This window comes from Cygnus olor, chromosome Z, assembly GCF_009769625.2.
Source record: "Cygnus olor isolate bCygOlo1 chromosome Z, bCygOlo1.pri.v2, whole genome shotgun sequence".
NCBI classification, from domain to species: Eukaryota; Metazoa; Chordata; class Aves; order Anseriformes; family Anatidae; genus Cygnus; species Cygnus olor.
The window spans coordinates 1,308,478-1,450,484 of NC_049198.1; the positions used below are offsets into that span (position 1 = coordinate 1,308,478).

At 42.6% G+C, this 142,007-nt stretch overlaps 5 protein-coding genes and 1 long non-coding RNA gene across 19 annotated transcripts; 2 read left to right on the forward strand and 4 right to left on the reverse strand.

The window, feature by feature from the left end:
• Window positions 1-17,463: 17,463 nt before the first annotated feature.
• On the reverse strand, window positions 17,464-29,104 carry LOC121061276 (dynactin associated protein). 2 transcript variants are annotated; one of them, XM_040539854.1, is made up of 10 exons: window positions 28,602-29,104; window positions 25,086-25,187; window positions 23,099-23,323; window positions 21,626-21,832; window positions 20,949-21,182; window positions 20,110-20,263; window positions 19,296-19,405; window positions 19,004-19,117; window positions 18,223-18,372; window positions 17,464-17,928 (listed from the first exon to the last, which is right to left on the reverse strand). In XM_040539854.1, exons 2-10 carry the CDS (start codon window positions 25,161-25,163, stop codon window positions 17,815-17,817), a joined length of 1,386 nt encoding a protein of 461 aa, XP_040395788.1. In that variant the 5' UTR covers window positions 25,164-25,187; window positions 28,602-29,104; the 3' UTR covers window positions 17,464-17,814. The 2 variants fall into 2 exon arrangements, with proteins under 2 accessions (XP_040395788.1, XP_040395789.1); XM_040539855.1 differs by having other exon boundaries at window positions 25,086-25,403.
• A 137-nt stretch (window positions 29,105-29,241) lies between these two features.
• Window positions 29,242-37,493, reverse strand: CZH18orf54 (chromosome Z C18orf54 homolog). 4 transcript variants are annotated; one of them, XM_040539852.1, is made up of 8 exons: window positions 37,290-37,493; window positions 36,094-36,415; window positions 34,865-35,638; window positions 33,580-33,730; window positions 32,701-32,809; window positions 31,231-31,362; window positions 30,314-30,387; window positions 29,242-29,651 (listed from the first exon to the last, which is right to left on the reverse strand). In XM_040539852.1, exons 2-8 carry the CDS (start codon window positions 36,401-36,403, stop codon window positions 29,549-29,551), a joined length of 1,653 nt encoding a protein of 550 aa, XP_040395786.1. In that variant the 5' UTR covers window positions 36,404-36,415; window positions 37,290-37,493; the 3' UTR covers window positions 29,242-29,548. The 4 variants fall into 4 exon arrangements, with proteins under 4 accessions (XP_040395786.1, XP_040395785.1, XP_040395787.1 ...); XM_040539851.1 differs by having other exon boundaries at window positions 36,079-36,415; window positions 37,290-37,492; XM_040539853.1 differs by having other exon boundaries at window positions 35,462-35,638; window positions 36,079-36,415; window positions 37,290-37,491.
• Window positions 37,494-37,578: 85 nt separating this feature from the next.
• Window positions 37,579-45,254, forward strand: STARD6 (StAR related lipid transfer domain containing 6). Of its 5 annotated transcripts, none has more exons than XM_040539859.1 (7): window positions 37,579-37,607; window positions 38,047-38,140; window positions 38,289-38,338; window positions 41,094-41,220; window positions 42,575-42,692; window positions 44,111-44,204; window positions 44,567-45,254. In XM_040539859.1, the coding sequence occupies exons 2-7, from the start codon at window positions 38,051-38,053 to the stop codon at window positions 44,718-44,720; spliced, it is 633 nt and encodes a 210-aa protein (XP_040395793.1). In that variant the 5' UTR covers window positions 37,579-37,607; window positions 38,047-38,050; the 3' UTR covers window positions 44,721-45,254. The 5 variants fall into 5 exon arrangements, with proteins under 5 accessions (XP_040395793.1, XP_040395792.1, XP_040395795.1 ...); XM_040539858.1 differs by having other exon boundaries at window positions 37,595-37,720; XM_040539861.1 differs by lacking the exon at window positions 37,579-37,607 and adding an exon at window positions 37,620-37,781 and having other exon boundaries at window positions 44,337-44,728.
• On the reverse strand, window positions 39,484-57,170 carry POLI (DNA polymerase iota). Of its 6 annotated transcripts, none has more exons than XR_005815020.1 (12): window positions 57,155-57,170; window positions 54,777-54,902; window positions 53,926-54,090; window positions 53,020-53,172; window positions 52,163-52,399; window positions 51,060-51,238; window positions 50,666-50,757; window positions 49,090-49,223; window positions 47,800-48,002; window positions 45,858-46,660; window positions 45,259-45,429; window positions 39,484-40,701 (listed from the first exon to the last, which is right to left on the reverse strand). XR_005815020.1 is itself a non-coding variant. In XM_040539847.1 (11 exons), exons 1-11 carry the CDS (start codon window positions 55,793-55,795, stop codon window positions 45,396-45,398), a joined length of 2,238 nt encoding a protein of 745 aa, XP_040395781.1. In that variant the 5' UTR covers window positions 55,796-55,813; the 3' UTR covers window positions 45,121-45,395. The 6 variants fall into 6 exon arrangements, 2 of the variants coding, with proteins under 2 accessions (XP_040395781.1, XP_040395782.1); XR_005815017.1 differs by lacking the exon at window positions 57,155-57,170 and adding an exon at window positions 55,684-55,813; XR_005815019.1 differs by lacking the exon at window positions 57,155-57,170 and adding an exon at window positions 55,684-55,833 and having other exon boundaries at window positions 39,485-40,701; window positions 54,777-54,899.
• On the forward strand, window positions 56,117-88,954 carry MBD2 (methyl-CpG binding domain protein 2). The gene is made up of 7 exons (XM_040539856.1): window positions 56,117-56,391; window positions 66,435-66,594; window positions 72,793-72,930; window positions 81,363-81,453; window positions 82,190-82,367; window positions 86,864-87,004; window positions 88,475-88,954. Exons 1-6 carry the CDS (start codon window positions 56,279-56,281, stop codon window positions 86,991-86,993), a joined length of 810 nt encoding a protein of 269 aa, XP_040395790.1. The 5' UTR covers window positions 56,117-56,278; the 3' UTR covers window positions 86,994-87,004; window positions 88,475-88,954.
• LOC121061280 lies at window positions 88,732-95,255 on the reverse strand. Its single transcript, XR_005815021.1, has 3 exons — window positions 95,155-95,255; window positions 92,409-93,276; window positions 88,732-89,632 (listed from the first exon to the last, which is right to left on the reverse strand). It is a non-coding gene; the product is annotated as an uncharacterized LOC121061280 (long non-coding RNA).
• Window positions 95,256-142,007: the final 46,752 nt, after the last annotated feature.

The following is a 142,007-nucleotide window of genomic DNA, read 5'->3' on the forward strand; positions in this document are numbered from 1 at the left end:
CAAGCCTCCTCTCTGCAAAAACTCATAGCTGCAGACACACAATTTTCTTCTCATCCCTGATGTCCTCACAGCTTGGCCCATGCTGTTTTGTTTTTTTTTTTTTTAACCAGTAGACATTTCTTTTTGTTGCTCCTCTGCTTAGGGGAATCTAATTCTCAACGTTACGCTGTACGCATGCTTCAAATCCCTGAGATCAAGGATATATTTAATAGATGCCATCTGCTTGCTGTATCAGTCCACTGTGGAGGACCTCAGCTCCACGTGCATTTAGTACATAAATCACCATTTATTATTTCTATGTATTTTTTCCACATTCTCACCACAGTCAGCAGAGCACCAAGGAACTGCATGTTAGGGCCATTTTGACTCTTTGCATTCTTATCTCACCACTCTTTTCTTCGAGATGGCTTCTGTTTAATTTAAAGACACTTTCTGAGTTAATCTCAGAGCTTCGCATCTCGTTTGACTCTTTTTTTATTGTGATTAACAGCCCCGAACCTACTGCTCCCAGCAGCTCAGTCACGCTGGTCTGCTGGATGGTTGGGCTTGCTCGCTTCTTTTAAAGACCACCAGTGAGGAACTCCTGGGTATTCTTTGGGATTTGGGAAAAGTTTATGACTTGTGAGCAGAGGGAAACCCTCAGCCTCCAGGTATCAGACTTTTCTGCATCCTCAGTGCAGCTCTGCGCTGGTTTTCTGTCTGTAACCGCTGACCTCCTGGGGGGAGGCCAAGGACTATTTCTAGGGGACCACAAAGGGTAACTCAAAACCCAGTCTAGTGGAAGGAAGCGGGCGGTAATGAAGCGATCTGTTCCCCAAGGAAACCCTGGGCTGAACAGACTGGATTCACCCAGTAAGGGGAGCCACGTATCTCCTCCCGTCCTTGTCACCTGAGCCTCAAAGCAGACTGAAAAACACAGCAAGCTGAAAGCGGGTCATTAAAAATGACCAATTATTCTTAAGAGTTACCCATATAGCTAACAAAGACGTTCAATATTACCTTATTGTACGATATAATTCTTACAGTAAATATGATAAAATAGGAAAAAAATGATTTCATAACTGAAAAGAGGAAGATATTTCACTGATGACATTAAAATGATGGAGGAGTTCTGGAAAGAGAACAGTTTGCAAATTCAGTGAATGTTTCAGGGAGCTAACGCGCGGTGCCGGGATGTGACTTGGGCTTCTTAACCACAAATCAGCCTGAATAATAGCCTACACGTTACCATCATACAGTTACACACTCCTAATATTAAAATCATCTTGTCTAAGCAGGGGGTATTTATCTTTTACACACCGTAGGGCATGCATTAAATTAAGAAGTCAATGATTGCTCTGATGGCACCGACTTCTCTTAGCCACATTGTGCAATGCTATCTGGAGTACACCGAGAAGAATAGACCAAGGATGCAAACAGGGATGGGCATTTGTATCCAAGAGAATATGGGAGCTAATTAAATTAAAGGCTGTATAATAGGGAACGTATATAATAGTACTGTCTGAAGGAGAAAGTGATCATCTCAAACCAAGTTTTCCAGTTCCACCACCTGTACCTGTTGCTATTCATCTGCTTCCAGATGCTGGAGATGAAAGCTGTGTTTGTTTCGGTGTTAAGCAGGTTGCCTAGTCTGCTGAACTGTCTGGATTATTTTTACATTTTATACTTGTGAGAATGAGCGACCGAACTGCAATGAAACAGGTTTCATGCTGTCTCTGCCTTACTGACATTTTCCCATGGACCTCCTCCTCCTCGTTCCCATGAAAAGCCAGGGATGTGCTCCAGGTATTGCATCAGTGGTTCCTCCCTGTAACCTAAACTTGGCAGTTTGTGTACAATTATTGGCCCTTTCCAGCACAATCGTCTCATTTCAGACCTATAAAGAAGCAACGAAATCCTGCAGGGGGAAGAGTGCTTAGCACCTTTAGGAGGGAGCTGCAGCGAGCGTCTTCAAGTCGAGGTGGCAATGGCAGGACCAACAGTGCTGCACACAAGGAATTGCAATTGGAGGAAGATTTCCTCAATTTTTTGACATACCTTGGACATAAAGACCCGCCGTGTCCCCCTGTTAGCAAGAGGGAGAGGGCAGGTGGCAGAAGCCCTGGGTACAGTTTGGGATTACAGGCAGTACACCCCTGCAGGATAGGAGATGTTTTTCAAGGTGTACGGAGCTCTCACTGCCTGTTTTTATGCACAAACACCCAAATAACACCACAGCCTTAGCAAGAAGAGCAGCCTGATGGCACGCTGGTGCTGACCCCAAAGCAGGTAATTTTTATAAGGCATCGATTTGCAGCCCAGTTTTAATCAGAGGAACATTTCATTGGCAAGGAAGAAATTAAGAGCAGTTCAGGAGGCAACAAAAAGCTGTATGCAGTAGTCTGAGAAGCAGAAAACTTGGTGATTTATCTCCAAACCAAATGAGCATTCGTTATCCAGAAATATAAGCATCTGTTTGCAGTGTAAGTAATTCCTCCCTCCCACTCAAGTGACAACCCTGGGTGCCCACAGGGCAGGATGGATGGCCCTGAACAGATCCCTTTATTGCTTTCCCCCACTTTCTGTCTGGGAAGCGATGGGGAGGAAGTTATTAGGCAGAAGGCGCTTAGAAACGAAGCCCAATCGGAGCAATCCCATAAGATAAATGAGCATTTATCTACCATTTAGCTTTCTGACACGCAATATATGTCTGCCTACGTTACTCCAGACAATCATTTTACCAGTCTGACCCCCTCCTATAAATTTGCCGGAATGAGAAAAGTTTATTTGCTGTCTGTCACCCCGGCAGCCCTCGCTAACGGGGACGAGAGCAGCCGCTCACTTCTCCCACAGGAACCCAAACTGGGGCCAGGGTCCCTGTGGCAGGGCTCCCCCCACACTCCTTTGGTGGGAGATGGGTGGAAAAACCCCATGTGGGTACAGGTAAGGGATGGTGGAGCCGTGCCTGAGGGTTCCCATTCATCAATAAGGCCACAGGGATGGTCCTTCCCTTACCTGGGTCAGGGCAATCCCCTATATATCGGCAATCCCCTGTATGTCAGGGCAGGCTGGGCCGGATGGGGTTTGGGCAGCCTGGTCTGGTGGGAAGCATCCCTGCCTACATCAGGGGACAGATCTGATGATCTTTAAGGCCTGTTCCAACCCTAACCATTTAGGAACCCGTGATCCTGTGGGAACGGAGCATTCTCTGTATGGGAACGGAGCCCGGGAGAGCTCTACAACCAGCACTGAGCACTTCTGAAAAGCCTCCGCTTCAGCACGAGGTGTAACGGGGAGGTGACCGACGGGCTCTTCGGCGGTGGTCTGCTCACGGGTCAGATGGAATTTGCAGAATAACCGCTATTAATGGAGCCGCGCTAAAAAGCTGCGCGTAAAACCCCAGGCTTTGGGGGAAATGTTGCCTTAGCAACAAGTTACCAGCCTGCTCGCGCCCAGGAGGAGGCCGCTGCTGTGTTTACACGCAGGTTACCTTCGCTGGGCCACAAACACCGAGCCTAATGTCCCCTGAAATGCATACCCACGTATTTTGACCACCACGCACAGCTTGGCACGACCACAGCCCCCTGCAGGAGGGCTCCTGAGAGGCTCTGGCGATGGTGACCGGACCCAGACTGGCCTGGGGAAGGGGCGCAGAGCCCCAGGAATATTTGGGAACCAGGGCTGCATTTCCCGGGCACATTTTGAAACTCGTTTAAATCTCCTTTTACATACCTTACTGTGATGGAGCTTCTTTGAACGCTTAAAGATCAGACCCTCGCTCATCTGATCTGTGATCGCACCATGGTTTTGCTAAGCTACAGCGTGAAATACACTCTGGGAACCAGCTTCACGAGCAAAATGCAACCTCGAACACCTCCAGCGAGGACTGCCGATGAAACCTGGGCTGCAGCCCTTGCAGGCACACACGCTGCAGGAGCAGGACTTCGTTTCACACTCAGCCTGCGTGGGCTGTCCACATCACAGCACCGATTTCAGGGGAGACCGAGCTCTCGGCAGTGCCGTTTCGTGCTGGCATGGAAAACAACATGAGTCACCCTCTAAATCACAACTACTTTAATATTAACTCGGCCGTGGATAACCAGGGGCCCTGGCTAAAGCACCCCTGCAGTAGCGGGGCTCAGCGGTGCCCTCGCCAGCCCCGCGGGCATTGCTGCGCCCCCTCGCCGTGCCATCCACTCGGGTGATAACTGAGGTGTATGAAGTGCTGAATCCCAATAGTTGTGATATAATAAAAGGCTCTGTAATGATAAATTTAGTGACAACAGTCTGAGAAATAAAGGTTTCAGAATGGTCTCCCCCATTTCTTAATTTTAATTAAATTCAAACAAAAAAACCCTCTTATTAACTTTCAAAATTAATTCTGCGTAGCTTTATTTCTTTCCATTGACATTAAGAAACCCAAAACATTAACAAAGCCCCAGGAAAGATGCTGAGCATCCTCGGAGCCCCCTCAGCTGGCATCCAGAGGGTGGCATCACCCGCGGAGGCAGAAGGAAGGGAAGGAGCCCCGCGGGTTATTCCAGCAGAGATGGAGCCACGCTTCCTGCTGCTCAGCACCACGCTGAGCCCACCTGGTGCTTTCTGTGGGCACTCACACTGGGGCAGCATCCAGCCCCCAATCCACCAGCACTGACTCACCCGCGGTCTGTAACAGAGCCACACTGGGAACACGGGATTCACAGCACAAAATCTCTTCCTTTTTATGTTTTTGCTGCTTGAAAAGCAGCCTACTGGAGATGCAGCTGCGGTGCTGATCTGCCACAGCCAGCTTTGAGGTCAGCAGATTCCTCTACACTGAATTTGGTGGCTCGAGTTCCAAATAAACCGAGTCGTCCTCCTCAACTGACTAATTCCTCCAAATTAACGAGCCTTACCCATTTTTATCCTTTATAGTGGAGTTTTGTCCCCAAATGAGTGGTTTCCTAAGTAACGTTTACATTCATGAAAATAACTCACAGATGGGCATGAAATGGGACGCATTAAACCCCACAAAAAACACCCGACAGTCTCATGGTGCTTGCTGATGGTGGGGATTTACCTGCTTATTAAATGATTTCTTATCGAATTATTGGTACTGCAGCAGCGTCACAGAACGGTTTGGGTCAGAAGGGACCTTAAAACCCACCCAGCTCCAACCCCATCCCACTAGAGCAGGTTCCCAAACCCCGTCCAGCCCCTGCCCCGTCACCCTGCAGGTGCCATCCCCAGCCCTGAGAGGCCACAGCAAGCCAGGGCTCCTTCTGTTGCCCCCTGCTGGGTACCTCTGTGCTCGTACAGCTGAGGCTGGTTCAGTATCTAGAAGCATTTTAATGAAAAAAAATCCCAGTTCCTCACGCTCGGGTGACTTCAGGATCTGGGGCTTCAAGTAACTTCTGAGATCCGTGCCAAAATCAGGATTCGGGATCACATTTACCGGTTCAGGTGAAAGCCTCCATCAGATAAGCTCATTTTTAGCCTGGTGCTTCTGCAGCAGCCTGATAACACGATTTATTTTCCTGTTTCTCTCCTGTTTCCTCACAAAGCCCAGAATTTGGGTTGGAAGGGATTGAAGCCCGTGCGGTCCAAATCCCTGAACCTAAAGCTCGAGAAGAGGAGCCTGCTCGTGGAGAGGTGTGCAAACAGACCCAAAGGGCACCCCTCCTCTGAAAGCCAAGTTCATGGTCCCTCTCACTGCCTACCTGCAGCCTGTCACCCTATTTACCCAAGCACCCACTCCTCTGTGCCTCATAAACATTTCTACATAAGAAAATCCCATTTAAAATTACCTTCCACACAGCAGAATAGAGGCACGGGTTAAACACCACGCGGCAGTGAATCAATTTCTTTTCCCCTCATATCTTTCTCAGATGAGAAACTTCATATTAATCTGAGCTAATAAAATAATATTAAAGCATTCCTTCAGGAAGCAAAATAAACTTAGCAGAGATGTAGCTAAAATTCAGATTTTCTGCTGCCTTCTGCTGTTTTTCCAAGCTCTAAGCAATCATTTATGATGACTATATAAAACATTAAAGCCAGCACATGTAGCATTGCCCCGTTCCTAAGGTCTCAAGTCTGCCATCCCCTAATTCCCACCCCATTGCGAGTCCCCCCAGGGCTGCTCCCCTGGCACAGGGTGGCTTTGGGTGCACCAGGGGAGGTGCACCCAAAAGGCGACGCCTTTTGTTACTTTCTGCCCATGAAAAATTAATCCCAAGGGGAATTTCTCTTCGACTTTTTTTATTATTATTATTTACTAAAACGCCTTAAAGACAATTCTGGGTGCTGTAATTTCCCACTTGGTGGCTCCTCCCCGCTTTCCCAACTCACGTTACGGGTGCCAGAAATTCCCATCCCAAACCCAGCGACGTCTTTTTGGCATTGCCAATAAACAGAGGCAGCTTCTGGAAAGCGCGCGAGCAAGCAGGCACGGTGACAGAGAAGGCATGGATAAATAAGACCTACATTTAGCTCAGTCCCCGGGCAATGCCAAGGAGCCCAGGGATTTCACCTGTGCATGTGGTGTGAGCACAGACACCCTGCAGGCATCTCCCCAGCATGACTGGGAACAAGTAGGGCCCGGCCCTGCTGTATGGGGCTGCTGCCAGAGTTCAGCAGGGACCAGATATGGGTGGGATGTGTGGCTCCCAGCTGGCCCCCTGCGCTCGGCCACCAGCCCGCTGTCACAGCTAGCCACTCACCTGCGGCTCGCCAGCAGCTTCCGAGCCCTCCTGGCATCCATCCCGAGGCACCGCCTTCCTCTTCAGCACCAAGATGCCCCGCTAGTCCTCCACATCACAACAAAAGAGTCCTGATTTATAGCTAAACACCTTTACCCAGTAAATCAGAAGGCTACATTGCAGCGTGCCCTCCCAAACAGCCCTCCTGTCTCTGCACTAAGCGTGCCGGGGCTGACAGCATCACCCAGCCAAAGGATCCCTTTAATTAGCCGATGCACAACGAAGAGGATGGCATGTGACATCTCTTAGGGACTTTCTGACATTTCTTGAGGATTAGCAGCACCTTAATTATTTAAAGCCTGCCATTTACTCCGTGCCCTACATCGCCCGAGTCAATTAAAATGCACCGAAATGCCAGCAAGGGCATTTCAAACCGCTCCTGCGCATCAGGTCCCAAAGGATGATCACAGGCAAGCGAGGGCACATACCCAGGGCTATGCCGGGCCACAGGAGGGGCCCCAGGACCCATACTTAAAGTAACAGGCCCCAATTTCCAGCCTGGGTTGCAGGATGCATCCCATATTGCAGCAGCAACCATCGCCTCTGGCTGGGCTCGGGCAGGTTTTGGTGGCCAGGAGCAGAGCAATCCACAAAACCATCGGGTTTTGGGCAGAGGAGCAGAGCTACAGCTCGCTGCCTCCCCATCGATCTGTATTTGAAACACTGAAAACTTCAGGAGCTTTTTATGAGGAAAGAGCTGCCCAAGGGCTGTGTGCAGGTATCACTCACCCCACGGACTGAATAATAAAAGCATTCAAGAGCATTGCATTGTTTCACCTTGTTTAAGCAAAAGAAAGGAAAGATCTGGGGGAAATCCAGGAGTAGGAAATCCAGGAGTAACGATCACACCGGGATGTCAGCTCCACTTCAGGAAGGGGAAAACAGATTAATTTTTTGGAAAACAAATCCAATGCTGGGAAACTCCCAAACAGGATGCCCAGAAGGGCTGGGGGACCTCAGGGTCCCAACCTAACGACATCGTGGACAAACGTGAAAGAGCCCTAAGGATATTCCAAAGTAATGTACCCCACATAAATCACTCACCCACCTTTGTGGCTTTCTAGCCATCAATATGTGGGGGAAAAAAAGATTGGGCATGATGTTATGGTGTTTGTAACCGCAAGAAGAGAGATGTTACTCTGAGAAACATTAACATTTTTTGCCTTTTTTTTCCCCCCTCTGGTGTGAGGAAACCTGCTTATATTGTTTATTTCAAAACCAGGACAGAAGGATGCTGAATGGTCCCTCAGGATATGGGGGCTGCATACTGGCTGTGGGGTCCCAGGTGGGAAGCCCGGCCCCATTTTCAGCCCTTTTCCCTGTGAGGAACCCAGCCTGAATACAACTGTGCTCATGTTCTTCTCTGCCAAGACACAAAGCGCCTTCCCCGTGCTAGGGCAAACACAGACTGCTCCTCAAAGTTGCTCTTATCTCGCTGCGATTGGCTTTTTTTCAGGGAAAAAAAAAATGCAGGACCTGATCCAAAGCTCGAAAGCAGCGTTTGCCTGCTTGATGAGAGAGGAGCCCTGGGGTCCCGCTTTCCCTCTCCTTTCTGCCGCTGTGTGTAAAGGATTTGTGGCAGAAAGGGGGCTCCAGGCAATATTTCGATCCCGGAGGGTGTGCCCTGTCGGTGCTGGAAGGGCCACAAGGGCTCAGCAGCTTCCTCCACAGCCATCGCCACCTCCCCAACACCAGCTGAACCTGGCGCAGGGCTCGATCGGCTCCAGACCTGGCACAGCCAGACCCGAGTCTCCCAAACACCTGAAGATACAAATCTTCCACAAAAATCAAAATCTGGGCCTGGAAAGCGATGAGGAAAAAAACAATAGGCGCACAGTTTTTCCACTAATTACTCGAGAGAAGCCTTTATCCTGGTGGGTTTGGCTGCTGTCGCTCGGGCACTGCAGCAAGGCCGCAGCACCAGCCTTTGAGGACCCAGAGGCTCATCGTGGGTGGCAGCTGCCATTAACATCCAGCTAATTACCAGCATGAAAGAGGAGCAAGAAAACATTGCTACATCCAGTTTCAAACCCTGCATGGACGTGATCAAAGAGAGGTTTTGGACGGATAAACGCTGTGTGCGCTATTTTGGGTCGCGCAGCTTCAAATGCTGCTCTTCTCCAGCCACATCAAGGGAGCAGTGAGCTTCTTGCAGGTGAAACCACAGCCGGTGCCTGTTACTTGTCACAAGTTCCCCCACACAACACAGACAATGGATGCTGTAAAAAGCCGGACAAAAAAAATCTGGTTTCTAATACCTCTTCCCTGTATACCTAGGGGATACGTGGCAGCACATGGCATCTGCTGCTCGTTTTCTCAATCTGCCTCTCCAGGGAGCTGTGCCAGGCCAGCTTTATGCCAGCTGAGAGCATAAAGGTGGGGAGAGGAGGGAGAAAGGGAAATTCAGCCACTTCAACAGCGATCGTCAGCTGAATTACTTTCTTTTGTACACTGTTGTGTGCTCTCAGCTGAGAAGGAGAATGGAGAGCAGTTGAGAATAACTCGCAGCACTTGTGACTGACAGACAAATTAATATAAAAATGGTTTTTGTAAAGCAGTTTCATCCTCACAGGGGACCTCATTCACCACACTGAACAGGAAACGAGCTGCCCAGTCTGCGTGCTGGATGTGACCAAAGCAGCATCCATCCAAACTCTCCCTGTGGCTGCACCAGAGCTCACAGCCCAGAATAATTCTGGAGCTCTCACAGAACACAAGATTTGCTTTTAGAAGGCTATTCCTGAGCAGCACTGTTTGGAAAACATCTACAAAATGATGGAAGTGAGCTTCATCAGGTATTTATGAAACAGAAGATTTACGTGCCCTGCCAGCCCCTCGCTCCTCAGTGCCAGTGAGAGCAACCAGAATGCCTGCTGCATGCAGGGCTCTGCACAGGGGCATGACAAAGCTGGTTTGGGCAAAAAATATGCACCTCTCACAGAGAAAGCCCAGTCCCCAGTGCCCTCCCCTGCCCTGCAATTCTCTCATCATTCATAAAACTAAGCCATTAGCCTCAAAACAAGAATCCCCTTTTTGAAATCCCCTCCGGTGCCATCTCTCCCAGAGGTTTGCACTGAGCTAGGAGTACAAAAACAATAACTTCAGTAAGTAAATATGAAAGCTAGAAGTATTAAATAAAAAAATACTCAAAATATTTAATAAAGACCAATCTCTGAATTCAATTCATCAGCAAGGAAAGGCCAAACTCGTGGGACTAAGAGGCTGAAGAGGATTTTGCATTATTACATCCCCACAGCACCAGGGAAATCATTCTGATTTCACTGTACCCTCTCTGCACAAAGTAGTGTCTCATGAATTTTTATTACCAAGTAGCACACTCTAATCTGAATTTTACCTATGCATTAAATTAAGTCACATGGAAACTTATTCACTGTGTTTAATCAGGGGTTAAAGTATATCAGAAAAGCCATAAATTCTCCAGTCTGTGTATCCCAATCCTACCGATATTCTGCTCAAAATTAGGAATTATATACTTGTGTTGTAACACATACAAACAAAAATAGGTGGAAGTACTGACTGTGTCCAGGAGAATGAGCCAATTGATTTTTCTATATGCAGAAGGTGCCATTACTTATACATTGCCCAAATGAAATAACACATGTTGCTGATTAGTGAACAAGATTACCACCAGTTTCCTGCTTTATCACGAGCTTTAGTCTTTAAAAATCGACCTGCCAGCATTTCAAACCAATCACTTAATAAAATTAGATTTCCTCCATGCTCACAACTGCAGACTTCAAGCCACTGTACTGTTTCTGGGCAGCCGCACATCCACCAGACCTGGCCTGGAGCTGAGCTGTGCCCCCAACAGCACGCTTTCCCCTGCAGAAACCCAAAACCACAGCCAAAAAGAGGGCCAAGAAGCATCTCAGCTGCTGGCATACCACACAGCCCCATGCTCTGCCTGCACCAAGCAGGCAAAGGAAAATTGCAACCATCTATAAAAAAATGCCAGCAAGGTGCAGCAGCAGATGAGCACATCTCCGTGGTTCAGCAGGGACTGCACAGGGAAGGCTTTGCTCCTGCCTCGTCCCCACAGAATGAGGAACATGGCTTTGTTTCATTGTGCTTGATATATATATATATATATTTCCCCTGGTATCATTATATTTCTCTCAAAGCTATTGCTGTATTTTTAGAAAAGGCAGCACAAATGTTCATCCTGGAGTCTTCTCTTTCTCTTTTCTTCAATATGCTTGAATTTCAAAGAATAAGCGCAGGAAGGTGATCATAGCTAACCGGTGCCCTTGAGAAAAGGCAATCCTCCCAGCAGGGCTGAAACCTGCCCCAGAGGCAGCTCCATCTCCTGGCTGCAGGACCCTCACACCATCACCACAAGCCACTGGGACTTGACACAGCCCATGCTATGAAAAACAGTTTGGTTTTATTTTTATTTTTTAAATACCTGAAATTCATTTAAAAGCAGCTGCAAATGCTTCTCTCTGCAAAAGGGAGCAAGCACCAGATCTCATTATTTTTAAGTCATCTTTTCTATAGCTTTGCAATTAAACTGTTTACCTGAAAATCTACATGAAACCCTTCCAGCTGTGCCTCCCTCAGGTGGGACGTGCTCACCCTGCCCATGGCAGCCAGCTGAGGACTATCAGAAGCTTTTTGTTTGTTTTAAACTTCATTAAGTTGCAAGTTTAATTTCAAAATATTTCAGTGCCTTTATAATCAACACAAGAAAAAAGCTGCAAAGAAAGATTTTGCCCTAGAAACTGATGTGTTAGTAAAAAGCAAAGTATTGTAAGGTCTCTCTTAGCAGGCAGAAAACTGGGTTGTACCTGCAGCAAGCTCCCTCTCCCAAAATACAGGCACACCTGCAGGCTGTCCAGGTGGTTTGTACAACAGGCTGGAGCAGAAGTGTTTTAGCTGAGGTGGCCCCGTTAGCTGGCACCTGCAGAGCCAGGCTCCAGCTCTGCTTCACAGCCTCCCCAGCTGCTTGGCTCCTGAATAACAAGAGTAAAATGGACAGGCCAGTCTCCAAAACAATGTATTTCTGCAGAGAAGTTTACTATTTCAATATTTTCTTTGATCTAGAGTGAATAAAACCCCAAACTTTTAACTTGCCTACCACAGAGATGGGCTGATTTTAACATCCATTCTTCATAGCAGCATTTCTGTGATGTATGCTCACATGGTCACCTGCAGACAGGTTTTTCCTCGTATTTGGGTGCTGTTGCCACCTGCCCTTGATTCACCCTTCCTGGAAGGGTGGAAGTGCCAGCAGGGGAAGGGGAAATGGCTCAGGGCAGCCCCAGCAGCGCACACCCTGCCAGCACCCCAGGGCCACATCCACCGCCTGCTTCTCTAGGAAAACAGGTGACACCAAGGAAGACCTCACCTAGAACAAGGTCAGTGCAGTTTTTATGATGGGACTCGGTCAGGATTTCACCCAAGAAGGAAACAGAGATGCAGGCAGCGGTGCTGCATCCCTTCTGCACATAAAGCCCTGCTAGTGAAGCATCCCACCAAACCAAGGCCAGGAATTAGAGAACACTGACTGTCCTGAAACTCGTGAAATGCCTCCTTCAGTTACCGAGTCCTTGAAATATCTACTGATTTTTTTTTTTGACAACATGTAAAACTTCTTCATAATTTTCTCTCAGCATTTTTCAGGCAAACAGCTCTGAAGCAGCCACTGATTACAGGCTTTAATGACTGAAGAGTCTCATTAAGGCAGATCCATAAGGACCAAGCTTTATCGCAAGGTTTATTTGGCAGTAGCACTTGAACACCCTCTTTTCACTCAGAAAATATAAAAACCAGCATGTTTCTGAACCAGTAAAAACAACTGGACTTTTTATACACAATCCAGACGTTTTACATACACACATCCTTAAAAACACACCACGAGGAGGAGCATGCGGGACTGAGATTTACAGAGCAGGTTAAGTTATTAAACCATCACATATCAAGGCCTCTCGAGATCCTACCAGGCTGCCGAGGCATTTTAGCTGGTGGGATCTCAACAGAAACATTGCAGGTGTTTGAAAGTGTGTTCATGTGGGCTCACAGAAACAGCACAGGTCACTCGTTATAAAGGCAATATTGGTAAGAGGAGACTATTTAGGTGCTAAACATCGGAAAACAAGCACAGGAGCAGGGCTACTGCACCGCTATGTGAATACACACTAACTCTGAAACTTGCTCAGAGGATTATTAAAAAAACATGATATATTTCACATGCTGCACAAAGCAGCGGCTGGTTTATGACCGCTGGAGGTTTATGACCACCGGCTGCAGCAGTGCTATTGCACCCTTGGCTGTAAAACCCAGCCAGCCCTGGCGGGACAGCTCAAGAGGAAGACAGAGGGAGAGGGGATTTCCCCAAAGGGGAAGCCCAGATGCCAAACCCTCCAGACCTCACATCCCCCAGATAGCCACGAGCCCCGTCCCAGCCATGCCAGGGACTGCTGTCACCTCCGGGAACACCGCACCCTCCACCGGGGAGGTCTAAAACCAGTCAGAAAACCTCAAAAAGAAAGCAGTTTGAGGAAGGGGGTTACATTTGGGGAAACTGGAAGGGAGCCCAGCTGCCCCGGGCTGTGTTTTCTGCACAGGGCAGAGCAGACAGCCCTGAAATAAGGATGTGAATCAGGCTTCTCCTGTGACCCCAGTGCCACAAGACCCTGAGTCAGGGAATTGGCATCATCGCCTCCCGGCAGATTTTAAGCTTTCGTCTCAAGGGCAGAAGTGGCTGTGCAGCACAGTCCTGCTGCCCCCACCCTGCCCTGGACTCCAGCTCTTGAGAGCATCCTCAGGTTGCCCATGCCTCCATATATCACAACAGTTGTCCCCAGTGCGAGGCTCTCCCTGTCAAGTCCAACCACACCACCTCTTCTCTGAACCCTGCCCTTAGGATTGCTTAGAGCTTACCACTGGTTACCACATGATGATTTGTCTTAAATGAGCCACAGGATGACTTACTCTGAATGAATTTCACTCATACACTGCCAACCAGTCCAGTGTCACACCCATTGTAGTAGTGCTTCTGATTATAATCACCCAAACACAAGACCTATTCTATTTCATATACCTACACAGTTTCTATATAAGAAATACTTGCCATAATTCATATTTCTCATAGGGGCAGGATAACACAGCCTTTATTCTTTAGGTATTGCTGTTCCAATCAATGCTTTACCCATTATTTTCAGAGGACACATAAGGATGGACTTATGGCACCTGAACAGCACCTCTAGTTTCAAGTGAATCACTGCAGGAACATTCTGAGGAAGCCAGAGCTGCCAAGTTCCCATTCTCCCAGCAACTAAACCAAGATATCTCCCTGGGTTTTGGTCTTGCAGGACAAGGTGCATTGCACAGCTGTACTGGAGATCCCAGAGCAGCCCACGTGCTCAGCGAGCCCGCTGTTTTCCTCTCTGCAGTGAGCACACCTACAGCACCCGTGTCCTCAGCACAGGGTGCCCTCACTGTTCCCATCCATCACTCCTTATGTGCAGGACATGTCCCAGTGGGTAAGTGGCAAAGCCATACCACAAACAAAAAGCAGGCACTGAAACTAGAGGACTGAGCAGAATGCTGTGTCTGCTTGTATATCTTTTTGTTGATTAAAGCAAAGCCCTCAGGCATACAGGAGTTAGAGCTAACAGAAACCAGAACCACCAGCAAGAAGCTCCCTGTATCACAGACAGTCTTGTGAACTTCTGCAATTCCTATTGCTTTCATCCGTTTTAGTCTTCAGAGCTGAGCTAAGAAGCTTGGTCTTAATCTCTTTTGACAAAGCTCATCACAGATGGTTAGATGCATTTCAAGCCCAACTCTACCATGTCAATTCAAGAACCTCTCACTGCCATGACTGGAAATTTCTTTTGGACAGCATCTAGGTGATTGTCCTCTGGGTAAATAGGAAAAAGATTTGGAAGAAATGAAGGAGAAATGAAGGAGGCAAGTCTTGTATTTAGGAACCAGACCTCACTGCATTTTGGTTAAATCATCTCAGGCCTGTAGTATTTGGGGAGGGAATCTAGATAATTTGCTAGTCAAAGAGAAAGCAGAAGAGGAGAGTGTATTCTGTCACCCACCGAATACATCACTCTATCCAAGCATTATCTGCAGAGCTGTGATATTAACAGCCCGGAACGATAACAAGAATTATAGAGCTGACAGCTGGCCAGCAGTCCACAATGCGCAGTAACAATTTTATATTCTGTCAGACAGAGCTACCTTATAACCTCAAACATACATCTCAGTAGCATCTCATTGTGCTCCTTTCTCTTAGCACCTAACACTCCATCTTGTGCTCGTATCTCAAATATTGTACGAGCAGCAGTTTCAGACCCTAAGGGCAGGATGAAACTAGCAGGCACCTGGATCTTTACGAGACCTGTAGAGAAGGCTCTCGGCTCAATGTTAATGAACACTCCCTGGTTTCGGCAACTTAACGCAAAATGGGGATCTGACACTTCTGCTCTGACCATTTCTTTGGATTTAAATTCCAAGAGGAAAGACAAGAAGTGTGATTTAACACTGTATTGACTCCGCCATAGTCAGCTGAAAAATGGTTGGATGTCAACCTGAAGGTTGACTGACTGATACCTAAAGAAGCTATGGAGACAGCAATTGGGTTATGAGTATTTGTAAAAATTAATAAATAATTAAAAACAGTCCATCAGGAGGACAACTAGTGAAGTTAGTCCACCTGCATACACACTTACAGCAAAAAACACTTCATTCTGCTGGAGGACTGGTCTGCAATTAGTTGACCAAAACTTAATCAAAGTTGAAAATAAGACTGAAAACACGCTAATTATTTAGTAAAACAAACAAAACTGTAGCATTCCTCAATGCTAGCCTGCCTATGAAGCACAAGGGCACTGCTACAGCAGCTGACTGGGCAGTAATCACTGCTGGAAAATGCATTTCACAGGCCGCTAACCTGATGGATTTGGACATGCAAAGCAATGATCGTTTCATTACGGCATGATAAATGACAGCCATGCATTTCCCTTCACGGTCCTTCCAAGAGATTCTCCAGAGAGCATTCACTGCACTACGGAGCGTGGTGTTTCAAGCAGACTGGCACGAAGCAAGGGAGATTGAGTAAGAGGTTCACATCCAAATAAGAAAACACTGGGAGAGAACCAAATTTCCCACAGGGCTCCAGACACATGCCTACAGAAGCACTGATACCTGAACACACTATTCGCATTTCTTAATGAAGTAGTTAGAGCTAAATAAGTTGATGAAGCACATGAAATAAGCACTTCCTTCAGTTTGGATACATGGCACACACCCTGAACTCAGTCTTCAGAGGCCTTCTAGGATTTGAGGACTCACAAAGACCAGCTTACAAGATACAAATAAAAAAAAAAAAAATCACATCTTTCAACACTTAAATATTTTTTCTGTAACTAGCATTATGACCCTCTTCTATTGAGGGGTCACAGTCTTGCTCTACATTGGGAATAACAACAAGCAAAGGGCCTGAATCTATCAGAATAGTATTTTAAGGAGCAGCTTGTAGTCAAACACATGAAGTAACACCAACAGGCAAGCCAAACCACTCCAACAGCAGGTCAAACCCAGCCCAAGGAGCCCAGGGCTGAGAAAACAGACAGAAACCAGGCACTGAAATAATTAGGGGGTGCCCGTAAGCAGCATCCGAACACCACACGCTGGGACTGCAGGGCTTGCGTGGGCAGAGGACAGCAGACACCACAGCCATTGTAATAAGAGACCTCAGCTTTCAGCCTGTTACTCTCAGAACAGCAAAAGAACACAACAACAGCAGGACAAGAGCCACATCCCTGTTCCTTAGCTGGTTACATTTCCCCATCTGCCAAGCAGAGCATCTCCCCTACCTGGTGAGGACGTCAGAACCTCCCAAAGAGCAGCTCAACTAAGAAGCAAGCATCCAGCATCTAAATCTTTTTCTTTTCAGCTGAATTGCTTTAAACCAGAGCCCTAGGTGGATTGATTGGTGGCACCTGAATGACATTTTTCGTAATGAGCAGAGCCTGTTGCTCTCCTAGCACCTGAAAGCAGTAAATTCTCTAATAATAAGCCAGGTCCTTGTCTCCTTGGGTGCAACATAACTCAGAGTGTTTGGGGCCTCATCTTGGGGAAGGTGTAGCAATGTCTGCAATAATAACTTAGTAAACCACCTTAATCCCGATTTGATTTAAGCCCCAAGAACTAGGCAAGTATTTCCTGAGACAGGGACCATTTCTCTGAAAAAAGCCCACACCCTAAACCCCAAGAAATGGAGAAAGATAGCTCTGTCTCCCTGCTGCAGCCATCTCCTTGGCTATAATTACCTAAATACTTACAGATGGAGAGCGATCCTGAGGGTTACAACACAATGGCATAGCTGCCAATCTGAAAAATCACCCTTGCTTCTTTTTGGCCTGCCTGCTTTTTGTGGGGCTCAACTACCCCCAGCCTTTGTGCAGGATGCACGGGTGTCTAGCACGGAGCTTGGCTGCTGCTGGGTCTGTGTTTCTGCTAAGAACCTGTCCTCAAATATCCCAAGAATCAATCCTCAGAAAGCAGAATGGTGGCAAAGTGGGGAAAATAAACTAGTTGTCTTAAATGCTAACACAGAGCTCAACTGAGGGGGCTGCAGTGAGCGGAGGGAGAGTGAATACGAGGTGAATGCATGATGAGCTCGTTCCTGCAGCCACTTCTAGACGCAGGGCTTACAGCAATGCCTGGTGTCAGGGCAGACAGAGTTCGGTAAATGTGCTGTATTTGTGCAGATGCTGGTAGGTAAACTGCTGTCAACGTGACAGAAAATCAATGTAAACTTCGGTAATGTGAGGAAAGAGATAAAGCGGGATAATGGGTTATATACAGAACAAGAGGCAATTGCAGAGGTAGAAGTTAATTTAATACACACTCAAAATACATTGCACTATAAATAATACATGATAAAAAAATACAAATATGAAAAAAAAATTAGTAACCATAAATTCTGTTTTCTGAACATCTCTTCTGGATATACAGTGAGAAAGGTACTATACACATCAGAAGGTACTGCCAGAAACACAGCAATTGTACAAAATATCCTTGGAGCCATTAACTACTGAGACCACTTGTTGGCAGTCTATTTTTTAGACTTTGGGAACTTCTGAAACTCATCCTGTTCCTTGAAAAAAATCTGAGCAAGGATATGGTCTGCTGTTGCATGGAAGTAGTCATTCATACGAAGAGTTTCCAGCTATAAGAAAAAAAACCACAGTGTTTTAGAGAGAATAATCATAGCTACCTGGCTATTTTTACAACATTAATGATATGAAATATTAAAGTGCATCTCAAATGGAAGATGAAAATCAATGACTATAAAAGTATACAGCTAACAATAAGCCTTACACTGAGCTGTTAATATCACTGGATGCCTAGGTTAGAAAAATACAGCCTTGCTCTGGCTCCTCAGATGCAGAGCTGCTTAAAGCCTAAGATTATGTGTAGTTGGGCTTTTCTGACTCCTCCTGCCCTTATGAAGTTTTCTCACCTCGTCGCCTGTGCTGTAGGCTAGAATCAGAAGCAAGTCTTCATCACATATGCTTTTAAGGTAATGTTGGGTTCCAACGGGGAAAAATATAACATCTCCAATGCCAATGTTGAAACTGCTGATGGCTCCGGAGGAGGTGATAACTCCAGCCTATTGCAAGGAAAGCAGCAATGTTCAACAGCTATATTCAGTGCACTGTTAGTGAATAAGCACACAGTGACGTCCTAGCACTGTGCTGAAATCAGCTAGCGTAGTATCGGTGTTTTCACTGAGACTCTAGAAAGGTAGAATAGTCCAAGGCAAATTCCCAGGTACAAACTCCTTGCATTATGGGGTCTCATCGTTCTGTCTCAGTTGCATTTGCACTTCAGATTTAAATTGAATGAAAAACAAATAATAAAATCCTATACTCTAGTAAGCTTTCTCTCTTCTCTGTTCCTCAGAGGAGCTAATTCAAAAGTATTGTTTTGTTTTGTTTTACTATTACTTTCTTCTCCCACTATTCAGTTTGAATTCTTTTCAATAGCATGTATGATTTCTCTGAAGAATTAGCAAGGACAAATTCTGCTCTTTGTTCAACTCCACTTTGACTAGACAGGCTTCCACAAATGTAACTGAGAGCAAAATTTATATTGAAAAGGAATGTGTGGACACTGAAAGTTTTGTAATAATACTGATTGGAGTATTATTAATAATCGGGGATGGGAATCCATTATAAGATCTGTAATTGTTATACAGCCAGAACTCCACTGACTTGCCCCTTACTGAGGTAAGGAATTACCTGTCCGCAGCCGCTAATGACATAACCCATCTCGTTAGCATTGAAGTGGAAATGAGGCTGTCCCAGCTGATTGCTGAATATCCTGAGAGTTGCTAAGGTAAGGGTATTTTCATGCTGAAAAGCAGAACACAAATATTCAGAGTTAGTTACATCCCTGTTACACATCACATAGCAGCGACAAACCTACACAAAATGCATTCTATGCCTTATTTTTAGGTAGCTAAGTGCCCTATTTATAAATACCTTATTCAATGCCTTATTTTTAGGTAGCTATTCAACTGAAAGCACATACCTTGTTCAGTGACTCACTGAAAATTTTTTCTGTTTCATTCAGCCCGGTGCTATTTCTGAAGTAGCGAGCCCACTGGAAGATTCCTCCCGGAAAATGATATTCTCTGGACCCTTAAAACAAAGACAGCTAAATGAGCACTTACAGCAAGGTTTTGTTAACATTGTTAGTGAACTTCAGGGAATTACTACATGCTAAACTCGAGGCCTCGAATCTTGTGAGCCTCTAGAACAAAAAAGAAAGCCCATTTGGCTTATCTACCTGTTAAGCACTAGGCAGGCACTATGCAATCTCCTTCACTGTATGTTTGAGTAGTTAGATCACCACAACGGAAACCACAGACTAGAACTTTTCCACCCCAAATTGCTACCAATAACAATACATTAACTTCCAGTATATTCACATGTTAACTTTATGACTGTGTATCACTGTATTTTGTAAGGTGCTGCTAACACAGGGGAACGTTTTGGCCCACGCGTGAAGATCTTTGTCACACATCTATTTCTCATGATCCACCCAGTTGTGTGTAGACTTATGGACCTATATTTGATTTTTAGGCCTTCTTGAACAGACTGTGCTACTTGGAACTAAATTTTGCCATCCGTGTTCGTTAGGTGCTCCCTGGTAATCACTACACCCAGGTTGCACAGAGGGATGTTTAACAAATTATTATAATTCCCTATTCTTTTAATCTCCTCAAATTATCATTTCTCTATATACTTTTAAGTCACATTTCAGTGAAATGTTTACAGATCCCCTTCTCTCCCCTGTCTATAAAGACAGAGAGCTCTTCCATACCAGGTTCTTGGATGCGTACCTTTGAGGTTATAGAAGTACTGCCACACCAGGTGGTCCGGAGACTGCACATAGTTGGCACTTTTTACGAGCTCATCCAGGTTTGGAGGGAGGTTAACTGCTTGATCTTCCACTTGTTTCTTGAATGTTCTGATGAAGTTAACTCCACCTTGTGGCTGCGGGACACGAAATGCACATAAAGTTGACATGCACAAAAGCAAACTGAGGAATTAGAATTGTATTTCTTCAGATATTTCTTCATCTCCTTAACTGCCTAGTCCTGCCAATGCTTTGTTTTGCCCCTGTGCTCTGCCCTTCCTTCTCAGGTGCCACAGAGATTTGGAGCAGAAGAGTAACTCAGTCCATCTCCCATCGAATTCTTTCAGGGTGGGGAGATTTATCACAGTTTTGTGGTTTGAACAGAGATTCCTCAGACTCAGAAGAAGTTCTGAGGCTGTATTCTTGACGAAGGAAGATTGCCAACTAGTTAGTTCAGAATAGCTCCATTTTAACAAGGAGGTGGACTTAGCTATACTTTCTTATGAGACATTATTTTACCACAAGATTCATCAAGGGGCTGTTGGGAAATGAGCTTTGGGCTTCAGTACATCATTTTCCCTTCCATCTTTGTAAATGTGGAGGCTCCCCCGTGAACTGTGAAGACGTGAAAAGTTTATTTCTCCTTGTGTATAAAGGAGCACACAGGATGGCACAATGTTGGGCAAAGGACAAGTGTACGTCCTTCCACACTGGGGGAACTGAGGAGATGAACTGAGATAAGGGGAATTCTCCCCCAAAAAAAGGACTGCCATGCTGAGCTCAAGAAGACTAGACAGAGGCTGGTTATCCCAGCGTACAGACCTTTAATGCTCTTGCTGCTATATCCTCTGGGGTAGAGAAGAATGCATCATCTACATCCAAGGTCTGAAGTTCTTCGTGTGTCGTGAAAAACAGTAAGAACACGCAGTCTTCTGTGCCTACGTTCTTTATCCAGTGCACGGTGTTTCTGGGGAAGAAGATCACCTGGCCAGCTGTGACATTGTATGTGGTAACCCTGCTGTCGTCTGCACCAATTACTCCAATCCAGGCAGTGCCCTGTAACACAGTTGGAATTTAACAATAGTAATGAAAACTTGCTCATTTTATCTATATGATCCAAAATTCAAATAGGCTCTTAGGAGAAAACCGATCCTGATGCACTCTCCTGCAAGCTTTAGTGAAATTAAATCATAGGATGACAGAATGGGTTGGGCTGGAAGAGACCTTAAAGCCCAGTTATGTGCTAACTATTAGCATTAACTAAGAATAATTGTTCTTAGAAATACAACTAATAATTGAGATATATATAAATACATATACTTCCAAGGAAAAATGATTTTGTATTCAAATAAAGTTTGTATCTTGAATTTTTCCTCACTGTGAGTTTCTATTTATCTTTTTTAATTTTTTTTTAATTTATTTTTACAGATATGAAATTTGACACTAAGGTGAAATAGAGCAAACAAAGATTTCAAAGATGCAGAAATAATCAGGAATACCTGCTGCAAGTAGCCGTGTTCATTGGCATTGAAGTGCCAGTGGGGAACCCGGAGCCCTTTGCTTTTGATCCGCAAGGTTCCAAAAGTCATTGAAGAGCGATGGTTATTGATACTTTTTCCAAATTCCATTTCTTCATCGTTTTCATATTCATTTACATCATTCCTGAATCTTGCCCACTGAATTTCACCACCGGGGAAATTATACACCTGTAAAGTGAGTCAAAGTGGATAGTTTTATCAGTTGTGGACTGTGATGACCAAACAGTCCAAATGTATTTTAGGAAATACTCGATCTGAACAATACTGATGAGACTTGTTCCTTTTCTCAGTGAGGGTCCTTGCAGTATGTATTTTAGTCACTTCTCGCAATCACTTATATGCTTTCTCATGTCATGATGGGATAGTACTGTTTGTACAAATGAGAGATACATAGAAATATCAAGGACAAAACTATCTGCTCAACTTCTTATGTCATTCTGGAGTCAGATTTAGGAAACCAGTTGCATATATGCTTAAACTTTTAGATTCAAAAGGCTTAGAAAATTTCCTGAGTAAGATATTTTTCCTGCATTTCTACATTTGCAAACTATTTACATAAGAAAATATTCCCTTCCCAACATTTGTACTGCCTCTAGGATGTGTTTTGTATTTGAAAGAATCATCTTGCACTGGGGAAAGGCATATTAAAAGGGTTGCTCCCCTCTTAAACACATTGTTTGTCCTTTTGTTTGCATTCTTAAACATATTTTTGTTTGCAAATATATTACATAGTTAAATTAATGTGTAGGAGTACCAGAATGGCTGTCATCAGTTTAAAGTGTCCAGCTACCTAATTTATCCTTTTCGCTCTTTGCTGAGCAAAATTAAATTAAATTTTTAAATTTAAATTAATTAAATTTTTAATCAGAAATTATTTTTATATAACAATACAAGATGGATCTTGTCTTTAGTGTTTGCTCAAAGGAGCCATTTCTATACATATCAAAATACACTTGCAAAAAGAACTGTATAATTCCTATAGCTTTGTGACATTGTAAAATTAATGTGTTAGCTCACTGAAACAAGACTAAGGAATTCATTTTTCTTGCAACATAAGAATTTGTTTGAGTCCAGTCATAAGAACTAAAGAGTTACTGTGATTCTCAGATTACATTAAGATTTGATCTTTCTGTTTATGGTTCACCAAATTTCATACTCTGTCGTTTGGGAATCGCACTTAAAACAGTTGCCTTCTCTTGCAAGCCTTATTTATTGGAGCAACTATTTAGCTCTCCAAGAGATGGTCCAGAGATGCAAAGCACCTCCGAAAGCTGTTGTATAAAGCAGTGAACCGCTGTTAGGAAGTCTGGGTCTCTCCTCACTGATTCTAGACTGGTCACTTTATAGTAAATTTTTTAAAGTAAATAAGTAAATAGATGACATGAATTCACTAAACTTCTACATATGATGCTAGAATATTATTGAACAGTTTACCTTTGATTTCCTCAGATGATTCAGGAACTGGAATTTGACATCCACACTCTTTTCATCTGGTTTTGTGGAGGTTGCCCCATCGTCTTTAGTGCTGACCTCTTTCATGATGCCAGTGGTGCTTGTATAGACCAAGGACAAGACCAGCACTCCTATTGCGGTGGTGATAACACAGGCCAGCAGACAAACTAGAAAGATTTTCATCAGCGACCAGTTGCCTTTTCTTTCCTGGCATTAGCAAAAGGCCCACCAAAACAAAACAAAAGCAAAACAAAACAAGAAGCTTTATTAGATCGAACACACGGGAAAAAAATTGTGATAATTTCTTCGTAATCATAACAGCATGCCTTGCAGAAACACGCTTATAGCCAAATCTCTGGGCCCAGTGTAGGGAAACCTCACAGCACATGTTATAGGGCTGCTTCGTTCTGTCCCTTCATTGTTTCACCAAGTGAAAACATGTCTTCATCAGCCTAGGGTTTTACAAGCACCTGAAGTTTTCTTCCATTGCTGTTTCTATTCTGTCCCTCAAAACACTGACACCCATAGGATCACCTCACAGCAACCCTTTGTCCATGGGATATGGGAGAAGAAATGCTCTTGGCGTTGTTTATTTGCTGTAAATTACCTCTGGACATACAGGCCTTGGGAGGAGAATGACAAGGAGAAAGAAGCAGCTGGGCACACGCAAGCACGGGAGTTTATGGAAGGCCAAAAAAACACTAAAAATGCTCTTAAAAAAGAAGCCACAACTGTGCGCTGTCCTACTATAGGAGTTCTGGCACCACAAAACATCTCCTCGATGAGGATTTTCAGTTTCCTGCCCCTTACCATTTTTTCTTACAAGCTGCAGATTCAGATGAATAAAAACCATATTCTCTGACCCAGATTTTTAACCTCCAGTGATTCTGGGTGCACAGCTTGATCTACCTTTAAAAGATTGATTTTCAGATGGTGAGTGCCTGAAAATGAGCTATGAAAGCTGATTCTTTTAGCTGGACAATCAGAAGTGAAAAATCTGAAGGTTGCCCTCTGATTTTAACAAAATGACCTCTTTCATGAATCTATTTGACAAAAGCTCTGTACTAATAAATTTCCCTTGCCAGTGGAAAAGTGCTCAAAATACCAATGTATTTTACTCAGTAATAATCCTTTCTTCAGTTTAAATTACCCCTTTTTTCAAGCTTGTATTCAATTAAATATTACAACAGTAGCATACAGACCACAGAGTTTCATCAGAGAACAAGGCTTTAGACCTAAATGCATTCAAAATCCTCATTTTCCAGGCTGGAATGACCTTTAATTTACGGCATTTTCACAGCAGTGGCACCAATTCAATAATTATTTTTAATGTAGAAAGAATGGCAAGCACAGAACATTCAGCCTCAGCACAAGTGTGTGGAATGAGTTATGTTGTGAGGAAATCACTGGTTTTGCTGTATTTATAGCCGAGAGGCAGCGCTGGGCGGGCTGCAAACAAATGCAACGCCTTAGGAGCAATATGCCAGCTCCTTCTCCACGAAGTTCATTCAAATCCCAAGAAGCAAAAACTTTAATGAGAAAATTGCGGAGAGCGAATTTTCTCAAGGGCAAGAAAAAAAAATGAGAAAATGAAATATTACTCAAATGTGTAACTCAGAAGAGATACTAAAGACCACCACAAGATGTGCTTTTAAGTGGCTGTTTTGGTTAAAATCAAGGGGGAATCCTCCAAAGATAATTACTGTGTCACAGGATAAAGAATTTAGCTATTAACTTTAGTGAGGCCAGGGAATTTTGTCTCACCGTCCAGCTCCTGGCACGTGCACATGAGATAGGACATCGTAAAACCTTGGCAGCAGAAGCCCTTGGGAGCTTTTGTTTTCCTCAGGACCTTCTTAACGGTATGGGATGGGGTCATATGGTGAACTAATACAAAGTAAGGGCTAAATCTTCAAACCGTCTCTGTTAATAACATTTTGATAAGACTGCAAAAGAAACGGACTGGTACCTCTTTCTTGGGCCATTCTTTTCCTTTTGAAGAGCTTTGTATTCTCTCTCCATGCATTTCGAATGCCTGGTTATCCATTTAGTGAAACTGAGATAGATTAATCTACAAAGGACAAGAGACACATTGACACAAAAGGCTGTTAATTCCGACGTGTGCTCGTTTATGTTGCATTAAGGCCGGGGAAGTGACTCATCGCCTTTGCACGGCAGCCGCAGCGGCACTGAGCGCAGCGCCCTTGTGCAGCGACGTGCGGCAACACAGGAACGCCTCTCCGAGCTACGCCTGAAAGCTCTGACACAACACGGCAACGAGATGAGGCTGAACCACCAAATATGTGGGGAAAAAAAAAGCAGAAAGGAATCATCAGAGGTCATCTGGTCCCCTCACTGACGGACCTAACGCGGCGAAGTTATAGCGCTGGGTGGTTAGGTAACCTACTTTTGCAACAACAAAAACGGTCAAGGTCCCCAAACTCCTTTGGCAATCCACTTTGCTGCTTACATATTCTTATAATTGAGAAGTTTTTCACAAGGCTAAGTCACTCTTGCTGCAATTGCAGCCCGTTACGGTTACCCTCCCACCATGGGCCTGACCGCGCAGGAAGCGCAGCAGTGCATCCAGCCCCGAAATCTCCCTCCGACAGGACTTTAGGAGATAAGGGAGCGTGTAGCTGGGCTACTACTTCTGGGTTACGCCTTTCCTGCTTTACTAGCACACGTAACTGTTGGGTGAGAGATGCTAGAGGGAATAGCCTCTTTCCTTTGGATTTCATTCTGTGAAAATCCATGACTTTGTTTAAGTCTTTCCTAAACCCGTTTACATTCCCTGACTTAATAGATAGGTTGCTTGCTGGGTAAGGGAAAAATAATAATAATAATAATAAAAAAAAATCACACTTCTCTGTTCTAAACAGATCACTTAATAGCTCTATTAAGTCCTTCTACATTTCTGTATTGTGGGTTTGGAGCAACATCACCATGTCACACGCATTCACCTCTCCAAGCTGGAGTCCCAGCCTTTTTAGTCTCTCCCTTTTAGGCAGTTCTTCCCTCTCCTTCATCATTTCAGCATTTCTCCTTCAGCCCTTCTCCAACTGCACCCCATTAATGCAAATCATGAATAGCAATAGACAAACCTTGTTAACCCCAAGTACTGTTCTCCAACCATCTCAATGATTCCTTAAAAATAATTTAATATAGACCATGATTCTTTGTTTTGAGACACATAAGTGCTAAATGCTGTTACCCTGTCATAAAAGGAAACTAGGTTTGTGTGATACATAGTGTTTATAAACTCTTTTTTCTCTTTTTTCCCTTTCCTCTCCTTTTTTCCTTTCCTTTCCTTTCCTTTCCTTTCCTTTCCTTTCCTTTCCTTTCCTTTCCTTTCCTTTCCTTTCCTTTCCTTTCCTTTCCTTTCCTCTCCTTTCCTTTCCTCTCCTTTCCTCTCCTTTCCTTTCCTCTCCTTTCCTTTCCTTTCCCTTCTTTTTCTTTCTTTTTCTTTTTCCTTTTCCTTTTCCTTTTCCTTTTCCTTTTCCTTTTCCTTTTCCTTTTCCTTTTCCTTTTCCTTTTCTTCTTCTTTCTTTTTCTTTTTCTTTTTCTTTTTCTTTTTCTTTTTCTTTTTCTTTTTCTTTTTCTTTTTCTTTTTCTTTTTCTTTTTCTTTTTCTTTTTCTTTTTTTCTTTTTCTTTCTCCAAGGGCTTGGCATTAATGCCAAAAGGGACAGTCCACTGACCACAGGCAACTTGCGTAAGACCTCTCAGCCATGGTTTCTCTTTTCTAATCTGGACTTTATTCACCGCCCCTCAGTGGTATTGCTAGCTGTTTGATTGCTGTTAATGATTTAAGTAAACACTGTGTCTTCACAGACATAATTTATTAATCTCTGCAGGAAACTCATGGACCAGGATTTTCCCAGGTCCTCCTTTCTGTCAGTAAGGGACAAATAAGGCAAACAATAAGGAACTTCGGTGCCATTTTATTATCTTTGACAGTTCTTCCTCCTTGTCTCTCCTCTTTATGCTCTGGAGATTCCAAAAAGCACAAAAGTCAAAGATGACTCATGGTTAGGTACAATTCCACCTGTTTCCTTGGTGCTTCCTTCTTGGAGACCATTGAAGACTACAAGCCAAATTATATTTATTTTCATTGTTCCATGTAACGATATCCTACAATTATATTTCAAATACCTGTACCTTTATGAACATCCAAATTCCTGAGCACCTTTTTCCTAGACTGTTTTCACAGGATTTTGCAAACAGACCTCTGAATTTATTGAAGTTGCTTTTTCCTATTCTTCCTCTCTTCCATTCTAAAAACCTTTAAATCCTTTAAATCTTTAAATCTTGTACTTATCTTCACATTCTGATCAAAACCTGACATCATCATAGCCTAAAAATATCCTGGATACTCTGTGATCAATTTATTTTTTTCCCAACAAATATTTGGTTAAATAACATCTCCTCAAGGCAAATTATTCAATTAGTTGTTTACAACAATGTTCTTTCCATCTTGTCTTCTTGGTTTGGTGGTCTTAATGGTAGGATCTCAATGTAATAGATTTTTTCTCCCTTTATTGTCATCAAGAGACTTTCAACAGATTAGCTCCTTTTATTTTCTAAACTTTGACACAAAGGTGAACATTCATAGAGAAATGTATTTTCCCTCCCCTTTTCTTTGCACTGATAACACATTCATTTGCTGTCATTCCTCATTAGCTCTAGTTTAAAGCCATCCTTCCTAAGTTCGTAATTCTGAATTTAAAGAGGCATTTCTTTTTCTGTATGCCTGTCTCTCCTCAGCAGTCCTTTCTATTCCGCTCTGTGAAAAGCTCAGCCGTTCGAGTTGTTAGCAGCAGGATAGAGTGAATTAGAATTAATGAAAAGTTTTTCTCCTTTCTCTGTGAACAGCAATTCCCTCTGCACAGATTTTTCCAACTGTAAACTTGACCGAATATTTTGAGTAAGGAAAGAAAAATGAAAAAACGTGGTAGATCAAGGAATCCGTGATCAACATGAAAGAAAATATATACTATGATTTTCAAGGGTTTCACAGCTCCAGATATGTATATATATGTGAGATTTCATAAACATATTTTGACAAACAAATACAAATGCTTGATAGTGTAGGAGTTCACCTGGTTACACAGGAAAAGAATTAATAGCGACAACTATTATTACGCTATTGATAATGAGTGACTACAGGCTTTGCAGTTTTTCAGATCCTTCTTTTCAGACTAAAAGGGGTATAAACTAACCAGACTACCCCTCAGCTGGCAGTCTTCATGATATCTGGACCCTGAAAATAAGTTTTCCTATACCAGCATTTTTCCGAGTCAGTGTGAACTGATGCAGAGAGATGCCCTAATGCAAATGGGCTGTTCCAGAGGAAAACACAACTGCAGCATACAGCTATGCCATTTAAAGACCAGCATCACAAAGGGCTTTCCCTTGGAAGGACAAAAATCCCAGAGACAAAATTCCCATCCGTCTTCCTCCCACCGTGCCAACCCGCTGTCTTACCACCGCTGGGATCTTCGCAAGGTCTCAGAGCACAACACTTGTCCTCATCAAAGCCTTTGCTGTCCTAGCTCGGTTTTATTCATATATATATACTCTGTAATTCAGGAAGTGCCTTCTGCAGAAAAGATTTCCTGTGTATGCAAATACACACGATCGTGGACACTTTTGTACATCTTCAGCAAACACTTTTTGCTGAGAAATGGTGACATTCCTTCTAACAAGTCCTGCTAATTTATTATTTCCTCCAAACGCTGGACTCGGGCTTTCTGCCTGCCTTCCCCACCCTGTCACTATCGAAACAAAGATTATAGTTCAATAAAATGCCTTTTCCTTGATCTAGCCTCCAGGAAACAAACACCTCTGACAACTTGGAAATGGCAGTTACTGTTGTTTGGTACTTGATTTACATATTCATTTATTGTTCCTGAGTGGTAACTTCATTTTAGCTTAGAAGAAAACAAAATTCCAGCTATAATTGCAAGTGCCTAGTGTATATATCCTAAAAGTTACTTTTTCTGCTGATATATAAGCAATCAAATCCCTCTTTAAAATACTCTTTATTGGCCATAAAATTCTGATAAGAAAATAAGAAAAATTCGAATAGGCTGTGTAACAATGGTAACCAGAACTGGACAAACAGTTTAGTTTATTTATTTTATTATTATTTTTTTAAATATAAACACGCAGGGCTTCTTCCATGAAATGTTAACATTGTTTTAATTCCATATTCTTTTAAAAGTGGTGTCTTGTCACATGTTGTTAGACCCTACTGGAGGCACTAATAACTCAAGGTTTGAAATAACTCATGAAAGTAACGAACATGTACAGAAATAATGAATAAAATATTGTTTCAGAACAGGCACTGGTCCACCTTTCAAAAAAAAAAAAGAACAATGTACAGGCCGACAAATTATTTAAATTATACAGTATTAAGCTATTTGTAGATATCAGCTTTTTTCTTCTTTATTTTCTTGATGATCATCACTTTGCCCTTGTTTCATATTGGTATCTTCAAGGAGACTCTTAAGACGTGACACATGGTGTAAAGCCCTAAATTATGAATTATGAAGACTTTAATAACAGTGTATAAGTATTTACATTCAACACAAAATTATGTTTTACTAACAGGTTGCTTACTAACAGGTTGCTTACTAACAGTTTATCAGTTTGAATTGTTTAGAAACAGTTCACATCATCTTGTCTAACTGTCCATTCATTCTGTTTTAGAAATTATAAAACATATTAAGATTTTCTTTAAGAAAAAGATAAAATACTTTTTGGAACTGAAATTTTAAACACGTCTTCTCAAATATGGCCACTCATGCACACCCGGTTTCTATTAAATTATTATGGAATAGGTATTTAACACGGTGATAAACGCTAACATCATGTTATCAAAGAGCATACCCACACTAAAAGTTACTGTATTTTTACATAAACCTTTTAATTTTACTTTACAGTAGAAAACTATACTGCAACACTGACGTTTGTTGAAACAAATGCTCTGCATAATCAAAACCTGTTTTCCATTCTGCCTTCTCCCAAAATTATTTCTTTAGTTACTTACAACTTTCCAGTAAGATTGTCGTTTATTATTCACAATTTGCTTATTCTTAACAGTTTTCAGATCACACCACAACTCTCAGCTAATTTATCATTCTTTTTCTCTACTTTCTGAAAACAGTGAAAAGTAAGAAAATCAAGTCACTTACTTCTGAATAGAATTAGTAAGAGGGATTATCTCGCTGTCACAGACTTTTAATTCAGCGTCTGCTTTTTCAAAAAGCTTAAAACAAAAAAAAAGAAATTGTAAACTGAGGAACATACCTGAATGTAACAAAACATTTTTATAGCGCATTTCATTGGAAAGGATTACCAAGAACTTTACAGAAACAGAGCAATTCAGGAGGGGTTTAATCAAAGTTCCTATGCAGCTATGATGTTCCAGAAGGTTGCTCCCCCTGGCCCATTCTTTCAGCCTGCCTTAGCCATATGCATGGAGAATTCATTCACTACCGAGTATAGGACATAAACTTTAAGAACTGTATATAAGAAGCATTATGAAGCTGTTATAAGGAAATAAATCCGGGAAATCATTTTGAAACAAAAGGGACACAAAATACTGAATCCCTGATGCCAAAGCAGGCGAGGATAAAGCATTTGAGAATGACTTTTTAAAAATGTGGCCCATGCCCCCGAAAGCCTGATATTAACTGGGACATAATCAGAAGACAGCGTGACCAGAACACAGCAAGTGGCTGCTCTAGCTGTTGCTCGAGCAGCAGGTGAGCGTGATGTGCTCTCTTCGGGCAGGATGCTCTGGAATGTCGCCATCTTCTGGATAACCAGAGCTTTCTGCAGCACTGTTGAAGCCAACTTGCTTAAGTCAAGTTGCTGATCAGCGACACGGTGCCCCAGTGGAACAGGACACCGAGACTCTGATTCACAACGGCAGCAGCAACAGCAAAAAAACCACGGGGCTTTAGGGCACAGCACTTTGGATCTTGATGCAACCTGGATGGAATCTGCTGGCAGTGTTCTTTTGACACTGACTGGAAACCGAGGCCATAAAAGAATGTAAACAGCACATCAATACTGATGAGACAGTACAAGGAAACTGACTACTTACTTTTTCAAACTCTTCCTTTTGCTCAGCCGTTTCGTTCGGGTTTAAACTTCCCTGAATTGCTTGAAGCTTAAACAACATTAGCTTCAAGGCTTCCAGGGGTCTGTGATTATGATTTCCAGAAAAGATGTTTTCCTAAACCAAAAACCAAAGAATTTGTTGATTGTGCACTTAACAGTAACATTTGTTGATCAGTACACATCAAAATTCAAAAAAGTTTTGAAGTTTCCCTCAAACAGCTTAAAGGCAAACTTGTGAGTGTTTCTCTCTACTTGTTCTTTACAAGTCTATTGATAAATTGCACATATGTGATGCTACGCTGGATCATCTTAATTTATGCCTCTGTAGAGTTAGTGAAGTCACTGTAAATATGTACATTGTTAGGAAGACCTGAAGCAACACAGAAAGGTCTCAGCCCTGGCTTGTGTAAAATCATTCAAGAATATGATGACTGTTAGTGTCAAGTCCTTTTAATGCTATGGCAGCAATGCTAAAACATCTTTTAACGTAACTGACAGCAAGTAAGCATCATTAATGATAAGCATAGATTTATTCATATAATTAGCACCTACGTGATATCTGCTCATTCAATAATAAAAAACAAAACAAGCAAGCAAAATAATTCAAGGTGACAAACTTTGGGGGTAATCTAGAAATACTCGTGCCCAGAAATGAAGCCAAATTCATTAGACAGAATCATTTGAATTACTCATGCAGATTGTTAGGTTCTGTGTCAAACAACCCCATAGGGAAATAGAAGTATGTGCCACTGTGGACTAACTTAAAGGATGATGCTTTGTTTACTGCAGGATGGGAAAACAGAATATTAGAGCAGTTAAGATTCAAGGACAGAGGGCAGAAAGTAAAAGAAACATACCACGACATAAATTAACGTTATGCCTTTGAACTAGAACACCGGGCTCGGGGCTCATCTCCCTAGCTGAGTAAAGGATAACAGAAATGGAGAGGGTTCATATAATTAAAATGAAAGACTGAACAATATTAAGACTGCCAAGAAGGTGATTAACATGTAAGAATGGGATTAAAATAATGAATAATCTAAAGAGAGTAAATTCAATCCAAAACCCAATTCCAGTGCAACAGCATGAATAATAATATATTAATTTACCCCTTGAACCTGACTCATCAGGTTCACAGCACGACATCAGCAAGGTTCTTAAATTGGAAGCATTTAATAAATCAATAACAAAACCCTTTTTTCTTTTACTTGAGGCAGGAAAATTACTATTTAAACAAAATATGGAACGTAAAAGTAAAACTAAGTGTTAGATTATAGGATTTAATAACCTTAAGAATTCATCATGCTGAAAAGTGACTAAATTACGTCAGTTTGACTTTCTACTTCGTACATTTTAGAAGAAGGAAACCGATTTATAGGTATCTCCCCTTCTAATATTTACCAGCCTTACACATTCTGGGCACTCTAAGCAGTAAACACTCAATTTTACTGACCTTGTTTTTGTCATCTAAACAGTCTTCCAAGAATTTATGAATGATGTCTGCCTTGGGGAATGGCAGAGGACTGGTTTTGTCCTCCCAGCATGCAGGCACTGGTGATTTGCTGCACCAACATTAAACATGCAATGGAGAATAACAACAGGTTTATAATCTGAGAGAATTATATAGTCCATTTGATGAAAACAGACATACCGCACATAAATGCAACACTGAAGGGCACTGAATAGTCCTGTCACTGCTGTGGTGACTATGAGAGAACCACACTACTACTTTTTCCAGTTTTGCCAGTTTAATCAAATCCTGAGTAGCCATAAAAAGTGACTAACCAAATAATTATGATAATAAATTAAAAAAAAAAAAAGACAACTAATTTTTAGCTATAATATAGTATACGGGGGTGTTTTTCTTACATCTGCAATTCCAGCATTAATATTCAACACCTGAAGAAAAATAGTTATTTTAATAATATTTTTAGTAATAGGAATGCTGCAGATTGAGACTTTTGCTCACCTGTTAAATATAGCTAAAATTATTTCATTTTTCATTTACTGTTAAATTTACCAATTTAAATTCCACTGAATAATTGTTCTCTTAAAGTAAATATCTTTGTGTATCAATGATATATAAAATATATTATTAAAAGACAACAATAAGTAATATTGACAGCACTCTTTGCAAGACAGTGAAAAAGGGAAAGTAGTGCACTAATCTCCTGACCTCAGAATATCAAATATTTAGCACTACACAGGAAATCTAACAATAAATCCTTTATGCACATGCCATATTACCATTATTTATAAACTATACACAAAAGGAATTAAATACCTAACGCATTTTCCCGAACAAAGTATTTCGTAATCTGTATTTACTTACAAAGCACCCGGAACATTTTCCCATGATCTTTCTGCTCCGAGTATATCTGTTGTAGAAGGACTGCCATCATTTTCCAGAGCATTTGACGAACCTTCATTTAAACTCTCCAGATCTCTGTCAGCCTTCCAGGTAAGCAGCTCAAGTTGGTCTTATAAAAAGCAAGGAGAGAAAGCCCTTGAAGAGGATTAGACACATTATTTCCATACTACTTTTAATTTTATGTAATACTCAAAATTACTATAGATAAATTATCACTGGAAAAATCTTACAGATTGGGTAGCCACAGCACAACACCTTTGCTTATGTTGGTATGGCAATATAAAACATGAATCAGCAGTACCAAAAAATTGTTTCTAGGTGGGAGAATGTTTAAAGTAATCAAGTGTTTCTCTTCCTACATAAAACAAGTATCACATGCTGCATTCAAGATTATTTAATGTTTATATGCTTTCATGCTGTAGAAAATACAATTAAAATTTCTGTAGAAATATAATTAATTCACCAAACAAATATTATTTATTAATCCTGCAAAAACTTAAGTTACTTTTCTTATTTGTTTGTACAGGTTCTTCTAACAGCTGTTTTTACAGACACCTGGGAGAAGAAACACAAACATATACGTGCATATCACATATACAATCACATACAGAACTCACATTTTAAAGTAAGTTGAGACAAGCACTAATCATGACAGAGACATTCTCATATATTTTTATGCCCAACTTTTTCATGATTGGTAGAAAAATTATGTGTGGGAAAAAAAAGGATATATGCATGTATTCGAAGTCCATCATGCATATATATTGGAAAGGTGTTTGCAGACATTTGTATTATCTGGCATTTCGTGACTTTGAATTCACAACAATAACATTTTAACTTAGCTTTTCCATTTAACCTCCTGGAAAAAGGAAGAGATCAATATTTGTGCTTTGCATAACGAATAAAAAGCATACACATCATATAATTTAATTTAATGCTTGAAATTCTATTCAACTATTTATGTAACTATTGTCATTATCTTGCAGTAAGGTACCAAATATGCCACTGTAATATTCTTTGCTGTAAAAGGAATGCTTAAATATGCATTAATATATGAAAAGTTACAGTATAAAAGCTGCTCAGCTTGGTCATCTACTAATAAATGCTTTGAATCACTTGTCAAAGATGGAAGTAAATAAATCTGCTGCACAGTGCAGACTAACAAAACTAGAGCTTTTGTTTTAAAATGAACATGTCTTTATTAGCTCTTCCTCAAAATTCAAAAACAATTGTGAACTACAGTTACCTCCGAATGACTGTTTCGTGTGCCTTGAAAAGGAGTTACCAGATTGGAAGAGTGCATCTGGGCTGTCATACTTGCAACTTTCTGCTACTTCGTTATCACCTGTCAGATCCAGGCAACCATTTTTTTTAAGAAAATCAGAACTGTCTTTATCTACGGAGCATTGTTCTTTCAGGATCTCAAAAATCTGTGAAGAGGAAGCTTTGCCTTGTATATTAGAATTGTGTCCATCACTTTCTTTAGTCACAGCAGAAAAAAGGTTACGACTCTTAAGCCAGACTGGGTAGTGAAAACTGGGAATACTGCTTATCCCTGATACACTTAAGTCAGACTTCTGACTGGTAAGCCACCTTGGATAGTTCTTAGCAGGAAGAGTGGCACAGTTCTCAACAGATAAGGGTCTGGAACTTCCTTTAGAGGAGACAGAGTTGTACCTGTTACGTGTAAACGCATTGTATTTCTTTTTACCGAAGTGTTTGTGTACATTTTCATTAGCATCAGCTTTCCCATTCTCCTGAAGACAGAAACCCCTTTCAGTATCAAGTGACACGGTGTGGTAAGGGCAGACAGGTTTTTTAACTGACCATCTGTTCCACTCACTATTTTGATGTCTTGATTTAAAAGGACTACTCGGGACGCAGGGCAGTGATCCATCTGCTGGAAATGCTAACAGATCATCTGTCGCAAGACTAATCAAGTCTGGGTCACATTCCGTCTCCCTTCTACAGGGTGAAGCAAGAGAACTTAATCCTATGTGCTCATTACAGTCACCCAACGCTGAAAAACAAAGACAGTTTACATGAATCGCAGAACTTCAAGCATACCAGAATGACACATTTGTAAGATCTAATAAATTAAAACTGAATACATTATTAACCAAAGGGTACTGAATTCTAGTTCTTGCAAGAATGGTTCAATTTCTAATCAAAATATTGATAAAAAAAACTAGCAGTCAAAAGTTACCCCACCTTTCATACTACACATTTACAGTTTGGAATATTTTCTGAATTCAATTATTTGCTCCACAGAGAACGACAAATATCACTAGCCATGAACAAGCATCATTTATTATACCACAAAGACTTGCAGGCAGTTGTACAGGGAATACTCCTTCACCAAAACATAGCTGGTATGAGACAAGGAGTTGCAAAACCATTGACAATGGAGGAAAAAAACCAAACAAAACAGCAAACTCCAAGACTTGTTAAAAGACGTACTTGCAGAAAACATACCGTATTTTTCTTTGACACGATGCTTTGAAAACTCAGCTTGTTTGGGAGTACTTTGGCACAGGCAGATTTTTCCAGTGGTTATTTCTGAAGACGTGAGACTTAGATCAAAATCTTCAATATAAGCTTCTAGAGCCTCAGATGCAGAGCTGTAAAGCTTGTCCTTGTATTGAATCAAACTGTTTGAGCACGAATTGCTGCTGCCAATGCTTGTTAGAAGAAAAGATACTGTTGAATCAGGAGAGGAGACACTGTGTTTTTTATTAAGCTGGTCATGGTTTTTATCCAGATTTCTATTAGAATCTTCACTCATTTTTTAATCAGTCTAAAAGGAAAAAGAAAGCCCAAGTGACCATCTGCACTGAAACATGTTCTCAAACTGTAATGTATCTATGATTTTCTTTTTTTAGTTATGTAAAATGTCAGTAATTTTTAGGAAAATAATATTTAGCTATTCAACTTCCTGCTTTTCAAATAAGTTAGTTGTACATATGCGTCACGCCTAGAAAAGAAAAAGGCAGAAAATAAAGCCTCGGGGAAAAGAAAAATAAAAAAAAAGAAGATAACAATAGGGAAAAGTTTTTGTACACTGAAGTTTTAGTGGAGCACAGAGCTAAGAGGATGGCAAGGAAATCTAGCTCCTTGCTAGTTCCCAAGGACCCTCAGCATCCAGCTTTTGCAAGAACTGTGCTTCATGTTGCTGACATTCAGCAAAGAAATGCAGGAATATCATAACCTTTTATTTCAGAACCAACACAACGGTGGTATTCATGGAAAACAATAGAAGTAGCCTAGTATAAAGAAGAAAAAAAGCGGAATGTAACTGAAGTAGAAATGTATTACTCCTATAGATTGTTTTATACAACCAGATGTATACACATATCGATAGAATTTTACAGGGCACAACAGGAACTGACAGAGCATCGGAGTGCTTAAGATTTCCCCAATCTACACAATTTAGTCACTGCTACCCAAGCTGACTTTGTAACCCCCCAAACCATGGACTGAATCGCAGGCTGGTTCCAAACCCCGCAACCAACACCAAAACTTCCTTGTAAGTATCATTCCTGCAAGCAAAAGCCCGTTTGAAAAGCACGTTAGTGTGTTAGAAGAAGGAAACAGACGCTGCGACAAGGCACAGGAATTAGTAACTTTATTACGCAGAGCGCCACATGCACACGCCGATCACCAAAATTTACACGGAAAGGAGGAGCGGGGCCCTGCAGCAGGACCGGTGGAGGCCTCCCGGGGCTTCTTCCCCCCAAAAATACCGCCGGTGTCCCTGCCTAGCCCGGGACAAGCAGCCAAGACAGGCTGAGCCGAGCCGAGCCGAGCCCCTCACACCCCGCGCTGCCGCGCAGCCCCTTAAGCGCCGAGCGGGCACGCACAAAATGGCGGCGGGCCGGCGCGGCCCCATGGGAGTTGTAGTCCGAGGCGGGTGGCGGGGCGGCGGGGCGGGGCGGGCTGGGACTACAGCTCCCGGCATGCCCCGGGGCGGGGCCAGGCGCGGCCGTGAGGTGCGGCGTGAGGAGAGCCCGGGGGCGACGGGTGTGAGGAGGGAAGGAGGCGAGGGAAGGAGGCGAGGCGGAGCGGGCTGTGAGGCGTCCTGGCGGCTCCGGATCCCCGTGTGGTGAGCTCCGTGAGGAGGGGGACACCCGACCTGTAGTGACAACGGGTTTGGTGGCAGTGAGGTGCGGGCTGGGCGCTGGAATTGATGCGAAAGTCCCACCCCAAGCCCCGGTCATCAGGAGTCCGGGCTGGGAAACGGTTGTATAACGTCGTTTTAATAAATGACTGGCTTTGTTTCTGAATTGGAATACGATGGCCAAGAAGTTCATCTGATAGGAACGCTCAAGGTTTATTAAAGCCTCCGGAAAGAATAGAGAAGCGAGCCCTTACTGCCCTTCAGGGAATGCTTTTATTGCATGCCAACAAGTTGCTTTTACGTTTTTGCAGATAAATGGACTACAAGAAAATCACGGATGAAATTTCAGAAAAAATCTTATCGTACAGCCAGGATTCTTCAGGATGGAGGGTGATAAAAGTTTCGGTAAGTGAATGCTAGTTAATACTGTTATGAAGTTATCCTTCTTAAATACATTTTGTTGCAGAAAGTGCTTAAAACTTGTTTTGCTTTAAAAACTAGCAACTGATGAAAGGTAGTCTACTAACTTTTTATTTTCTTTTTCTCATTTGAGAAAAATGTTACAGTTTCTTCAAAGCCTTCAAAAGAGTATGCGGGAAATATGTAAGTATTTGCATTTTGTTTGTCGTTGTAACGAACGCCAACATCTGTCTCGAACAGTGACGCCCAGATCTAAACAGTGACACCCAAGATCTAAATGGAAAAACTGATCGTGTTCTGTCCCTCAGGGATGTGTTTAGTCTTGTTAACTGTAGAGATTTTGCACTATAGTTGCCCTGAGTCAGCAGTAGTGCTGGAATAGAAGAGATGTATTTCCCAAACAATTTTAAATGTGCTATGGAAATTAAATATTCTATAGCAGTTATTAATATAGAATAAGTAGATACCTATTACTACCTTTTAGCCTGAAGCTGGAAGCTGTTCCTGGTGGAATATCCTGTTCATGCCATTATACCTATCAGCAGGAGTTCCCTTTTCACATCTTCACACTTGTGAAATCACCAATACACGTGTAAACACACTAAAGCTCTCACGCTACTTTACCTGTGCCTTTTTCTTTCTGGCACTTGAAAAGGAATTTGCTGTACTGGGAAGAAGAGGATCTTTTAGTCTCTGAAGCAGCAGCAGCATCTGTCCATCCTTCTTTTGAGCTATGACTTCTGTGCTGTTGTTGAGCTGGATTTGGCCCAGAGGGTGGAATTAGGGGAGGTGGAGTAACCTGATCTTGCTGACTTGCTGACGCTGATGGAGTTGACTTTTCTTTTTTACATTCATCCTTTCTGCTTCCTTACCCCTCTCCAAGCTCTGCAGTCCTTCTCATTTATGCTGGCTGTGGACTCAACTGATGGCTGAGACAGATCATTGAAACAGGGAGAAAAGAAATCTCACTGAAGAGAAGCATGCAAAAGGGGAGTAAAAGGACACTTATGGTGTGTCCTTAGCTTTTTTTTTTTTTAATGCCTAATGGGTATTAAATTATATTAAATGCCAGTTTAGACAAAGAAGCAGTAGGGACAATATGCATCTGATTATTTTTATTTTAAGTTCTCAGTATGATGAGATGTTTCTGATTAATGGCATTCTAAATCCAGAAATTGTGCTTGGTTTTTTAATTCCTTCTGAAGCATAGAAGGTATTCACTAGAGAATGCAATGCTGTATTAATGGTATTACAAAAGAATTACATTATAGTATTATAATGGAAAGTAATATGACATTAGAATGTGTTAAGAGTGCTATTATCTTAATAAGAATTTGAATAGTTTGGATGTGGCATTATTCTTGTGTTTCAGATCTTATTCCAGTGCAGGTGGATGTGAAGGACTGAGAATATGGTAGCTTGGAACTCAGAAGGATGCGCCTGACTTGTATCTTTTGGATGAGGAAGGCATCCTGCAGTCCCAATCAGGCATGTAGGCAGGCAGGAGAAGCATCGTGGTATGCTTTCTGCCACTTGGGCAGGGAGCCAGGATCTCTTCCGTTTATTTTCGTAAATACCTTTGTCACGTTAACAAGCTGTATTGATCCCTGGCATGTCTTTTAGGAAGGAATACCAGCTGTTTCTAGAAGCAAAAATATAGCTGTTCCCATTTCCAGTTTGACATTCAATATTTATTAACCACGTATCACAAATGCCAGTTTCTTTTCTAAGTGGCAGGAGTAGGAACAGTTTGCTTTACTTGCAAAGAGAAGGCAGCGTGGAATCTGGTAGCGAAAATGCAGATTCTTGCTTTTCACATGGGTGGAATATTTTCAGCAGAGTTCAGGGTAGCATTAAGGCGACTGTGCAAGGGTGAATGGGGTCTCTCGTGATGTTTTGTCTCCTTTGTCTCCTAATCAAACTTTGTAGTTGTTTGATTAACGACTACAGAGCTTAGGAGAGAAGACATTACAGGATGCAGGCGAGAGTTGCTTAGGATACCAGTAAACATAAATTCCTAGCAGCTGTGGAAATAAAGGGTGTACTCAAATATTAATACGATTTTAACTGGCCCTGCCGTGGTTTACGTTCCCTGTTTTTTAAGTAGACATTAAAATGTTTTCCATCACCGTCAGACCTGTTGTAGTTAGCGGAGAGGCAAGTTTCTGCAGCGGTCCCTCACACCCACGCTGCGCACTCACTTCACCAAGGCAGTAAGTGGTGCTGAAATGTCCGTTTGCTCTTTCTCGCTTCCAGTCCTGTATTGTCAGGGGCTGCAAATCTGATAACCGCGTTTCTTAAACTCTTTGCGAGCAGTATCCTTTGAGCTCGTTTGTCTTTGTGCAGCATCCTTAACCTTTGTGTTCGATTGCTGTCTGTAAGTGATTATCAGGGTGATTCACGGTTTCCCAGAAACTAGGTGCGTGAAATTACCCGTGCTAGTGAGCGTTTCCCAGCATTAGAGGAGTTTCCTATTTCCTTGTAAGAGGCCGCTCTTCCCCGCTCTGAACTTTCCCTTGAACTTCGCAGAGTATTAGGAACAAAAGCTGGAGAAACACCAGTGTACGGGTTCATAAGTAGTGAGAAGATTTGCAGTATCAAAACGGTTTGAAAGTATTTATGTAGAAAAATATAAATTAATAGATAAATCACATTTAAATTAGCGTGTTCTTATCTAACAGCTGACAATAAATGATTCATTTGAGACGTGTGATATTAAGAATGTGATGGTCTCAAAAATCAGCTACAAAATAATTTTTATTACTACTTGCATTTTAATCAAGCCATCAAGTGCAATCACGTTTGTTGTCTTTACCCTCATTATAGGCTGGTGTTCCCACCTTCTAGATGTTTATTATCGTGTAACCTATTTTTCTAATAAATGCGAATTTAAAAACCTGTTTTTTTGTTTTGTTTTTGTTTGTTTTACGAAATGTAGATACCGTGGAGAAGGGATAATTGAGGAAGTCCCTAGTAAAATTATTCCTTTTATGTATCTTCCTGAATATCGAAGCAAATGGGACAAAGCATTAAAATCTTACAGTCTGTTAGAAAGCGTTGACCAGGTAATGCAATTGTTTAAAATACACAGCTTTTATTTTAACTATTTTTGCCTGAATTGTGGTGACTAAAAAGATCTCTGTTGGGACGAAGAAAGCTCTTAATATGAAATTCATTCTGAGTTGGTCAGAACTTTTTCTAAACCTGCTGCTTATGTGAAATGGATGTGAACATCACTCCCCTTAAGATTTAAATATTTATTATGAAGTAAGAGGCCAAGAATTAAGCGGATGGAAAACATCAGAAGTCTCCACCGAGAGCAGGGTGAGACAGAATCGTAACAAAATTTAGGGAAAGCTTCTCTCTAAGCATAGTTTACACAGATTTAAAAGAAACAAACAAAACAAGAAAAAAGCAACTAAAACTCAAAAACCTCTTCTGGCCACTGTACAAGCTAGTATGCTTCTCAGGTAGCACACAGAAATTTGGGAAGGGGTGTAACGTAGGGGGTTTTAAAAGGTAGGTTACAGTTACTTACATGCGGCTATAGGAAGTATGAATGAAATCACACCAGGGAATCTGCAAATCAAATCCTTAATTTATGCTAGCGGTACCATAGAAATTATCACAAGGCGTTTCTCGGATTTGACTGGGTGCTGTGCTTATTTGGGTACGCGAGTCAAGGGCAGAATGTAAGTGATGCTGTACTAGTGCTGTGAACTACTCTCTGTTCAGAATTCCAGTTGTTGTGCTTTGTCCCAAGCACTCTGGAAACCAGGAGCTTGAAGTTCCTGTGAAAAATCTCAGTTCTGTATTAGGGGACCTCTGTAACAATTTGCGAGAGACGGCCCTGTGCATCACAGAGAGGTCTCGCAGCCGATGAATGAATGACTCGAGTATATGAAAGTACTCACTAAGCTGAACAAAAACATTTTAGCTTTTATCTAACCCCACTTCCCTCTGCCTGGATCTGCCAGAGCTGATCAGGATTGGGATGCAGTGATACAGCCATCCGTTCTCCTTTGCTTTTTTCTTTGGAACTGGCTTACTGGCTTATTTTATCAAATAAATTACACCTTAAAACGTATCGTACCATCTAGCACGTGTATTTTAATGCAAATAGGTATTCTAGCTCCACAGATACTAAACGTGCATGTTTTGAGTTTTTCACGCAGCGATTTTCCTGCTCAGATCCAGGCCTCAAGGACGGGTAGCGAATCCCCACCTCTTCTTACCGAAGATCCCTTTTGTGGCTGTGGTGTTAGTTCACCATTAACTAGATAGAACTGCCTGCTTACACTAACAAGTAGAAATACACTTTTGCCATCCTCTCATTATTCATGTAATGCTTGTCAATCAAATAAAGCTTCGCTTTTTACATATTAACACACACAACAAATTACGTGTACTTACTTTTAGGACACTGGTATATACCACAGTGTAACGCACAGTTACGGCATGGGCCTGATTTCATCGAGAGATTTTGTTGACCTGCTGCATGTCAAAGCCTACCCTGGTGGTATCCTTACAACTAACTGTGAGTTACGTGGAACTGCTGCGCGTTTACGTATTTTGGCTGCATTTTGGAAAACCTCCTGTGAATTGCTAAGTCTAATCACAGTATACATACCGCTTGCGTATGGTCTTACCGATGGTAACAGTTCCCTCTCGTTTGTTCCAAAACAGCGTTTCCTTAATACTGAAACTATTCACAGAATCTCCTGAGCTGGAATAGACCCAGGAGGATCATCAAGTCCAACTCCTGACTCTGCCCAGGGCAACCTAAGAGTTAAACCATTTATTATATAGCTAAAGGTGCTGCGTACTTGACAGCCCTCTCAGTGAGGAACTGCTTCCTGATCTGGAAGTCCAATCTGGACTTGCCCCGATGCAGCTTTAAGCTGTTTTCTTGCGGTCACCAGAGAGCTCAGCACCGCCCTCTCTGCTCCCCGCTCACAAGGAAGCTGTGGCTGGTGAGGAGGTCACCTCTCCTCCAGGACGAACAAACCTGGTGGCCTCAGCTGCTCCTCGCAACTCCTCCTCACATGCCCTCTAGTCCTTTCACTGTCTCTGTTGCCCTCCTGCCCTAAAAAAAAAAATAGTAGCAGTAACGAGAAAGTTAGAATTTATTTTGATATAGAAGTTCAGTCTTTGTTAAATAAACTCTTTTCTGTACTTGGGGGTCTTCCTGACCAAATACTACTTGCCTAATACGGAATTCTCAGACTGAACTTTGCTAATTTGTTCTGTAGTTGATCCTGAGTTTAGCTTTGTATACATATACAAAATGTAAAACGATTGATATTACACGATAAACGAGGAAATTATCTCACTTACTTCTGTGCTGAGCTTTTCCTTTTGTGGGGGTCTTAGAACATGGCAGAAAACACCCTTATTCATCTTGGATCTTTACTGACCTACGACCATTTTTCAAGCCATGTCACAATACTTTATTACGCAAAACTAATGGAGAGTTAAACAAAACAACCCCCCCTCCTAACTACTACTATATAACTAAACAAAACAACCCCTCCCAACTACTACTGTACATGTACGCAGCCAGTTTCCTCGTCGTCTTTGCAACTGCATTAACTAATTAGAGACATCTGCTAACAAACTGACTACTTTGTCCTGAACTAAACCACAATTCGACACTTAAGTATGTGTAATCACGTCTCAAGGATAATCCTGCTGGTTATGCTTGCCCAAACATCCACGGAGATTTCGATGCATATTGAATTACTTGCACAAATATTTGATGTCCTTTAGGTATCTCGCTTACAGAATAAAACGATTAAACACATCAGTGAGCATATTGTGAGATCTTGCGCTATCCCATAGCGGTTGGAGTTGTTTGATGTTTTCAGAAGTTATTTTTGAGTCTTATGATTCACACGTATAAAAATAGGTTAATTTGCCTTTTTTTTTTTTTTTTTTTGGTGTGGCAACTTGTAGCTATCAGTGTGGAATATTCCAACTGCCCTCCAACTCCCTCTTGTGTCCGAGGCCGTAACAATCCCTGTGGGTACGTGTGTTCTCCCTTGCCTGAGTAAGTATTTAAGTGGCATCTTCAGTTACTCAGTTGTCCTCTAAATACAAAGCTTAAATCTACTGAACCCAAACTGCTCTTTTTTCTTTTACTATTATTATTTAGACAGTTTTATTTTGGGCAAACTTTTAGATCTTTGTGCAGATCAGTTTCATGACTCAGGCTACCTTCTGAAACTGAGGGAACCTCGTTAGACTCAGTAGCTGAATTTAATCTTCTAGGACCATTTGTATATCCTCCGTTTCTTATAGGAGTAATTTCAACAGAGACTGACTGTAACTTGTAAACATTTGCACAGCTCAGTAAGTTTCAAAGCAGCAGTAACAACTGTTAACTGAAGGATTTTGCTCCTTTCATCACAGGAATCCAGAGCACTCTAAGCTAGTTGTATTTATTCAGCCAGAACTAGGAGGAATGCTTCCTTGCTCTGTGGTGGAGTCAGCGTTACCTACGACTCTCGTAAACTTAATCACTGAAACAAGGGCTGGACTGAAAAGCTTTAAAGACCGTAATTAAACGTAACTGGAAAATAATACGTGCTTAAGTCATGTGCATTTTTTACTTCGATTCATATTTAAAATGGAAGATGAAGTTTATTTTAATGGTTTATGTGGAAACGTGTAAAGCTCAACTTCTCTGTTAAAATAGTGAATGCTAGTTTTCTCTGCTTTTGGGGAATGGTGCAAGAAATCTACCCTGAAGTGCCATCGAAGTACAGGATGTAGCTTTCACTGTTATCAGGCGATGTCTTGTAATATTTTTGCACTTCTGTATGCAGTCACATGAGAACGTGGTGATGTAAATTACAGCAACGTTAAAATGCAGTAGTCAAATATTTTGCTGTAGCTTTAAACACTTTGATAAATTCTTACCTCAATTACGCACTCCTGACTGAAACAACCGAAGATCTTGTGTACTAGAGACTTTAAACATGTTTATTAAGTGCGCAAGTGTAATTAACAACTATATCACTGTTTTGGAATTAAATATTTGAAGGAAAGACTGATGAATATGATTATACAGCATCTCATTAAAAGCTGCTCTTTATACTCACTCAGAGTTGTCTGTCATCCTCTGAATCCCGAGCTCCAAAACCCACCGTGAGATTCTATATGCTGCCTGAAGTCCAGGAATGAGCTGGTTTATGCGGAAGTAGCATTTCCCATTACTCCTGTAGATTTTCCAGTACTTCTACATAAGCTTAAATGGCAGGAAAGGGTGGCAGCTAGGACAAGAGCAATTTCTTTTACAAATCACAGAAGCAGTGGTGCAAATGAAAAGAAGAGTGTGAACATAGCTTTCATCTTCACTGCGTGGTCTCCTCCTGAGTTGTTAGAAAAAATTAATAGCGTGCGTAATATAAATCACTGAAAAGTAAATTCAAAATTTCTCCCTCTGGTCAGCGTGTTAAGGTATTGATAGTGAATATTAAAATAAGTTAGCATAAAATAATATCTTAGGACAATTTGAGATTCATCATATAAATGAACAGAGAAGAAAAATAAGACTAATTACTACTTAAGCAGTCAGCAGCAGGTTTTATGTCAAAATACATTTTTAATATTCACATCTTCACAGTAACTAAAGTGCCTTCCAGTGCTGAATCCTACAGCGTTACTATTATGAAAAATGTTTCACTGTGGCTTAAAATACCTTAGCAAACTGTTGGACTGTGAGGAACTTGACGCTGTATTCTTTCTTCCTCTATTTGTTTTAGGCCTTTCTGGAGGTTTCTCTATACAAGTTTTGGACACAGGTTCCCGATTCTTCCATTCAGCTAGTAGTTCTTCTTGCACATCCGTAGGCAGTTCATAAAAAGTCTTTGGATCAACACTAGGAGGAAGTACAATTCCTACTTTCTTGCTGTCGTTTTTACCCTCGGAAGTTATGTCAAAGGCCTGCTCATCTTTATCCAAGGCAGGGACGCGCGGAACAGTTTGGCTGGCACCAGCTTCTACAACTGACAAGTCCCTGAAGCTGTGAGAGTCAGCAGGGTTTTCTTCCATACTGCTGCCTGTTAGCACGCTTCTAGGATACTCAGCAGAGCAACTGGTGCTGGAGCTGTGTGTCCAAGCTGATTCTGATTCACGAGCTGATGAGAGGTGTGCACTGTACCCTGCAGAGTGCTCATCGCTGTTCAGCCCCTTAGAATTCGGGGAAGCGCTCTGTACCTCCTCTGCAAAACATACGGGTGGCTGACCCAAAACATTCTCAGCAGAGATCACTTCTCCTGCTTTTTCAGACATAATTTCTTTTTTAATATCCTCTGGAAGTTCCCTGAAGACTGCCTGGTCAATACCACCAGGAGACAAATGACAGGGAAAGTCAGGAATTCTTGCTTTTTTTGTATTGCTTTTCTTTTCCTCTGAAAGTCTCTTCGTTTTTATAGTGCCAGTTCTGTTCCAGTTCTGGTTCCAAGAAGTACTTCCTTCACCTTGTGAGCCATCTTCCATCTCCTGTGGCATAAGATGTACATAAAACCACAAGCCTGCTTATCACTGAGCGCTATGTTACTAACAGCAACTCCTTTAAATTATTCCTTAATAGACAGTAATAATAATGATCAGTAATGCTTTTTTCTAATCTTATTTTCAAGCACAGATCTCAACAGGTAGATTCAGGTAGGAATCCTTTTCTTAATTTAAAGGAGCAACCTTGAAGCTGTATTTTATTGCTTTACTCCTGAGCAGTCAAGAAACAGACGAGTATCAATATGCAAAATTGCTACGTCAGGACGGAAACAGTAAATTCAGTGCACAATGTCATTTTGAAGTCACTGTTTCTATTAGGTATGGAAAACATCTTGTGGAATTACTTAGCAGCGTTTCCATAGTCTGCACAGTCTAGCATGTGTGACTGGGGGCTAGATGTGTTCAATTTCAAGTGGACATTAAAAGCTCACCAGAGCAGAAGCCAGTGCCAGAGGCCAACACAGAACCACATCTTTGTTTAATTTCTAGTCTGAACGGGGAGATTTAAGAATGCATAGTAAGTTAAATAATCACTGTGAAAGTATCTTAATAAAAGCAACAAGATAAATGATGAGCAACTTCAAGGAGATTTTAATCTAAGATAAGTTACAAGTTCTATCCCTGGCTTTATCTTAAATGAAGCTGAGATTATTTCCACCAGAATCTGTCGTACAGGAGTATGAACTCTACAGTTTTCAGATGTAAAACATGAAAACATGCTTCGGTGTAACGATACCTAAGTGGCTTATTGTTTCACAAGTGCTAAATAACGGCACATCTTACTGAAACAAAGCAAAAATCAGGAATTATTTTCAGAAGATGTACATCTGGATTTCTCCCTTAGAGAATTCTGTTCTCTTCAAGTCTAGAGGGCTGATAAGCTACCTGGCTGTTCCACTCAAAACAGATTGCTTAAAACAAATTTCATGCTATCTAATGAAAGAAAGCAAACAAGGAGCACCTGCTCTGAAGATTCCAAATAAATCTTCGTTTTTATTTGATGAATACAATTTATGATCCAAAAACTTCCAAGCAGTTAAAGTTTAAATCTATAATAATAAAGACTGAAATATCTCAGAACTTTCTTATCTGCAAAGATAATTTTTCAGCATCTTTCAGCTTACCTGGACACTTTTACCAGAGCTTGATGTTGGTGGCATCTGCTTTAGATAAAAACCTATTGATCCTTTCTTGCTGCTAGGAACATCTTTGAGATTAGAGAAGCAAACGCTCAGAAGGGTGAGATGAAACGGTAGATCTACATTTACCATCTTTCGGAAGAGTTTCATTAGTATAGCAATCAATGGAGATATAATGTTGCTGCTTTCTGAAACAAACAAACAGTAATTGAAAAAAAAGCTATGTATATAATCAAAAGTAGGTGACTGAAGATTGGTTTAAACAGCAAAGTACAAGGCAATGTATGAGGCACTTCCAACTTTATATTGGGAACTTCCAACATTTTGCATGTACAGGAACACAGACATCATTGACAATCTAAAAAGCTTAATACACGCTGTTATTCTTAGTATATAACTCCATAAATCCACTAAGGAAACCTTTATTCATCTCAAAAGATGAATTCCTGAAGTGTTAGGCTCTAAACACTGCTATAGGCTTCCAAAATTATTCATCAATATAGTCATTAAGATGTTTGTTCTGCCCTGCCAGGTATGCCTTGAACTGAATTAAAAAGTTCAGGGAAATAAATAATAAATAAATTCAGGGAATAGCAATTCTGCATGCTAACACAGCAGCGATTCAGATTTATTTCCTCTCCCCAATTCGGAATGAAGCGTCGGAATGAATGTTATTAATTTTCTGAGATAGAGCAAAAAGACATTTTATTACAAAATTAAATAAATAAATAAAAAAGCCATTCATCTAAGAGCACAATTCAAATCCATAAATCAAGCAGATTATTAATCCAGGAAGCAGACCTCCCCCAGCCCAGGACATTTACTGCCACGACTACAGCCAGGCCGGGTTAGAACTTGGCAGTACCCTAGATATTATCCCTAAAGTGAAGTTCTACATGTCTTTAACATATCTCACCACGATACATCCGCGACAAGTAATAGAAAAGCTTTTAAGTATTAAACGTAGGGAATATCATCATGAAATAAAGTAATTGAGTTTAGCAGAAAAAACAGACCAGGTATCTCAGTTGTTTCTTCTTAATCCAGTTAGCACAAGCCACTTTGACAGTCAAAAAGCACCAGACTAGCTCTTTTCAAAATATTTTTTAACTCCTGGGTTTGTTCTAATACGCATCTTCTGACTGTAGCGTCGGTCAGCCAACATTTAATATCTTTTGACAACATACAGTGCTCAGAGAAGTTAAGGACCAATTTCGTGCTGCTACCATTTTCAAAAATTCTAAGCGTTGCCATTTTCAAAAATTCTAAGCGTACCTTTCCCGAATTTCTGAACGAGATGAGGTGGAATGGCACACTGACGGCTTTCCCGATTAAACCATCTATCGGTCGCAGAGAAGTGGCGGATAGTCAGTCGCACGGTGTGTGGCTGTCTTCCATCTTTGGATACCCTGTGGAACGTGAACGCGTGCAAAGTGATAAGCTCTCCCAACTCCCTATTTTCCTCCGCTGATTACGTGGGGAACTTTAGGTCCTACCTGCTTCTCTTAATTACCCACAAGTTAGAATTACAAAACCGTGTGAGTACTGTCTCTACGAGTCTTAAAAAAAGACTGGAAAAAAAAAGATGTGAAAATTAAGTGGGTTAGTCTGCAATACTGCCACATTTCAGCAGTTAATACATTTAAATACATTTAGCGTAGTCTTTGCAGTTCCACACTACGTAATCCTCAGCTTCTAGTTTTTAGCTTTTCAAGAAGACTTCCCCAATTCAGGGGCAAAAAAAAATAGCTAGCTTTTGGAAGAAAGGGAAGAAACAAAGTATGATGTACTAATTTCTCTTCCCCCTCCAAAAGCCATGGAGGTATTTTCCCTACAAATAAAATAAATAAATAAATAAAAAGATAACAAGATAGGACATAATTAAAAAATCTAAAGACAGAGACTGTTCTGAGAAACATCTAAGATGCAGAGAAAAGATTCCCTGTCCAGAACGCTAACGTAACTAAATTTGCTGTGTCTGTTGTGAGACTCGCATAGATGTAGGGGGAAAAAAAGCCTTCGTGACTTGTAGATTATTTTAAGGCTTAGAGAGGCATGCGGAGAATAGGAAAAATATTTCTCACGAAAAAATATCAAGAACAAGTGCGGGACACAAGGGGTTTTAAAAGTCAGAAGAAATCGAAGCATAGCAGAAGAGAAACAATCCAGTGTTGTGAGGCTATTTTATTTAATTAACTGGTTTTAAGCAGTCACAGGATAGAAAGGGAGGATAGGAAAGTCATAGTAGTTAAGAAATGAGTAATGGAATTCACCTGCTATGCTGTTTGCCTTTTCAAATATCTTGGGTCTGGATAGTGCCTGGATTTGTGAGGCAAAGGAAGGGGAAGAAGTGAAACTATTCTTTCAGTCCGACAGAAGAGTAAGTTGTGGAGTAGGAGACAAATATAAATAGTGATAACCAAGGGTCTGAAAGTAGCGACAGACACTCACCTACAGAAAACGAAAGAAAAACCGGGGATCTTCACGGGAAATGAGAGACATTAGTGACGATGCAGTAAGAACTGCAATGCACGACCACAGCAACAGAGAACAATCAGCAAGCGGAACGATGCGGAGACCTTTGTCAGAAAAGCTGGATGGCAACGGAAGGGCTGGCAGCCAGCTCGGGTGGAGGTAGGGGTGAGCCAAAAGACCAGGGGGAAAGAGGAAAATACAGAAAGACGATTCATGGATTAAGAAAAAAAAGAGAGAAATTGGAAAGGCAGGTGCTGTTCCTAAAATGCATTTTGCTCGGAGAAGAAATGTCAAGTATGAGACAAACCTAACATATGCTCCGAGTCCCTTCAGCTCACAAATTCAGTCATCAGAAAGAGCTATTGAGGGCAGTCACCTGTCTAAGAGGCTACGAAGCAGTTCTTCAATTTTCTCTTTAACTTCCACTTCTGAGGAACATTTTTTAAAGGAATCTTCATCACTAAAGGACTGAAAAAACACAGTAATCCCTTCAATTTTATATTCATTTCAAAATTCTGAAGAGGTAAAAAAAAAACCACACCATAATTCTGTAGAATTGCCTCCAAGATAACTGTGACAGAGCTCAACTGAATTTCAGAACTATATTTTATTATGAGTTATGCTAGGGAACACATACGAAAATGCAGGAATTGTTCTATAAAGTTAGCAAAATAATTGGAATAATTTCAGTTAGCTAGTCCAGCTAAGCTGCATAGAACTCAAAGCAATTTTTTTGCTCTCTACTAAGTATCTCAGAACAGTACTTGTACCTGAGGAGGGCCTGATGGAGTCACAGGGGAGTCATCTTCTCCATAGCTGAGTTTTTGGATGCGCTGAGCAACGGAAGCCCCTAGTTCCTTCTCTAACACAGCAGATGGAAACGCTTGGAGATCACACACACTTCTAACACCCAGCGTTTCGAGACGCTTGGCGGTTTTGTAGCCAATGCCTAAGTAAAATGTGTATTAAAAATACATAGAAAAAACGAAAATCAAAAAATATACACGTGTCCACACGCTTTCACTTTTCTGTGAACGTTTGTATGTACGCAATAAAAATATTGCCCGCCCACGTAGAAATCAGTGCTGACAGTTACCTTCACTAATGCAATGAAGGCTTCTCAGCAACATTTTGGGTGAGAAGCTCTGGACGCCCATCCCTGGAAGTGTTCAAGGCCAGGTTGGATGGGGCTTGGAGCAACCTGGTCTAGCGGGAGGTGCCCCTGCCCATGGCAGGGGGTTGGAACTGGGGGATCTTTAAGGTCCCTTCCAAGCCCAACCATTCTATGATTCCATGAGTTTCCATTCCAGTTTTAGAATCTGTCATTAGAAAAGCCATACTGGGACACAGCAAAGGTCCTGCTGTGCCTGTAGCCTGCAACAATGCTTCCTGGCCAACAACATAGCGGCAGCGTAGAATAATTAGGCAGAGGACTTCCCCAGAATATTCGACCAGGCTCCAAGAGACTGTTTAAATAATTCTCAATAGGTTCCCAGACAGAAAATTAAAGGCAAACAAACAAAAAAAACACAACCGAAAAAACTTTTGCATGTAAAACCTAGCGTCAGTCACAATGTTCAAGCTTCAGTAAACTAGGATTTAAGTATTTTGAAGGTATCTTGTAAAGCGCAGCAACACATTCATGTCACAATCAAAAAATAAGAAGACCAAAGTCGTTTTGTTCCTTCTGCTAAATAAAACAGCTTATTAAAAAAAAAAAAAAAGCACCCTAAACATACACCTCTACATTCCCCTGCCCACTTAGAGGAACTAGATTTAAAGTTATTCCATTTATCATCTTTGCAGTACTTTTTCGTATTATTTTAAGTGCTGTCAATATGCTCGCCACCTATGCTTATAGCACCACACTTACCAGGCACTTTTTGGAGGTGATCAAGGTTGCGCATCAGATCTTGACAGCTTTCAGGCAGCAGAACTGTTTGTTGGTTTGGTTTAAAGGTCCCAGATACCAGCTTAGACAGTAACTTGTTACAGGCCACTCCTGCACAGCCTGTGAGGCCGAGTCGAGCGCGCATGGCTTCCCTGAACTCTTCTGCGATCTGAGATCCGATAACCAGTCTTACGTGCGTTGTATCACGTAAATCGATAGCTGCAAAAGGCAAGCAAGCTGCGTTCAGTATCTAAGCGGTCCCTTAGTTGGTTCTCTAATAAGATTTGGGCATTTTTTACATTCTGTCACAGCTGTACAAGTGGTATCACTATGATTTCAGCATCCAAGTTTAACCACACTCCTCCCCAAAGTCCTGGTAAAAGACACTGCCACTGTCTAAACCAAGAGCATACGGTCAAGGATAAAGAATGTTACGGGAGCATTTTAAACATTAAATACAATATATTAATAGGTGCAAAAGTATTTAATGTTGCAGATTCTTGTATCAATGTAATAAAACGAGAGATTTCAGAATCTTTGATTTAGAGGGCTGCCCTGACTTCGCTAAGAATATCTTCAAGAACAAGAAAAAAACACAATATAAGGAAAATCAGTTCTCTATAATGATTGTACGTGCTTATCTGCCACGGAGATTTATTTTATGTACAGTCTAATTGGAACAACGATTCACACTTGTGATATGTGAACTCTCAAATACAAAGCACAGAGCAAGACAATTTTCCAGCTTCTCAGCTTTGGACAATACTTAGAGGCAGAAAGATACTTTTCCTGAATGTCACAAACGTTGTATTTTTCAGCATGAAGAACGTTATACTCACCTTGGTTGTTGTACACGTGGCCAGACACACACACTCTGGAACATCCACTTTTTTGTAGCTGGTTCAGTCTTTTCTCGACAATCTCTGTGATATCTACAAAATTTTCGTCAAACCCGAGCCTTTCCACTAGAGGACAAAATTCTTCCAGCAATCCTAGGAGGAAGAGATACCCAAATTTAACATACAGAATGCTCGCAAGAAGAGAGACCCCATTCTCTTCTGGACGAAAAGGCACTGAATATACATTTATTTTATTTATCTATGTATTTACTGAATAAATGAAGAGCAGGTGAAGAAGAAAAATATTTCTCCATCCCACAATTGTCTCTGTCAGCTGCTTTTCTTCTCCTCAAATTTCTTTCCTCATTTCTTTACAAAATGATAGCTCTTAACCTCTGCAGTACCTTCTTCAAAGAAAATCTGCTTCTCATTCAGACTGGCTTTCACATTTATCACTATTTCACCTGTTAAAGCTGCTAGTAATAAAAAGCAGTAATAAGTGACAATGCAGACATACCATATAATTAAGAGATTCTGAAGAAGTTTACCAACTTGAAGGTTTCAGGATTCCGTTCTCCATCATTTTACATTTGGAAATATGTTAATGAAATCAGTATTTAAGTAAGAAAAAATGTTCCTCAAGAACTACACGGCTATAAACCTAATACAGCATACAGATCCCATAAAACATCAGTATGATATAATACCTGACCCAGACTGCAACCAAGTTTAGTATCTTATTTTATGAAATATTGACATTGATGACCATAATTATCACCATAGTAGGAGACTCATTCTAATAACCTTTAGCGCAGCATATAGCAGTAATATTGCATGCATACGCATGTGCACACAGAATTTAACCGGATGTGTTTGTCCTGTACTGAAAAATTGTTAATTTTGTACCTGTAACCTTGTATGACATTTCCCTGTATGGAGTTAGATCTTCTCCGTTAACCAGTATCAGCTGAGGACACTTTTCTTTAGCATCTTTCACAGACATCAGTTTCTTAACTCCAAGTTTTCTGGCTTCATAGTTAGAGGTTACTACTATGGATTTCTGCTGCACACCTAAAAATAAGGGTTAAATGTTTTTAAAAGTCTCGGTTTCTTGATACTTCACAGAAGGCCGGAGTACTTTCATGCCACTGCGAAGACTACAAAGCATAGATTTTGATCAGAACACAACATTATAGAATAAGCAAACAATCCCAAAAGTCTTACTTCACAAGACTGCAAGGACAGATCTGTTGATTTAGATTAGCAGCTGGTAAGAACATTTTAAAATCTCACGTTTTCCTCTTACCCTTGGCCCTTTTCAGGCAATTTTACCCATGAAAGTGACCTTTATGTATTAGTTAATTTAAGATGTACATCCTCCACCGATCGTAGCCATTACTGACTGCCTTGCATTCAAGCTCAGCTTCTGGATAGAATAAAGCGTGCTTTGAGCATGACTGTGTCAAACGGCTCACCCGTGGAGCTCAGCCCTCTCCGTGCCCACATGCGTTATGAACCAGCCTCAATCCCCAGAACTGTTCAGACGTGTTGGCGAGTGCCCATGCTTGTGCTCCCGAGGATTTATTAATCTCGTAGTCACCGGGCTGCATGGAGCCGAGCCTGCACCTTGCTCACTGCGGATGTGGTTACAGCTGCCGGGTGACTGCCTGCGTGTCACCATGCAGCCCTACCTCCTCGGTTTCTCCTGCCTGAACACAGACATTCCCCAGATTAATCAGCAGCAAAGTAACTCCTACCTAGAGGCTTGTCTCTTAGCTCGGGATTACGGACCATTTCTACTTGGGCATAGAAGCAGTCCAAGTCCACGTGCACAATTACTCTGCACGCCGCGTTTCTTGCTGATACCGACTTGCTGTGGCCTGCTGCAAGGAGAGTAAACAAACAGATTAAATATTACTAGCCGCCTTCAACGCGATGAAAGGTTTTAGATCAGTTTATGCTACTAAACATATTACAAGAATATAAAATCGATGAGATTTATATTAATTCTAGCACCGTGTTAATTCTAGGGTCAGTTAGGAGGGTAAGTCATCCACAGCAGCTCAGCTTACTGCTGGGCGTCTTCCCGTTTTCAGGTGGCCATTTGGATTTCTTTTTCACTGGACTACATTAGTACATAGTTTAAGTGATGCAGTAGCTGTTCCCAGTGGAATATTGAAGTTATTTTGGTATATTTCTGTCAAGTCATCTGCCCTTAGCTCAGTTCTAAGCACAGTAGCAATGACTCAACCTCTTGTGGAGAGTACCCCTTGTCAGTTCCACAAAATTTCGGGTTAAGGATAAGGCTAACCTAGCTGTTCCTGAGAAGCCTGGGGGACTCGGACGTTGAAGCCTTTCCAGGGGAAGGCAATGAGAGTGGCAAATCTCCACCTGACAGGCAGCAAGCCCAAAGCTGCCGGGTTAATCAGTCCCTCAGTCGGTCCATCAGCCAATTAATCAATCGATCAGCCAACTAATCAATCGATCAGTCAATTAGTCAACCAATCAGCCAATTAATCAATCGAACAGTCAAGGAGCCAACCGACCAGTCAATTAATCAATCCATCAGTCAATCAGTCAAGCAATTAGTCAATCAGACCACGCCAGCCCCTCACGCCACCTCACACCGTCCCCCCTCAGCCCCCGCCCCGGGCCCCCTCTCACTCGGGGCGGGCGGAGCGGCCTCGCGGCCCGGCTGCGGGCACCGCCACTCTTCCTCCTCCTCCTCCTCCTCCTCGCCCTGCCCGGCCCCGCCGCCGCCCCGGGGCTGCGCCATGGCCCGGCGGCTCCGCGCAGGCCCTAGAAGCGGCCGGGCGGCGCTCAGCGGCGGCGGCCCCGTCCCGCGGAGCCGGAGCAGGCGGCGGTGCCCGCGCGGGGGCAGGGAGGGCGGCGGCGGCGGCGGCGGCTGCCTGGGCTCGGCTCCCGGCCCGCTCCCGGCGCTGCCCGCGTGAGGGCGGCGCTGTCCGGCCCCCCCCCAGCCCCCCCTCACCCCGGGCCGGGCTCCGAGGCCGCGCCCCGCCCGCGGGGCCGCTCCCACCGCCCGCGGGGCCCGGCCGCGGAAGCGGGCGCCGGGCGAGCGCCCCGCCGGCTGCGCGCGCAGCCCGCGCTCCTGGCGCCCAGCAGCCGCCGCCGCCATCGCCAGGGGGTCCCGGCCCCGCTCCCGGCACCGGCCCCGCTCCCGGTCCCGGTCCCGCTCCCGGCTCCAGCCGCTGGGCTCCGGGCGAGCCCCGTCCCCCCGGCCGGGGCCGCGGCGCGGTGCATGGAGCGGCAGGGCAGGATGGACTGCCCCGCGCTGCCCCCCGGCTGGAAGAAGGAGGAGGTGATCCGCAAGTCGGGCCTCAGCGCCGGCAAGAGCGATGTCTACTACTTCAGGTAGGCGCCGGCACCGGGCACCCCCGCGGCTGTAGCACCCCACCCCCCGAACCCCCCCCCCCCCCCCCCCCCCCCGGCCCCGCCACCTGCCGGGGAACCGGGCTCGGGGGGCTCGGTCCCTGCCCGCAGTCCCTCAGGGGCCGCCGACCGGGGGGGTCGGGCCCTGGCCGGGCCCGGAGCGGCGGCTGGAGGCCGGGTCCCCTTCAGAGCAGCCGGCCCCGGGGTTTGGGGCACCTCCCTGGGTTTGTGGGCACCCGCCGGGCCCGGTGTCCCCTCAGGACCAGCACCGGCCCCTGCCTGAGCCCCTCAGGCTGTCAGCGTGACAGGAGCAGCCCCAGGAGCCCCTCACCTCACCCCGACCCGGAGCTTCTGTGGTGCCCAAACTGTGGGGTAGAAGCAGGGGGGAGCCTCCCTTAGTGCCTCACGAAGCCGCCTGTGGGGAGCAGGAGCTGTAATTTTATTAAAGTTGAACGCGTGTGAGAGCTGCCAGCCTTCCCGCTGCAAGCGCGTGTCGTAGGGAAAGCAGGAGAAGCGCCAGCACCCTCGGTTTGTTTCCCCCTCCTGCCTGCTTTTAGAGAAATGTTATACGAATAGTTGTTTTCTCGAGGTGGTGATAAAAGAATCAAGTCTGAAAGCGTGCTCTGAGGCCGTGCTCGAGTAGGTCCAGCCTGCTGCAGAGCAGAGGAAACCGCCCTGTGCGCACGCTGGCCTGCTGGCCACAGCTCCTCTATTTATAGCTCGGTGAGCATCTGACGAACCACACCTGAAACCTCTCGCTAACACTGCTGCCTCTGAGCAGCCTCAGCAGTCTCCTTTTGTTGCAGTGAATGGACTCGAGTCTTCCTCCGGCCAGCTGGAGGAGGGAGAAGGCAGCCTTGCTCCCTCGCGCATCCCGGCTGATGGAGAAGTCGGCTCCTGCCGGTGCCGAGGGTGGCATCACTTGACCCATCACGTGTTGCTGCGAAACAACGTGAAATGTCTGACAGAGGCGTCCCCGCGTGCGGAGGAGGAATAGTGCTTTTCCTCGAGCCCTTTGAACGAATCCAGTCGAGAACTTTTTAAAGCAAATTCTGCCGTCTTGCTGCCTTTGTCTTCTGGCCTCGCTGTCTGCCTCTCTGCATCTGCTTGGCCTTCCTTCGGCGCTGCCTCGTGAAGCCTGGCTGAGAGGTTGAACCCGAGTCCTGCCGCGTGAATCCCGTTTTCTGGATGGCTCCTGGCTTCCTGCAGACCGTTGACCTGAACTTGCTGCGTAGGGCTGCTCTTCCCAGAGTTAAACGCCAGGCTTTTCTCGGGCTAGGCACTCGCTGCTGACTCTGCTAGAGTACATTTAATGTAGAAAGCCCAAATAACTTCAGTTATTTGCTCAAAATGGACTGTTGGAGAAACACTTGACTTCAGTCACGTGTCCGTCCCGCTACAACGCAGGGGTGTCAGTTTTATGCGCCCCAGATTCTTGACCAAAATATATGGAAATACGTCCTAGCAGTTCCAGGTTTTAGTACTTGCTTCGCAAAGAATGATAATGGAACCTCATTAAGTTCATTAAGGCACTAATATTAGCTGCTTAGAACTAGTTAGCTGACTAAAAACCTGAGGTTTATGGTTTTATGACTTCTTAAGGCTAGAGAAAAAAAAAAGCACAATAAAAAGGGATTGGACGAAGCTTCATTTACGGTGATGGTCTAAATAATGGCAGTAATTAAGAAGAGCTCTTGCGAGGCTAATGCATGTTGCAATCTACCTGATTTGCATTTCGAAACTCGCTTGTTTCGGGACTGCTCTCTGGTGCTTTAAGCTGACACGCGTTAGGAAGAGGTGAATCAGTTGCTCGGATAGACTGAAACGCTTCTAGTGGGTTCTGCTAGGGTGGTTTTTGCCCCTCGTTCACGTACAGCCTTGAGTCGTACTGACCTTGCTGATTATCATAAAAAAGCTATTAAAGGAGGGGTGTGGTGGAAGCAGCTTACAAGTACTGTGCGAGATCAAACCACGGCTTTTAGGGTTAGCCCCTTCTGTGATGATCTGAGCCTTCAGATTCTGCTGCTGCCGAAAATCCTGCTAAGGAGCTCTTTAACACTCTTCGGTTTAAGATGCAGGGCTGTAATCTGCTCATCACTGACTCCGGAATTCTGTCTTTTTAATGTGGGAAAGCGGGAGGAATAAATGCTTCACATTTTAGGACGCCTTCCAGCATGGTTAGCAGTGATGCAGATCTTCTGCCAAACAACCGCAAAATTGAAACTAAAAACTTACCAGGCAGCTCAGAGCTCAGAGTTTGTTGATTTCACTACAGATTACAGGTTTGGAAAAAGAAGTAGTCATTTATGTCTGGAGAAATAACTTCTGTTCAGCGACGGGCCTACTTCTGCACAACCAAAGCGAAACAAATAAAAAAAAAAAAAATGTTTTTATGGCTGCAGGCAGGACTGGCATAGGAAATTTATCTTCTTTTTTTTTTTCTTTCCATTCTGTTATAGCTATGAGGCAGATTTCAGCATCGCTGTGTTTAAAACAAACGAAAACCTGTTTTGATCGAGTAAAAGTAGAGCAGGCCAAATACATTCGAAAGAGCTATGTCACTCCAGCTCCTCTTAAAAAAAAATAAGAAGTGGATGTTAATAAACACTGTGATGCTGAAATACGTAGGTGGGCATACAGGGGGCTTTGCCTGGCGTGCCTCAGAGGGACTAATATTCCCTAAAAGCCTGCGCAGCCAGGATTTGGCACGGCCGCTCGAAGTTTAATATTACACTTTTTTGGCAGTCGTAGGAAGTGATGAAAATACACGTTGCGTTTGGAGTGTGGCGTCGCCAGGATGATTTGATCGAGGGTCCAGTTGCTTAACTGTACGCAGACAGTCAGCCAGGTGGATTTCTGTGTGTGCTGGGCAAATTTCTGTGTGCGCCGGGTAAATTTCGGTGTGTTTCTTCCCAGGAGACTTGCAGGGGTGACACCGGAGGCTTAGGATGGCTTGGGGAATCCTTGCTAAGGGCGAGGCAGGAAAACCTAATTCTGCTGGAGCTGAGCGTGAGGGGGGGCTTCTATATTTAGCGCTACAAACTTATTTGATCTAGGCGACGCCGCATTAAAAATCGCGGTGCTGAATGTAGGGCAAATGCAAGCAGCGCGGTGTTCTCGGAATAAACGCTCCCTTTAGGCTTCCATCTAGCTGGAAGAAGGTAGGAGTTCCTTACTGACCATCTTTTCTGTGATAAAGTGACCCAGCAGCAGCAGAGGCGAGCTGGGAGGTAGCTTTTCTTCTTCATCCTCAGGAAGAGTGAGTCCTCTCTCTGAGCAGCTCGCCTCTCCGTGTCATTTATGACATCCTGCCCGTGTCTGCGGCGTGATAATCTGCGTGTTCTCGCTTTGCCTGCAGACAGGATATTGCCTTGAAGGCTCCACATCAGATTTTTTCTTTTAAATCAAGCCTCCGTGCTTGTATGAACCGCGCTTCCAATTTGTCGTAACTGTTATCTTATTGCAATCAAAATTAGCCGAGAAACTCTATCCACAAATAACGTTTTTGTACCTGCCTCTCCTTAGTTCTCCAGGTCCTAATGCTGAACTGAAATTGGCACCACGATTTTTTTTAAATTATTTATTCAGTGTACCGCGAGGTAGGGGGTGCTGCTGTCCTGTCGAATACTCAGAGTTGCTTCCAGAGTCCTGCAAAAGCGGGAATTTTGAACAGGGTATCTCAGCTTCTGCTTTAATGACCCCTTCTTTCTGCCGGTGAAGTCTCCTTAGTGTGCGTAACCCCCTCGGGCATTTACCTGTCGAAAAAGGGTTCTTAAACTTGGCACGAAATGACTTCTTTCACAGCACCAGCGCGTTAGTATTCTGGTTTGGTGCATTTGTTCTTCGTGGGAAAAAGGCAAACAAGAGCTACCCTTCTTTTTTTTTTTCCTAGTTGAGATTAAAAAAGCCGAGTAGTTTGACACGGCTTTCGGTGGGTTCTAACAGGCTCTTACGTTTAACTACAAAAGCTTTTCCAGCCTAGGTGTACCCGTGGGGCAAACAGACATCCCTTTGAAGTTTGTTTTGTGGTTTGACAGGAAGATAAACGCCGGAGAGTTTCCAGTGACAGCAGGATTAGTTTAATTCGCTGCTGGTTTTTTGAGGGCAGACCTTTATCTTTAAAAGCGAGCAAGACGTAACTTCCTGAGTGATGCTCTTGGATGCTGAATTATGCTTACGTTATGTGTAGGTTTACTGTTTATTTTGCTGCTTCCAGAGGTAGTTAGGACATAGAACGAGCCCTAATAGCGAGGTCTAAATCTTGAGACCGTGCTTTGCCTTCTGTGCAAGAAAAAAGTTGTTGGCGTTAGCAGTTTATTGATTTCTCAGTGCTTTTCCTGTTTCATCTTCTCTCTGCAGAGCATCCCCTTCATGGGGTGGGCTTCATCGAGGAGGACTCTGTTGCCTTCTTGTTCTTCTAACCTCTTTGGAAACTCTGCATCTTTTCTCCATCGCTGCTCATAATCAAAACGAGGCCAATGGTAGTAGCAAACACGTTAGCTCAGCCTTCGGTCGTCTTGTTTTCTCTGATCATCTGCAGGTTTTAGCACATTTAGTAACAATCTCCCCTACTTAAATTTGGTGTAGCTGCTCAAACCACGCTGCCTAAGAGGGTCTTAGTATGTAAAACAAGTTTATTTTCTCAATGGGGTGAATCCATCCCCGGACGGAACAATACCGACGGTTATTACCAAGCCATCGTGGTAACTGACTTCATTTTACGAGGGCACGATGAGTCAGGCCTCGGCAAAGCAGCTGGTCAAGTTGTTCAGGAAACGTAGGACGGGAGTCTGAAAAACGAAGCCAAAATGGTGTCAGAAATAGAAAACCGAACAGCCATCTAGAAAATAATCTTTTAAAGCTCGTCGCCATCGATTGCTGTTGGTGATTTCGTGTGGCAATATAAACTGTAAGTACGAGTGTGTTTAAAAAAAAAAAAAAAGTGTTTTCTTGCAAGGAAGATTAGATCCCAAGTTCTGAACTCCCTGAAGGCATGAGAATGTTTTACTTCACCATTCATATAGTGACTTCTTTACCCAATCTTTGAATGTCTAGGAGTGTGTGTTTGAGCATTTGCACTCAAATCCTCGAGGCGAGGTATCTTCCAAGGATCTCAGAGCAGTTTTTATACGCTGGTGGAACAAATCTTTCACGTTCCCTTTAGAGGTCAGCTACCTGGGAGGCTTTAATGAGCAGCTGTCCAATATTAGGTTCCCTTGAACGTAAGATCAAACGACTGATTTTACTGAGGGATTTCTGTGGTCTTATTTACTATTACACCGTGAAACGCTCGGATATATTCCCAGTCTCCTTCCTTTCCTGGGCTTCATTCCCAACCCACAAGGAGTGACTGGGAGAAATGCTGCGCTTTGCTTTACCTCTGTTAGGTAGCCAAATTAAAACATCATTAATCTGAATCGCCTTGCAAAAGAGTTTTGGCGTTTTTGTTCCTCTTCTTTGGTGTCCGGCCGCTCCGTGCTCCTCCAGGTCAGACTGCAGGATGTCAGAGTGGATCCTGAAAAGCAGGAGCCCTTTAGTTTATGGCTACTTGGGGTAGCTCCAAAAAAACGAGACATTTTAAACCCCAAGAAGACGATGTGTTTTCCCCGTTACCATCTGGTGTTGGAGCATCGAGCTCGCTCCGGTTGAAATTTTCCTCTAAAATCTGTTGGATGGGGAGGGCCGGCATGTAAAAGCTCAAAAAATGAGGAAGTCTGCCAGCACTTTTTTTTTTGAAAGCAACTGAAAACAGAAATGTCTGCCAAGTTTAAGGTTATTGTTTTAATATGCAACACTACTATCTTGCCTGTAGACTTGCTGTGCGTTTTGAACTGTGGGGGTGGCCGGGGAGAGTAGCGTCAAGTAGGCTTTGCTGTACAATAAAATCCAAGGTAACTTCCTTGTATGCGAATTAACTTGTTCTGCTGCTTCACAGGAAACATCTGTAAAGTGCCTTTTTTTAATAAAGTTCCTTGCAAGCTCATTGTTGAAGTTAATCGCCTTCAGCCCGCTAAGAACTTCAATTTGTCTAGCATGTAAATTTGCACAAGCGCGTAGCTGTAGGTGAGGTGTAGCGTGCTTCATTTAATCTTGTACAGAGTGATCTGAGTCCTGATAACGTCACCGAAGGAGTAGTTTGTAGATGTTCCACATCACCTCTTTAGAGATGTGCTTTTAGTCGTTAACTGATGATGCTGAAAAACATCCCAAAATGTTTACTTTGAAATGATGAAGAGCAGATGCTGGTACGCTTTTCAGATATGATAGACCCAAGTCTCTCAGGTACACTAAATATAATTTGGAATAACTTTCCGCTTTGGAAATAATATAGAAAGTAATTTTTCTATTTGGAAAAAAGCTGAGAAACTTCGAATCGAGGTTGACAAGTTATTAAAAAAGCTCTGGGAAGTTAATAGGTAAGATTACGTATTTGTAACTTTTTTTGTTAATGCTTACAAGGATAACAGTCCTAAAACCATCCGTTGTTGAAGGTGTATTTGGAGATACATGTGTAATTCCACATTTATCTTGTGACTCTAAACCGTCTGAGCGTTGGGTTATGCAGCAGTTTGGTCAGACCAGAGGCTCCCCTATGTCACAGCACCCTGAAAGAACTCTTTCGCTTCTTTCTCTTTGCATGAAAGAAGTGTAAAATTCATGTTCAGGACGCTTGGATGAGGGCAAATTGTACCAATTTCCTCCACATCTGGGTAATTTTTCCTTGAAATAATGTAGTGATCCATTTTTTGACTCTTCTAGTGGTTTAAATTCTAGGCTATGTGAACTCAGACCAGCGCACTTAAAAAAAATCTTCTGAGCAAGCGTGACTTTGAAGTCTGCGCTTCCTTCAACTTCCTTCAGCATCCCTTTCAGCCTAACTTCTGAGGTGTCTCCAGAGCATCATCATCATCCAGAGGGCCCTCTCTGGGAGAAGAAAGCTTAACATCCATCCTTCCACCTTTCTTTTCTACTGAAAACAAAGTTAGAACTTTTATTTTAAAAAGAAAATACCGTTTCATAGTTCCAACCAAGATGCGTGAGTAGCAGGCTTGTATGCAGATGTTTTAGCCCAAATAGATTCTGTAACCCCACTCGTTATCGTTAGTGCATAGCAATTACTTAATAGATGTTCAGATAAAGCTGCTGCAAATAGGCCTTCTGTTTGACGTCTGCCTAATGGAGCTTTCTTCGCAGGTAAGAGAAGTGAGGCAACTTGGCAGCAGGAGCAGGGTAGAGGTAATCCGGGAGTGATTCAGGAATGAAGGCATTACTTCAGTGGTTTGACACTTTCAGTTTAAAAAAAATATATATTTTTTTAATATTTCTTGCCATTTTGCAAGAAGACTTCTTCCAAAGTCTTTTTGTTTCAGATTATTTTTTAATTTGTTTTTTTTTTTTTTTTACTTTTAGCTTTTAATCTCAGCCCAAGTGTGCGTTTCTCCCTTAACACTTAATTAAAGGTGAAATGAGGTATTTTGTTAGCGCACCGCAGTTTCTCCCTGCTAATAGTTTCAGTGTAAAGTGGTGGAATTTGTGCTGTGGATCGAAATAGCTTTTAATAGCAGTCCTGCCAATGATCCATGCTGATAGAGAATATTGGAGCGTATGCTCTGGTTTGCTCTTGCATTACTGAACAAAACAAACAGAAAAGCCCCCCACAATGTTAAATGTCTGACAAAAAGAATTTAAGAATGTTGGATGCGTTTATAAATTCTGCTTTCACTTGGGAAATCTGTTTTCAGAGTTCTCCGGGAAGAATTTTTAGTGGAGTTAGGCTGATGGCTGCTCGCTGCTGGCATTTTGGGTTCCTTCGAGGTGTATGTGAAGCACTTCTCTCCAAGGAAACTGAAGAAGAAAGCTAGTAGAAACAGTGCTATCTTCGTGACAGTCTGTTAGCTTATTACCGAGCAAAAGAAGGTGGTGATGTGGGAATAACAAAAGATAAAACGATTCTTCCGTGGTACAAAAATTAGGATATAATGGAAGAAGGTGTTAGGAATTGCAATTTCTCCATCTTTTCAGTAGTGACTTAGGTGTGGGCTAAAATGACAGTGTGTAAGGGTTTTAATTAAAAAAAAAAAGCACGTTTTGGAACAGAGAACTTAATCCTAAACTTCATGATTTGCTTATAGTCATTGTTTCCCCTTTTTCATTCAGGATTTTATGAAGGATGGGACGGCTCTTCTTACCAGGAGGCTTTATTCAGTGAAGTCGGAGCGAGCAGGGACATTTGGCTAGGCAGCTGGCACTTCTAGACAAGGTTCTATCTTGGACTTCTCTCGCAGGTTTCTGAAGAAGACTGAAAGACAATGGATCAGATTCTTTTAACAGGGAACTTAGTTGCCCCACGAGGGACTTGCTCCTTGTCTGACCTGCAGTGTAGAATTTCTCCTGCTCTCAGCAAGCTAGGGCGTTCATCTTCACCATCTAAAATACAACTCAAGCGCATTGGGTTTAGTTTGGCTTCTAGGACAGCTTCAGTTCTTGGCTTGCAAGAAGCAGAAAAGAGTTTTGTGGGGAGCGTGTGTGTGTGTTGGTTTTTTTCCCTCCCACACCCATCCTTGAGGAGGTTAGCTTTCAGATTGCGATCTGTTTCAAGTCTTTTTCTCCCACCCTTTACCTCTTGTTAATTATATCTTTCCATATTTCTGGATTCATTTAAATATATTTTTTTTTAAACGTTTGGCTTAATTAGCTGTTTTTCCCAGAATTCAGTACGTATTCTTTTGTGTGGAAGTTCTTGCCTCGAGGGGTTTTTGAGCTGGAAAAAAAACACAACACTTCGGAGGAAAAGTGAAGACAAAAATCTTCAGTAGTTTTCTGCACAAAGTGTTGTGGAAAACACTCTGAGCTCAGTTAACCTCTTGCATGTCACTGGTATGGAAGCTTTTTGACACGCAGGTCATTTCACTGCAGGGAGATTTGCATTAGACCATCAAATGGCTGTTGACTTTATGCGATAGGTATGTAGCTGTTTTCACAACCATGTACTAAGAAGCTACCTCCAACCAGGGGTGCAGTTTGAGTTTCATGTAGCAGTTCCTGCCAGCAGCTTTTCTGCCAGCTTTTGGGTCTGGGGGCAGCACCGTTGTCCCTTAAGGTGATGCAAACCCTGCGGCTTTTTGTCAAAGTGTGTATCAGCGATGACCCGCTGATGAGCCCGTCCACGGGAAGCCTCACTGAGGTCGGTGAAAATCTGCAGAGGTGAAACGTATCCGAGATGAGATGTGTAATTCAGTGCAGGCAGGGCGTGTGCGGCGCGTGCATCACCGTCCTGGGTGCTTGAGCTGCGGAGAGAGAAAATTCTGTAATGTGTAAAGAGGGGTAGAAATAGCACTTCCGTAGGAAAACTTGAAAACATCTCACTTATTCAGAACTTTATCTGGGAATTTGGGGTAATAGCAATGCCGTAATTCCAAATGAGTACGATTTAAATAACTTCTGTACGAGCGATTTAATTTACGATGATGGGATTTGCCGTACGTACAATTGCGACTTTGGACCTGCTTCATATTCCACACCATCTCGCTTGCTGCTTGCTTGCTTGTTGCTCAGGTGCTTCGCTGGCTTTGCTCACCAGTGTAAGTGACTGAATAGCCAAGAGATGTCACCTCGAGTCTTAGTTCTGCCTGTGTCTTTAATCCCCTGCTGTTTGGTAGCTCAGAAGGGTTGCTGTCGAGTCTAGGCTGACCTTAGCAATCAATTTAGACCTTGCACATGATCTTTACCTTTTGTGCAGAGAAGTTCCTGCCCTTGGACGCAGCCTGACATGCTGTTTATACTGCTTACGCTGAGTCTGGTTTAGCCTGACACGTAAATTAAAACGTGTGCCAAGGATGGGATTGGATGTATGCAGGGATCGGGCAGGTGTGCCATCGCTAATCCACACATCAGTGAACGTGCCACATGGAATAAAGATAATGGAAACTTTTTGGATCTTTAACAAGGCGTAAAACCTGTTGTAAGAAGTCAAGGTTGTATCCTCTTGTACAACAAAACATACTAAAGTGTTTTCTTCTTTTTAGTCCAAGTGGTAAGAAGTTCAGAAGCAAGCCTCAGTTGGCAAGATACCTGGGAAACACTGTTGATCTCAGCAGTTTTGACTTCAGAACGGGAAAGATGATGCCCAGTAAATTGCAGAAGAACAAACAGAGACTAAGGAATGATTCTCTCAATCAAAATAAGGTTTGTTAGTAAATACTGTGTTTAAGGATATCCTAAGAATTTCCTTTCCTGTAGTTCATTTAGCAATTTCTTTTCTGCTTAAAGCAGCCTGCTTCTAAGTTGTACGTGTATGTTTAATTTTTAGTAGTGGTAGAGATGCAAAATTTTTAAATAGAGGGAATGCTCTGCTACTGCCAAGGAAATACCAAGGTGATGTTAAGTATGGAGTAAAGGTCTGAGTAACTCAGAAGTTGGCTAAAGGCTATGAAGAGCTATAGTTCTAGTCATCTGCCTGAGTAATATTCTAAATGGTAAAAGTTAGGACTGTTGACGTCAGTTTCTTCTGTGCAAGACTTCAAAATTCCTAATTCCTATGTTCATCTTCCTGTTCTGAGATGAAATAGTTCACATTTTGAGTACATGCCAGGAAGCTTGTTTTCTGAGGCAGCTTATTTATCTGTACAAATCCGAATGTCCGTTTGGAGCCAAGCAAGGCCAGATATTTTTCTGCTTGATTGGGCCTTTGTCAATTGATCGGATTGTTCTCTCATTGTCTTAGTTCTCTTTGAACAAACGTACCCTTTTGAATGCTGAAGAGAATATGTAAGGTAGATTAAAAATGAAACTCTGAAGCATAGAGGATTAAAATAATGGATATAGCATATAAGGACAGGACGAGTAAATTTATCACTCTCTCAGATACTATATTCCTGAACAAAATATCGATACCTTGTACAACACTTCTCAAAAGTTCAGAAGGATTTCTGTAACAACCTGCAACGTTTTTCTTTTGGAAGAGCTTTATTCTTTGAGATTTCGTAATTTACAGTAGTGCATGAAAGTACCGAACAAGTTGTAGCTGTGTCTTGTGCACTGTTGGTTTTGGTCATCTGCCGCTTGTAATTTGTGAACCAAACATTTCATGCTGATTGCTTTTTATTTAAATCATGCCTTCAGATTCTTTCATTTTCTTCCCGCAGACGTGAGGCTTTCAAATAATACAACTATTGGGGCTACTCCAAGGAAGCGTTTTGGGTGGGCAGTTTGCATGAGCAGAAATTACAAAATTTGGTGTACAAAATCTAGACGAGACTGTGCTAATTTTGTATTGCTATGATTTAGATTGCTTGTGTGTCGTTTGCAGTAACTCCTAACTGTCAGATTAGAATCTATAATTAATGCTCTCTTTTTTTTAGGTAAATAAGACATTATTTGAAAGTGAATGAATATGTGGCTCGTGAGCTTTCAAGAATTTCTGCAGTCTCTGCGATAGTTAAAAATGGGACCTCAGCTTAATCGTGAAGTTTATGCTTTCTTCCGTCCACCAGACATTGTGAAAAACATTGGTTGTGGTTGTCTTGTAGTCCGCCTTGCAGCTGTGCTGCTAGAGGGACCATAAACGAGAGCCTTGCGTGGGCATGTTTGTGTATAAACTTGCTCATATTTTATGGGTTGTTTGTTTTTGTGCAAACAACTCACCACGAACGTTTCTAAACTCTTTGGCTCCCCTTCTGTTACAAGACCGAATATCAAAATATACTTTAGCCTTCTTTCTGCGACGTCTCTAGACGGTTAGATTTATGCATCTGGTGGATGGAAAGGCTGTCTTGCCATACCTCTAGCTTTGGAGAGTCTCATCGTTAGCAGCCTAGAGCTCAATGTCAGAACTGACACGTGAACCTCTCCTGGTTCAAACTGGAACCGAGGGTAATACATGCTAATAAATGCTTTTCAGTTTTGACATTCATGTGCAACAGTGTAAATGACACACACTCTGCTAGCAAAATTGTACTGTCTAATCTTAGTAGTATGCATTCATATTGGTCTTTCTGTATTGAAAATAAAGGCATATATTTGATAGGTTGAGCTACTGTAGGACTACAGGAGTTTTGCTTCAGCCTAAAATAACCTTCCCACTGTTTTCAGTGTAACCATTTTTACCTTTCAGTTGCAGATTAAGTTATTTATTTGGAGTGCCTTTGAAGAGACAATGAAATAAGGAATACAATAGATACAGAATAGAATCACAGAATATCCCGAGTTGGAAGGGACCCGTAAGGATCATCGAGTCCAACTCCTGCTGTGTTTATAAAAAAAAAAAAAAAAATGTGCTTATTTTTTAATTTTGAAGGGGAACTATAATAGAGGCTACTATTTAACATGCTATCTAATTATAGATGACTTCTTAGATTATAGGATGCGAAAGGCTAGGAAGTACATTACTGAGTTTTTAAAATGTTTTCATGATGGGGGCATATTGATGCTTCTGGAAATAGGTCTTCAAAAAGATACCAGCCTGGAATTCTTTTGGAAACTGTTACTGGAGAATAAATAAGGTGCTCCTAATGAATAAAAATGAGCAGGGGACACCGATATTTCTGCTGTTTGATATATTGCTGTTGTTCCTAGAGCAGGAGAAGATTTTTGTGTTAGTAATCAAGCGGTGTAATTCCCACATATTTGTGTTTCTGGATGCTGAAGTTTTGTAGGTGTGCTCAAAGCTCAGTGTGGTGAACTTCAGGTGGTGAACCTGTGTCTGACCACTTGAAACGTGTAGGTAAAGTCTTTTGGCCGGAAGGCTCAGAGTTCCCTGTGCTTCAGGAGAGGTGCTGACTGTACATCAAGGGATGTTTGCTGCTACTTCCTTCCTCAAGACGGATTGGAAGCTCTCTCCATGTCAGGGACGAATTTTGTGTATGGCGAGTTTATGGTTTGTTGTGAAAAAGAGTTTCTCTGAACATCCGTCATTTCCTGTTAACTTACGATGGTTTTTCCCTGTAACTCAGAGGATCTGCAGGTGCTGGAGATAGATGAGCTTAGCAAGTTTCTGTCCTAAAGAGTTTATTTGTTGTTCAACACTCACAGTGGCTGTTTTGGTAGGAGATCAGCGAGCCCAGATGTGACTGTGATGAGAAAGGAAACAAAGTAAGACAGTAACGAGTGTAATTACAGTGCTTGGGACTTGATCTGTTCTTTGTTTAAACAGTTTATCCTAATGACCATTTTCTAGTGTGTTGCTTCGATTAAAAAGCGTATTGGACGTCTAGTCCTTAAAATGGCATTTCCTGTGTAGTTCATTACTCATCAGGGTTTTGCTTTAATTCTAGGGGCTAGATCATTAATGTAGCTGAGTTTAAGTTCTCACACTGCCTGAAGGAATTTCCTTTTTTTTTTCTTAAGCTTAGTTTAATGGGTATATTTTAAAATTTCTCTATAAGTCATATTACAGGACAAAAGGAACCTGTATCTTTTTTTTTCAGGAGCTTGAAACGAAGGCCTTTGCTCCAGAAGTGTTAGCTAAACCAGATTTGTCCCCCATGTTGTGGATGGCTCTGTCATATTATTGTTTCCGTAAATTTTCATAGCTGTTTTACCACTAATACTGATGCTACTGCAGAGAACGTCCCGGAGGCATGGACTTCAAAGGTTCACGTACGGCTTTGAACTTGATGTCACAAGATCAGGGAAAGCGAAGCTGGTAGGATAAGTAAAGTCTGTCACGGTTCTGGTCTAGCTCTGGTTGGTGATTCTGTGCTCATCAGAGCTGCTTTGAATATAAAAAAAAAAAAAAAAAATACACGGAAAAAGTCTAACATTAGACTTCATTAGACATCAGTTAGAGATCCTGTCAGAAGGTTCACCGTAGGCCCCGTATTTGATAGGAGGGACATATTATTACTGTTTTTAGCAGTAATATTACAAGACATGGGGACTGGCTTCTAGCTGTGAGTTTATAAATGAGAAGCGATAGATTCCTGCATTTCTGAGGAAAACTTCCATGGGAATTTGTGATTTTAGCATTGTTATATTTAAATGAGTTAACTGCGCTACCTGGAAATGAAGGAAGGGGACCTATAAAATCGCAAGGTGTTTTTAAAGGGGTGGTAGGAATAGAGACAGAAAGACTTCCATTGAAAATAATATGTTTCTAGAACTCTTTCAGAATTCATTTCTGTGTTCTAGCATACTTTTGCTGCTCTGGAAAATTGTTTTGGCTTTCCTGAGAGGCTGAGTGAATCGATATTAAGCAAAGATTCCCCAAATGCTACAGGGCGAACTTAAAACTGAGTGTGTGAATTGAGTCATAATGTTGAATAGCTGGGAATGCACGTGGTACTCTTGATAAATCACCTTCTTTGCCATCTGGATAAAAAAATTCAGGCCTGAAGTACTGCAACCATCCCTTCATTTAGGTAATACTGAGATGCCCAGACAAATATGAAGCATTATATGAATATGAATATTCATATTATATGAATATGAAGCATGTTGCTTTTTCCTATCGATTACATTCCTTAAAATTATGTGGAGGAATTCCTTATTTTTCTATTCTTATTTTTCTACTGGAAAGATTTTTGTGAGAAAAAAGCAATTTCTTGGATTTAGAAATGGGAATTAAATCTCAATCTTCAAATCCTCAGTATTTAGATTATACAACTTGGACTAGATGACTTCATAAAAGACACTGTTAAACAAGCATGTGCTCTCTGGTTCTTAAAAAATCATTAGCTTTAGCTTAAAAGACACATCCAGATGATGGAAGCTATCTACTCACTATGGGTATTCTGTAATGACCTGTATAAAAATGACTTTAAAATATGGCTAGATGCTCAGGTTTATTAACCAACAAGTCTTTTCACTACACCTGTCTCACATTAAATTCTTATATTTTCAAAATATCCCTCTTATTTTTTACTTCTTATTTTAAAAGTGTCCCTCTTTTAGTGCTTTGCTAGGTCAGTCTGACGGGGTGGTTCTTCCATCATCAAAATGCCCAGTATTTTAGCACGCTTGTGTCCTTGCAAGGTGGATGGCTGATGAGAGGGTGTGTGTGAAGTCATTCTTTCTGTATGTGTGCAGTGTAACACCTATAAACCAGCAATCAGACGAATATCTTTGCACAGAAAGTGTGCAGAAAGTAATTTTCAACATGAAAACCGTCCTACGGGCAAGGCACTTAATGCCTCTCCAGGATGACACGGAGCTATGAGATTCTTCTTGGTAGAAATCATTTTAACGTGATCCTTGGATGTAGTCCACTTTCAATGTTCACTGTGCAATTTTTATTCAATGATCTCAAAGCCAATTATAAAACTTTCTTGTAAGATCTGAAATATCGCACAGTAACTTTTCTTCCTTTTGAGCAAATAGCAGTAATTTTTAAAAAACATTTTTCTTTGTCAAAAATTAGATATGACTGAGATATTTTGAAGTGCTGAGGACAGTCACACAACATGAACATGCTTTTTGGTATATGTTAATTGGGAAAGTATGTTTTATAGGATATTTATTTTCAGTGTCTCTCTTATGTGGATTTAAGCACGTGTCTTGCCAGTGACACCCCTGGAAGATGGGAATTATTTCAGGGAAAACAAGGCAAAATGCAGAAGCAGAGAAATCTGAATGTCTTCAGGACTTTTGGGAAATGAGATTACAAAAAGAGCTTTAGGGTACTGTTTGCTGGCACAGCACTTCAAATTTGCAGGCAGGTCTTGGATAGATTCAGAAAAGCTGAATGATGTGTAGGTTGATGTGCTGTTGTCTTCATCAGTCTTGGGGTTTAGGGGAGACTTCCATTCCCCACTCCAAATGATTCATTCTTAGTACCAATGTCTGAATGCCTTTCTGTAGCATCTCCAAGGGTCTGAGGGTTCTGTATGTGCCAAGACGTTACTGGTGAAGTGTTCTGTCTGCCTGGGAACCATCAGTTAACAAACCTGATTAAAACTAGCTTGGCCAAAAGACTTTGCTACAGTTTATATAGTTTTAGTTTCTTTCCAGAATAAATTACTGCAGTGATTTAAAAATTGTATTATGGAGGAATTGCTTAGGAAATCTGTGATGAGTTGAGGAGGAAGTTGCTGTCTTTTAAGACTTGGGACTCTATAAAGTATTCGCTACAAGCGTATTTTCATGAAGCTGTCTATTTTCAGAATGTAAGTCACTTGCACAAATGGCATTTATCATTTACTAAAAGGTGGACTTTGAAGCAGTATGCTTCTTCCAGAGAAGGTGAGAATGTAGGGAACTGGTCAAGTTGGTACATTTTTTTCTTTAAAGTGGGTGGCTGCAAAGGTTAGTTAAGTACAGCATTTAAGGGAAATCTTTACTCCAGAAAAAGCTTTCTTTTGCTCATCAGTAGAGGATGGTTTATCCAACGTTAGTTTGTAGGAATTTTATGTATATCTTTTGTTAATTCACCTCTTTTTTTTTAAACAGGGAAAACCAGACTTGAATACAACTTTGCCCATCAGACAAACTGCATCAATTTTCAAACAACCCGTCACCAAAGTCACCAACCATCCGAGTAACAAAGTGAGATCCGATCCGCAGCGAGTGACAGAACAGCCACGGCAGGTAAGAATTCATCTATTTCCATTGTTACTGTGCAAAATTTGAAGCAAGCTGAAAATCAAGATATTTTCGGCTGTGCTTCAATTACGGATGAGCTATCCTGTATTGATGGTTACTTATGGAAATATGCTGTAAAAAATACAATTAAAATCCAGAAATAGGTCAGTTGATACGGAGATTTTTTCTTAATCCAAAACTTCAGTCAGATTTGGCAACAGAATTCCTCTTGAATTTCAGATACATGTTATATTGTTGCAGTTGGACCTCAAATACAGAACTTTTTTCATGTGCAGCTTCTTAATAGAAGTTTCTGTAAAATATACAGTTGTCATCAAGTACTATTATCCCTTTTATGTAGAAGAGATTTGTGCAAAATCAATTCAAAATTATTTTAAATCCCTCTTTTTCAGTATAATACCACTACAAATGCAAAACACAGTAACTTAAACTCATCTTACACAAGTTCTCCTTTAGCTGCTTTTCTTTATATCAACGACAGATCAACTCTTCACACAACGCTTTTTCAGTTTTGTTTTTTATGGGGAGAAGAGCAGAGAAGAAAAGGAAATCTAATCGAAGGAATAATCAACTACATAACATAGTGTATATTGGATTTAGGCATTTTTTTTTTTAAGTCTGTGTATTTTTGGAGTCATAGCATTGCTACCATCAAATTGAAGCATCTTATCCTGGCTTAGGAGTACAGGGATGAGAAGAAAATGCAGAGGCATGTTCGCGTTTTTGTACATTGGTATGTCACTAACTTTTAACAACATTTCCTTTGAAACTCAGGCTGTCTCTAATATTGAACTTTCAAACATCTTGAATGCTGTTCTCGTTAGAAATAACATAAGGAATTTAGACTCTGCATCCTCTAAATTCAGGTGAGAAAGAGAAGGAAGAAATATCGAGCCGTATGGGATCATCTTGTTGAGATGTCTTTTAGCAAGATTTGAAGGCCTCAGCTAACCTCACTGTTGGTCCCGTGAAGTTCAACAGGGGCCATGTAAGTGTATCACATTCAGATCTTAAAGATGCATAATTGCATGTGTCTATTGATTCTCTTCACGTTCTTTGGGTTTTCCTTTTAAACTACTACACTTTGTGTGTTAGGAATTGCCTTTTAGTCATGTCTGCTGAACCGGTAATAATCACTAAAGGGTATGAAAGTTACGGCACCTTTGTGGCAAGAGAAGTGGATGTTTGGCGATTCATATCTTGATGGATTTCAAATCCTCTCGTGCTTGCCTATTTCCTTTCCTCCCAGTTTTCTTTCTTCCAGAATCTTCGCTTCAAATACATAGTGAACTGAAATCATCTGGAATGCATCCCTTGTCTTTTGAGATTGACTATCCAGTAAAGACTTGCAGGATAGTTGGTTTTCAAACCCACCCAAGTAAAATCTTTGCTTCTTTAAGATAAGTTCTAACAGATGAAACCATAGCAAGATCTTCAAGAAATCACTGTCTGCTGATCACTGCATCAGCATTTGGTTTTGATCAACATCCTTTTGCTTTGCTTGCAACAGTACATCTTCAGAAGAGGACACTTAAAATGCTATTCTTTTTCTGTATTGATATACTTCATTTGGAAGAAATGTTAACTCTACTTGCATTGAATGTAGAATAGTTTATCTTATACGTCTAATATTAAAGCAAGTCTTGAAATGTCTTACTCTTTTGCCTTTCCCCAAGCTAAAGTGCTGCCTTGAGCTATTTTGTTGTTTGTCACGGTGACTGACGCGGGTGGGAAACTTGGAGAAGGGAGAGAATAGCTGCTCACAGTTGCCTTAACGTAAAGCTTCAATGAGTTCTGAATAAAACTTCCGCTAAAAAATCTGGAACAGAGCAATTTAGTGTAGATATTATGCTGTCAATTACCGGAGAATCTTAAGCAAATTGCCAGACTCCATAAGCAATTCCATAAGCGATTTCCAGTGATCTGGTTTCTTTACACACAGATTTCCATCACACATTTATCAATATTTCTTTGGGTATTGGTAACTGAAGGTATGTAAATACACTGAGATGCACGTCTTGTTTGAAAGCATCAAGAAGTTCATTCAGATGTTTTACTTACTAGCTGGAATGTAAATACTAGGAGATATGGTCTTTGCTTGGTTTTCAAAAAGCAAGGGTTCTTTTTTTTTGATGTGATCAGTTGAGATAAAATAAAGCTGGGGTGAGGAGTGAAGTTGCTGGAAAACTTTATTCTTCGTAAAAAGAATAAAAAAGAAAAGAAATAAAAAAGAAATAGAAAAGAATAAAACCGGCACCTTGGAGCACTTGAGATACAGTTGTCAGATAAATGCGTCCTTGAGTTCTCTTCCAGATAAAAACTATATTTTCCTCATATAAATGATCCCTACGTGCATCACTGCCTCCTCCTTCTCTTATATTCTGGCGTGTAAACCTTCCTATACATAGACATTAAATCAATGGTGGATACTTGAATGCTGAAGCGCTGACTATTGCCTACTTGCATGTAAAGCTTATTCAGTTACCATTTCCAGTGTCATTCCTCCCTGTTTCTTCAATTCTTGGCCCAAATCCCTTAAGGGGTTCTTGCTTCTGTATTTCTAGATACACATCTCTAAAAGCCTCACTTCGCTTGTATCTGTTGTATCTCCCTTTTGAAAAGACAGCCTAACCAGAGTTCCCTGAAGATTCTCTTTGGCCTTCCTCCTTATGTAGAGATGAAAATAAACGAGCATTGTAGTTCCTTTGGCAGTCAGGAGTCTTCTCGTGACCTGGGAGCGAAAAGACACGGTTGTTAGTGTTGGCAGGGAAGACGTTTGGCAGCGCCTCTTCTTTAAGCAGGAAACCCTGTGGTAGTTCCTGGAAAGATAACAGTTTGCCTGGGATCTGGGTGTAGGTAAAGCTGTCAATTAGAGCAACAGATCTGTGGCACTGCTGGTTCCGTATATTCAGCACGATGTTTAGTTGCACACAAATAGCGTCACAAGGCTGTCTAAGACTTGTTCAAGCAACTGCTCTGCAAGACCAGCGTCTTAAAGGCTTTCAAAGCCTTAAAGGTTTTATAGATTGCTGATCATCAGAGTGGAGAACTTCATCCGAGAAGGAGTGGCAATACTCTGGAGAATCCTGGAAGCACGCGAGTTGTGTGTGCATGCATTTCGTAAAGGGTCTTCTGATACGCACAAGACTTCTCCTCTAAGGCTTCTTCCTCTAAGTGGTCTCTGTTCCAACACCAGTACCAGGCAATCCATGGAGATTTCTCGGATTTTTTTTGTATCTAATCAAATGATCAGAAAATCTGTTAAGTTCATAAATAGCAAATCTAGGAGCCTTAATTGCAATTTCCTTCAAACTGCTTTCACATCTCTCTTCGAAGCATCATCCTGCTCAAATATATTTTAGTTTTCCATAAGCTTACTTAGGATACGTTTCCTTACTATTTCTGTGGGTTTGTTTTTTTTTCCTTTGCAGAGTCCACAAATCAGCCAGTATAAGAAAAAGAACCCTGTAAGATTTCTAGTGGGTCCTGCAAAGGAAAAAAATAAATTGTTTTAGCCTCCTAAACGTTGTCAGCCTTGCTGCTTCAAAGTAAGTTTCAAAAAGATATGATATATTCTTGATAAATTTCAGAGTAGTGGTTTGGATTTTAAAAAGTCAGATTGCCATTGCTGAAACTGAGCATGGAGTTAATGATGAATCAAAAAATCATGCAGCTGTATGTGTCGTGTTCATCTTAGATGATGGTGAGCACTGTCTTAAAATCACATTTTCTTCCTCTCTCCTTTATGGCAAAAAGGACTCTAGACGTAGCAATACTTCAGGACACATTAGTCCCCCACTTTTGTATCTGGATTTGAGCATTCCTCAATGGGGAGCGGAGCAAGTCCTGTGGCTATTTGAACCTATTATAGGTAGCAAATCTTTTATGTAATCACTTAAACTTGAGTTACTTGCCTGTCAAGTGCTCTGTACTTAATTGGATCAAACGGAGTGGTGCTGCAAATCAGACTTCTTTTGACAGACACAGCTCTGTGTCTTATGTAGAGCACTTAACATCATCTTCATGTTTTAGAGCTCCTTGGCTCACATTTCCATGCTTACTGGCCTTTTTCAGAGTAAACACCAAGCTCACTTATTTCACTCTCCAAACGCGTACCATACCTGAGGTATTGAGTTGAATGAGCTCAGACTCCTGAGGACTTGATTAATCACTTGTTAATTCTGCTGTTTACTGTTGACCGTGGTGATAGAGATAACTTGAAACCACACTAGTAAAATAAACTAATTTAAGTGGTGATTATAAAACTGAATTTGCAAAAGGTTCAACTCTATCTTCCTGATACATTTGGCTAAAAAATAAATCCATGGACACGCATCAAATGTCTGAAACACATCCAGCCTCCTCTTTGAAGCTTGTTTCAAGAAGAGCAAGTAATCAGTTAATACTGTGTGATCTGATTCCTCTAGTTTTATGGCAGATAGCCACCTTTAAAAACCACCCGAGGATAAACCTGACAGTATTCACTTCTTAAAACCACCTGAGGACAAACCTGTTGTATTTGCTTATAAAATAATCTGTCTTTAGGCCAAAGGTTCTCTTCACAATTGATTTGAAAGTCTATTTTATACTTAGTATACTTTGTAGATACTTGCAGTGGATTGTATTGCAATGAATTATTGAATAAGATGATAGATCACAAGCTAAATCCAACCATAGTCATTTTTTTGCAGAAGATATATGCAGCCTCAAAAGCCTAATTTACTAGAAAAATTGCAGGATGTCAAATAGGTGTAATTTTATTTCCTGCAGCTGAACTTAAAAGATTAGAATCCAAAATTAGATTGGGTTGCAAAACTTAAGCTTGTTGGTTGATATCTATTAGAGTTATCAAAAAGAGGGATGGAAGGAACCTGATGAGATTAAGTTCCATCTCCCTCTCCCAAGCAAGTTGAGAAACGCTGACATTTTGTTTGGCAATTATGGGTGTAGGAGAGCTGATGAAAGAAGTTTTCCAGCTTTCTGGAGGAGTTCTCATTCATTTAAAAATCTTCCACGGACACTTTGAAAAGCCCTCTTTATAATCGTATTTCCTCATTTCGTTGCTTGCAACATCATTGAGTTGAGCAGTTTCCCAAATGATAACTTGGGGCATTCTGGCCTCAATTAGCCATTAAAGTAGACGTTAAAACCTAACAAAATTGCGTGCTTGGGTCCTCAGTGCAGCCCAAATGTGTTGACTGGATTTTGTAGACGCAGTTCTGTCAATGAAGCAAGGTTTTAATCAGCTTGCTCACCAGGTCATAATGCATCTGCAGGCGGCATGGAAATGAATCTGGTTCCTGGGAGCTGGGGAGATGCCAAGCCAGCTACCTGGAATTGGGACCATGCTGTTAGACTTGCTGTTCTTCACAGTTGTGAAGTAGATGTTAGCCTTTTCTGAGTACCGGTGCACGTTAGTAGATACTTGTAGCTGTCTAAATGGAAGAAACCAAGTCAATCAACTGAAACTCTGAAATAAATAAAAGCTCTGAACTCACCAGCGTCAGAATCAGTCTTGCCTTCTTTGTGTTCAGGCAGTACCTCCTCTGTTGACATCTATGGTATTTTTAATACCACAAATCGTAAGTTGCAGGTGATATTTGAGGTTCTTTGTTGACTTGTGTATAAATCAGCCACCCTCCAAGAATGTTTGAATGTTAAGAACATACGTGCTTTTCTTTTAAAAACAGCAGAATTGGGGTGTGTCCTTTCCAGCAAGGTTTTCCTGCAGGCTTCCATTGCTTGAGCAACTGCAAAGTGTAGACTTTTATACACTTAACTAAAAGGAGCTGCTTGTATTTGGTGGCTCTTGTCATAGAGAGGCAAATCTATCATTTCTTTGTTTTCTGAATGAGAAATAATAGTTACTTAGGAGATGATGTTTTTACAAAGCTTACAGGTTAGCTGATAGCTAGCCATTAATCACAAATAGCTTTTCTTGGAAAAGAAACAATTGTGGAGGAAGCAATATTTTATAATTCTCCAAACAAAGGACTTCAGCAGCACATCTGCGGTGCGGGGCTACCATTATCGGGTCTCAGAAAACAAGGAAGTGAAAATGCTGCTCCGCCCTGGGGACCTTGGCATGGCGTTCCCATGCTGCCTCTTCTATCAGAAGAAAACAGAGTTGCCCTCGCGATAGTAAGTTTGGGTGATAAGGGATACATTTCTCACTCTGCAGGATGTTATTGCGTAAGAGGTCACTTTTGGCATAACGCATACTGACTAATTTCCCAGGAAATGGATCGCTTGGCTTCTGGCTCCGTCTGAACCCAGAACGCTCAAACATCGGTAAATGAAGGGCCTGGGTTTTAGGCTCTTTTCAGTGTGTGTTTCCTAACCGCCAGACTTCAGGCGAAACTGAAATGGGGCCATTTTTCATCCTCCAACAGGACAAATACCCCTAAGTGACTGATGGATGCTCGGAATGGTTATTCATTCTGCATTAGTAATGAAATATCGCGTCGTAAGAATGATGAATCTTTCAATCCGGTTCTTTTCTCATTCCTTCCTTATCCTGCTCCCATCAGGATTCTCATTACTGCCTAACAGGGTCATGTTTGCTAATGCCTCTCTCCTGGAGGCACGGATCTCGCTTTTCTGGCTGCGCTGGTGCAGCCTCAGCAGGCGGCCGAGGACTGGAGCGGATCAGCCTGCCCCGCTCTGCGGGGATCGCGGTGCTCCCCGGGGTGCTCGGGCTGAGAAAAGCCCCGAAGCCAGACAGCACACTTCGTCCTGAAGGCTGCCTCTAACTGTGAGACGATGGCAGGCTGTTACAAAGAAGGTGGCCTCTGCTTGGGGTGGGGCACAACGTGTGTGAACTTGAGGTTTCTTTTCTCTTTGGGGGTTCCCCGTCTCCGTAACGCTGAGAGAGTCGCAGGTTAAATAATGTAAACTATTTTTAGGGCTGTAACTTAAGAGGCAGATACTCCGCGCATCGAGCCTCGCAGGATCTCTTTCAGTCACGTGAACGTGCACTTCTGTAGCTGGAGAATATTGCGTCTTCATCTTGTAAGTGAAGTAACCAAAGCTTTCTGAATTCCTAGAGACTTCAAGATGCGAAGCTAATCCAGTGATGAAATACTGAATCGATAAGGTTTTACTGTGACTTCACTTTTAGGAATGCTAACGCTCGTTTTAGAGTTTAGCTGACTTCATGTCTGTAACCAAGGACGACTTTGGTGTTCTAGACAGCCTTAAGGCACTGCCGCTTCATCCACAAAGCAGTAAGGACTGCTACGAGACCTCTAGGGTGCTTTCTTGGGGAGAGGACCTAGTGGTAAACAGTAGGAGTGAAGGACTGGAGGTACTAAATACTTAAAAATTTAAAAGGAAATAAAAGGGATGTCTTGATGTCTTAAATGTGGCTAAAAACTGGGTTGGAATGGTGAAAAACTAATACAAGTGAGGAGTCAGTTTACAGGAAGCATTTTAAGCGCTTCTAGTAAAATGACATGAGTGGCAAATGGTATTTTCAAAAAGCTGTCAAGTCAGAGACGTCAAAAACGTGTGAAATATTGCAGTCAGTTTGCAAAACAGAATGTGACATCTGAAAGCCCTGTCTTAAACTGAGGCTCCTGGCTCTTGACTACAACAAGGAGTTTCCTAGGAATTAGGATAACTGCATGTCTAATTCTGTCTCAGGTGTTGAAGGCATGAAAAAAGTAGGTTCATAGCCTGCAGAAAAATCAAAACTATTTTGGAATGCCCTTTCCTCGGGAACTTGCGTAGCTACATTCTGTATGGTTGGACTTGATGATCTCGAAGGTGTTTTCCAACCTAAATGATTCTCTGATTCTCCCTTTCCTTGTTAGTAGTTAAGCCTAGCTTCCTGTGGAATGGAAATCAGCTTTTTAACTAGCTTCCTGCACCGTCTTGCTAGATAGAGAACTTTTCTTAAATAATAGGCGTGGCCAGTCTGCAGCCCAGAGCTTCAGCATGTATCTTCAGACAGGTAAGGTAGGAGTGAAGCAGGAAATAGGTATCATTTAAAAAAACCTCCCTTAGATCAAGAAATGAGAAATGGAAGCGTGTTCCCGGCTAATAAACTAGACAATGGAAAGGAAAGAGAATGTGGATTTAGTTTGTGTACCTTCCTGAAAGTGAAAAGATTTGATCCTGTTTCTAGAAAAGAGATACCCGCACAGCAATGGAAGGGGCCAGGTCATCAAGCCAGCGTAGGTTTGAGGGGGTGCAGCTACTGATCAGCTTTATTTGGTGATCTGCACTGCTGTAATGTGCAGCATCGCACGGATCTCCAGCAGCAGATAGGATGTTAACTTTTCCATAGCTTTGTAAGCTGCGAGGTGGTGTCCGTCTTGTATATTGTTCTGATGTTCCCCTGATTATGAGCACAGTTGATTTCCGTGAGCTGATTTATTTCAGATTCTAATGGGGATCTCGTTTTCTTTTTGCAGCTTTTCTGGGAGAAGAGGCTACAAGGCCTCAGTGCGTCGGATGTCAGTGAACAAATCATAAAATCCATGGAGCTCCCTAAGGGTCTTCAAGGTACTGTGCTCACTCAACTGCTGCTGCTTCAGATTCACGAAGTAGTTTGTGCTTAAAAGGGCCAGACTTTCTGATGCTCTTAACGAGCATTTGTTTCCCGTCAGATTTAGTAAACTTCAAATTGTAAATGTGCTTCCTAACAAAATACCTCAATCTCCAAAACTCTCTTTATTTTTAGCAGGTCATGTAAACCACGCTGCAGAACTGTACTCTCACTGGTGAAAGTTGATCTAAAATTTGATCAAATCACTGGTCAGAATTAATAACTTTGTTCCACTGCCTAGGAGACCTTCACAGGAATTTGAGGGCTGTAAGAATCTTTACTGTGTATTTTTCAGAATTAATTTAACACCTTGTAGGATTAAAGCAGGGACTGTGCTGGTGTGGATTAACATCATGAAGTTGCAGATAAACCGTTTCAGTACGTGACCGATAAATGTATGATGTGATCAGCTTTATTAAAAAAATTCATGATGTTGTAATTGCAATTGCAAGGAAAAAATCCAGCCAATTCTAGCAGTGAGCTGCCTTGTGAAATGCTAACTTTTATTGAAATAACTGTGTTATTGCAAAGCTGTTTTTTAAGAACTTGTACTTAACTTTTTAGATTATACGGTCGTGTATCCAGTGGAAATAATATCATTGGTGTACGTAACCCTACAAACTGGGAGGAGCTCTGCCTCTGAAAGTTGCACGTGAAATGTGAACGGTAACTCTGTGGTTATCCTTATTTTAGGAGTCGGCCCAGGTAACAACGACGATACCTTGTTATCGGCTGTTGCCAGCGCTTTGCACACCAGTTCGGCACCTATCACGGGACAGCTCTCCGCAGCTGTGGAGAAGAACCCAGCCGTCTGGCTCAATACATCTCAACCCCTCTGCAAAGCTTTCATAGTCACAGACGATGACATTAGGTGAGTTTTATGAAGGCTTCAAGGAAATGAAAAGCAAGCTTGATTAAACTAGATTCCTGGCCTGGGCATGAGGGAAGACAAGCACGAACATGTTTCTTGTACATACAGATTAGTTCATTAACTAGAAAAAATGAAAACTTCGTTTTTTTTTCTTTTTGTGGTGAAAATATTAATATAAAATATTCAGTAAGAAATGAGTCACAAGCCACATTTTCTTTCCCAAGAGTATGCTCTAACCATTAAGCTATAGTCATGATCAATATTGGCTTTCTCCCTTCCCATTTCTGGTTTGGTCAAGTTAATTTTTTGATCTCAGTTAAAAATAAGTGTTTCAAAAAGGGAAAAATGAAGAGTATTATAACATATAATTTTGTGGCTAATGCACTCTCTTGAAATGGGAGATCCGGATATGATAGAAAGATCCATCTACTCGTACGGGCAACTTTCTTTTTGTTAGCTGCACTGTTAATTTTCAAAGATCTGCACCCAGAGGGTGGTCAGGCACTGGGACAGGCTCCCCAGGGACGTGGGCACGGCACTGAGCCTGCCGGAGCTCAAGGAGCATTTGGACGCCGCTCTCAGACACAGGGTTTGGTTTTTGGGTGATCCTGTGCGGAGCCAGGAGGTGGACTCGACGCTCCTTGTGGGTCCCTTTCAACTTGGGATGTTCTGTGATTCTATGAAAATAACTGCCAACTCGAATCACGTTTAACTTGAAGTATTCCTGGTCATATAATGATGATAAATCTCTTTCATAATCAGAGTAAAATGCAAAATTTCATCTTTCGGTCCAGCAAACATTTTAAATACCCTCTTGTAAATGCGTGACTAAGAATCAACCACACTTCCATATCAGTAGGGATAAGCACTTAACATTTTTCAGCTGTGGGATACAGCTTCCGAATAGTTCCAGGCTTCTAAATGCTAGTCCTGTGCAAGGTAAGGGCGTAAAATGAGTATGGTGTGGTTCCCAGTGGTGTTTACATCTCAGTCTTGGTCTCCTTAGGCAGGCTTTTGGAATTCCCTGTAAACTGTCTTCTCCCATACGGAGTCTGAGATCATTTATCTTGAGATTGCTGATTCACAGCTTGCTTGTAGCTTTTTTCCTGACCAGCACATCATTTTATTCTTCTTCGCAACTGCACTATTGAGTTATCTCCATTTCTGTAAAAGGCTCGGAGTGACATCCTTGCGTCTCTATTAGATAAAAGCTTTAACTAGTTCTCTTCTTTTGGGGTGGACTGGGGAATGGTATCTTCTGAAAGGAACCGATGGATTGCTTTTCTAGTTTCTGAAAATCCTACCTTTTGGTTTTCAAGAGCCCTTTCTCTCGCTCAGTCTAGGTTCTTTGCTGAATGAGCGGTGTCGCCCAGTAGCTTTTGTTCCTGAGATTTCTCAGACGTCTTGACAAATGGCCTTTTGAAATTGCATGTTAATAGGACTTCTGCTTTTTCCTGTAAGCAGCCATAACCTGCTAAATTCACCAGAGCATAGCAATAAATGAAGTATGTCTGGCAGCGTCACGCTCTGCACAGTCGTGGGTAAGAAAAATTACCTGTTAATCTGTCCAAAAGCCAAGTGGCATTTAACATCAGACGGGAATGGAGAGTAATTCAAATTTAGGGCTCTCCAAGTTGGCTTAGCTTGGAGCTAAGTATGTCATCTTCTTCAGCTATGTGAACCTTGATCCAGGCTAGTCAGCTGGAGCTTGGTACCTCACAATATTCCTCGATGCCCTGCACAAATCTTACTTTGTGTGGCAGACCAAAGCCCCGAGAACTATAAAGTGCCAAAGGGAGGAAATGAGAGGATGCTGTAACAGTCTGAACTCTCTTCAGGAATAAGAAACTTGTAGAACAATCACACCCTTCTGTGTTGCAGAGAGGTAAAAACCTAAATAACCCATTTAAGCAATGACATTAAACTTTCTGACCCTATTTCTGATGATGAGTTTAATACGGAGCATGTCAGGAAACTAGGCAGCTGAGAATTTGTCATTGCTGTTTAGATTTGCTGTGTCAGCAGTGGTTAATTTCTGCTGAGAGGGGAGGAGAAAAGATCTTTTTGAAGTGATGTATTGGAGAGTTGTGTGTGTGGGGAGTCAGCAGATGCCCCTAAACCTGAATTTTATATAATCTGGCAAATACTGTCAACATATGAGCGAGTAATTCTGCTTTCAGTGCTGCATCTCAGATCCTGGTTAGTGGAAGACTTCTGGAAACCTGCTGCTGAAAAGCTCCAGAGTGTGTTTTACGCAGAAACAGGGTACATGTTACTGTAAGCACTTACATGGTGATGGTTCTTAATTAGACTCTTTCCAAAAAACCACTGCACTTCAGTGTGCTGGAGGGTCAGGGGAGAAGGTGAGTCCTCTCTCCTGATACGTAGGGAGGAGGAACTGGTGTTCAGTCAGGAACAGGTTGGTTCTGTGCATTTTTTCCCATCGAATCTGACCCCAATCCAAAATGTAAAGATAGGTTTGTGTTCCGCAGCTAAATGCTATTTACTAGAGCTATTACAATTTTTTTTTCTGTTTTGGTGACAGAGTACGTGTTTCAGTGCCAGCACATAAGGAGTTCAATCAAATGGAGCCTCGATAGATTTAACAACATAGCAAAGCAGGAGGAGAAATCATCAGGGAGGCTGGCACAATACCACGGTTTGATTGCAGCCAGCAATGTCGAATCACGTGTGTCTTTAAAGCATGCATTCTTCTCAGCACCCACCACGAAGTGATGTACGCAAGCGGTGTGGACAAAGAAAATCATTCTGAGCACTAAGGAAATCGTCTGAATGCGACATTATACGCGGTCCTGTTGCATGAAGCAGTTTTCCACTGAAAATACGGTCGGAATTTGAATGAGGGGCTTACGAATTTCGGTGTTAGGAGGAGCGTAGCTTTAACACTCGCTTGCTTTTGAAGACAACAGCACGACTACTGTAGGATGAGGATTGTGTCTTGGCAGGAGGAAGGCTGAAAAGAGCATGTGGCCGGGGAGCTGCTTAGCGGAGATAGTCTGAGCCTTAGTGTTTTACTTAAAGATGAGCACTTCTTCTTAGTAGCACATTTTTTTTGCTGGTGGTTCTTAAGTGTTTGCTCTTGGTGGCTCCTGTGCTTTAAAATAATACTGCTTGTATAAACAGAGCTGGGTTTTTAATACTTAAACCTATTTGCTAGAAGAGCAGCCTGCTCAGGACTGGAAGTGCTGCGAGCTGTTTTATGGTTATTGCTGCCAGGGAGGTCAAACAGCTGGCTGACAACTTGGAAATGAGGCAACTTGGGAAAGCGCCGTCCTCACCTGACTTTGGGAGGTGAGGACGGCCTGGAAGGGGGAAGAAGAATCTCAGGAGGAGGCCACGTGCCCTGTTAATAGGGAACCTGGGCCCTTAATAACAGCAGCTGGTCCAATATGCAGGAAATCGGCTGTCGCTTCTGTGTCTTGTGAGAGTTAAATACCACTGACATTAGGTTTGAGGTGGTAAGAAGGAAACTTTTTTTTTGTTTTGATTATATTTCATCTTATTTTTGGTCTCGGGATCGCTTTCATTCAATTAACAAATACTAAGGTTGCTATTCTGTTTTATTTCTCCTTTGTCACACAGGCTATAAGGCATCTTTGGTTCAGTTCTCTGCCCAGGGGTTTGAAAGATCCCTGTCTAGGCACTGAAAGTTAACAGCTCTGGGAGACAGCGAGCTGTCTGTGGAGGATAGAAAACAAGGATAGGAAACAGCTGGAAGACAGAAAACAATTTCTGTACCGAGCTGCTAGTTTGTTCTTGACTTCCTTTTGCTATCGCTGTGAGCAGACAGCCTCCTCCGAGGTACTCAGGGAGTGCTGGCAGTAGCTGCAGCTGTAGAACTGAACAGCTTTAGAGGCTGGTGCTCCTGAGAGGCTTCTGGCTTGTGTAGCACGCTAGATACCACTCCTGCTCTTCGAAGATTTGATGTTCTTCCTATCTGTCCTGCCATCCTAAATAGCTGCAGGGTGTTTGCAGCACTCTGACAAATGTTTTCCTGTGCTGACTGTGCCTGTTTCTGATGAGTTCTGGTCATTTTTAAGCATATTTTTTATTTTTAGAAAACATAGCTTGATAGAACAGGCGTATTTTCGAGTTTTAAAAAAAGTTGTTCTTTTGCAAAAGTTGTGTTCTCTTGGGAAAACTTCAAAAGAGGACTCCTTGTTTTCAGGTAACACAGGAAAGCTAAATTTTACCTTCCAAACTAACTATTGACTCAAAATGCCTTAAATTTTTATAGACATCTGAGGTAAGATGTTTGAAATAACTCAACAGGGAAACAAACATTTGTTGCTGCTGCTCAAAATGCGTCAGTGACTAGATAATACTTGAACGTGAAGGTAATATATTAAAGAGCTAGTCAATATGGGTTAAAAAACCAGTCCTGAGTCATTGTTTATCCATGTAGCATGCTCCCAGGCTGATATTATACTTGAAGGATTGACATTTCTGCCCCTTCTTCCCTTCTCTCCTTTCAGAAAACAAGAAGAGCGGGTGCAACAAGTGCGTAAAAAACTGGAGGAAGCACTAATGGCAGACATTTTGTCACGGGCGGCTGATACGACAAAAGATATAGAGGTAGAAATGGATAATGGAGATGAAGCATAAAAAGAAATCAGGTGAGTCAGGTCTCCAGGAGGCACGCTCGGATTTCCCTATCTCATCGGCCGGCGATTGCTCAGCAGTCATGAGGTAGACGGCAGCGTATCACGCAGCCCTACGTTCTCCCAGCACATTTGTTAGCTGACGTGCACCACATCAGCAGGGGCGGTTTTGCATATTTAGAGATGAATATCCTCACGTTAATGCTACACAGATCACTGGGGGAGGACGAAAGTGTTCTTCATCCTTTAGGGTAAAAGCCCAGTCTCTGGAAACCATTGCAGGTGAATCTTCTAGTGCTTAGTAGATGCTGAAGAACCGGGGTAAAGCGATCAAAGTAATTGGCCGCCTTCTGTTCTTCAGAATTTAATTTAGTTAAATTACATAACAAGTTCCTGAAACTCTTCTATTTATTTTTAAATGGATAATACTTACAAATACAAATTCACGTATTCAATTAGTTCATGTTTCTAATGCACATTTTTATTACTTATAGAATGAGTGCAACATAAAGAGAAATTTGCTCTTTGTTGTGTACGAGAGCTATTTGCCAGCGTTGTTTAGTCCAGTTAACAGGCCAGTAACCTTCCAAGCTACTACAATCTTTTAAGTACTTTAAGTTCTAGATATTTACTATCAAACTCTTAATCCCTGAATTTTTCTCCTGTAAAAGTCTAATTATGGATAACATTAAAGGAAGTCAGGCAAGAACACTGATTTAAGGTGTGAAATTTCGAACTTCTGCCGTTTTAGACTCAAATTGTCAATTTGAGCTTCTTAATTTAGCGTGAAATAATTACTCTGCAATGGAGTCGTAGAAGTGGTTATTTTTGCACTGATGCTGCGGTTCTCTGTAGAAATCAGTTGGATCAGTAGACCTTGATTTTCATCAGCTCCTTACCTATTTACATGTACTTAGCCAGTGTGTTGTCTGTATTCTATAAAATCCCTGCTTTCTGCCCTAATGGCTTTCATTATAGATTTGAACAGGATTTTTGAGTAAGTGGATTAGTTAATGTAAAGCAGCTTGAAAGATGAGTGTCTTTTCCTTAATAATTTTTCCCTAATAATTCCCAGACTAATTTTCCAGTCTGATCTGTTGATATTAAGAAACTTTTTATGTACTAATTATTCCATATTTAAAAATGAGAATCCAGAAAGTGGTTTAAGGCTGTAACGAAACACTGCAGAGTCCGGGTAACGTGCAGGAGGGTGTGTGGTGAAAGAGGTTGAATGTTAAAAGCATGTCATGTTGTGGTTGCGCTTAATAAAAAAAAAAATAAAAATAACTAGCTGCTTGCAGGAGTCTTAACAACTGAGCAGCTACTTACGTGGTGTTAATTTTTATTACTCACTAGGAACAATTTATAACGTGCTCTTAATACGGAACTAAAGCACAGCTGTAACTGTTCAAACAAAGTCACTCTAATTGATGCAACCATCAGCCTTTACTTCTCCAAAAGGGATTATTTCTTTCTCTCTTGCAGGTACTTTTAACTGACTTGTCCCAGGAGGAAATTCCCAAAAGCCAGAGGCACTTTTTCCTTCGGTCTTTCGTTATAAGAAGAAACGGACCCATGCACATTTATATAGCTTTCTAATAGCATTAAAACCAATGCCTTTTTTAGACTCCTATTTTTGATGTATATATCTTATTTGAAAAGCAACTTTATTTTGTGTCCTATGACTTAAAGTCCTTTTTTAAGTATCAAACATTACCCTTAATCTAAAGCTGAGCTTTTGATGCCAGGTTGCAAACCTACTGGAATTATATTGCCTGTATTAAATATTTGTTGTTTTTTTTTTTTCCTGTGGTTTTTAGTAAGGATGGATCAGGAGAACAGAGTGATTTCCCAATTAAAGATTATTGTGACTCTGTATATAAACAGATTTTTATACCTATGGGTGAAAACACCTGTACATTCTTCCGTCATCACTGTAAAGATAAATAAAAGATTATATTCCAATCAGTTGAAAACTTGTTGTGTTGTGGATACGGTAAGCGAAGACGGTCCCTGCTCATATTTGGTTTGCTTGGCCAGGTGCTGGGTAGGCTGGGAAGGGCGTATGTCAAAAAGTTCTGTCTTTGCCCAGAGCACTGCCTCGGGAAAGCTGTCTGATCTTGGGAGCAGTTGTGGATTTTTCAGTTGAGCTGAAGAACAATTGCATTTCCCCTGAGAAAGAGGACTGCTAAAAATAAGTAGCCGGCACGGCTTCACAGAGTTCTGCTCCGAGGTCGAAGTGAAACTGCGAAGAAAGTGCCTTCAGTGCAGAATGCAGCAGGTGCCGAAACTCGCTGTTGTTTCTGTCTGCTGAGACAAAGCAGTTAGGACACCGGGATGGCCCGCGGCACTGCGGAGACTTCTGTGAAGTGAGTTGGGTCTGCGCAGTTTCTGCAGACTCAGGAACAGAGTGGGTCTGCTTAACTTCCCTGGGGGTTTGATGACTGAATTGCCTGGCGGGTCATGGTAGCTCCAAGGTTAAAGGCTGCTTCTCCAGGGCTGGTAACACATCGTCCTGCTCCGCAGCCTGTGGTGGGTGAGGTTTTCCATCACCTCCAGCATCCCTCTTCTGTCTGCACAGCATGGTTTGCAGGAGGGAAAGCAGAGAGCCAGCCCATCTGCAGGTGCTCCTGTCCTGGGGGGCTGGGAATCAACACAAACCATCAGTTTTACGAAAAACCATCACTTTTACGAATGAGCTTCCTTCAGATTTATAATTGGGCAGAATAAAAGAAATTAACGGGTCTGGCTTTCTCCAGTCTGGCAGGAGACCAGGGAACAATTGAACTCTCTCCTCAAGAAAAAAAAGAATGGAGCCTGTTACTAGCAAGCTTTGGTGAAATTGGAAAGGAACCATGTTCCCAGCAAATGGTTGTTATTTGGTGAATTTCACAAAGATTGCTTTTCTGGGGGAAATCCGTCTGTGCTGCAGAGCCTAGTAACGTTTCAGAACACAAGGTAAGGGTTTGATGGATACATCTCAGAAGGCAGAACTGTGGTGAAGGCTAGTAAATACATGTTGCCACAGATAATTAGTTGGATTTAAAAAATAGCTTGTACTCTGTTCTAGTTCCAGAGTTGTTTTTGTGTAATTACTGATCAAAAGCTCCTGGATGAGGATGTGAGTGGCTTCTCCCGTGTAGCTGTACAAAGCAGTCTCATTTTAGGGATGAAAATACCAGGACATCACACTTAGGTGACCGCCTGCTGAAGTCCAATAAAACCCGCACAGAAGTGGCTTTAGAGGCTCTTCCAAGTTAAAATGTTTCATGTCAGAGTGGCATCAACGTTTCATGTAAGGTGGCATTTCAGTACTAAGAAGATGGATATAAATTCACTGAGGGATCCTTGAGGAATGACTTCCTGGTTTTAATGATATCTTTCTATCTGGAAATCAGTAAGAGCACTGAGAGGGAAGGGCAGTGCTGGCCTGGAGCTCGCACATGCTCATGAAGAGGACATGGTTCTGGCTCCGAAGCCTGGGGAGACCCATGCAAGGCTTCCCTGCTTCCACAGGCGGCCCTTTGAGCTGAAATCAGTCTGCCTCTTCCCTCAGGGCACGCGTCTGCTGCTCTCCCATTTTATGCCTTGCCCTAGCTCAAGTGAGTTTGAGATTATCACTGACAGCCCTCGTCCTTCTCCTGTGCCCTTAAACAAGTGGATTATTAATCATTTGGGCTGACGGTTTAGTGCTCTTACTTTAGATTTATCCTGTCACAGATAGATTTGACAAGTGATCTAAGCTGCTGGTACGTAAAACTGAGAGCGCTTCATGTAAAAGCAGGTGTCAAAACAAGAAAGCAGGAATGATTCAGTTGCTGTTTAAAGGACTCATTCTTATTTGGAGAACTCGGAAAGTTCACAGCACTCAGGGCTCTGAAACGCGGTCTGTTGTGGACAGCTGTGCACACGAACGGTTCTGGCAGCCTCTTTCAGAACCAGACAACAATTTCAAACCCCTCTTTTCCTCTACGCTCTCCTTGCAGCCACAGCTTCTTTAGAACAAGAGCACCCAAAAGAAGGCTTAAATGCCACGATTTGCTCTTCTCACCCGTGCTGCGGGTGTCTGGGACAGGGGCTCAGCTCTGGGTTTATGTGAGGTAGGGCAGCAAGAGACAACTTTTTGTCTCTCTTGATGAGCTGCTGCCATCAAATCAGTGCCACTAATGGTGACATTTGATCACAATATTCCCCTCCTATTTTCTTTCCAGCAGGACATGTTCATGTGCTGGTTTATACTGAACTTTTCGGTAATAAATATGATTTACAACACGTGCACGTTAGGTAGTTGCTACAGTTCTTTAAAGGATGCGTCAGTTCCCTTCATCCACCCCTTGGATTCCTGCTCCTCCCCAGTCCCGATGGAGGATTGCTTTGTGAGGCAAACATTTGAAGGTGCCTTTATGAAAACCCCATACCCAATGTGACACCAGCACCTTAGCTCAGGGTGCTTGAGTTAAGGGGAATCGAAACGCTCTGAACGTGTGCGCCGAGGCCCGAGGCCGCCCCCAGGGGCCGCTGCGGCTCCAGGCTCGGCGCCGCCTGCGGCCCTGTGGGGCCGCGGCCCGGCGGGGGCGGGCTCCCCTCAGGCGGGGCCGGCGCTGAGGTACCCGCTGAGCACCGCCCCCCCCCGGGATGTCACCGCTCCGAGGGTACATCGTTCACCACAAAAACCGATTTTTTTTGTTTGAAAAGGAAACACGCTGACCCAAAGCGTCTCCCTCCCGGTGGGTTTGCTGTTTGCAAAGTTTAAGCACGCTGAATTAAAAGATTAATCTCTCCCGAGCAAGGGCTTTGGTATTTCGGTAAAAATATCAAAGTGAATGATGCAGTGCTTCCAAATTTCTCCTCTACCCGGTGACATTTATCCAGTTCTAACCAAATTCATGAGGTGGTCACCCTAAACCTGCATGTGAAAAACTCTGCCAGGTCTTTTTCGGTACTGATGTGGCTTTCAGCTCCTCACTTGGTGGTAGTTTGTCCTAAAATTTTGCTAAAGACTCCTGCCTGATAAACATTAGGGACTTTTTTTTTCTGTTTAAAAGCACCCCTTTCTGTTTGGGGCACAGACAGAAAGCCTGTCAGAGGTCTGCCTCCGGGGTCTGACCTTCGGCTGCAAACTGATGGCTTTCTTCTGAGGCACTAAGTGCTGGCCTATGAAGTGGGAATGCTGCCTTTTAAATATTTCTGATATTTTTAACTTGTTAATCTGAGCTCCTGCAGCTGAATTTGAACTCGGAAAGGTGGAAAGTAACAAAAAGGGAAATTGCATTAGCATGAGGCTGAATGAGGAGTGATTCCCATTCTGTTTCCTCTGCCGCTTCCCTGACTAGGTAGCAAAATGCATTCAGGAAAGTTTCATTCTGAGGACAGAGGGGAAAGATCAGTCCAGGTAAGAGCAAAGGGTGTGAGCACTCACCTGGGAAGCTACAGCCAGGACAGAGCCTCGGGAAGCCCTTACGGACGATTTTAGCACGTACTCATTCCCTGTGACTGCAGCTTAAAACAGAAGTATCGATTCCTGTCCCAGGACAGATTTTAGTCTCTGAATAATTATATTCACATTTGTCTCTGGGGAAAATTTGTAGTAAAAAGTGAGCCCCTGTTTCTCCCCATCAACAATGACTTCTTCTCAAAGGTTTCCATCAAAGGGAAGGCCCTCAGATTCGCATCCTCAAATCCAGAGATCAGCAGTTCAGCAGGCAATTTAGCATCGCTCTATTTTCACGAAGGATTCCAAATCTCTGGCAGTTTCATGGCCCTCAATCCTACTTATTTCAATCCTGAAACTCTGTCAGCTTCTGTTAAAAGTCAAGAGTTGCCAGTTTAGCAAGAACTAGTTTTACGGTGCCTTCTTGCTTCCCAGCATCCCTTAATCCACCTCAAATTACTGCAGTGGCCCACATCTGTCATTCCTGGTAATTTAGCTGTTTTATAGAGAGAAGGCTTGCAACCTCGTTGGCCTCCAGCCAAAGCACCTTGTTGGAGGTTGTGCAAGGAGAGGTGGCAGGCTGGCTCAGCACCTGATGGGCCCGATGCCGAAATCGCCGCTGGGAGTGAGGAGGTGGAGTGCCGTGTCATATTCCCTCCCGTACTGTTACCTCTGAACAAGTAATACGAGGGTAGAGGTCTCTCATTCCTCAAAATGCCACCTTTCAGGTGAGATTGGGATCTCACACGAAATTGGGTGTGCTGTCTCTGTTCCCGGGCACTTTGCCACCACGCAGGGTCCCTCCATCTCCAGCAGCCTCCTTCCCATCTGCGCTGCTGGCACGCGCTGCTTTCCGCTCAAGAGGAGAAATAAAAATAATCTATTAAGTATTTAATAGAGGCATTGCTGTGGTGGGGGTCCAGAAGGAGCAGCATTTGGCTGTTATAATTAAAATCACTACTGATAACTTTCATCCTTAACGCAATTTACGTCTGCAGCTACTGGAGAACATGAAGCACTCCTGGGTGCCGAGCAAGGTCAGGAAGCAAAGAAAAGCCCTACAACTTGTCTTCTGACTTACCTAGGGCTTCCTAGGGCTGCAGGTGGGCACAGTGGTGCCCTGAAAGCTGGCTTTGCACCCACCTGCAAGCTCAGCTCCTGCTCCTGGCCCTGCCGCTGGGCTCCCCATGGGCACCGCCGTCCGCATTTGGTCCCGGTGCTGTGCGGCGCTTTGCGAACGAATTCAGCAGCACCCTGCAACGGCTTCGCTACGCCGGGAAGTTTGCCAACAGACCGGCAATAGACTAATTATTTCCAAAAAAGTTATTCCAGCGTAGGCCCCCTGTGGAAATTTGTTCCAGATTGCAATGATTATTTTTTCAAATTTAGCTCAATCCGCCTCCAGATGGGGAAAAAATTAATGATTTCAGATTGAGAGAGTTCACGCAGGGGTAGATACCAAAATAACTTGTAGGGAACAATTATTCCAACACATCTATTTTGGGAAATTTCCCAGAGCAGCACGGCACTGGGAGCGCAAGTGGTGCCCGGGTGAGCGCAGAGCACACGGAGCCTCGCAGGGACAGCTGGACACCACAGACCCGCATTTTGGAGGGACAAGACAAACATGACTCTATTTTTTCTTTTTTTCCTTAATAGAAGAATGGTGTTACAATGAAAAGATTAAAATGAGAACATGAAAAATATAAGGAAAAAAAAAATAGAAAAGGAAACAGGACAGGTTTCTGGGGAGAGGAGAATTTTTACCACCACATTTACAATTACTTAAGAGTGTCGGGGTTTTACATTTCCAAGAAAAAAAACTATTTCCAATATCTCTCATTCTGTGAGTCTCAAGCAAGATGTAATGAATATAATAAAATGTTTTGCTCTGAACCTGATGTTTTTTCAGTACTCACAGTTATGCTCATGCCATCGGAAACTCTTTGTTCCCAGCACAGATTAATGTGAATCATTTATTTGCACGGAAAAATCCCGTAGAATTTTTATAATCTATAATTGGTTTTATAGTGGTTTAATCAATAAATGTGAATGCAGTTTTTGTAATACCACGAGATAAAATATGATTTTTAAAATGACACTTCATGTATGCGCAAAAAATATTTTTTCAATTAAAACCCGGGAAGCCTTTCAGGGATGTCTTTAGTAGGCAGGTTTTTAAAACCAAAATTCAAAATTTAGTAGAGGACTTAAACCCTTCCCTTTTAAGCTGTTGCAAGCTTATGGAACTTCAAAAATAAATCTCGAATGTCACAGATTTATTGTCACCCACTGCGGAGCCTCCGAAGAAGTGCTCTGGCAGTACCCTGGCCGTGGGTCCCAGCCACCTCTGCAGCCGGACACCCCCTGTCCTGATGCAGGGGCTTTGCATCCCCCCCGGGCCCGAAACAAGTCAGGCGCTGAAAAATCTGCAGGACTCTTGTCCCTGCAACTATTTTCACCACATGGTTTGGTAAAGACTGTAATTCTGCATGACAGTTTGAATTCCAGCACTGGATCATACAGACTCGTCTCTATTTAAAGCTACATAAAGTGTTCTTTTTATTTATTTATTTTTTTCTGACACTGTCTTATTCCTTCAGCAGTCACAGCCTGATTTTATCCTTCAACACATTTTCAAGAATGGACCTCCGTGTGTATGTGATGCGTCTACTGTCTTTTGTCCTATTAAAACTGACAGCAGAGAGCACACTTTTCCACAATTACGTCTCACCTTGCGTTTTCTGAGGTTAAACTCAGCTGCCATGTCCACGGAGCCACTCGCTGACGGCATCTGTCCGCATACATCCGAGGGATGAATCTGTCCCCTAAATTAGTGACCGCAAAGAAGTTGTGTGAGAGCGTTTTATTAATGAGCCCTCAGATTTCTTGCTCGATTTTATACCTGGAGTTCATGACCAGGAAAGTTATGGGGCAATAACTATAGAATTATTAAAAATGAAACGAGCTTGTGCAGTGGACTTATTTTACAGTGTAGCTTAGGGACAGGAGAACCTTACAACTTTATAAGGTTACAGACTTCAAAGTGCTTTAGAACTTTTCCCAAAGTTTTACTGTTTCATAAAAGGAAAAGAAGGATAATGAAAAAAAGTTTCTCTTGCAGAAACACGTGATTGTCTAACTGAAGAGCTGGGCATGTCTCTGCTGTTTAAAAACAAAAAAGAAAAGAGGGGAAAAAAAAAAAGAGGTGTCATCTGTAATGGGAACAAGATCAGTCCCTTTCTCTTCTGGTTTGACTATGGATATTCTGGTGCTCCTACAACAGTATCTTGCACGTTGTCCAGCTGAATATTCAACTCGCTTTTTAATGAAAAGCCCTTTGAGATGGCAGTCTATTGGCTCATCTTTCTTATGTCATAGGATTGAGTCCTCTGTTACATTTTAGAGCTACATCCAGCCTTGTTAAAGGACCCCAACCCTAACCCCTGTGACATCTGCTACTCTTCCAGCAACTACTCAAAATCCTGTAGACCCATGAGAAACTTCACCCCTAAGCATAGCCCAGGTTTCTCTTTTCTTACCTCACTCCCCTTTGGAACATCTAAATACACTTTTCTATATCATTATCACTATCGTCACTCCCAATTTGTGTGTTCCCCTTCTTCCATATACCATCAGACCACGCTGCCTAATCCGTGGTGGTTCACTACTTCGTATTTACCAGCTTGCTTTCTTTTGCTTGCAGCCTTTACTTTTGATTCGTCTCTGAAACGAATCCCCCTTCGCCATGGGGAACGGAGTCATTTGGTTTTTATCAGCATTAAAAGAGACTTTGGGAAACACTTTTTGCTGCCCAATGCTGCTCGGATACCCTGCCGGTTTCAAAGGGAATTGTGCCAGTGTTGGTGGGGATGGAGTTTCCCTCTGCTCGCTGTAGCACTTAAATTCTCTCTAACCGTAGGGAAAATACAAAGGGCTGAACTACTGAGTTTCCTGAAGACGCGTCAACGTTTTGTGTGTTTTTTTTTTTTTTTTTTTTTTTTCAATTTCTCTCTCTGGATTTGTGCTTTCGAAATCCACCGCTAGGAGGAAGATCAGGGCTATTCGTTTCTCGGTGAAACAGGAACTGAGATGCAGGGGTTCAACAACTACTTTTTTCAAGCACAGGCTTTAACTTTTGCTCCGAACAGTCTGAAGCTTTTTTTTTTTTTTTTTTTTTTCTGAGAATCCGTGCAATTCGATTGGAGTGTGCTTGTCTGGGGCTCAGCAAGTCTGAAAATGAGGGCTGAAATACCGTTCGTTGGATGCGCAAAACGGTCAATTGTTCTTGAAAATTGTGACCCAGGGCAGTTGCCACAGCACATCTAGGAAGACTGTATAACTGCAAATTTTGACTTACACTACACCGGTGATTTCTTGCACATCATTTCTTTATTTGCAATACCTGACAGGCACTCAGTGGCTAAAATATCTTCCTTTCTCTATCTGTTAACATTCACTACTACCAGCAATGGAATAAAATCTTGCTTCGAATGATTTATTTACATACATTTGGTCTCGTTATTTGTGTGGCTGGGTTTGAAATATTCCTCCTACCAGCGAGAACGGTTTATGCAGCAGCTTCCAGGCTCGGATGATATTTTGATGGACAACCAAGCTGCTCTTTTCAAAAGACAGGCTGGATCAGGATTTATAAAATGATGAGTGTCACAACTTGCAGTAAGAGGAAGAAAGAGGCAATTTTTTTCCCTAGAAACCAGCCTTGGGAGAAGGGACTAAAGGAGTGTAAGGGAACTTTTTTCATATGAGCAGCCTTACCAGAAAAAAAAAATAAAAGACTCAGAAAAAAACAATAGAGTAAACAAAAGCAGAAGCTTGTATGTAAGGTTTAGAAGTACCTGGAAACACAAAGCAATTTTCATGTAGGCAGTGAAAGGCGGAGACTTGCAAAGGCCCCTGATGGTGACTGGCTGGCTTTTAAAGTTACAACGATCAGTTTAGGCAAAGGCTCCTGTCAGTCTTGAATAGAGGCCGTAAATCTGAAAAAGAAGAGAAGCTGACTCTTACTCGAATCAAGTCTCAGAGCTCCCAGTCTTCTGCAAATGTCTTCCCATCAGTAGTAGTTCAGCAGGCACACGTTCTTATAAGTAGGTGGTATTGGCTGATAAGATAGCAGGCAAGAAGCTATTTTCTGATTTAAAGATTGTTTATCTCCCCTGACAGTTTTCATGGCAGTTTTGAAAGTTTTAACAAGGTGTTTGGCATAGCTGCTGGAATTTGGATTGTACGGGGGCAGATAAAGAACGTTGAACACTACAAATCTGAAATAACTGCTTGCATTTTTGAGCTTTTGGCTAGCGCTCGTCGTCAAGTACCCGTTCTGAATAAATGAATTTATTCTGAGCCAGCTGTGAGAACAAGTGAGGAGGGAACGGTGGGGAGGGGAGGCGTACCGAATGACATCGTGTCCCTCCTCTAGGTGTCTGTGTGCTTTCTGCTTCTTTTCTGTTGAAACCCCCAAAAGTAAGGCACTGGGTGATCCTGCAGGTTTCTTACCAAACCCCTGCCAACGTTGGCCAGTTAATTCAGGAGAAGGGGACGAGGCTGCTGAAGTGTCACGAAGGCAGAGGTGCATCAGCTGAAGACGAGGGGTGACCTCTCTCATTTCGTGTACGTCGAAACATCAATGAGAAAAAAATATCAATGAGAAAAAAATATCAATGAGAAAAAGTAACTACATGATTACTGTTAGTCTGGATATGGCAACGGGGATCTGACTCTTGTGGCTGTCTTTTTATTGACATAAAAGTGTCAGTGGCCAAGGTATGCAGCAAAAAAGGAGTAAAAAAGTCAATAAATTTCTGCGGCGGAGCACTGGGGACCCAGCGGGTCCCACTGAGTTAATACCTTGTGGAATTGAGCGTCTGATCTGGAAGACTGAGGTAACTCGGGAAATTAGCTCCCATCACTTTCATAGCATGTAGAAGTGTTTACAAACAGAACTGGGATAAATTCTGCAGGCAATAACAAAGGATCTCACCTGGACTCTCCAGGGGAAGAGTCACTCTCCAATAGGTACGTGTGTGTTTAAAACAGCGTAATTTTGTCTCGCCTCTACTTGCTATTCCTCTCAGATCCCTTAAACAATAATGGCCCCTTACATTATTTTCTGGATTGGAAAGGACATTCATTATCTCCTTTGGCAGAATTCTATACCCCTTTCTCTGTCGCACACTTGATTATGCTGCAAGTTCAGTCTCCCACGGGGACTGATTTTTATGCTAGTGGACAGTAGTTAGAGTAAATGTTGTGTATCGTGGGTCTCAGCTAGGAGCGCATAATGGGAAGCCTGCCTAGTCCCTTGTTTGCACAGCTTGGGGACCTAAGGCTGCTCCATTAACTTATTATAACATTGAATGCTTTGTGCCAAAAGCTATTACTAGTTCTTTCCTATTTATGTAATATGTTCACATTTTCATAATTAGGACGCTGTCTATCCAAACTCATCAGTCTATTCATGGTATTTATAGGACAACCAGTATCACAATGTGAAAACCATGTCTTGCATCTTGTACCTTCGCAATGCTATTAAATGGCACGCGGCTACATGATTGGTACACATTCATCTCTGCCAGAGCAGCTCCTCTTTACCTGAGGTTATTTCTCAGGTTTTTTCCATCCTTCCCAATTGTTCGTTCTTCTTTATTGTGCTTCTGTCATCAAAGACACCTGCTGAATGAGTTCAGCCCTTGTCCATGCGGTGTTCATTTCATCCTCTGATGTCTCTGTTAGTGCCTCCGTTTTCTCCTAGCAGTCATGGAAGACAACACCAGACTTAAATGCCAAAGAAGAAAAACAGCAATTGACAAAAAAAATCTCCTGGGTTCCTTGCATCTCACTGAGTTGTCCTCCCAAAAGACGTTTGGGAGGTTAAGTCCTATAAAGATGAGGGGGACTTCCTCAAAATCACGTTTTTACCACCTGTGCTTTCCTTCCAGGCTTTTCTGTCCAGCTGAATGATACGTATATTTAAAATATCTCTAATTTACTTCCATTTCAGTAGGACCAGGACTCACCTGGACACAAATCATTTCTTGATATTGTTCCTAAACTTGTACTTTACGTCAACAATGATTATCTTGACTGAAAGTCGAAGACAGGCTGAAGACAGAAAAGAACAGAATGAACACAGATTCTGTATGTGAAGGAAAAAAATAATTTGTTTTTATGTTATTGTTCGAAAGAATGACTTGGAAGCCATTTAACAGTAGCCTTGAACTGACTTCATATATAGCACATCTGATTTTATCCTTTCTAAGTGAACGCAGTTGTTCTCAGAAGGATTATGTACTGAGCTGGTGAAAGAATATTCAATAATGATCACAGGGGAGCATCTGAGGGGCTTGGGGGGAAGATACAGAATATTCAGTTTAATTACATTTGTTCAATCCCACAAAGACAGTGGGAGCTTAGCACATTGGTTAAATACTTCAGAAACTTTCCTTCATTAACGTATGCAACTTTGTGAGGGATGCTCTGGGATTACAGAACTACAGGGCAAGTAAGAACCGGGGCTGGATCCTAAGTAGATGATATTTTCAATAAATTTTCTGTAAAGACAAGCCTAAACAATAAATGAAAGGCATGAGACATAGTCACAGTAATTCACTTCATATCCCATGTGTTTTGTGGCTTCCTCAAGGCTTCTTAATTGTTCTGGTATTGAATAGCAAAGTCTCTTTAGCACAGAGGAGTAGAGTATTTCACAATGAGAAAGTTCGACAAATTAGTGCTTTTAGCCCACGTCAGAAATCCAGCCACCACGGGCTGGCTGCCTGAAAGAACGAGCAAAGAGCAGCAGAAAAAATGGCACAAGGAATTTTACTATAATCAACTTGATGTGAATTATTGATGGGGAATAATAATGTCAGCATTAGCTATATTAAGGCAAGAGATTTTGCTGTGGAGACGAATGAAGATGTGGATTTTTTTTTTTTTTAATGCACCAGCAAGTATACATTATTAACAAATATATAAATGTCTGAAAATCTGTTATTAACAACTGTATCACCATTCTGGAGTGATCCAATCCTCAGCCCCCTGACTGGGACACCACAGTGATCTTACAGCGTGACTACTGGGAATTTTACCTGAGCTTCTTTCAAGCAGACATTTAAATAGTCTTTTGGTTAAGAGTTGGTCTTCTAAAATCCTACTCTATCAAAAAATAGATTGGGATAAATGAGTAATGAAGTCATTCCGTTTAGAAGAATGGATTTGAAATGCGTTTTCCAGAGGACGCCATCTGAGGTAAGAAGGCCCTGAGCTCATCTTCACCTCAGCTCCAACCGCATCTGGGGGGGTTCACTCCACGTTTACTGCTGACTGGACTTAAACTACTCCGGATTTAATCACCCACTTGCTCCATTTGTGTTACCGCAATGCATTTTAAATGCTTGCTTGTCCCAGCATGAGTTATTTGTGAGCCTCTCCTCAAGGACTTCCCCACAAACTGCCATTGTCTTTGATGCTTTCGGTACAAGAATAGTAGACCTTGGGATGCTTAAAATCCTGCTTCTATAAAATAGCATTAATCTAGTCTTACCTAACCCTTGCAACATGCTTTCCGTAATGGGAAACTCTGAGGTAACGCTGTTTAAAATCACACGCCCGTGCTGTCTGGCAGGGTCTGCAAATGGAGGGGTCGGAAGGGACCCCTGGGTCCATCGGGCCCGACCCCCTCGCTCCGATCCCCCAACCCACAGCTGTGACTCGGCTGCTGACTGCCCCATCCCCACACCCTCTTCCCACACTGGCACGAGACCTCACTGGCCCCACAGCTCCATGGGGCGCTCCAGGCACAGCTGGGGGCTGCTGCGGAGCCCCCACGGGCACAGGCTCCCGTGCGGAGCCCCCCACGGGCACGGGCACAGGCCCCCAGGGCCCTGCCCTGCTCTGGTGGTTTTACTCAGGTGGGCAGCCGAGCTCCACCACAAGCCCTATTTTTTATAGAAAGCAAACTAAAAATGCCTTCCCCCATCCACCCTCTTCCCCCACCCAAGCGGCACAGGGGAACGGGGCCTGTGGTCAGTCCCTGATATTTTGCGTGTATTTTAATGGCAAGAGCTACAGACATCACTTCTCAAGAACCCAGACATGAAAGCTCTTCTAAATCTCGTACAGTTCCTTTAGAGCAAACACCTTAATATGCCATTTTTCACCACACATTTTGATCTGAATTATTTGGAAGAATCCAATATAAAGTGAAGATAAAAAAAAAAAAAAAGGGAGGCAGGACAGACTCACTAATCCTTCAGTCTGCAAAATAAAAATGTCAGATCCCTTCACAGAGAATGAAAACACCCTCAAAGATCAGAATCTGGAACAAAATTAGACGCCAATAGCCTTGAAGTAGATAAACATATTCATTATGAGTTCATATATGCCAAATACACCACACAGAAGTTGGGGAGCCAAATTATTCACTGAATCAGCTGAAACCCACACAGGAATTTTCCAGAACTTCAGTCAGACCTGTTCTTCATTAATCTATTTTCAGCTATATAATAGTCACGGGGAATCCTGCCTCCTCAACACGTGCCCTGTTGACTTCCAGCAGGCACGTCACCTAGCCCAAAGTTATCTATGTCGCATTTAGGTTATAGATTAAGGCACTTTGTGCCTTTTCAGCCATTCTGCGGAATCTTGTCTTCTACTTGTTACCGCCAACAGCTACGGCGATCCTTTAGGCCTTGTGTCATGCCTACCTCCATTTTGGGTGTCTCCAATACACCAGAGCATGCCAAACAGCAAGAACTACCAACAGAAGAGCAGCTGAATTGAGTGAACAACAATCAGCTCTTCTGCTGCCAGGAACTGACATTAAACTGAGCAGAAATAGCTCCCCGGGCTCCAGTGAATTCAGTCCCCACTGAGGACTGTGAAAGTTTGGATACCTAATTTCCACATACATAGGCATAAACATTTAGGCGTCTTCATCTGTAAACTGAAACCAGCTCTGAATTATTATTCACTTCGATTGTTGGAAATTTACCCATAATAATGCTAGCAAGAAATAGTGATGAAATGTAACCATTACAGTGCATTACGCCGAGCAAATGAATATAAACAAGGGCTTCTATGAGCTTTGTGCTCACAATTTCAGTTTTCAGAGGCATTCCTCCACACCTGGCACACTCACGTAGCTGTGTAAATGGGTAAGACAACTTGCAGGGGACGCTCAGTTTTGCACACGGGGTATACCCAGGAGCAGTGGTGCTGTCCCAGGCTGCTGCAGCCCATCTGTAGGTGGAGCAGGGGATGAGACCTGTCCACCCACTGGGAAGCTGCGAGAAGGAATCCCCAGTTTCCAGGGAAAGGCACAGCAGCCTGGACAATAGGCTATCAGTAGGATTGCTGGTAGGATTAGGGAACAATCCCAACAACTCCCTGCATTATACCTTGGCAGTGCCAGAGTATTATCAGGTTTCCTATAACACCTTTACCCATCCAAGGTGGAAAAAAACAACAGTAAATCGTAGCATTGCCAACAGTAAGATAACTAGGTGACTTATGCCTACAATTAAGCAAAATCTCCATCCACACAAGAAATGTTTCCTCTTCTAGCTGCGACGAACTGTTAATGTTGGAAAGAGTCTCAGTGCATCCTCCAGGAAGTTCTGCTATTCCTTGTACCGACAACTTCAGCACTGCTGACTCCACCTGCATTTCCCTATACTAGCACAGGGAGGCTGCACGAAATATATGTGCATGAAGGAAGGGCCCACGGAGCCAGATGGAGTCAGTTCTGGGGACATTCAAGCCAGGACGGACGCCAAGAGACACTGCAATGCTGCCGATGAAGACCGTGTTGTCTACCCCACTGGCATGCTCATGCTGCCGTGTGACCTGACAGCACCATATCTGGGCAGAGGTTACAGTCACTTTGTACTTTTGCCTGCCTTTATTTGCTAGTGCAAGCGATTCGTACTAACTGAAGACCTAAATTAAATCAAAGGCAATATGAGTTTTCAAAGCAAAGAAGCATGATGACTAATTAAGCCATTGTACCTCTCTTAGTCATTCATTTTAATAATCAATGCACTTATCTTTAACACACAGAAACCATTAACAGCTTTGTTCATTTGTTGTCATTATGCACTGGAACCAGAATTCATTGCTTGCCAAAACCAAAAAAGATGTTACTGATTTTAATGGGTGCCAAATCATGAGTCACTTACAAAGACAAATGATTATAGAGAAGAAAACACTTATAACAGCCGGCTCTCTGGCATCATAATGCATTTGAGATTAGTATAAAACATATCAGGACATTCCCTATCCTCTGCCTTTGGCCCATGATGTTGAGAATGGAAAACTTTGACTCTTTTGGAAAAAAATCACTTGTAGCAGTTGCAGGGTACGATAACCTCACAGCTCAAAATCCTCTCTCTCAGTGCTCAGGTATGTCAGATTTTGGTTTATGCAAATGATTATTCCTGTCAGACTCTAATTCACCAGATGATGTAACTGGTCATCAATCTGTTTTAGCAATAATACATTTCTCTCATGTATAACGCTGTAGATCATATACATATCACCCTGTCCACTTGAGTAAACACATTGACTTTTGGGCACTTAAATTCTTGAGCACAGCCTTGCAGTAAAGTTGTGCTGGGCTGCTGGTTTTCCTTGTTGTTGTTTTTTAAAATAGAACAATATTTTAGAGTGATTTGCTTCTTAGTTACAGGATGCCGGCAATGATAATGCTGTAAATATCATAACGGGTAGAGGCCGCTAACTCAGGAAGATGCAGGCAGCTATATAAACAAGGCATGCTTTATTACCGTCTTCGCTGAGAACGTTGTGCCCAGCTTCTGAGGCATATTTCCAGGTTTGCTGTACGTGAGTTAATGCATGCAGTCAGATTCCCCCAGGGAGATTTAGTTGGGAAGGCATCTAATATTTGACCCGCGTTTGGGAAATTCTAAAGAAGCACCAGGTACGCATTCACAGCTGTCAACATATTAATATTTTACGTACAGTGATGGTCCAAGCAGAGCATCGCGGTTCGCATCTTTCCCTGGTAGGAACTAGTTTCTCGTGCTGCTGACAGTCTGGCTTCTGCACCGCGCACCTGAGTACATCATTTATGGCCCAGAAGTTGTTTAAGGAGAACAGCTTTTTTTTCTGCTTGCAAACCGTATGCAAAGATGCGGCAATTTGCTCCAAAATAACTGCTACAGAGGATTATCCCCCCCCCCCCCCCCAATTTGATGGAAAATTAAGTGTCATTCATGTTGGAAATAAGTTGCATGATACAAAATAAGTTGCCTTTCTGCAAATAGTGTCCGCAGGGTTGATCCCCCTCCTTTGCACTAATAATTCTCGAGGTCAAGGCTCCAGAAATCAGTTTGCATGTGGTCTGCTACGAAAATGATTAAAGCTGCCCTGCTCGGACACTCCAGGTCACAGAGCATTGTTCTGTTATTTCGCTTCAGGAGGATAAACCTGGCTCCCAAAATGGAGCTGAAAGAACAGCAAGAAAAAGAGATGGAGTTTTAAACTTGATCAAAGTGGAAAGTTGAATTTGGGTTATAAAGGAGAGAAAGATGGGCTTGGGGAAAATGCAGAGTAAGGCAGAAAAAAAAATTAGGTGGAAAATATATTGCTAGCTATTTGTCTAGTTTATTTTATGACTTGGACAGTAATTCTCTTTAACTATGATTACGAGAGCAGCTTGCCAGGAAACTAATAGACCCCAACATTTTTGACGTATTTACTCACCACAATATTTTAAATATTCACTCCATTAAAATTCTTTGTTTAAAGGGCTTCTTCCCAAGCAACTTTATTAGTAATTAAAAGACAGAATATTTTGTGAGGTTTTAGGTTTGATTTCTAAATGTCCTTCTAAACAAGAAACAGTTAATTATAAAAATTGGATCTCCTGCTGCCCTTTCACTTAGAATGACGGTTGAAGGAACAAGGGCTGTTGTGTAGGAAAAAGTCTGAAACAAGTTCATTCCATTTTCACTTTTCCTTATTAATTGTATTCATTCACATATCTGGAAGTAATTACAGACAAAGAAGAGGAATCAATGAATTTAAATAATAACTATTAACTTTCTCGCTAGGTACATTAATTTTATGACAAGTCATTTGCCTATGATAATTAGCTTGGTGATACTGATGTACTTTCTTAATAAATCATAGAAAATAAATGGACTCGAAAGTTACATTATTTCAAATCAGAAATAAGGTTTTATATGCAAATGGTGAAAAATGGTGATTCTGCCAGAGCCGTGGGAATGAGGACAGGATAAAACATTAATAGGGAGAATTTTATACTGGTCTTCGAGGGTCTCGGTGTGACATTAATGTCTGGGAGAAAACAGGAACGTGTTCATCTGGCCTTGTTCAATGGCAGCCGTCTTCTTCGAGCTTCCTTCCTGGGGTTTTCAGAGCCAGAGGCGGTTTTAAAAGCCGTGAGCAGCGCAGCCTGGCTGGCCCCTGGTGCACAGGGAGCGGGATGGAGCTGCCTGTGTGGGTACCGCTGCCAGCACCCCAAACCCCTGGTCCCAGCGGGACGGCTCCGCCAGCAGCCTCCAATTTCTCTTATGAAGATCCTGCTTCGCCAGGACAGAGGCTGGGAGCACCGGCTGCATCTTCGCAATGATCCACGCAGTGGGTAAGAGCTCTGGGGTAACCCGCTGACATGTGGGGTGCCCTCCTGGCATCCCAGCACCGCGCAGCCTCCTCTCCCAGCCTTTTCATTAGGATTAATTAAACCCTGCTCCAAGCCCACGGCAGTCAGCGCCGGTATTTGTAGCCACTGTGATAAATATTGAATCAGCTCTGGTGCTCTGAGCCCCATGGCACGGTTTCTTTTTCCCCAGGAGGGGTAAATACCGCCACATACAGGATGAAGAGGGGAGCCTGCAGGAGGAAAACCCGCTTCCCTTTCCCCGCTCGCATCGAGCATCCCACAAAGCACAGCCAGGTACTGCAGGAGGGGCGTCAACTGCAGATCAAAGCAGCCAGAAAATAAAAATAACGCAGGTAGGAGAAAGCTGGGAGAAGCAGAAAGTTATTTCAGGAAAAGGAAAGTTTGAAAACAGTTTTTGAGGTAACAGCTGAGGTTTGGGGTCGATAGAATGTGCCTGAATCGGAACTTCCTCACCTAACAAGAGGTTGGCAGGTGTTTTTTTTTTTCTGTTTTACTTTTCCCTAGGTTACTTTTTGGCTTGTCTCTACAAGAGCTATTTATAAATTATACAGTTCACATGCCCTAAGGAAAGCTTATGGGCTAGAAGTGTCTTTGCTGAATTTTGCATGGCTTTTGCATTTCATTTTTTGCCTCCGTGAGATCCATGAATAAAAATAAGAAAAATGGAAACAGACATCTAGGGACTGTGAACAATCCAATTTACCCAGTTTAATTTGCTCGAGCCCAGTTACCAGCACATCGTATAAATAGTTAAAGACACCGCATCAGACCCCTCAATGGCTTACAAGCAAATTTGAGGGTTGGTTGCTACTTCTGGCACAGGTTTTCTTTGATATACTCACAGTTCCGCTGTGCTGGTACAGTGTGTAGCCCACGACGCACATACAATTGAGTTTAACTCTCAGAAATTCCCCCAGAAAAGAACTTTAATTTCACGTGCTCGCAGATGTGAAGCTGCCTGTGACTATGACAAAGTTGTGGGTTTGGGGCAACAAAATGATCTTGCTGAGCACAAGGTTTGACTAAAGGGGAAAAGCTAGGTCTGTTTGGTATTTTTCCCTTTTATTGCTTAAGAATTAGCTAGAATGCGACTGACGCAGTGAATCTTAACGCTGAAGAGTTGGTGTGGCCTGTTTGCAATCAATCCTTGAGAAAGGGAGGGAAAAGGAATATTAAAATGTCCAAGAAAAAAAAAAAAAAAAAGGATTTAAAAAATAAAATGCAGGAAATTCTCCATTTGGTGAATTCTTCATACATAGCAAAGGAAGCTGTGTTTACAAACTGCGTGCTCATATAAAGTTATTCACTCTGTCCTACTTATAATAGATCGTTATTACGTTTAAGATGTCTCCAATTATATAGAAATCGAATTATATAGATATCAAAGCTCATGAATTAATGTCCCATTCAGCTGACAAAGACCTCCACGCTGAATTCCGGTGTCAAAATCCCACCTTAACTGAAACAAAAGGGAAAAATTCCCCACTTGGTTCAGTGGGTGAGGAGTTTATCCTGTACTTTGATACGTGTCAGAAGAGAAATGCAGCAAGTGCACTCTAATGCACCTCCTTCCCTTGGTTCACCCTTTTCTGCTTGAATATGAGTACTGGTATCTTCATGTAAAATTAGGAAGACGCTTTTTGCATCCACAGACGGAAATAAATTTTCTTCATAAATGGAGGAGCAAATATATCGAACACTTTCTGCAAGGGAAAGAAAAGCTGTCTAGATGAACAAGCCCGGGCTGGTTCACTGATGAAAACACCGGAGAAGCAATAACACAAGGGCAACGTTGTTCATGCTCTTCCATTTCCCTAGGAAAACATCATCCCTAGAAAGCAAGCTGCACGGCCTTAGTTTCAGGGGGCGAAATAGGATTACAAGAATGTAATTTTCACCTCTAATGGGATATCTGGCTCTTGGTAGAGATAACCCAAGTACCCCTCGGCTGACTGTGCTGGTACATCCACAGGTCACAGCTCGGTGCCATACGAAGCCACTTGCTTGGAACAAAGAACAAGATTGTCACGTTAGTGCAGCGTTGAAGCCTGCCTAATAAACCAACGCACAAATCCTTACTGCAGCTTTACTGGTGCTGGAGAAATCAAACAGAGACGGTTCGGGTATCTGCAAACGGCTGCTTTGCTCTGTTTAGATGTCCCACAGCTGTCCCCAAGCCCAAACTAGCAGCAGGTAATGATAGATACACACGATACAAACCCAAACTGTACTGCACCAGCAGCCACCTTCACTTGAGCTATTTTTTCAGAACTTCTCCTTGACCCACAGACAAAATTGGTGCAGCAAAACATTGTCCGTACGACAAAGAGTAGCGGCCACTGCCCCTGTTTAGTTCCTGCCATGGAGGAGAAATGGAAGGGAAAGACTTCTTTTTACCACCCCTTATTAAAATGGAAGTTAAACTCTACGGAGAAGGTCAAGCCAGCCATGGGAGGCAACGCATTAGGGAAAGGGGGCATTAGGCATGGCAGGCGGTTTTCATAGTTTCATGAGCTAAGCTTTTTTTTTATTTTTATTTGTATTTTTTCTGCAACCAGAAAGTGGTATGGAGAATTGAACTGTGCTTGTTTAGCAAAAAAAGAGTATTAGAGAACACTCTAAAAAAACTAAACGGCAGAAAAAGCTTTGGAATTTCTGTTCTAACCACGGCAGGCCAAGTCCTTTGCAACGCCTTCCTCGCCTGTTGTCTTACATGCGGCAGAAAAAAGGAACCGAAAATTGCTTCAACGCTAGCGTACATCACGAGGACAGGTGTCAGTCAGGGAGAAAATACCAGGCATCCAAGTGAAAGGCTGCGGAGAGATCTAATTTGCAGACGACGCTGCTGAGGGTGTACAAGGAAACATGAAAATCAACATATTGATTCGTTGGCTGGGGCCCCAATTTTTACAGATCAGAGCACAGTGTCCGGTGTAGCACGAAGAAGGATAAAACAAGGAGGGCAAGTGAAAAACATGATGCACTGGGAAGCTCGCAAGTAATGGCTGCGTTGCATTTTGGTTGACTCTGAAGATGATTTGTAAAGCCACGTCTGGCTTAGGAAACTCAAATTGAAATGGGCAATTGCTTTTTTTTTTTTTTTTAATTTTTAATGCTAGTGCTGAATTTAGACTAGACAATTACGAGCTTTTCTGCTGTGAGGAAGCTTGGAACTATCATTTTTTTTAGAAAACAACAGATAACAGGTTACGAATCTAAAGCAAATACCAGATTCAAAACACAAATGATCAGAACAATGTATTGTATAATAAACTTTGCAAACTGGATGTGGAGTAGGCGATGTATTTTGGTTCAGCACTAGAATTAAACATCAGCAGGATGTTTGCAGTGCTGCCTACGCCAGGGCACACTTGAACCATCCCTCACGTCCCCGAAGAAGCCTCCTGTCGGGGAAGGCTGGAGGTTATTTTGTCTGTGGAAGTGTGCTCCCAAAGCCCACCTAGAGCTACGTGCTCTGGGAATGAGAATTCAGTATTTAGTGAGTGGAAGAGTCAGTGGGATCCGAATGAAAGTCAAACTCCACCTCTGGCCTGATCCAACATAAAGCTGGATTGCAAACTTCAGCAGTGTCCATCTCTCTAAGGCCCTTAATGCTGCAGTCAAGACAATTTGAGATGTTTTGAACAGCTGCCCTGTACCTAGCTGTTCTGTTTCTAGGTTGGTTTAAATTTCAAGTGTTCTGAGTACATTGCTCGCACCTAACCCCAAAACACGACAAAGACAAAGCAGAAAACAGATATTCAGACAACCAGACTGACTTGACTGAGCCAAAAAATAACAGTGCTGGGAAAAAGAAGTCTCTCGATGCTTAGATGTAAGGTCCAGTAGGCTGTATTTTCTGCTGCTCAGAAGTTGTTGCTTGTGTTTTAAGGAATCTGAATTAATGTCTTCCGTCAGCCCGCAAGAAATGAGTCTGGGAGCACCTCCAGTTGGTACATAAATAATGGCAATTGTGCTCAAATGCAGCTTACTGCAGACTAATTCACTATTCTGCTAGCACTTCTGTATTTAGTTTATCATTGCTGCTGGTTTTTACTGCAGACAATATACTACCGCCTGGATGCTGGATGTTATTTAATTGACACTCAAAAGGTGGCTTGTCAGGGGAATAAAATTAAAAAAGAAAAAAAAATGGAAAGAAAAAGAAGAACTTTCCCTTTGGAGAGCTGAGCAATAAAGACTTTATGGAAGAAAGTGAAAGTGAATTATTTTTTAGTGCTGATGAAAGATGCCAACAGCCCCCTCAACTGAACTTCTCAATTATCTATGGTCAAGACAGGCTGCGGTCTGGAAAACAAGAGCTGAGACAGCTTGTTATTCAGCCTTACAGAGAAGCTGGTGGGGAGACCTCGTGGTCTCTAGTTCCTCAGTGGGAGCTGTTAGAGTAGACACAGCAACGTTCATCTCAGATGAGGCAACGGGCCCAATTAGAGTACCAGAAATTCCAGTTGAACGTAATGAAAACAAATTTCACCATGAAGATGGTCAAATATTGAAACGTATTAGAGCGGTTGTGGGCTCTCCTTCTTTGGAGATACTAAAAAACTAGCTGCCCAAGGTTCAGGCACAACATAATAGAATAGAATAGTTGATTTGGAAGAGATCTTCAAAAATCTTCGAGGCCTGACCGCTTCAGGGCCAGCCAGCAGCGCCAGCGCGTCGATGAGGGCATCGTCCAAAAGCCTCCTGAACACGATGGGTTTGGGGCATCCGGCACCTCTCCAGGAAGCCTGTGGCAGTGTCTGACCCCTCATGGTGAGGAATGTTTCCTCCTGTCCCATCCGAGCCTCCCCTGGTGCAGCACTAGGATGTAGGCGTGGTAGACCTTCTGTCCCTTTGGCCCCGTCACTACAAGCAACCACTTGCCCAACTCACCAAGCTCCTCACAGCCGGTACACAATCTCATCAGGACCGGAGCTGCTGCTCCTGAACACCCTAAAAAGGCAGCTTACAAGGAAACCCCCGCTAAAAAAATGATCAGGGGAACTAATTAGTTAGGCAGTGCCATGGTAACATGTCTACAGCGCTTCTCGTGATTGACCGTCGTGCCTACATCCACATAAAGCTCTATTCTCTAGCCACATTAAAACAAAACAACAAACAAGTATTTGCCACCTGAGGAAAAGGGCTAAAATTAGCTAAAACAGAAATGCTTTCCCCCTTCAGATTGACTTATGCAGTATTAATATGCTTTTATTCGTGCCCAAATATAAGCAAAATTAAGCATAATTTTAACCTTGCAGCTAGCACATTTCCTGGCTGAAGTACTCACACTATATCCGTTCTTTAAATCTAATGCAGGCCACCTGAATTTGCACAGATGCCAAGCAGTTAAAATGGGTTATAGGCTGTCATTACGGCTCCTGATTACAGCCTCTTCAGTCACACAATGCAGCTGTGGCTCTGTTCCTTCGTTCTTACAGCACGGAAAGGTCTCAGTGAGTGAATTGCAAATAAATGACTTTCATTAACAGCACTCTCTCATTGTAACCTGTTTAGAATAACCCTGACAGGGCATGTTTTTTGCAGAAAGCATAGCCCGGATCCCAGACCAGCTCTGGATGTTGACACGGGCAGCCTCAGCCTCACTGTTGATTTAAACAAACTCTTTATGCGACAGCCTCTTACAACTGACATTTTTGGTTGCCTGTGCGTGCGCGGATGGTGAGGTGAGAGCTGTCAAAATGCATCAGTTGAAAGAGAAAATCAAACTTTCCTATTTGTGGAAACTCTCGTTTTTCTTTCCCCTCTCTTCTTCTGACAAAAGCAGCCAATTTTTATTCCCTCCTACTACCAAACAGGCTCATGATCTCTCCTTTCTGCATCAGTGTAAGAATGCAGAGGGACAGGACACATCTTTTGCTCTCTGGGTCCTGTTCTGACAGTCAATCTTCAAAGCCTTCCCTTTGCTTCTGTATTTTACAGAGGAGTCAGGCTGGCCCTGGGAAGAAGGCTGCATGATACACATCCTGTTTTGAGAAGTTTACATTCAGACATAAAAATTCCAGGCAGGATTTTCTTTCCTATCTCTTTTTATTAAATTTTATTAAACTGCCTTAACAGTTCCAATGCCAAGAGAAAAGAAACATAAGCAAAGACGTCACCAACTACGGGCTTTAAAAAAACATTGTGTATCAGGCACTGTAAAATTTTCAGGGCACCATAAATTCCTGTAGATCACTGCTTATTATTGCTAGAAGCCTCTCTTCTTTCCATTTGGTTGCGATGATCCTTGCGGGTCTGTTCCAACTCTGGTGATTCCACGATTCTATGATATATATATTATTATATATATTTTCTATACTGAAATACTTACACCCTTCACATAGGACACACATGAATATATCAGTAATTTTAAACCGTCCTTTAAGAATGGTTACCAGATATCCTAGAGCACAAAGTGTAACCAAATAACTAGCTACGTTGCTGCTCTCACCCCAGTTAGACTGCAAAAACATGAATTTTTAGTGGAATTACACCACGATCACATTGATACCAGTGTGATGGCACACGCAATCAGAATCATCATCTTGGCTGATGTCTATACTATGAATCCCTTTTCTCTGGATCTAGATTCAAGACCTTAGCTTGCTTTAATCTGCATTATTGTTTTGGTGTATTGTTAATCCAGAAGGATTTGGCTTCATGAGCAGCCCACAACACGCGATCGAATGGTACACCACTAACCTCCCTTCCTCCTACAGAAAAACTTTCTGCACCACTCTCAAATTGTTTCTCAGTCACATGGATCTACACTTTGCTTCTCTCTTTCCAAGGGAAAGCGTGCCAGTTGGGCCTGGAGCTTCTGTGGTTTTGGGGTTCCCCAAAGACAGTAAAAGCCCCGGTATGCTTACACGGTTCCACAACTCGTGCTAATGAACAGACTTTCCTTTGTATAACCCACAGCAATGTGGGTTGCACCAAGAACAAAGCAATAGGCTCTGAGCAATCCTTTCATCAAAAAACTCCAGGATCCAGATATTTTAGACCTTGCTTTTATCTTGACAGCTTTTTTTTTTTTTTTTTTTTTTTTTTTTTTTTTTTTTAAATCTATTCAAAATCATGTAGTTTCCTCATACTGCAGCAGACTGGTGGATCTACTTTTGATCCGTGGATGGTTATCTCTTGGGTACTGCTCCAGCCCCAATTACTCCAATTGCCTGCCTCAGCCATGAAGAATGTGGAGTTTTCTTCCTCCATGCCTCGTCTTTGTCCAAAAATTCAACCCATCGACTCCATTTGCATTTTGGCTTTGCTGTGATTTCGCTAACACCAAAGTAACCCTATACATCAGGAAGCCTCTGGTATCCTCATTATCCCTTTCAACAACACTACATCACTCGCTCCTGCCCTAGGATAACAGAGGACACCTATCCCCTGGTTTCCCTTGTCCATGTAGTGAGTTGCTCAGAAGTCAGTTATGTCTTGAAGCTTTACAAGCACTAATTCATGTGTGCCATCTTCATTAAAAAAAAAAATGTAATTTTTAAAAAACTCCACATCTGGACATAAAGATGTGCTAATCGTAACTAAAAATGCCTTGACTGCAATAACTGAGACACTGATGACTGCTGTATAGTCTGTGCTTATTTCTGCACCTCTTGCCTTGTTTCCTGAGGTTCAATGGGGCATGAATCTGAAAATAAAAGCCCTTTGAAGCACGCACCTTGCTGTGTTTTATTGCATATCTGGCTGTTTCAGAAAAATCCAATTAATAATAACAGGCTATGTATGAGTTTATTAATAAACTGATGTGAAAAATGTGTGTAATGAGTCATTTAGGTCCATGGCACTTTCCTGGATTAATAATCCAAATGGCTGAATTAAGATTTATGTAATGAAACCTTAAGGGACCTCTTACTGTCATTTTTGTTAAATAATTTTCTTTAAAGCTGTACAAATAAACATGTTTTTTTTGCATACTAAAACCTAATAGGTCCTAAGAAACCATTACACTCATCTGTGAAATAATATGCATGTTTAAATGCATCTAAATACATTTTTAATGTATTCTTGCTATTCCAAGAGAGACCATAATGTCCCTTGTGCAGCAATAACGGTTTATTATGTCGATTTTCATACAAGCCTTTTTTTTTTTTTTACCTAGTGCAAAACCAATAAGAAATTAACCCATAAAATTTACACTCGAACAAAATTACAGATTTCACCTAATCCTACAAAATAGAGGAAATTAAGACTATAAAATTACTGGTTTTTATCCCCGGCTCAGCTCATTTTGGTTGTAATTAAAGTAAGCCTAGCTCCATGAGCCGGGATCACTCGCGGAGGTTACAGATTAGAAAACCCGTTATTAGCTCTGATGAGGACTATTAGGATCTAAGCCTCCACGTTGACACCAGTGCTAGGCCATGATGTTGTGGTCCTACTGGGAGGTACCGATCTCAGGCAGAGCCCTACAGAAGGTCCTGGTCTTCCTTCAGAAGGTTCTGGAGCTGGGCTGAGCCCACCAGAAGGATCTGATCTCCTTACAGGATGGAGACTAACTCACCACCCCTCAGAGATCTGTCTTGTCACCATGTGGGTGACTGAGAACTGGAACAGGTTGCCCGTAGAGGTTTGGGTTTCCCCTCCATGGATGATCTCCAAAAGCCACCTGGTCACGGTCCTGGGCAACCTGCTGTAGGCGGCCTTGCTTGAGGAGATGACCCAGATGACCTGCAGAGGTCCCTTCCAACCTCAACCATTCAGCGATTCTGTGATTTTCTGGGGTCAGTGGCAACGTTCGAGGCCAATGTTCAATGTTCAATTTTACAATCTCCTGTCACTCATTACTTGCTAAGCGGTGTCTTAATTGCAACACGGAAGAGGGGAGGCAACGAGACTTGATGGAGATTCCTCACTCTCCCAGCTCTTCCATCACCCCAGCAACTGTCTTCTGCTGGAGCTCCTGCCAGGCCCTGCCCTGACCAGGCCATGGGGTGGCCTCGGGCTCCGTGTGGCTCCTGGGGACCCCAAAACTGGCCGGTCTCTGTGCGAGGCCTGGGGTCCCACACTTGATGGAACAGTGCTGGGAACAGGGGACACCACAAGCTGCTGACAGGGGACATGGGCAGCGAGGAGCAGGACAACGCACCCCTTCCTGGGGACGTGCCACCCAAGACAGGCAAAATCAAAGGCCAGCACCCATCTGGGTAGAGCAAAGGTAAGAAATACAAGTATTTATGGACAGGGTTTGGTGGGTGACATTGGTTGTAGGGTGATGATTGGCCCGGATGGTCTTGGAGGTCTTTTCCAACCTTAATGATTCTATGAATCCATGAAATAGCAATTCTTTTGGTCAACCACCCAACCACCTTCCCCAGATTTGCCACAGCTCTCCTGCCATGGTTGGGCATAACAACGTGAGAAAAGGCAATAGTACATTTATATTGCGCCTAACAACGTGAGAAAAAGGCAATAGTACACTTATCCAGGGAAGTACCAAGTATTATAAGCGTTATGGTGGATGGCATGAAAGCTCTACAACGGGCCCCAGGCCACATGTCAGATGGCAGTGCAACACCAACTGGCATTACACTACGTATGCGCGGCAAAGGAGGCGGCGGTGATTTCATGAACATCGGTGGTTGTTTTTATGTAGACTGAGGGAAACGAAGCAAATGTCATGAAAACCCAAAGGACCCCTCGTGCTTTTTGTGAACTGGAAACACATTCAGCAGGTGGGGTGCGACCCAGCCAACACATCTGTGGAGATCCACCGGCTGCAGGGCGGGTCTACGTGTGCATGCCTGTGACCTGACACAGCCGGGTGGCGGCGCGGCCACAAGGTCACGCAGCCACCCCCCAGGGGCGCCATTGCGGCGCGGGCGGCGGTCACGTCGCGCACGTCGCCTGCCCCATAGCAACAGCTCGCGGTTGGCCGCTGGCGGAGGCGGGAAGCCCGAGCCCTCTGATTGGCTGCGGGTCGGCGCGAGACCGGCCGTGCCCCGCCCCTGCCGCCCGCAGCGCTTCAGTCGCCGCCGGACGGCGGCGCGGCCGGACGGTGTGCTTTGCGCTCTGTGTTACTGCGGGGCCCAGTCGCCACGGGCTCCGAGCTGATCTGAAAATCTAAACTATGAAAGGGAAAGGGAAAAACGTGGGCCTGTGCTGTTTAATGTGCCTGTGAGCAGCAATGAGAAGTCAGGAGAGGGGACAGGAAAGGCGTGCTAGAGAGGGAGAGGAGCAGCTACAGGTGGCAATAAGAGCTCTGAAACGCAGCGTAGGCAGCACAAAAACAAGAGCAGTTCCTTAGCACAGGGACTGCTGCCCCACGTCTCAGATGCTGCCAGTATATGCGCAGAGATGCCATGCTGTGTTCTGCTCAGGCAGACCCTGCTGAAGAAAGAAGGGCTGCTATGTGCAAATGGTCAGGAGAGCAAAGGGTGGATCTGCAGCCTCCTGAGCCCCGTCACGATCATAATTGAGATGATCTGGGAGAAGGGGATGATCTGGAAGTGGCTGCTTTCAGCCTAATAATTGAGCAAACACCAGATGCTCTGTCTCATGAGCTGGCTTTACATCTTTGGCATTGACAGATTACTCCCTGTGACAAAAGAGAGCTGGGACATCCCAGCCTGAAGGCACAGGGGAGCCACATCAGTGACCATAAATGCCTGTGGGGAGGACAGAGCTGGGCTTTGGTGGTGCCCGTGCCAGGCACAGAGGCAGGGTCCGTAGCACAGCCCTGGGGGCTCCCTGGGGAGTTCTCCAGCAGCCACATGGACGTGAGGCTGGGCACCCTGCTGGGGCAGGGCATGGACCCAGTGGACCCAGAGTTCCTCCCAACGCCAAGCAGCCTGTGATTCTGCCACCTGCAAATGAAGTTTTTGGGTAGAGCCAGCAGAGAGAGAGCCTGAGAATGGATGGCCCAAATTCCCCATAAAGGGAAGGATCAAAGCAAGTTACTCATCCCCATGGATGAGGGTCAATGTTAAGAATTAGGACTGGGCTGTCCTACAAGCCTTAGACCCCAGCCAGCAGATGGGCAGCAGGGTGATACCGGGCAGCTCCCCGCCACCAGTGCTAGGGGTGGGTAAAGAAAATGGGGTGGGTAAACACAATGGTGGTGGGAGAGCACACAAGAGTTGCAAGCAACTGTGCTAAAATTGCTATCACACACGTGTTGGAGAGACCAAAGCCTGTGGGACACAAGAGGGCAGCCCCAAGGATTAGCCCGTGGCGATCCTGTGCTGCTCAGCGGGGTTTGCCGTGTAGTTACAGGAACAATGGCAGCTCTAAAGCCACTTCTTCCACAGCGATGGGAATAAATGTTGGTGCAAACCCCATCCTGCAGCATTTGCTGTGTCCGTGTCCTTAGAGACAGGCTCCAAGTCACTCGGGGTTTTGTAGGAGAGCGTCTGCTCGTGTTGCTCAAGGGCCTTTTCAGTGCCACAGGAACGGGAGGGAGGGATGGGAGCCCAGTCTGCCCAGTCCCAGTAACTTACTGGAGCATATAGGAACGCAGGAACATTTATTGCTGCGGGGCTGTTGGAGGGACAGCTTCTGGGCTGGGACTGGGGCTCTGCTGCTGCTTGAGGGGTCTGGGCATGGGGTGGGAGGGCAGGGGGTCCGAGCTGCTGCTTGAGGGGTCCGTGGCGGGTACCGGGTGGGCAGAGGGTCTGTGCCGCTACCTGAGGGGTCTGGGTGGGGGTCCTGGGTGGGGGGGAGAGCATCTGCCCCTAATTAAGGGACCCCAGCAGGGGCACTAGGGGAAAAGAGGGGTCTACAGCTAATTAAGGGATCCCAGCTGGGGTGCTGGGTGGAAAGAAGGACTGAACCCTACTTAAGTGGCCGGGGGCAGGGAGGTGGGAGGGCAGAGGGTCCGTGCTGTTATTTAAGGGGTCCCAGCGGGGGGTGCTGGGTGGGAAGAGGGTTTCTGTGATATTTATGGGATCTGGTAAGGGGTGGGGAGGGCGGGGGGGCTCTGCTGCTGCTTGAGGGGTCGGGGCAGGGGGAGGTGGGAGGGCAGAGGGTCCGTGCTGGTAATTTAAGGGGTCCCAGCGGGGTGGGCTCTGCCACTACTTGGGTCTCAAAAATGTTGTGGGTGGAGGTGGGTGGGCTGCTTGAGGGAGATTGGAAGGGGGTTTGGGGGGAAAGGGAAGGGAAGGGAGAGGAAGAAAAAGCAAGGAAGGGAGGGAAGGAAAGAGAAAAAGAGCAGGAAAGGCAAGGGAGGGAAGGGAAGAGGAAAGGGAATGAAGGAGGAGGGAGAGGGAAGGGAAGGAGGGAAGGTGAGGAGGGAGGGAGGGAGAGGGAGAAGGAAGGGAGGGAGGGAGAGAGAGGGGAAGGACTAAAGGAAGAGAGGGAAGGGGAGGAAAAGGAGGGAAGGATACTTCGGATTTAGCTGTAAACTTTATGTTCAGATGCAAATGGTATTATTCAGGTTTGGCTTGCTTGTTCCCACAACTTGCTCAGAAGACGCATACTACATTTTGAGCTAAGCATCAGCATTTATTTGCAAGGCTCTTGGGAGGACGCGGTGCACGTAGGTGGCACTGCTAGCTGTCCGTAACACGGCCCAGAGCACGGAGCCCAGGTGTCAGTTTGGGATTTCATCAGCTCTCAAAGGAAGCTGGCTGCCTGCTCCGGTGTACAGAAATATTATGGCTCGTCATTAAAAAGTCATAAAGCTTTGAAAGCGTCCATAAATGAGGCTACCTCTACAAGGAGCTCGCGACCAACCGAGCAGAAAGACGAGGTAAAATTGTTTACCCGTCACCAGCCCGCTTCTGCTTCGCCTTGGAGTCGAAGGCGATACCGAGTGGGGCTGGCCTCATCGATTAACAGCGTGCCATCGCGACTCTACCTAGTTTTCTCCTTGCCTTTCCTTTATTTCTTTCTTTTACACGATAATGCCGTGCGTGAATTAAAGGACGTGGAGAAATAAATCGATTTTTCAGCTCCGTAATTGCTGAAAATATCAGTACACCAGTTAGAAGAGCAGCCCACTAACGAGCCAAGTTCTCTATAGTTCTCCCTTTCGAAGTCCTTGCACAGCAAGCTTTCTCCATGGCCGCATTCTAGAAGTTCAGTCATTTACTCTAATTGTTGCTAATTAATTACCTAGCCACAGGTATTCGTGTGTGCAAAGTAGCTGTGAACACTTCGTATTTCCTCTTTTCTGGGATGCTCTGCGGGGCTGCGGAAGGACCTAACGATTATTCACACTAAACACTGAGCAACGTATGCCATCTGCTAGTTTTTCGCTTCTGGAATAAATCTTAATTAGTTAAATATAACCAAGCTAACTATTATTTTACTCCGATATTGGCGGCAAATTGAATGTGACTGTTGGACGGTCCTACACGCTAACAAAAATAAAGAGCTCCTTAGCAAGACTGCGAGAGCAACACACTTGTAATTGCTTCTATTATTAGCAAGGCGCTTTAATCCGGTGATAATGAAGGTAATGATTTTCTTGGCCACGGCGTCTTCTGCTCAGCATCTCTTCCCACGTCTCGCAGCGGGGCATAGACTTGGAGGGAGTTCAGTGCCGTGGTTTCTGCAGAGAAATCCCGTCTGTCCTCCACGGGCAGAAGCAGGGGCTGCTGAGTCTCCGGCGTGGTTCGAGGGCTGCTTCCAGCTTCTCAGCATCCATCTGTTTCGGCCTATGTCTGGAGCTGTTCCCGTTATTCTGCAGAAACGATATTAATAACCCCAAAAGCATCAACAATAAATACAGAGACACGGCTGGGAGAACAGTCATGGAAAGAGTTGAAGGCTGCATTGCTGTAGGCAGCAACGTATTTAATAACTCCTCAATAAACCGATCCATGGCATTTACAAGTCAAACGCAACGAAAACGCTTCACTTCCAAAGAGGATGCAGCAGCCTAAGAATAATTTGCACCATGTGCTTTGTATTCGAGTTAGGAGTTTAACTTAATTACTTGTTTTTAACTTATTTACATATATTTAACACAAACTAGTATCCATATCATATATATACTATATATGGGTATAAAACCTGTACATGTTGTGTACAGAACTAAGCCTCTTTCCAAAAACCCTTGCTTCTGCTAGCTCTTGACACATACCCTTGAAGCATCTGCTGTGTCAGAAAGTGCCGTGAAGATGAGAGAGGAAGAAAGGCTTTTATTGGAAGCAATGCGGCTATTCATCTGTGAAAAGTCTCTAGCAACAAAACAATAAAATTCAAAGCCTGAATCTGAGGGAGGCAATGGCATGGAACCAAGGGTGTTTTTGCTAAAGCTTCCCAGTGTTTTCCTAGGTGACATGTCAGACTCATTATATTTGATTCATTGGTTTCAGCGGCTAGAGCTCAGCGCCAGCGTTTGCAACCGGTTGGAAACGAAAAATAGACAGCTTGCTACTGCTTCTGCTGGTGGTCGCAAATATTTGACTGATCCACTTCCCTCAGAGACCTAAAACACGTATTTAAATGAAGAGGGGTGAACGTCCAATGTGCTTTTCCATCGGGTTGCCAGCAATCAGATACAAGCTGCTCACAAAAAGTAGTCCCCCCTTCTGCAGGTTTTTGGCCAGCTTTTTTCAAAACCCCATTCCTTTTCGTATTTAAGCGAGGAGCTGCTTCGTTTGAGGAGAAGCCACAAGAGTTTGTCTCATAATTAGATTTCAGGCTTGCTTTTCTTACTTTCCCTTCCTAACTGAGGTGTTTGGGGCCTGTTTGAAGCCAGGTAGGACTGCTTGTGCCGCGGAGCTCTTCGATGAATTCTCTCAGGAAGGGAAGGCGCTGTCATCTGTGCTTTCTAGGAAGATCAGAGCATGATCAATGGAAGATTTCCTATAAAATAGGGAGTTTGAAAGGCTAGACTGTTGTGTACAAGCTTTTATGCCCCACTGTCTAGCAGCCATTTCAGAAGAGAGCTCTTTCTTACGCAATACAAACGATAAGTTCCTGAGCCCACCGCTCCCCTCGTCTTGGCAGCCATGCTGCGTTTCTACGGAAGAAATAAATCTAGAACATCTCATCTAAAGCATGTTTAGATACAGTTTTTTACGATTACTCCGAGCCATTTTCTTTATCCTGAACTGGGGTTGGTCAAAATGCCATTACTCCTGTCATACCCCTAACGAAGGCTTTTGTATTGCGCTGACAACAATATTGCTCTGAGGTGGTTGCTTGTGATTTCTCGCTATTTAATCATCTGCGTCTGGCCAGACTGAAGATACAATTGAGTCTGTTTGCTCATGTGCATTTGGAAGAGTTCAGCAGTAAATAATTGTTCGGGATGTTGTTAAGCTGGCTGCTTGAGCTCCTCAGAAAAAAAGGCCTCAAGGCCCCGGGGTCGGTGTGACGGGCACCTCATGGGCACGGGACCAGAAGCCACCTTCCTAGGCGGCTTCTCAGTCACCTCAAATGCAGGTCTGCCAGTGTGTGAGACTTCAGACACAGCTGGAGGGGTTAATTAGTGCTCTAACGAAGCTGAGTTGGTCAGATTCGGCATCCCTTTTTATGAGACGTTCTCCTTTCTGTGGGCAGGCCGACTAGGCCTCCACACGAAGTCGAGCGTTTTTATTTCTACCTTACGTCAGTGAATAATTTTGGATTTGGAATTTCGTTCTAAAAACGAACTCAAGAGGCCATAATTAAATTATTAGGATTAATTTTCAAGTACCCTGTGATTTCTCTTCTCCTGATTAAAACTGAAAAAAAAAAAAAAAAAAAAAAAACACCTAAAAACCCAAGCCCTCATCTCCCCCCCTCAGTCACACCGAAGGAAAAGGGCTGGAAGAGGTCGAAAGGAGAGATGGGCAGATGGTATATTCAGATGGAAGAAAGGAGATTTCTCATTCCAGACAGGTAGTGGGTTATTAATTCCCTCAAGTGGTTCTGCACATGTCATAAACCATGAGAGGAGCCGAGCTCAAGAGGTTCACAAATGTCAGCCGAACCCCGAGAATTACTGCTTTCCCTTGGTCTCCTGCATATTGGTTGTTAAATCTTGGGTATTATCCCTCCCCCAGAAGGAAAGTCAGCAATGCAATGCTAAAAATACGTGAATGCATTCTGCAACATTAAGCATAAAATATGTTGAGATATCTCTGAAACACATACCATATATCTTCGTGTAGCGAACGCATAGATTTGCTCCTCAAGTCCTGCATACTTTTGTAACGGCAGGCAACACGCATGCTCTCGGTGGCCAGAAGTTTGGATTTTTATTAAATCGAGCTCAGAATTAGTAGATATTTCTTTGCACATAAAATCTTGGCAAAAATTAAATAAATTTGCAGAGGCTACTGATAAATTTTCAGTAAGTGCTACCGATTCACTTGTGTATATAGTAAATAGTTCAAATTTGAGCCTTAAATTCCTTAAAACTAAAATATCTGATCACATGCATATTATTACTGTTTATGGCTAAATGGCATCTGATACTAAGACCACTGATACCAGCCCCATATTATTTTTCTTAACATCTTGTGATTCGCTTTGCATTTCCTGAATTTTGTTTTCATGCGTCCTAGGGACTGGAGTTGGGGGATGATAAAGCTTCTCCTGATAAGCTTTACTGGATTCCTGACTTCATTGCCTTCCTCGGTATACTCATGTCATTGCAATAAGATAATTTGCCCTTAATTTTGTCTATTAATCATTCAACAGCTGAAAACTAGCAGAAGGCATTTAGCTGCTGCTCTGCAGGCTCCTGCAACAGGGACTGGAGTTATATGAGAAATGGATCGTACTGTCATTAATTACAATTTGTAATGGGAAACCAAAGCAGCACTCAGGAAATCGCATACAGGGAAGAAAACTGAAGCAGAAAGACATTTGGGGGCGTTGGTACAGCAAAAATACCAAAGGAATGACCAAAGGAAAACTACTACCCACGGCAGTGTAGGATAATGGGCGCACTTGATCCTTTGGGCTGCACAAATGAAGGTCACGGTCACACTTCATGGTGTGAAGTGCCGAATTTCTTCCATCTCGAGAGCCTCTGCCTGGAGTTTTTGCTGGCTGGCAGCATTCAGCTGACAAACATCGCTTTTTCATTTCTTTTCTTCATTTTTTTTTCTGTAGAAAGATATTCTCTTATTTTCACATGCCTCTAACAAACTGCATGAAGTTTTCTGCGTAAGTGGTTTTGAGTGAAAAAATGGTTTCAGTAAAGGTACATCAAGGACTTGCATTCTCATTGCTTAATTTTAATCCAGAAAAAAATCCTCATTTTTTTATGCCTCAGTATTGTTCATTACATAATACTTAATGATTTAAATTTCCAGGTCTTTTTATCACTAGAAAATAAGTGCCATGCCTGGCAACTGAAATTTCTTTAAAAGGTACCAGCTTGAACTTCTGCTTGAGATCTAGAAAACTAATTTACCTTGCTAGTGTTCTTTGTAGGCAATACCTCTCCAGTCACAATGGTACTTCTGTCCTAGAAGTCTTTAAAAAAAAACCAAACGCCTTAAAAAAAGCCTTTACTGATGAAAAGGAGCGTAGAATTTATTTATGATGTTAAATAATAATTAAACAGCATGCGCATGACTGTTGGGTGGTGGAATTTTTGGGCATCTTTTGCAGATTATTTAAAAAAACCAATTGGGTCCCTCTAGGGTGTTCAACCAGTTGCCTCGAGGCTCATCTTCCATTTTCCATTCCTGAGTAAGAACAAGGTTTCTCTCTTCGGGTGCAGATCCATCCAGTGCTTGCTGTGGATGGGAGAGCGAAGAATTCACCAAACGCTGACTCTGCTCCTCCTTGGGGAGAGGTCTTGGTGCCTACCAAGCTTGCCCAAAGCCACCTTGGCTGTCTGCTGGAGTGCCTCTCCTGGACAGCAGACTTCCTTCTGGCTTCCTACCCCGACCCTGCACGTTAAGGTGGCTTCACTCAGGCTTTCACCCTTTACAAGGCAGGGTTAAAGGCAGTGTTTGACACTAAAATGCCATTTAATTCTTAACAAGCTCCCCTGGCTGCTGCGTCCCAGTTGCCTGGACAAATCCTGCTCCTTCCGTGCTGTTCACGACCCGCCCCGAGATGCTGCAGGTGGATTTCCCAGCGGCAGAGCTGCAGCCCTTGGGCTCCTTGTCGGGGTCGTCCCGCTTCAGTTCCTGCCCGCGGCCCTGCAGGTGTCTGCAGCGAGCTTTGTCCTCGCCGGGCATTCTGATTACAGTGCTGACAAAGGAGAAAAAAATAAGCAAAATCTTCCCCTGGGTGGAAAAATCTCTTGGTTTCCATTATGTGGCAGTGACTGTGCATTTGTGAAGTGCTTCGCTATAGAATACTTCTCTGCAGCACACTGAGAGCATTCTTTCCTTTTGGCTGCAAATGCACGCTCCTCTACAGAAATTCTTCTGTGCCAGTTATAATTTCACAGCTTCAGCCCGCTGTTATGTATTCTGCAGCAAGTAAACACGGCTATTTTGATAAAGAAAATAATTAGTTACCATTGCTAATTACGCTAATCCTCTTCTAGTGTTGTCACATTAAAATAAAAAAAAGGCTTTTGACAGTTTTGTACTTCACGTATGGTTTCGTGCAAAGCCATGAAATTTCCCTTTCTTTTCGATTCTGAAGATAAAGTTCTTAAAAATACAAAAACATATTTAAAAAATTATTAAAATATATTCTTAATTAGAGATAGATAATCGAGACCAGTCTTCAGTGTGATGAAAACTTCAGGCTGGATGTGTTTCAGCCTGGGAACACAGGCGTGTAGGCACGAAGAGGTGTGTTGCCTATATGATGACGTCCTTTGGTTCATGTCAATGTTTGAATGGGAATTAGTGTTCACCGGGGAGCAATCCTTCAGCTGAGCCTAATGGCACTCGTTAGGTAAATAGCACTGGGAGGTGTGGGAACGCTGGTTTGTTATTCCCAAACCAGTAATGTTGATATATCAGCGTATTTAAGTTAGAGGTCCCTCCAGGGAGCTCTGCTTGTACCACGACCTCAGTGCAGTGCTTCCAGCTCAAAGCTTTTCGTGTCAATTTGCCTCTTCTTTCTTACACCTCTTCCTCGCCGTGGTTGCCATTAGAAGTTCTTGCTGCAGTGCGTGCACGGGAGCCAGGCACACATCACAAATGCCAACATGTCAATGGTTTCATTGAAATAACCCGGGGGATAAAAAAACTCAAATGTGAGTTAGAACCAAATCAGTACCTCGGAGAGTCCGAAACTCCTAGATGTCCTTTCCTCCTCTGTCCTGGCTCTGGAAGGAAGAATTGGTCTGGCACTCCTGAAACGGTGAAAGGACTAACTGGTACTACATCATCTCACACGACAGACCCAAAGGAGCATTTTCCAAAGGAATCTGCTGGTGACCAGTCAGGTAAATCAGAAAAGATTGCTGTTACTGATCTGTGTGTAACGCAGCAAAATGCTGCCATGCTCTTCCCTGGTACTGGAGTTTCTCAGCAGGTTCTCAAAGAGCATGAGCACATAAAGGTGCTAGCTTAATGAGTTAAATGAAAGCAGAACCAACTGAATTTTGCAGGCTGCTTATGCTCCACAGCACAAAAGCTCCTGTTTTCCTCACTTACTTTGACACTAGAATTATTAGTATTGATCATGACTTTTATGTAGGTTTCAAGCAGCGAGGGCATTTTTGTATTCACTTGCCTTCTAACTGACCGTACAAAGAGCCTTGCTCTTTGCCTCGGTTATTCTCAGATGAGAATCTTTATATTAGAGCTGGAGTTATTACCTGCATTGGCTTTTATAAGTGGGAAATGTAATCTGGGAAATGAGATGTGTGTTGTTCTAACGGATGCTTTGTTTTGGGGCAGATGGAAATGAACAGTAAAGCATCATGATCAATTATAGCCACAGAGCTGGAGAGTTTTAGACATCTCTCCCTAATTTATAAGAGCAAGCTTGCTACTGAATTCCTTTTTCTCCTTATGTGGGTTGATTTGTGTAGGTAGACAGCTCCATTTGCTGGCATAATGGACATGGGCTCTGCTGGAGCTATAACGCAGGATTTGAGATTATATTTATATTTAGTTGAAGGTAATAAGCTTTAGCAGGTTTCCTCTAAGCATCCGTGAATGGGGCAATGTTCATGCAGAGGAGACAGTCTGTTATTTGCTCATGCAAACTCTGCATTGAGTCTTTATTTATTTATTTTTAATTTGTACATTACACTTGCCCTATGGCATGTCTTGCTCCCACTGAGTCTTTGTGATGCACATGCGGGATATTCATGGCCCAAAGACCGTCGCCATACAAAAATAACAGTCTTAAAAAGACAGTCGTGGTTTATAGGGTGCTGGCAGTAACATCACCAAAGTATGAATGTATCCGATATATAATCATTTAGCTCTAGCACTGTTCATCCATAGAGCTCGATGGACTTTCCAGCAGAGAGTAATTGGTTTTAGTCCTATTACACAGACAGGGAAAGCTCTGAAATAAGGCCTGGATGAAGAGGAAAACACCTTGAGTGGAATGAAATACCACAGTACTGCTGCCAGCAACACTGCAGTCAAGCAGTAGAGTTGATGGGAGTAGGGTGATGGGGGCTTTATTTTGAAGAGATGAACTAAGATGACGTAAAACCGAGCTTTTGTTCTGGCCCCAAACACATCAGTGTCTCGTCCTCGCAGAGCCACTACTGGGACTTCTCTGCTCGGCCTGACCTGCTACATCGGAGGTCTTTGCAGAACAAAACCTGCTGAATTTGAAAACAAACACTCATACACTGTCAGGAGTTTATTTTAAATCTCAGCGTCCTCACTGCTGGGAGAAAAGGAACAACTGGAAGGCCTTTCTGCAAATATCAGGCTCTTCCACATTTGTTTTGCAGACGTGTAATCCCTGGTAACTTTAGGGTTGGGTGGAACAAAGACATAAGGGTTTGATTATCTGGGAATAATAACAGGGGAATTGCAAGACAGTAATTAACAGCATATCCAAAGTAACTAAGAATGACAAACACACTTGGTAAAACGTTTCCAGTTTATTTAATACAATCCGCAGATGTAGAGGAGGTGCACTGAAACCTAATTGCTTAAGTCCAGACACAAATTTTGAGATTATTTAGATGTGGAAACAAAAGCTGCACAGTTTTCCATTTGTTAGAAGGGATAAAGTGCTTCTAGATAATTACTTAGTTCTATAATTTCTATTTTTCATCAGGATGGTGCTATTTAAAAGGCTGGTATTTTTTGAAGATACCTCGCCTGAGCTGATGCTCAAGTTACCCATCTCCCAGTTTAATCTTCTTTTAGGACCCAATCTGAATTTCAACCTTTGAAGAATATCAAAAAAGAACCAGATCCTTTCCTCTGACAGTGTCTCCCAACAGGGAGTATTTGGAAGAAGGCTTACAAATGGAAATTCATCTTTCCCCCTTGTTGATCTCTGTGCTAACCACTGCGGAAGCAGAACATGATTTATTGATCTGATCCTACCTGGGTGCCAAGGATGTTCCGGATTTTGTTCCAAGTCCCACGAGCACGTTAGCAGATCTGTGCTAACGTCATGCTTATTTTCTGTTTTACTTACCTTTTTGACAGGCAGAGGATGTAAAGAACAAATGTGTGTTATTTAAATGCTCTGATCCTTTGAATTATATTGTCTAAATGAGAGAGGAACATTATTCTGCCTCTCCTGATTGCATTTTGCTTTCTCAAATGTACTGCATAATCCCTAAGCAGTATTTATTATTTGGAAAGAATTCGATTTTGAGAGGTAATGATTCATCTGCTTTGTTGCACTTCTAACGTTTTAACTAGATTCAGAGAGAGAAAGGAGGTGACCAAAAAAACATCAGATGACCAAGGCTGTGATCCAGCATTTGACTGACTTCAAAGCACAAGGCGACTCAGAATCTAAACTTAAAACCAGTGTAGACATACCCTAGATTAAAAGCCCAGATCAACAAACACATGAGCTAGTAAGTTCAAGCTTGAATCCCTCAGGCTATATCTACACTGTATAGAATCAAGACATGAAACAGCAGGGCATAAATCCTCTCTGAATGGAGGCTCTTCCATTAACATGCCTTCCTTTTTACTTTGAGGGCTATTTGCTGATTAAACTTCTTTTTCACCTTTGAAAAATAAACCAATTTCATACTTCAGGCATTTTTGTATGGACAAATGCAATCAACCTCACATGGATGATTTCTCAAAATTTTCACAAATCCCTACTAAGGAGTGATTTAGTTTTGATTACCTCCCTAAGTATGTTTGGCAGTTTCAGTTGAAGATGGTTTCCTTCCTGCCTCTTCCAAAATGTGAAATAGAATTTCTCTCTCCTGTTTGGGGGTTTCCACAGTAAACAAAGAAAAATAGAGGAGCTTCTTATATATGTCATTTTTGAAAATTTAGGTGCTGACTTGTATTCACATCAGCTTCTCTATCTGTAGTAGAGGAGTACAGTCAATAGCTTTTTCACCATGTTTTGAAAAGATAATTTCAAGTGATTTAAAGAGCCTTGAGGTTTTATCTGAGAATAAACGCAAATTTATTGTTGGAGATATTGAAGGGAATAAACTAAAACTGGAGATTTTAGGTATATCTTCTTACGAGGACAGAATGACAATACAAGTCCCAGTAGAACATATTTGCAATCATAACTTTTTCAAAGTGTCTGTTCCAAAACATTACCCGTGTTATTTTCAGAGGGATTCCTCCTTCCCATTAGCTGACGAACATTATCATTATAATCCAGATAGCCATTTCGTTCGAGGAACATAGTTTAAATTAATAACGCGTATTTGAGCTCACTTTTGAAGAGAGGTCAAAGACTTGTAAAAGTTTTTGTGGAAAAATAGGCAAGAGGTTGTTCTAGGCAAGTAAATCATCAGTTAACCTATGTGTTATGCTAGTGATGACTATACATTTGTGACATAATTATGAATTTCAGACCACAGTGACTGTACTGAAGGTCTCAGTACTTTTTTTATGCAGTCCTGAGTTAGATTTGGCTGTGTCCACTGTTTACTTAGTTTGCTGCTTCTCCAGGGGTCTACCTCCTTCCTTGCAGGCCAAGGAGATATTTATAGAATTATAGAATATCCCTGAGTTGGAAGGGATCCACAAGGATCATCGAATCCAGCTCCTGGCTCCACAGAGGATCACCCAAAAACCAAACCCTGTGTCTGAGAGCGGTGTCCAAATGCTCCTTGAGCTCCGGCAGGCTTCGGGCCGTGCCCATGTCCCTGGGGAGCCTGTCCCAGTGCCCAACCACCTCTGGGTGCAGAACCTTTCCCTCACGCCCAGCCTGACCCTCCCCTGTCCCAGCTCCCTGCCGTTCCCTCGGGTCCTGTTGCTGTCCCCAGAGAGCAGAGCTCAGCGCCTGCCCCTCTGTGAGGGAGCTGCAGGCCGCCATGAGGCCTCCCCTCATGAGGGAGCTGCAGGCCGCCATGAGGCCTCCCCTCAGCCTGCTCTGCTCTGGGCTGAACAAACCACGGGACCTCAGCTGCTCCTCATCCATCTCGCCCGCTAGGCCCTTTGCTATCTTTATAGAACTCCTTCAGAGGCTCTCTAACATTTTCATGTCCTTATTGAATTGTGGCAGCCCAAACTGCACAGAGCGGTTGAGGTGAGGCCGCACCTAAATTGCCTCAGACAACTAAGAAAGCCTGGAGGAGTCCACATCTCGCCCCAATCTACAGAACTCAATTATAAAGCTAAATTGCCCGAATTCCCCATTACATATGCACCAGGAAGCTCAGAGTGCTTGAAAACACTCTGGTCTTTGGCAAGCGGTGTGGAACAGCATACTTCTATGCTCTGAAACTTTGGCCTACAAAACAGGACGACTTCATGCAAGCTGGATGTTGGGAAGTGGCCTTGGCTGGTGCTAACTGCCTGACTCTGCCTGGAAATTTTGGGGGAAAAATGCTAGTTGGCTAGTTGGCAGAGCTGAGCCAGGGACCGTGCCAAGAGTTAACCATACGGGCAATTAAATCCCTGTGCCTGGAGACATTTAATTTCCTGGAATAGACACAGGCACAGTGAGTTCAGTAGTTCCAGAACCCAGTAACCCTCTGTCAGCATGCCCTGCAGTAAAAAGGTCTGGGGAATGTTGCTAATTATCCAGAAGTACAGATGCTTGTTTACACATTTTGCAGAGACACTGCTGATAATAGAGATAAAATTTTATTTTCTACTTTTATGGGTCAATGCTCCAAATACATATACACTTATGTGTATGAAATTTATATAGTTATATAAAATATGTACAAATAAAGGCCTACTAAGAAAGATGAAATTAGTTGTGCTTAGAAGACACACGTTTCCTCTCTACTTAGTTCTCTTTCTAATAAAATTCCAGTTTTTTCTTTTCCTTCCTGGACAGTTTATGAGATGAGCTATAATTAGGGTGTTCAAATCTAGCTAAAAGAGAAGCAAGTTGACCAAATCATTTGTAAAGGTGGTGGTGGTGGTGGTGCAGCATGTCCATGATTTTTGTCTACTGAAATGGAAGCAATGTTCTTTCTAGGGAAGGGTTGTATATTATTTTTTATTTTTATTAATACCTGTAGTATTTAATCTTGCGTCTTCATACGGAAGGCTCAGACACAGCATGAAAAGTTTGCTTGGGCAGCTACGTGAGGTAATAGATGTTTAGGCAAAAATGTAGAAAGATTAGGATGGTTCTGTTTTTTCCTTTGATGGGCAATTGAAAGGTATTTTAAAGCAGGGACTGTGTTCATTGCTTGTCACTGCTGAGTCTCCCACGGGGGAAGGAAGCAAAGAAAAATGTCTATGTGCAGATGGAAATTTAATAAAGCTACTGAATTTGGTATGTATCTACCTACCTTACGCAGGAAAATAATATCCTTATTGTAAGTAACCAGAAGGTACTACACTTTAGTTTTGTGCACATATTGCCTTGGACTAGACATAACTGTCTTTTGCAAGAGAATTGTATACATTTAGACATGAAGTGCTTGGAAAATATTGTTAAAACTTTTTTTTCAGCGAGAATTTATACATGGTAGTGAGCCTCTGTAATTGTTATGTCCATCTGCTGTTCTCTATACTGAATTGCAGGGGGATGCCCACAGAATTACAAGCAGCCCATGACTGTCTTTATCTTCACTCTTTTTTTTTTTTTTACACCACATTGAGTCCCAGGTAACTGGGGGGAAGGTGTTAGCAGTGAAGGAATAGAGCTTTGTATTTATGATCCTGATTTACCAGTCCTAAGCTTTTTTTTCTTGCTCTCTAGAATGTATTGCAAGCATAACCTACCAAAATGTACATTGCCTACTATTAACAAGTCAGTTTTGCTGGAGAGACAGAATCAGAAATGGGCTTTTCTGTGCAGTCTCGGCGCACTGGCTGTTAAGAAATTGTAGTATTGTCAAGTGGCAAGTGGCAAGAGCAGCACTGTGAAAGCAAGAAAATCCTGTGTACTGCAGAAAAATGAAACAAAAAAGCAAGAGACTCCCGTGAACTGCAGAATACTGAAGTAACATGCTGGATAACTTCTTAAGATTTAAGATGGATCTCTTTTAATCTGACTTTGGGCATATTGGGTGTTTAAATTTTGTCTCATCACATTCATTGTTTTACAGTCAGTCTGAAGAAACAGGCACATAAAGAGGATGAAGCAGCTAGAGATGTCCACCCGGTTTGCCCTCTGGCAGTACACATTTCTTTCCATTGGTTTTAATACAAGCAGAACTTACACTTTACTTACACTTTATTCTGACTTTTAGCCTGATGTTCAATTACTCTTTCTTCAGAGACATAAGAACAATATTCAAATCTGTAAGAAGGAAGAAAAAATATTTTCAGCGTGAATTAAATATTTGCTTTTTGATTTTATGCTTTCAATGAGTTTTCAAATTCCTTCTGGATTTTTAAGCTACTTTTCTATTAATGAATTGGACAATGATTATTTAAATTCCTAAAGATGGCTCGACAATGTTGCCAGTACCTACGACCTAATAGTTTATAGGTAGGGATATTTCCTGCTACAGATGTAAATAACTACATGCAATGCTCCTTTAATACAATAGCAATTGGTCTGCAGAAAATCTGCATGTAATTTTCTTTGTAAATAATGGCAATCCACTCAAATTGCCTGCAAAGATGACTCCTAGGTTCTTAGCTGAGAGTAAACATGTTCTGAAGATTTCTCCTCAGGTACCAAGGAGGCATTTTCCTCCATCAGGTGGCAACAGTCCAGGCTCTGCCCGTAACCCAGGATCGCAGGATCACATTCCCCCCAGCACAGGAGGCTTCTTTTTAGGATTTTCCTTTTCCTTCAGGGTTTTTCCTGCTGATTTTTTTTTTTTTTTCAGCATGATTTTTCTGTATCAGGATATTTCAGAATATCCCATAACGTGTTTTGTATGCCAGCATCACAGCGAGAACTCGTGTGCACCTTACCTCCCTGCATCGTCACGCCAACGGGATTCCCTTCTCCTTTCCTCCGTGGCACCACTGTCATGTTTGATATCCAGGACGGACAGATGTGTGGCTTTACAAGCGATAAATGAAGGCATAAATGAGGATTATTAGACTTGTCATCACATGGGAAGTCAGTCTTCAGCTTCTGCGTTGGCACGAGACTGAGTGAAAATTGCTTATGGCAAGATGAGTCTGGGAAACAGTCATAAAGTAAATGGTCAAAATCCTAATATAAAGGATTAAAAAAATCCTAGGAAAGGTATAGAGGACGAAATATCAGCAACTCCTCCTCAAGAAAGTGATTTCATTTTAGGTGGGAGATTAGGTGACCTGGCATCCTTTTAAGATTTTACCTTCTCTGGTTGTGTGATTCCTCCTGCAGATGAAATCTCTGTAGGTGACAAGCACTCCCTGGGTACAAGCTGTGCTGAACTATGAAAGTAAACATTTTCATCACCCCATTGCTATTTTACAGTGACTCTTAGGGAATATCTGGCTTTGTTCTGGGATTTTGTTACCCATAGAGCTTTAACGTCATGTTGCACTACAAACTTCTACCAACTCAATCTTATAATGAGAATTAAAAAGGAAAAGATTTCAGAAATGTTTGTAGTTCCACGTTTTTTTTACCAGGTTCCTGATTCTTGACATGGTACTGGGCTGCAATTTCAGATTAGATGAAAAATATAATAATAAATTAAAAAAAAAAAACAAACAACAAAGCCAAACAAACCCAAAACAACAGTAAACCCTCATAGTGAAAAGCCCAGCTAGCATCTTCTTTATCAGCACTGTTTTTTACTGAATTTCATCATACTTCTCATGCTGAATTTCTTTCAGTGATGCTTTGAACCTGGTTTCTTGCTAGTTGATTATCAGAAACAGTATTAACAGTATGTTTCAGTATTTTTAAGTGAAAGCTGTGAATACTAGGGAAGCCTTCCTTTTGTGATGCCCAGGTTTAATGGGGGACTGGAAAAATTATTTTCTGTAAAACCTGCTCCTGGATTTGCCCTCTGCAAAGCATTTAAGAACAAACCATACCAATCTTCAGCTGCGTGTGTATGCCTTGCGGATCTACAAAAGCTCCATTTTCTGCCTGAGGTGGTTTGTAGATCCGTTCATTGTTTCTGTTTTACGAGGCGTTGCCTTTTCCATTATTTTTTTTTTTCCTTTGCTCTGAACAAGGTAAACATTTTCAAACAAGAAGGTAGATGCTGAACGGTGATTGATGAATAATAACAAATTCTTTGAGCGCCTCGGTTTGCATGGGAATTAGTGCTCCTGTGTTCCACTCAGCAGCAGCAGTCTCGAAGATCTGTGCAAAGTTTCATTAATATGCAGGCTCACAAATGGCAAATGAACAAGCAGAGCAGTGTTTAAAAGAATAACCAAGAGAAATATGAACCGGTGTGTACCTGAATAACATGTTTACCATGTCCTTTTCAGTCGGCTCTAATGTTTAAGCATCTTAAAGACATGTCCACAGTCGTGCAAGAGCATCCTGCCTCCAAAACCTTTCGAGACCTGTAGCAGCATGGTTCCTACTGCCTCTCATAAGAAGCTCGGGAAATGCCAGAGGAAACATCAATTTCTTTCAGTGTCAGACAATGCCTTAACAGACCCGCCTGCCTGGAGCTGCTAGAAAGAAGCCCTCGGCGGTACATGATAGCTCTATTGATCCAGTAAAATTCAGCAGCAGTGCCACGTGTATGTATTTACACCTTCTCCTCGACTATTTGCACATAAACGGCAACCTGTCTGATTTATATACCGTTCTTCTACCATTTTCGAAAGCCTACAACAGACCAAGTCAATGAGCAAGTTACATAAGAAAGGAAAATGTACTTGTATGACTCAAGCCAGTAAGCCAGAAATGTTGTTCTTAGATTCATACATCTTTAAAGTCAGAAATTTTGGAGTATTTACTTTGAAAGAGAACTTGAATGGTTTGATAATAGCAAACTACTTCACATTTAGATTTTTTTTTATAAGGAATTTGTTATGGTGTGCCTGAACACATTTATTGAAAACAATTGAGAAAACTTAAATTTCCCATATAAGAAAAAATGGGTACTGCATTTCTCTTAGACAGTTTATGGAAACACCACCAGTGTTGCTTATTATAAGTAAAACTGCTTTACGAAAAGACCAAGCAGACTCTCACCAGGGGGGATCCCTCTTTTCTTGTAGCTTGCCCTGGCTGGCTGTTGGGTGAGCTCTAACTCTGGGCAGCTCCCCTGCCTGTTGCAAGTTAAAGAATGAAATCTTTTCCAGGTTCTGAAAGACAAAATATTTCTTCCTAGATCCTCAGGAGTTCAAGAAGTAGCGGTGCTGATAGCCCGCCGTGCAGTGCAACGAAGATTTCTGTCCCCAGATAATTTACATTCTCGGTAGGCAAAACAGACAAAGCCTGGAAGAAACGGGGAACTTCTGTCTCATTTCACAGGTTGGTCTGCCAAGGGTTTTGTGGAAACAACCCACAACCCTGCCAAAAGGCTGAGTTGGGGTTTTACCCTTGGTCTTATTGAGACTCAGCTGAAACACCAGCCCTGCAGAGCAGTGGCAGCATAACATCGACATCCGTACGGGTTGGGAGCTGTGCCTTCGGAAGTTTCAGCAGACAAAATACTAAATATGCTGGGGGCTTACCAAGAAGAAAGAAATAATTAGCGTGGCTTGTGCGCCGATGTAAATTTACACGAGGGAGACAGAGATAAGACTGCAAGCTACTCTGCCGTTGCTCAGAAGTAGCCTAACACTGATATATTTTAAAAGGTTTGGCTGAATTCCTGCGTCCTCGTGCCAGCGCAGCTTCTTCCAATGAAAACAGAAATCTAATATTTTTTGAAAAGGTCAGCGAGGCTTCCTAACACCTTTATCTCTCATAGGCATGTCTAAGTCCATGTGGTGTTTCTAAATAACCTCTTATTTTTTTTTAATTACGATTTAGTTATGATTTTCCTTGGCACAGACGAATGTGGAGCGCGTGTAAGACACCGCGTTTGGCACGAAATATCAGAGAAAAGAAACGCTCCAGCGATGCGCATTTCCAAGTACCATCACTCCGGCGACATATTTCAGCGTGAGGGTATAAGAATGTGGTTGGAAAATGGAGGGTATATATTATGTGAAGTGTCCTGACGAAATCCTAGGTGGAAGCATTAGTTACAACTCAGCATCTGTCACATCCACAGTAGGCATGCGACGCTCCTGGGGGATGCTCGTGCAGCCATTTCGGTACGTCAAGGAGCTGGCAAAGCACCTTGTTTTTAATGGGCGTGCTCATCTCTCAGTGTCACGAGGCCAGACGTTTCCAGATAATGCATTTCCAGATAATTTCCAATTGTGTTTTTGGTAGCAGTTCTAGGTATAACCTTTAGAACATATCGATTGGCACTATGCCAAATGATAAGCCTGTATAACCATTAAATTATGTAAGCGTGCCACGCGAAATACTTACACTGAAAAGCGGCTTTCCAAAATCCTCTTGAAAATTGACATAAAACAATTTAATGAGTATTTCACAGGAGTGCATGAAAGTTACCTGCGAGCATCAGATCGTCAGAAACAAGGCATCTCTGTGAATCTGCTGTACTGAAGCTGGAAACCAAAGATGCACTGCAAACATCCCACATTTTTCACTTGTACCCGATATTATATATACACAAATACTTTTGGGGAGTCTTTCTGAGACCTTACCTGCCAGTATTTAAAAGCTAAAAGAGGCAAATCACAACAGGAGTGTATTGTGTAGGAAAACCAGCTGGATAATGAGAAGAGCTTAGAACTAACGACCTGACAGACAGAAAAAGGAAGGCTCCCCTTCCTTCAGCAATCTGATTTTGGAAAATTCCTACAGTGAGTGATGCTTCCTACATCCAAGCGATGCTTCTCAGCCTGAGCCACTCCTGTCCTGCTCCACAGCAGAGCTGTAAGCCCTGAATCGCAGAGCCCAGCAGGTGGAAAGGACCTCAGGGGGTCTCCATCCAACCTCCTCCTCCAAGCAGGGTCAACGCTGGACTCAGCCCAGGATGCTCAGGGCTTTCTGACCCCAGCTGGGTCTTGTTTATGATCCATTTTATACAGATAACACGCAGGGAGCTGCCTCGTGAGCTGGTAAAGGGATGGCAAATGGGATAAAAGCACGGGCTGGCAAATGAAGTAGTGCCTATTTCAGGAGTGTACGTACCGATTCTCCTTCCCCCTATATCTCTTATAGGGTTTGGTGTTAGCCTCCCGCTGTTATTATTATTTAAATGCTTTCCGGAGGTGAGATAATAACTTTTCTTTTATGCATGCCTGAAGAATCTGAAGCGCCGAGGTAGTGATAGCCAGTATAACTTAATTTCAAAAGTAATTAACGAGGCTGCATTTTAATGAGCCTTTTTATACAGTGTTGTGAACTGGGCTGTTTCATGATGCCGTTGTTCTCAGATTGCTGGAGGGGGAAAAAAAAAAAAAAAAGCAGAATCTGGAAAAATTAATTTAAGGACAGCGGCAGCCCAAATAAGAACCGATCTATACATCAGTTTGCATTTATTTTACCCTCGCAGGGATTTTGGAGGCAAAAAGGCCAATTCTTCCAAAGTTCTGGTACAGAACGGATTCATGAGGTTGTAAATTCCTGCCGTAGTCTTATAACTCATCAGCCTCCTTTCTTTCTGGAATGGTTTAGTATTCCGTTTCTCACTGTCCTTTCAGGAACGCAAAAGAGGGTCTAAGCAGAAAGAATGGTGTCTATAATAAGTAAGCAAGGCTTTATTTTTTTTTTTTGTGGCGTGATTTGGTTTCTACATCGAATCATTTCGGAATATTAACGGCCCGTTGTAACTCACAGATAACATCAGGACGGGGAAGAAGGTGTGGGGGAATAGGTTATGCATACTAAGGTGGAAATTTAATGAATACCATTAGGAGCTTTGTCTGTTGAACGACTTAGGTGTGAGCGTGAAAGCGACATAAATACACGTGCAATATTCTCGTCATTGCAAACGTCCAGGTGTTTTATTCCTGGCAGGGATTGCTAGGGGTAAATACATGCTCCAGCTTTTGGAAGAAATCAAAACTCACAGCTTTGCTAGATATTAACACGTTCAATGAGTTTATGGGATGAACAGCGACACAGCAGTGCTATGGTACCTCCGAAAATACAGATCCTGGAGAACCTCGCTGAGCTGTAGGGTCTGAGGAGCCACCTCACCAGCCTGGATCCCTGTTCATTATCTGTTGGTCTAAACAGCGTCTAAACGGAGTCCCGAATGGAAAAAGTAGCTTTGCAAGGGAGATATTTCGAGGGAATGCCATTGAAAGGCAGCTTTTTGCAGAACGACACGGAGAATTTGAACTCTTTAAACAAAGTAAAACTGGCGTGGGGTTCACTTGGTGAGTGAGCACGCTGTCATCTGCAGGACTTGGGGACACATCTCCCTCTAGGTGACGGAGGAGGGTGTCAGAAATTATTTGGTATCGTTTGCTATCTGCTGAAAAGCTGGCACAGTCGAAGGTGTATATTCTAGCCCCGTAACTCCCACATATCCATCTGGTATTTCTGAGAGCTGGACGCTTTTCCTTCCAGGAAAATCAGGCTGCATGCATGTTTAGGAACTCCTCCTCCTGACTGTATTTCTTCCAGCTCTCAGAGACTGCGGACAATTAGCTCAAAAAGAGCCTTCAGACGAAATGATTTTTGAAGGAAAGTGCTCCACGTACCAGCCTCCAGCAGCCTGTGGAAAAGGAACAAACAACCACCAGCACAGCAAATTGTGTTTATTTAGCACCCGGCACAACAAAGCTATCCCTGGGCACTCGACAAAACTTTCTTGTTTATGGTAGAGAAAAGCCGAGGACTCTGAATATAAATTTATGTAAATCACCGTCTACATTTCAAAACATCTGTTTGTAAAACTGTTCTGTTAAATTGGTCCCTCTTTTATTTTTTATTTTTTTTTGAGTTGAAAAGAGGAAGCAGATCAGAGTTTTCTTCACCAGATTTCCAGCGCGCTTGGAGCTCGGCGACATGAAGGGAATTCGTTTGGAAGATCTAGCCTTGGGAAAGCGTAAGACAAGTTATTCTTCCTACCCTGCTTTTCGCTGTAATTTTCGAAAATACGAGCATCGTCTTGCTCGCAGATTTGTCCATCTGTTGGAGCAGCCAGCCGAAAGCTGTCAGCACGGTGTTTGGAAACTCCCTGCAAAGCAACGGGGACGTTACAGTCGCGGAGTAAGGGGGAGAGTGTAATAAAACGTGGCCCATACGTGGCCCAGCCCTCGTTCAGTGTTTGAACTGAACTGATGGGCTTCAGGCAGTCAGGAGCAAGCTCCTTCTGCTCGGAGGAACTGAACGGCCTCTGCTCCTTCTGTGCATAGGGGCTTCAGTTATATGATGAGCCCAGGCTGCCTGGGCTGCTGCTTCCACTTTGGACCTCTCCCGTTCCTCCTCCAGCGCATTTTCCTGCAGGAGGAGAGAGCCTTGCTGGTGCTAATTTATTTACTTATTTATTTAGGATCATTTTAGGAGACGTGGAAGCAGGAGACATCGAAGGATCCTCCCTTCGGACTGCATGCCCATAGCCACGCTCTGCGCAGGGTGTTCCTGCTCCATTTGGGGTCTGTCTCAGGAACACAAGGGAGGCAGATTTTACACCAACACGTTCTGAAACGTCTCCGGTCTCAGCACGCTGCATCCAATGCACCACGTAAAGGAAAGAATGGAGTAAGTGCCTTCTACGCTGGAAAAACAAGACCAAAAAAATTAAAAATCGCGGGGTTAAAAACAATAACCAGAACGCAATTATTTCTTTCATTCACACAAATGCCAAGGAACTCCGTTCTGCACACGGGGAACAAATTCCGAGGTTACCGAATCAGTGAAGTCTAACATTATTATTTGTAAGCAGTGCCATTCTGAGCTTGGGAGGGTCACAGCGGTAATTTTGGGGGCAACATTTAGTGACTTGCAGAAATATTTGGTCGTTAGCTCAAGCTACTGGGCAGGATAAATAAGGGAATAGCCTTTCTGCTAAATAACAGGGATGTTATGATGTTATGTGCTCAGCACTGATTAGCTTCTAGTATTAGCAGCAGTTAAAATACTGGTGAAATCCAAGTACAATGACATTTTTTTCTGTTTTGGAAAGACTTTAGCTTTGTGCTGTTGCAGCAGATGGCTATTTTAATTCTCCAGCGATAGTTCAGCTCTGTTAAGTTTGTTTATGCTGCAATATTCTGTAACATACCTACAATTAATGTGGCAGCAGCATCTCAGCGCATTGGTCGTGGATCAGGACCAAAAGGTCCAAGCCCTCTGAACTCCCAAACAAATGTTTGCAGCCTAAATATAGGAGCCAGCAGATGGAGAGACGCAGTCAGGAAATCGCAAGGAAAGCACGAGACAACACAAACACTGCTGATCTCAACACACCAGTAGCCTAAGCAGCATTGTTTTACTTTAGTGGTTTGAAAAAAAACACACGTGCCACACATTCTCTCTTTCTCTCATGTCTTCTCATGTCCTTGGGTGGGAATGGGAGACCCAGGAGAGCTCTGCCTAAATAACTTTTCCCGTTTCTAACTCATCTTACCTTCAGGTCCAATTCCTGGCTCCATGCAGGACCCCCCAAAAATCAAAGTCTATCTCCGAGAGCATTGTCCAAACGCCTCTTGAACTCCAAGCACCTCAATTTTTGGTTTACAACCTGAATGTAAGTGGCTACAAAGGGTTGTTTCATTCATTTAATATTTAAATAAGTTGTTAGTATTTCCTTTGCTGTATTGTTTTCCAGTATTAAGTGGATTTATATGTCCCCCTCTGACTTTCTGAGAAATCTGTATATCATTGTATCTTCATGTTGGACATTAAATCCCTTAATTTTCCCATGGTGCCAAATGCCATAATTTACTTACCCAAACCACTGTCTCTAGTGTTTTATGGTGCTGAACTCTCTCCACCTTCATCTCTCTCTCCTTATGCACAGAAATAAACACGAACCTCTTTTTGCAATAGTAGTTTGTGCTAGTTTGTGCTATATAACATTTTTTTGGAAAGAAAAGGAAAAAAAAAAACAGGAAGAAATGAATAATGTTCACTTTTTTTTTTTTTTCCTTTTGGAAAGGAAAAAAATATGTATATTTTTGTGCTATATAACATTTTTTGTGCTTTGTTCTTTCCCTTGTAGAAAGGACCTGGGTCAGAACGAAAAATGATCATTTTCACCCTCAAACTCATCCAAACATTTTCTGTAGGATTTCTGTGCCACTGAGCAGTGTAACACAAACTACATCCCCCACAGTGAGATTTTATAAGTCTGCTCAGCATAACTGGTCCTTAGCATGTTGGTTAAATGTGCTTAATGTTGGTTAAACATTATGGGCTGGATTCTTCATGGCCATACACTGAGGGAGTCACCCCGAAGTGGATGGAAATGATTTGGGACAGCAGTTGGGGATTTTCTTCTATAGACCTGAAGGATTTACGAAGCATTCCGTCCTATTATCTCCTACTGTTTTGTCTACTTTTCAGTTCTGAAAAATGTTTACGGCCCCAAATGGAAGCATTTCACATTTTCTCTGCCCTAAAGCTTTTTCTGTAACTGCTCCCACGTAACGCCAAGGCAGAAGAAAGGCTGGAGCCCATGGGCTGCGGCTGAGGACTTCTCCAAAGAGATTGAACCCGACTTTCTGGCAAGCTGCCCTACCTTTTTGTATGAGAAGTAGAGTATTTCAGGGCACAAAAGGATATAAAGAGAGTGTTTAAGGTAAAAATCAGACCACTGGGCTAACACCACAATTTTCTGTTATTTTAGGAAAAAGCCTAAAAAATATTGTGTTTCCTCTCACATTGTCTCTTTTTTAGACCTCTAGATTTAGCCATATTTTGCTTTCAATTTCAATTTTATTTCATTTTTTTAAAAGATTTATGTACTCTTCATTGCGTCTTAGTTATTTTTCCCAGCTGATTCTTCCTTTCTTCCTCCCAGCTGACATTCAGACTCACACAGATTGTAATAATGCTTTGTTATCACTCATTAATCAGTGGTTCAGAGTCAACAGCCTGTTTTTCTTGGGTTTAGTCCTCCTGTAAGTAGCAATAACAGGGATGCAGATCTTCAGTCACACTATTACCATAGGAATAAACAAGAATAAATACAGTTGGGATGTCAGAGATGGTCTTTCAGTGTCTAAACTGGATGCATTTATTTAAATATCATGAATGATTTAGCTTTCTCTAAAGAAGAAATTAATTGAAAAGTCTATTTCTTATAACAGAAAATGACTACTTACTTTTTCCTCTCTTACTGTAAGCTGTTATCGTGCCATCACTTTCTTGGTTCTTCTTTTGCTTTTATGGAACATTTCCTAAGGAATTTTGTTCCAACACGAAACCTTTTCACCTTTTTTTTTAATTAAAAAAATATTATTTAAATGTGTCTTACAGTGAGCTGTTTGATGCAGAGATCAATGTAGTAGATGTTAAAAGCTGTCATGGAATTTTAATTCAATATAATAAATCCATCACACACAAAGAATTGCAATGTAAGTGCAGCAGAATGGGATTAATCTGGTCAGATGTGTGTCGCA

Coding starts and splice junctions, on each gene's coding strand:
- LOC121061276 (XM_040539854.1), bottom strand. CDS start 25,163: ATGGATAACCAGGCATTCGAAATGCATGGAGAGAGAATACAAAGCTCT. Junction 23,324..25,085: donor AAGAATGGCCCAAGAAAGAG/GTACCAGTCCGT, acceptor TGCTAATGCCAG/GAAAGAAAAGGCAACTGGTC. Junction 18,373..19,003: donor TCATTAGCGGCTGCGGACAG/GTAATTCCTTAC, acceptor TCCTTGCAATAG/GCTGGAGTTATCACCTCCTC.
- CZH18orf54 (XM_040539850.1), bottom strand. CDS start 36,403: ATGAGTGAAGATTCTAATAGAAATCTGGATAAAAACCATGACCAGCTT. Junction 33,731..34,864: donor CACGAAACAGTCATTCGGAG/GTAACTGTAGTT, acceptor CTTGCTTTTTAT/AAGACCAACTTGAGCTGCTT. Junction 30,388..31,230: donor AAAAGGAAGAGTTTGAAAAA/GTAAGTAGTCAG, acceptor TTTTGTTTTAAG/CTTTTTGAAAAAGCAGACGC.
- STARD6 (XM_040539859.1), top strand. CDS start 38,051: ATGGACTACAAGAAAATCACGGATGAAATTTCAGAAAAAATCTTATCG. Junction 41,221..42,574: donor TGTTAGAAAGCGTTGACCAG/GTAATGCAATTG, acceptor ACTTACTTTTAG/GACACTGGTATATACCACAG. Junction 44,205..44,566: donor GTGTGTTCTCCCTTGCCTGA/GTAAGTATTTAA, acceptor CTTTCATCACAG/GAATCCAGAGCACTCTAAGC.
- POLI (XM_040539847.1), bottom strand. CDS start 55,795: ATGGCGCAGCCCCGGGGCGGCGGCGGGGCCGGGCAGGGCGAGGAGGAG. Junction 54,903..55,683: donor GGCCGCTCCGCCCGCCCCGA/GTGAGAGGGGGC, acceptor CTCTCCTTGCAG/CAGGCCACAGCAAGTCGGTA. Junction 45,430..45,857: donor CAGTCCAACAGTTTGCTAAG/GTATTTTAAGCC, acceptor CTCTTGTCCTAG/CTGCCACCCTTTCCTGCCAT.
- MBD2 (XM_040539856.1), top strand. CDS start 56,279: ATGGAGCGGCAGGGCAGGATGGACTGCCCCGCGCTGCCCCCCGGCTGG. Junction 56,392..66,434: donor AGCGATGTCTACTACTTCAG/GTAGGCGCCGGC, acceptor TCTTCTTTTTAG/TCCAAGTGGTAAGAAGTTCA. Junction 66,595..72,792: donor ATTCTCTCAATCAAAATAAG/GTTTGTTAGTAA, acceptor TTTTTTAAACAG/GGAAAACCAGACTTGAATAC.